We start from the raw sequence: 136926 nt of genomic DNA on the forward strand, positions 1-136926 counted from the left end.
CAGCTTGAGCCTTGAGGTGGCAGACCCGCTCGAGCTCGGCTCATCGACAGCCCTCCCCCTCAGGGCCTCATCTCTGTTGAGGAAACAAGCCCTTACACTCTCCCGTTCCTTTTGGGCGCTTCAGGTGAGAACAGCAACAGGGAGGAGAAACCGAGTCCGGGGCCGGTTCCGTCGCCTCCCCTCTTTCTCCGGTGACCTTTATGGCGCTGAGAGGAGGGGAGGAGGGGAATCGACCGCCGATGTGAATACTAGTCTAGATAGGTTTAAATCTAGGCGTAGTTTAGGGTTGCTCGTCATTGGTGACGGCGGCGGAGCTTTGGAACCGGGAGCGGCGGCGGCGACGGCGCGGCTCTTTCTCCTTCTGCTGTTTGTGGTTGCAGCGGAGTGGACCTCGTTTCTAGGCGACGTCGGTGGGGTGGCAACGGCGGCGGCGTCGCGGATTTTGTCCTCTGGGGCACTTTCCCGTCCCGTCGGCGCTCCGCTCCAGCACCGGTGGTGAGCCTTTCGAGGGGTGTTCAGGAGCTCGTGGCGGGCGGCTCGTCGGAAGGTGAGCCCGCTACCCTTTTGCTTGGTGGAGACAGAGCAAGCTGTGGGCTTTGTGGAAGATGGGTGGCCGGATCTGGCTCGGCTTCCCCTCGGCGGCGACGGTCGTCGATGGCGAGCGCGGTTCCGGGAGCTGCAGAGGCCGAGGCGTGTCCTCGGTCGATGGGCAACAGCCGACGGCGACTTCTACTGCGACTCCTTCAAAAGCCAGAGTGCGATAGGGCCTCGGTAGCTCACGGTGAAGCTCGGCTTCTTCCTCGACGGCGATAGCTGGCGACGACGAGGTCGGTTGCAAGGGATTCACGAAGGTTCCAGGGGTTTCTTTGCATTTTCTTCTTTGGTTAGGGTCTATTGTGATATTTGGCTGTATCAGATTCCTCTGTATCGTTTACGATCGTCTCTATATGCGTACGAGTACTTGCCACATTTTCCTTATCTAAGAATACAGATACGTACTATAAAAAAAAAAGGGCCTCATCTCTGTTTCTTCCCCCCTTTCTCTCTGACTCTCCTCGCTTGGTCTTCATTCCCTGGCGGCGACGACTGCGCGAGCGGCAGCGCCAGTCGCCACGTCTTCGCCCAGCCCTTTGCCGGCGACGAGCATCCACCAGGACCAGGTATGCCCGCCCCTTCTCTTCGCTTCTGCTGCGCGAGAAGGAGCACCCCAATCCCTAACAGAACTATCTGTATTCGGATCCGATCCAGCTACAATACATCGCCTACTAGCTTCAATTTCGTTTGCAAAAATTATCGGGGTCCTATGCTGGGTCCGCCCCCTTGTTGGGGGGCACGAGGGGGTGCCTCAATAACTGAAGAAACTCATGTGATTTCTTGTTTTTTTTCAACAGGATATGTGTAACCTTCATTGCTGAGGCAGATTGACTCTTGTGCCTCTGCCTTCTCCAAGTGCCGGGGGCGCAAGGCAAGATCACGGCCATGGAACCTCATAAGCTGCGCTTTGTTAGATGCCCCAGATGCAACCAGCTTCTTGTTGAGTACCCCTCAATTCCAGTTTACAAATGTGGTGGCTGCGGCACTGTTCTCAGAGGTACATATCATCCCCCCTGATTTATGTCCTGTTGCCTCATCCTGAAAATTATGTGGTTTCAAGAGCAATTTGATCATTATCGATTGCATCATGCAGCGAAACATCGAGCTGTGCCTGTAGCGCAAGAGGGCTCGGGATCTGATCAGTGCAACAGCTTTCCAAATAGCCTGCAAGGATCTCCTCAGAGTAGCAAATCAATTTGCTCTGACGAACAGAAAGCTGCCTCCACTGTTGATCACTCTCGTGAAGCCATGGTTGATGGAAGCATACCCTCGACTATTGACAAAATCGACCCCTGCAAGGGTGCAATTCCCAAACGAGCAAAGTCTGCAGCAGACACTTTAACCCGTGATGAGGATCTGAGTGAGGAAGCAGGCTCCCTAATTGATGGGAACATCCAAAACTCAGAAGAGGATATGGTCAAGGAGATACATGGCAAAGACAGTGGAGCTGACACTAGCTCAAATTTGACTGAAAAACTTGGAAACCTTGACACAAGTGAAAATCCAAATGGTGGCAAAGTAGATGGTTTTTCCACTAGTGATGTGAGTACACTGAATGGGAAAACTGAAGTTATTCACAAGGAGGAGAGGCTACAATCATATGAAGGCATGCAAGTTGAATCTCATGAAGCCCTGATTGAAGAGTTGGAGAGGTCACTTTCATTCAGTAGTGACGATGAATACTTTTCGGATGAAGCAGAAAACGTTGGGCTTAGTGACACTTTACGTAATCAGATGGGTAGCCGCAGATTTATGCTAGGGGTCAAAGCGAATGATGCCTCCCGGAATGACCCACATGGTCGGTTGATTGAGGAACTAGAGATGTCTTTCAGCGATGCAGAAGAGCCAATGGAGCAGCATGCTATTCTTGTAGAGAGAGTTCATGGAAATGTGCATGATATGCATCCACAGAACCTAGGTGCTGAAAGTGCACATCCATGTGAAGAAAGCTTCTCATCATTAGACAATGGACATCTCAAATACAAACAAACTTGTCATGAAGAAATCAGGCTTATAGGTAATGACCACAAAGTAAAGGAAGAGTGCAATACTGAAAAAAACAGTACTGTCAACCATGCAGCAGAGGACATTGCAAATAGTTCTAGTGAGAGTGCCAAGGATTGGCAATCCATTGACGTTGAAATTGCAGATCCATGTGAAGTGAGCGCCTCTTTATTTGTTGACGGCAATATCAAAGATAATAGTAATGATGCGATGGAAGAGTGCCATATGGAAGATGACAGTACGACCAACCGTGTTAATGGGAATGCACATATTATGCTTGCAGATGAGGACATTGTAGAGGTATCTCATGAAAATGGTAAGGATCAGCAATTCAAAGACGCTGAAAGTGTTCATCCCTTTGAAGGAAATGTCTCTTTGATTGATGATGGGAATGAAAAATTGAAGCAAAGTTTGCAACGAAATGACCTGATAGCAGTTGTCACTCAAGAAACAGAAGAGTGTTGCATGGAAGATGAAAACGCGAACAGCTATGTTCATGGTATTGAGAATCTGGTGATTTCAAATGACGACATTTCAGATAGACCATGTGGTAATGAAGGGCTAATGGCAAATTGTCGTTCTGGGAGCCATATGGAAAATGATAATATGGCTAACACTGTTGATGCGAATAAGAATGTGGCAGCTGCAGATGACCACATTGTAGAGAGAGTTGATAATAATGAAGCCTCTCTTCATTCAGGTGATATGGCTAACACTGATGGTAAGGATCAGCAGTCCCTGGAAGCTGAAGGTACAGATCTAGTTGAAGAAGTCTTCTCTTCACTTAACACAGGACATATCAAATCTGAACATTGTCTTCAACAAAATGAGCTAATATCTGATGGCACTAAAGAAAAGGAAGAGGCTGATATGGAAGACAGCAATGCAAGTGCAACTGTTGCCAGAATTTCAAGCTGGTCATACAAGAGGACGCAAAACAAAGTACCTAGCTTTAATAAGAACAAAGAAGATATATCCTATGGATATAAAGCTAGTCAACTTCGCCAGGGACTGTCTCATGATTCTGAAGACTTCAAGTCAATTCAAAACTTTAGCGAGTCGCAAATTGATGGTACCTCAAGTTCTCGTTCAAGTGGGTCTCCAAATCATGGGGTTTTGGTCCACAGGACGTCAACCAAATTCAATAATATTGTTAGACATGAGCGCCTCAAAAAGATGGATGAACTAAGAGATCAGCTAAGTAGGCTTTCTAGTGAGAAAATCTCAGAGAAAAGTTATCAGAAGAGAGACCCAAAATACCAGCAACAATCCAATAGCTGTGAGATTGAGCAGCATCTCCCAAGCGTTGATGGTGATTCCATTCGAAGCTCCCGTGCTCTAGAATCCTATTATGGTCATGGAAGGCCACCAAGGTACCAACCATCCAATTCTTTCTCACCAACCCATACGTACCCACACTATCATTTTGGACAAGCCCAAGCACGCATACCTCACAACTATGACCCGTGGGAGTTCAATTCATATTATCAATCATCATATGCGGAAAGCACAATTCTTGACTACGAGTCACTTAGATCAAGCTACAAGGAGCACAAACGAGTGGTGAGAAAGCATATTTTGCGGCCTCTGTCATGTGCTTCCCCATACACTATCTGCAACAGCTGTTTCAATTTGGTTCAAATGCCATCAGATATCTACGTATCAAAGGCCAAGATTGGCAAAATGCAGTGTGGTAAATGCTCCAAGGTCCTTGCGGTATCATTTCCTTCAGTACCTCAGGCACATGCAAAGATCAGCATGGATGTGGTCCAACAGTCATACAACCCTGATTGCACAATCCCAACAAATGAGGATATTACTTCTTATTATGCTGAGTGCCTAACAGGGGGTCCTGTTAGTACCAGTGAAGATTATGGAGCATCATACACAAGAAGCTTGCCTACTCAAGCTGGATCTAGTAGCCTTGCTGCCACACAAAGTAGCAAGAAGGTTTCTGACTCGGCACTTCATCGACTCATGGGGTATGATTCAGCAAGCCAGTTGTTACGTCACAGCAGAGTGTTTGATGATGGTTATGAGAGCTTTGAATCAATGGTGCCAGTTTCTGCCAGAGTATCCAGAAGAAAGAATAAGTGAGGTCTTGCTCTGAAGTGTGTAACCTTTGGTCCCCCTGCAATTAGGATAGGAGGGCCAAACAATTTTGGAGTATGTTTCAGCCGTACAAGTCTTTCTTATGATCATGAAGACAAGTAGACACCTTGCCTGCAAATAGTTTCAGAAGCTTTCCAGAGAACATAATGTTATTTGAAGTATTTTAGCCTTTCAAATTCTTTAGTTGTGGTGTACAGACATTACTTATTCTTTCTGTAAATTTTGCCCATATTTCACATCCTACCATTCGTAAAGAAATAACTCGTACATCTTGAAACAAGACTGGGAAATGGTAATTCTAGATATTAGCTAGATATATACTAAAATGGTTCTTCCTACTGATGCTTGCTTCTTTATTGCAAACTTTTCTCTTTGTATTAGAATTTATAAATAATACTGTTGCTTTCCAAAACCGACGGTGGCATGCCACTAGGCCAAAGCTGGCGCACACGAATATCGCAGGTACATGTGTGGAGATGAAGCGGACTGTCCAACCACCAAATTTTGCAGGTCCATGTGCCTTGTCTGGAAAGACATGCATGATGTGTCTGTCAAATGATCGCAGCAGACAAAGTTGATGTTGGATCTGATCGGAGTGGTCAGGGCGACTTTGCAGGCTAATACAGCCAATGCTGATGGTGTTGTGCCAATGTCACGGAAAGCTAGTTAATGTCATGATGCCACTGTGGCCAACAACTTTGATTATTCATGATGAAGTGGTTTCTTTCCAGTTTGTCCAGTGAGTTGATCTGTAAAAGTTTAAAAAATGAAGAGGCTAATTCAACTGGAAGCATGGGGCACCCGCACCTGCAAGCCTGGCGCCCTGCCGCCCTGGCCTGGGCCCTGGTGTGATGCCTAACGGCTACCGAGAATGATACTACTAGTGGTCAAGAAAATTTAGGTTCAAGAGACTCTTGTGATGGTTCAAAGTTTGGTCTTTCCTTCTTTTTTTTGGGGGTTTCTTGTACGAGTATCTGGCTATCTCGGGGCTCTGTATACTTAACTTCAGACTCATCCCAAGCTTCTTGAACGAGCATCGAGCACTCTGTTCGGTTGGCTGTGGCTAGTGCTGATTTGGTGTGTGAAAAAATACTACTGGCTGGTTAGTGCTAGTTTATTGTTAGAAAAAAATAACAGAGTGAGGCAGTTAGACAATTAGCTGGGCATTGCCACGTGAACACAGCCGCAGCGGGCCGTTCGCTCATGTTGTTGTTGTGATCCGCTAACCACAACACGGATTTTTTTATATAAATTTATTTCGTGTTTTGTAAAAATAAATGCTCGAACCAAAATTTGGCAAATCATCGTCGAAGTTGCACTCAGCGCATAGATCAATAGTTCATCTATCCAACAAGATAAAAAAAACGATCCAATTTCATCAAAAAATTGTTTAGCTTTTGAGTTTTATAGCTATATATGGACCGGATAAACATTGTGAAAGCTTTTGAACCTCCAGTTATACGGACCGAACTAATACTGTGTGAAACACAGATAGCAGTATATTTGCTTCTGCATCGGAAATGACTTGTTTACACGCAAGAATATCTCATAACTAAAGATCGGAAGTCAATGGATACTATTTGGATGGCCTAAAGAACTCTTCAGCATCCCCCAGCTCTCCAACAGCATGCTGAAGTGCTATGTCAGTTCCTTTGTATAAGATGAATTACCTGTAGCTAGAGGTTCTTGATTGTCAGTCTCAATGCTGTTGTCATCTCCCCTGGTCTGACCAATTAATCTTACGACAAGATTTCTAATCTTCCTCCGCACAGGCTTTAAGACCGAAGCGATATGCCATCCGTTCAAGCAGATCCTTCCTATCTGGAGGAGAAACCATGACATTCATAGTCCCCTTCCCTCTCCAGCAAACAATTGCAATTGTGGAGGGATCCTTACAAATAGAATCAACATGCTTATGCCCTGAAAGTTTACAGAAAGTTAGATACGAAGTGATGGTTGCTTTTACCTTTGGATAGGGCGTAATAGTACCTTCAAGTAACACTACAACACAGCAACCGGGCATCAAGGATGCAGCTTCCTCCCCAAATCTGGCATCAACAAAATGAGCAAAGTTGATACTTCTGTACTGTAAAAGTCGGTGGAAGTCCAGTGGAGATGCATATAGTATCCGCTTGCTGACATATGGAAGCAGTAGTGATAAGCCCTCGTAGGACAATCTATATGCACATGAACAGCAATCCTTCGATCTATGACTTTCCTGAAAGAGAGCAGGGACCAAGCACCTCACGGTTTGAGTAAAATATGCATTCCAGTGAAAAATAACTGAGTGTTACTAGGAATTCTTGAATCAGTAAAGAACATCATGCGTTTAGAGCACTTTATACTTACAAACATCTTTATACCAAGCGAAACGATCTTAAGCTGCTCACCAACTTCTGCATTCAGCTCCAAAATCTTTTTAACCGATTTTGATACGTAATATATTCTCCTTGCATTATCAGTGCTTCTAGTCACCAGATGACCTTGGAGTGGGAATGATTCCTTGATGCCAAAGAAGGATATTATGCTCTTTATCACCACTTCATCTTTGAAAAATAATACAGGATCGACCCCTTTCCACCTGCTTTGTTTTTGCAGCTTCATTCTGTCGCCTGATTCTGCTCGACTGCTTTCTACATTATTGAAAACCATTTCAACTTCAGTTGAGTTATCATTTGATGTATGGTTGTCCATGCTTATATTCTGTTGCCTACCCAGCACTTCAGCAGAATCAACAACTTTAGAAACATTGTTCTGTTGGTGTGTCAAAATAGTTTCATATAGTCTTGTTTCTGGCTCAGGTTCTTTCTGAGGTTGCACGGTTATGCCTTTTGCAGGTGGGTGCTGAATTTTAGTGCCCTGTATCTGACAGCCTGAAAGAATGTGGAGCGTTTTCAAGAATATTAGTGGTCATACTAAGTATGCATATAGGCATATCAGACTATATAAAAATTTCATGAAAACTATATGAAACTTTCATGAAAGGTATCAAATGGACTCATCCAAAAGAAATTAAAGCATGTGATTACCATTCAAGGGAGACAATTTATGAAGAACTGCGATGAAAAATGCCCCACTGTTTTGGTCATGAGGAACAATCCTCATGCACCGATGCAGTGGGAATTTTGAATTCAGTATGTTAGAAGTACAATCCAATTTTTTATTGGAATTGATAGAAAGTCCATCCGTATCATGATTAATTTTTCTTGTTTCTTCAATGTTGCAATTTTTTAAGCTGCTCCTATCATCTATATTCACTTCAACATCACCACGCACAGTATGGGTTTCCTCAGTGCCATTACTTGAAGGAAACATGCTCGGCAATACTACATTCTTCCTATCATGTGGAACATCATCATGAGTCTGAAACAAAGATCCTCGATCTTGTACCTGCAAGAGTTAAGAAAAAGAACCACTGAGATAACCAGAACAGAACGCGATCTGGTCACCTTGTACATTGTCAAAATGTCAAGTAGGGACTAACTGTTTGACTAAAACACTGAGATGCCCAAGATTGATTCTAAAGAGAATCATAATTTTAGCCAAAAATAAAGAGTAGCAATTATTGCTTCTTTTTTTCTTGATAAGAAACAACTATTGCTCCTTGGTGACCCAATTGTCAACTTCAACCAACTTGTAAACTAATTAAAACAATATGTGATGTGAATTGGATCAAAATACTCGTAGTAATATCATACACATAAATATGTGATGGTATAGGCAGAATATATAGGGGCATCAAGGAAAGCATCTCTGGAATCATGAATAAGGTATATGGTATGGTGAAAAGTGAAGAGTGTAAAGGAGAGAGTAATAAAAATGAGACACCTGTTCTGACACATGCTTAATATACTCCTTTACGTAAATTATAATTAGTAAACTAAAATTTTTACCAAAAGCAGTATGTTGCATTTGATAAGTGCCAGAATCATGAACCCAGACATACAGACTCACCCCAGGGGAAAAATAAAATATAATTAAGAATGAGCAACCTTATTGAATAAACACATAAAAATAAGGTAGCCAAGAGATCAACCATGATATAGATATAAGCACACAGACCTTCCAAGTGCTAAGCCCAGGACGCCGGACCAATTCAGGCAGCTCACTAGAAACATCAAGGAGTTCAACAGAGTTTCCACTTCTTCGAAGGAGCTATATGATTTTGAGATATATGAATAACTTGCAATGAGAAAATATGTTACAGAATAGGAATGTAGAAACTGAATAGCAAAAGGTCTTTGTAGGTAGCAGCCTACAGGCAAGGTAACTGTATATAGTTAAGTTTTGGAAAAAAAATACATAAAAGGAAATAAATATGCTCTATAAAACCATTAAGTTGCAAAGATCCAACTCCTTGAAGTGGATCAGAGTAAAAAGCTGTATGTACTCTACAGATCTTCTGAGTTATCATGAAGTATTTCAGATTGGGGCTTGTGCTTAAGCTGCCTCAAAAAAATCCACTTGCATGACCCCGTATCACAGTATGGCATACAAGTTGAATTTTCTGAGGCATCATTTTAGTTCTATAAGCTACTGTAATTGCCTTATTATACCATGAGCCAATAAGGCACCCAACAATATATGTCTAAACAACTCCAAAAGGTCTTTAACAGCACAGAGGTTTTGCTCTTTTTAGGCTACAAGTCACAAGAAAATAACAGCTTTATGTTCAATAGCTAAAAAGTAAGAAGCTACAGTGGATATTAGATACCTCTGCTACAACAGCTTCATTTTCAACAGGATTCATTGAACATGTAGAATAGACCATCCTTCCACCCACTTTAAGTAACGCAATACCTGAAGGATAAAATTTTTGATACCACAGATTATTAATCTGAAGATTTCAAATTGTATTTTGCTCCCAAATCATATGCAGTAATATTAGTAATTCAATGGTTCATATGATAAACATTACGGAGGAACTATGTAGAAAATTTCGAAGGAGTGTTTAACAACTCATGCTATACTGAGACTACTTGATTCATAGATTGATACCACCCCAACAAAAACAATATTAATAAATCCTTACCATGCATAGCAATATTCACTTGCAGAAGATGAAGTTGGTTCCCCATGCCTGAGTTCCTGAACCACAGAAGCAGGTTGTGGCCTGAGGATAAATATAGGGAAGCATAAAAGAAGCAGACAACAAAAGATTCAGTTCTTACCACTTTCTCCACATTTCATGACCCTTGCGAATAGTCCCATCACCACTGCAGGGAACATCACAAAGTATACGATCGAATTCTAAACCTTGTGGCTTGCAGGTATCCTTATAAGCTTCTGAATAATCATTTGCAAGAGAACAATCAGGGAAGTTTTGTGCTTCATGGTTTGTTACTATTAGGTTGGCAGTGCACATTCTCTTTGTATTATGGATAAGGAGATCGCATCTTTGCACATAGAGATCGTTGGCCATCACCTAATCAGTCTCACATGAGGAAGGGAGAATGTATAACTGAGGCATTCATTTCTAATAAATCTGTGAAAATTATAACATAAATAGTTCTACTAGCTGGATGTAACAACTAAATACTAGAAAATAATATGACTAAGGTTTATTTCCAAGAATCAGCCAGAGTTATAAGAATGATAGTTTTAGCGCCACATGTAGCTAAAGGATAAATGTACCAATGCCCCTGGAAGTAGTCCTGGTTCTTTTGATTGGTGAATCATCTCGAGTAACTGGAAAGTTTTAGAGCCTGGAGAAGCACACACTGGCCAAGGTAGGCAAATAAATGTAAGTCTATATTATTGGATTATTTCGGCATCAATCTTGAAACAGAAAGCCGGCTTCTATAAAAAGCACAAGATATTTGAGATAACAGAGAAGCATAACACATGGACATACTATCAAGAATATGGTGATCAGGTTGTACATTCAGAAACAATGGTGGAACCTGCAGAAATATATATTAATTATTGAAAGATGAATTAATCTAAGAGAGATGGGAAAAAGAAACTAAGATATAAGATAACTGAGGTGAAAATAATTCATGACCACATTGGTACAAGATGCCCACCATGCTAACAGCCTCTTGCCTAGTTATGTTACCAACCTCACTCTCATGCTTTAGAAACTCATGAAAACTGGAATGCACAAAAGAGTGAACCAATTGAGTAGATTAATCAAGAGCACATCAAGGAAGCAACAGCAATTAATTGTTCATGACTAGTTTTAAAGTGAAAAAACAATACTGCAAAAACAACAACAGTGAAACAGGCATTGCTAATTCAATGATCAACTGAGCCACTAACTTCCACAATTCTGTACGCAGCCTTGATTATCATAGAACAAAGGTGGCTAATTAGGCTTTATCTCAAAATATTAGATTCACTCTATCGAACTACTTTCAATTATCACTATCCAAACTCCTTAAGAAATATTAACATCAAAATCCAATACTAATATAATATGAAATCGGAAATTGAAAGGCTAAAATGAAAGATATGACAGGTTCTGATACCGATAAATGCTCTGTATATTGCTGAGTTTCCCAGAACAACTTAAGCTTTTTGGAAAACTGGTTGCAAAACCCAATACTATATAAGCCAATGTTCCTGAATTTTTAATAAAATAATTGTGCAACAAATATTTCCTAGACCAAACAAGATCTATTGGATACTTATTAGATACCTCAATACTTCTGACAAAATACAACTCAGTTTGAAGCCCATTTCAAGCCTGTCTCAGATATATCCACCCCAACCCCAAATCCCTACCGCATATCCACTGATGCAAATGCAAGAATGTGTCGTATTTGCATTAAGTAGACCAACGAAGATTCGTGTCATGGCAAGATTCAAACATCATGCTGCAATCATTACCTCTCAAGTGCCCGATTTTTCCTCAGTTCCTTCCGAGAGAAATTCAGGTGCCATGCAAGATTGCCTGGATACCAAGGCAGGGGCCTGATAGCATCTTCTCCATTCTCACTACTAACCTTTGCAATGCATTTTTAATAGTACATTAGAAAATGTCAAGGACTGAGTAAGGTGAAATTCAATATACAACAGAGAAAACGCAACCTCACTCTCCAAATATCGCCTAAAATCATTTTTCAACTTTGAGCAGATATCTTTATAAAACTGGCAACTGAAAAGAGAAGTAAAGTGTTAACCTCCAGCTTACATGGTAAGCAATAGTAAAAGATGAATTAATGTAATCATGTACCAAATATGCAAAATTAAATTCGGTCTTTGTAAGAATAGCAGGATAAATAAAGTTTTGCATAAGCCTAATGTAAGGTTTGTTAATGGCTCTCCTGAAGTTACCTTGAAACTGCATGAGTCTAATAGTAAGTAACAATTAAGTGGATGGTTTACAGGGTTTTTTATTGGATTAACATAAAACACAGATTGCAAATGAAATATTCAATGAAGCCCTCGGACATGACTACTTGATTGGCAGATTAACCAGATATACAAGTCATGGAGCAGCCAGCTTTTGATAACCAAAGGCTTCGGGCCCCGGAAGAGGAGAGATGGACATCAACTCCAAAAGCACGCAGATATCATCGTTGACACAGTGGTCCGTGCAGAATTACGAAAACCAAGGAATCAAGTAACTAAAGGAAAACCTAACTGGCAACCCTGATTTCATCTCAGACTAACCAACATTACCAGGCGTTGATCCTGAAAGTCGCAGGTAATGGTTTCCGTAGGACACTCATGAAGGCATCCCACTCCTCCTTGAGGACAATTTGCTGAACCTGCCCACACAGACATGCAAGTCAGAAAGTGCAATCACTCGCACACATCCAGAAGAACAGGATCCTGATTCCTGAAACCATGTTCTGTTTTCTACCCAACACTGTAACCATAAATACGAAGACTAAACTCACCTACAAGATTATCAGCAAACCAAAGAGCTAGGTTACAGAGCGTTTGTTGTTATGTGAACGCATTTGTCATTCCTATGGCAACAAATCGTTCCAATCCCAATAAGCAGTCACACCCCAGAAACTGAAACCAAATTCACTTCAAATGGCATCAATGCCTTAAAGCTATGTGAACTGAAATAGGTACCGCACCTTATAGTACTCCTCGAAGGCAGCGTTCTCGAGTACTGGTGATTGCCACGAGGATTTGGCATCACCGCCAGTAGCGGCGGCGGCTGGAAGAGGAGGGATCCGGGGGGCTGTGCCTCCAGAGGCTCTTGAGGGCCTGCGTGAAGTGGCGGCCCTGCGGTTTCCTTTCGCTTCGCCCGACACATCGCCTCCGCGGGCCGCCGGCGACGATGCGGTGGCGGAGCGAGACGGTGGTCCTCGAGGCTAACATGCCAGCATTTTTCGTGTTCGTGGAGTTTGGGTTGGGTTGGGTTGGGTTGGGCCTTTGAGGTTTTTTTTTACATATTTACCATTATAAGGAAGAGCACTCGCTCGTTTACCATTTTTTAAAAAACTCTTACATAGTACTACTGCAGCTGCAACTCTTATATTTTTATCACTTTGGCTGACGTGGCACACCATGGCGGCCTGACACGGCGATGCTGAGTCAGCAAGCTCATGCGAAATGTCCTTACTGCCCTGATCTCCTTCTCTCTTCTCCCTTTCTGACAGCTGGGTCCCGTAGCTTCTCTCACTGCCAGGTGGGCCCCACTCGGCAGAATCGTCTTCCACCTCCGACTGGTCCGTGCGACGTATTCAATATCTTCATCATCGGTTCATCCGGTGCACTCTGCTAACTGAGTCTTCTCTGAGCCCATTGCACCGATGAGTGTAATTTGCCTCACGTCGGTTTAACCGGTGAGTGCAAATTACCTCTGTCTTGGTCCTTTTGACCTAATTTCTTCGGGGTTTTGTATCTTTTCATCCCTTGGACCTATAAGCCTGATAATGATCATCTTAACACATATATTAGTCCAAGTGTTGTGTGTGTCATAAATCGCCAAAACATTATATTGAAATATGGCATGAGAGGCCATTTTCGCTACAGCGTCCCGGACGCGATGGCGGCCGCGGCCTCCGCAATGACGCGCTCCGCGTCTGCTCCCGGTCCCGCGCCTCCTCTTCCTCGGCCCCTCCGCCTCCGTCCTCGACACCGCCTCCCGCCACCGCGGCCTCCGCAGCCGCCCTCCGTTTCCTCGCCTCCTCGTCCCCAGGTCCGCGCCCTTCTCCTCGCGCTCTGCGCGGGCCCTCTGCTCGCGCCGCCACTACCGGGACGGCGATGGGCGCGCGGCGGCCGCCGGCGGGGGTGTGGGCGGCGGCAGGGAGGGAGATAGAGGGGGTGTGGCGGTCAAGGAGCGGATTGTGCCCGTAGAGCTGCACAAGGACGCCACAGAGGTCGTGGAGCCCCGTGCTGCTCGGCCGCGCGCTCCCCGACGTCCGCGATGGGCTCAAGCCCGTGCACCACGAGGGGCTCAAGGCCGGCGGCGGGGAGAGGGCAGGCCCCAAGGGGCGGCGTGTCTGGGTCGGTCGCGGCCGTGGCCGCCTCCGCGGCTGGCGGCGCCGGCGGGAGCAGAGCCGTAGTGTTCGTGGGCAAGGGCGCCGGAGGTGGAAGACGATTCTGACGAGTGGGGCCCACTTGGCAGTGAGGGAAGCTGCGGGGCCCAGCTGTCGGAGAGGGAGAAGAGAGGAGGAGATCAGGGGCAGCGAGGACATTTTGCATGAGCTTGCTAACTCAGCGTCGCCGTGTCAGGCCGCCGTGGCATGCCACGTCAGCCAAAGTGGTAAAAATATAAGAGTTGCAGCTACAGTAGTGCTAAATATGTAGGAGCTCTTTTAAGAGTGGTAAACGAGCGAGTGCCCTTCCTAATAATGGTAAATATGTAAAAAACCCAAGCCTTTGGGGATGAGGTGGGCAGTTTGGGGACTTTGGGTTTGGCCGTTTGGAGCTGGTTACTCACTCATCAACTAGGTATCTCCTCGACCAGCTGCATTATCTGGATGGATGAGTGAGTGACGAGGAGATACCTGGTTTTGGGATTTACCAAGCTGCTGCGGGAAGTGGAAGGGAAAATATAGTATGATAATGAAGGATCGCCTCTTTCAGAATACGGGATAGTGGTTTAAAAAAATACGGGATAGTGTAATACAAGTATACGACCAAAAACATAGGAAGATTCCAAATGATTAATATCCAGAAACATAGGATGATCCCGTGATAAATTCGTAAATCTTCGTTTCCAACGTACTCTGGTTCCTCTATTATATGGCGCACATATTTATATACACGACACGACTTTTTATTGTCGTGATAAATTAGAATTGCTGCTTTACGAATAGAACTGGTGAAGGTAACTTGCATTTTATTTATATCACAACAGAAATCAAAAGGTTGTCTTGTTTACCGGTACATGGCACAAAATTTGACACGGCAACTAAAAAAGAAAACTGGACTGGTCCTTGACACTGAACTTATCACAGTTAGAGACCCATTGATGGAATGGAACCGAGCTGGTTCCCGTTCAAAGGCCATGAGGCGATCCTCCTTTTCCTAAGGCGCTCAGCGATGATGAATGCCATCTCCAGCGACTGTGAGGCGTTGAGCCTTGGGTCACAGTGGGTGTGGTATCGTGAGCTCAGATCATCAAATGTCACTGTGCGTGACCCACCAATGCACTCTGTCACATTTTGTCCGGTCATCTCCAGGTGCACGCCTCCTGGGTGGCTCCCTTCTTGTTCGTGAACATCAAAGAAGGCACGCACCTCAGCCTGATTTGAAGTTTGAACAAAGTAGCAATCAGAGTGAGTCCATTTATTATTCTGCACTGTGATGTTGAAGACTTAGAATTTATTCGGTACTTCTACAAAGCACTGAGCATGACTATGAGCTCAACTATTTATCTTATCTTTGGCTGCTAATTGATAACGTTGGTAAAATAGACAGCCGAAGAATGAAACCACTTCATCCAAACAATTTGTAAGGATAGTGGGGCTGGAATATTCAAAGGTCCATGAAAGAGCAATAGGTTCAGACAAAGTTCCTTATCAGTCACTTTCAACTTTTTTCAAGCACTTATCGTTTCAATAGGATATATGGATAGAGTCATGGATTTATTGTACTATTTACTCTAGAGACCGGAACAACCAGTCGGTGAAGTTATATTGCATGTCCCTTGTAAACTCAAATCTGTACACTACATAGGCAATCTTTTCCTCTTAAGAACACCGCATAGGCAATCTGGCCCCGCAAAGAGATAATGGGCTACTCTCAATTTACTCAACGGAATACAGAGAGGTGGCAATAATGAGCAATATCACAATAAATAGAATTGCAAGAACCAATATTGAAATAGTATTGCAGGCAAAAAGAATTACCAAAATTCTGTCGAAGGAGCGAGTTTTGAGTCCACAAGGGGCCTTCATGGTGTTACCATGCATTGGGTCAGTGACCCATGTTACTATTTGACCAGCCCCACGGACAGCACGTATCAGGTGAGGAAGTTTCACCCTCATGTTTTCAGGTCCCATTCTTGTGATGATGGTTAGTCTCCCCGCCCTGTTTTCAGGATTCAAGATATCAATCAACCGCACAAGTTCTGCTGGGTCCATCTTGTCACTGACCTGTATTTCATCAGAAGTGAGGGTGAAATGTCTTTCGGAGAATGCTTGAATCTTTTGCTTTTCAAATGCAGTGTTCGAACAGGAGTTGCTGAGTGTTTAGGCATTATATTACCTTGATACCAAGAGGATTGGCAATGCCCCTAAGGAACTCCACATGGGCACCATCAAGTTGGCGAGTACGCTCTCCAACCCATAGGAAGTGGGCAGAGCAGTCATAGTAGAGGCCAGTGGTGGAGTCTTCACGAGTAAGCGCCTGCTCATAGGGAAGGAGAAGGCACTCATGTGATGTCCAGAATTCTGTTGTTGTCATTATAGGGTGATCTAAAGTGAGTCCAGCAGCTGCCATGAATCCCAAAGCCTCGTCAACGCGGTGAGCCAACTCCATGTACCTATTCAGCATTGTTCACAAGTAAACTAAGAATTGGGACAATTGAATAACATGAAGTGTTAAGCATGTTGCAGTCACTTCAAGCAAATGCAAATCAGGAGATCCCTAGTTTCAGAAAAGATTTCCATTTCTTATGTAAATAAATAGCTAATCACTCAGACCATCAAATGAACTTAAAAATGCAGATATCTTTGCATGAATTGTAGTTATAACTAAATTGCATGAATCAATGGGAATGGAGGTTAATCGCCGTCAATTCAAGGTAACCTACCTATCGCCCTGTTCACAATGCTGTGTGAAGTCAAGGTTCCACTGTGTTACCCTCTGCATTGCTGCGTAACCTCCGGTAGCGAATGCCCGCAGCAAATTCAGTGTCGCTGCAGACTGCGAGTATGCCCGTATCAGGCGGTGTGGGTCTGGCAATCTTGACTTCACGTCGAATGTATCCCCATTAATATTATCCCCTCTGTAGCTTGGCAACTTCACTCCATCCCGCTCCTCAAAACCATCTGATCTTGGCTTTGCAAACTGACCTGCCATTCTTCCCACCTAAACATCCGTGCATACAGTAAATAACACAATTATCTGAAGCATAATATAGGAATACATCCGACATGATTCCTTGTCTAACTATATTCCCCATATCAACAACAAAAAATTCATACCACACATTTGAAAAATGTTGTTCGATTCACATTTAACAGATATATATTGTGTGAAACTATTGTCCTTCCATCGATCATACCCCATTTTTTCTCACGGCATACAGTTACTAAAAAATAAGTCATACTTCTGACTATAAAAAAACAGAATTTAATTTAAACTTCGAACCTCGTATGTCTAAATATTTCGATCAAAAACGCCAGTGCTTTAGCTTCGGAGGGAAAAAAAAAACGCCAGTGCTTTGAGGCAATTTAATACCTTGACGATAGGCATCTGGCCTCCGAACATGAGCACGACGGACATTTGCAGAAGGACGCGGAAGGTATCCCTGATGTTGTTGGCGTTGAACTCCTTGAAGCTCTCGGCGCAGTCGCCGCCCTGGAGGAGGAACGACCGGCCCACGGCCGCCTCCGCGAGGCGCTCCTCGAGGGTGCGCGCCTCCCCGGCGAAGACGATGGGCGGGAACGCCTCCACCGTCCGCAGCACCTCATCCAGCTCCGCCTTGTCCGGGTACTCCGGCTGCTGCAGCGCCGGGCGATCCCTCCAGCTCCCCACCGACCACCGGCTCGGGGGCCGCGGCGCCGTGCGCACGGCGCGGGCGCGGAGGAGCGCCCGGCGGGAGCGCGGCCGCCCCGGCGAGGGGAGGGCCGGGTTGGGCATCAGCGCGGGGGTTGATGGCCTGAGTGGCATTTTGGGGAATACGGGCGGTAGGGTTTTTCGGCTGCGGATGGGGGTACGGCGGAATAGGTGCTGGAGGAAGGGTCTCGCGTAGGGTCAATGGGTACTCGAAATCCGAAACCCGATGGGTTTTTACTCCGTTAGGGTACGGGTTTGGATCAATTTTTCAACCCGTGGGTTTGTTAATGGGTGAGAGGCCAGACCCATCGGGTTTGCGGGCACGGGTCTGGGACTAGAATACCCGAACCCGTAAACCTGTGGGTTTTTTCAACCCGGTCCAATATATACAAAGGCAGCCCATATAAGCCCATCACACCCTAAATTAGCCTGGCCCATTTAGCGTTGCGTACAAAACCAGTGCACTCCAAACCCTAACCCTTTCTCACCCTCACCCATCCCCTCCCGATTCATCCACTAGCAGCGGCGGCGCATCGTCCCGCAGGCCGCAGCCCCGACCTCCGCCTACCCTCTCCCCGTCTCCCTCCCAGATCTCTGCCCGCCCGCTTGCCCGCAGCCAGTCAATGGCGCTGCTCTCCTGCTGCAACGAAAAGCTTCTGCACCACACGTGCCGCGGCTCCCGCCCGTCCAGCCAGCTCTCTCTCTCTCTGCTCACCGGCCAGCGGCCACCCCTGATCTCCTCGCAGCGGCTGCGTCCCCCGATCTCACTCATGTGTTCTTCCAAATTACCTTAGCTATTTGCTCAAAAAAATAAGAATCACCAAGAAAGAAAGAACCCTTCGGCACTCTCTCTCTGTCTGTTATGAGATTACCTGCATATTATTTTGCTTATGCGGGAGCTTGCTATTTTGTGAATGTGTACTGCCGCCTGTTATTGTCAAGTCAGTGGTGAGTCCACTGTTGTCGGGCACGGGTGACCCGCGGGTCGCCCGTGACCCGAGCGGGCACAGGTTTGGGCAAAAATCTGTGCCCGTGACGGATCACGGATTATTTAGCGGGCGTATTTCATCTTCGCGGGCACGGGTTTGGGTTAGCAAAACCCGACGGGTTCGTGCCCGTTGCCAACCCTAGTCTCGCGGGAGGTGGTGGGGTTGAAGTACGCGCGACGCGGGTGCGAGACTGCGAATCCTTCTCCCAGGTGCTAGTATTTTCCAGTCGGCATAGCCGGAAGCCCGGAACGCGCGTGTAGCGCGTTGGTGAGGCAGCCCGCTGGGTCGCCTGCCGCCCGCGTTCGAGCGCAGCTCAACGCAGGGTTCGCACTGGGAACAGTGTTCCCGCGGGTGCTGAGGTGTGCGCGTGTGTGGTGGTGTGAGGGTGTTTTTAAAAAAGAAAAAAAATACCCGGAAGCCCGGAATGGGAAATAAAAAGTTTTTGTTGCATCTGCATATTCACCTACTTCGATATGTTCATTTATATCTATCCTTATCCTGTTTCGGAGCCAATATAGTAAAAAATTTAAATTACTCCTCTCAACTATAATCAAAGTCTGAATAACCCCCTAAACTATAACTTGATCTATTTTACCCCTTGAACTATGACATTTAGTTCATTCTACCCCATAATACAATTTGTTCTTTTTGTTTCTTCATACAAAAGTTGAATTTTATCTTCAAATTTTGCAGAGTGGTAGTGGACATCAAGATGCATATTTTACAAAAAAGTTATAATTTTTCAACTTTATTTTTCATATAATTTTGAAATCCAATGTTTAATTTTTGTTAAATATTCTAACATATCACAATAATGATAAAAAATTATGATATATTTTTCTAACATGTGTATGATGTGTACTATCATCTTGTAAAAATTCAACTTAAGACTCCATGTAAGCATCTAGGCCCTCAAGGTATGTTTCGGTGATTAATGACAATCATTATTGTGACTAATGAGTTTGTGCAGCTTAATAGATCATTATCGCTCATTTGGTCATATGTCAAAAGAGGCCCCTCAATTTCGGTCATTCTAAAAGGCGATCTCGGTTTTCAACTTATATATGTCAAAGCTAAGGATCTTTCTAGTCCTAAGTGTCACAAGGTTAAGAAGGACACTGAGGTTAGTATAGGTTTTATAGTTTTGTAGTGATCGCACTATTAAAAGGGGTTAAGGCTTAGTAACTTGAGTATGGACATGGTCATTTGAAAATGGATGCACACTATGGTCACTCAGGTTTCTAGAAGTTCAAATAAGTGGTTCTCAAACTATATCTCAAGAATATTTGGATTTCATTCAAGACTCAAATCAGAAAAGACAAAATCAGAAAAAGTCTATACACCGGTTTAACCGACGCTCTCAATTTTCTATACGTCGGTTAAACGAAGTCAGCAGAATCTGGACAAATTCAATACACCGGTTAAACCGACGTGTTTGAATTTAACGTCGGTGCATTAGTCCAGAGTTGGTTTTTCCAGGGCAATTCAAGTTCTATTCACCGGATTAACCGACGCTGTTTGAATCAAGACGTCGGTGCAATTGACCAGTGACATGGTTTTTCAGTGGATTTCAAAAGTTGTACTCACCAGTTAAACCGACGATAGGTTTGAGTTAACGTCGGTGCAGTTGTCCAGAGACTTGGTTTTTCAGTTGATCAGTGGACAACTACACTCACCGGTTAAACCGATGATACGTCGGTCAATCTGCCCAAGTTGTAACGGCTAGTTTTCAGAAGAGGCAGTTTACATTCACCGGTTAAACCGACGATGACAAATGGAGGGACATCGGATTAACCGGCGCTACGCAGTTTTCTGGCAGCTTTTCTCCAACGGCTCTATTTGTGTGAGCTGCCTATATATACCCCTCCAATGGGTCATTTCGCCTACTCTTGACACCAGCCAACATCCATACACTCATACTATAGTCAAGAGCCACATTGAGCTTCATCATTCACATACTTGTGTTTTCAATCAATTAAGAAGCAAGATTAAGGACTTGAGTAGAGAGAAGCTAGTGTGCATCCGTTCTTGGTGATCGGTTCTTACTCAAGTGAAGGCCTTAGCTTGTTACTCTTGGTGATTGGCATCACCTAGGCGATCTTGGTGATCGGGGTGTTTCTCGCGGAGCTTGCCAAGGATTGTGGGAGCCCGGAGAAGAAGATTGTACGTGGCTTGAGCTCCACCACGCCGGGATGGTGAACGGAGACTCTTAGTGAGCGCCCAAGTCTCGGTGACATGGGAGGTGACAAGACTCTTAGTGAGTGTCACAACGTGGACTAGGGGTGTGTGCCAACACATCGACACCACGGGAAAAAATCCGGTCGTCTCTTGTCCACTCTCTTTATTCAAGCATTTTCTTTCATGCAATTTACTCATGTGCTTGACTTAGAGATCATAACTTAGCTCTACCTTGCTAGGCTTTACTTTGTTTTTATCTCTCTTAGCTTGTGTAGGTAGCTTAGTTATCCGGTTGGTAAATTGGTGCCCTACTAGTATTGCATAGGTTAAGGTTGCTTTACCTTGTTTTAGAAATTGAAAAAGGTCCAATTCACCCCCCCTCTTGGTCCATCGATCCTTACAATTGGTATCAGAGCCTCGTTGCTCATTTGGGTCATTAGGCTTCACCGCCTAGAGCTATGGCCAAGATGGGTGGTTCGCCGCCTCACTTCGAGGGCAAGAACTTTGCTTATTGGAAAGTTCACATGGCCGCATACCTTGATGCGATTGCCCCCGAAGTGTGGTTGGCCACTAAGACCGGGTTCACCGGAACTCCCACCACCGAACAATTAAAATGGAATGCCAAGGCTAGAAATGCAATTTTCGAGGCCATTAGTGAGGAAGTATTTGCTAGAGTTAATGGCATGGACTTAGCAAGTGATATTTGGAAGGAACTCATTGAAATTCATGAAGGCTCCACTAAAGTTCGTGAGCAAAAATATCACTTGTTTAGAGCTAAGTATGATTCCTTTAAAATGCTAGCTCATGAAAATTGCAATGATATGTACTCTCGCTTGAATGTCATTGTCAAGGACATTAATGCTCTTGAAGTTTCCAAAATTGACAGTGGCTCCATCAACCGCAAGATTCTCATGCTCCTTCCGAAGCCCAAGTACAACATTATCAATGCTATGCTTCAAAAGGAGAATCTTGATACAATGGAAGTGGGAGAGCTTGTGGGCGAAATTCGTGCTCATGAAATGAGTATCCTTGGTATGACCGAAGAGCCAACAACAAGCAAATCAATTGCTCTCAAAACCAAGGCCAACAAGCACCGCAAGCTCAAGATGGTCAAGCAAGAATCTAGCTCAAGCAATGAAGAAGAAGATCATCATGAAAGCTCATCCGATAATGAAGAAGATGGGGAACTTGCTCTCATGATGAGAAAGTTCACACGCTTAAGCGATAAGATAAACAAGAAGGGTTACAACTTTGACCCCAAAAGAAGGATGTTCCGGTATAAGGAAGATGTTAAGTACAAAACTTGCTATAATTGTGGAGAAAAAGGACACATCTCTCCCGATTGCCCCAAGCCGGACAAGAGAAAGAAGGACAACAAAGGCAAACATCGCCATGATTCAAGCGATGATGAAGAAGATGAGAAGAAGAACAAGAAGCTTGGAAAGAAGAAGAGTCATGACAAGAAGACCAAGCTCTTCCCAAAGAAGAAAGGGCACACCAAGAGAAGCTTCTTGGTGGAAAAACAAGAATGGGTGACCGATGTCTCATCAAGCGAAGATTCAAGTGATGAAGAAGACATCGTCACCATCGCCCTCACCAATGAAGAACCACCACTACCTCCGCCTCCTATGTGCCTAATGGCAAAAGGTAACACCAAGATATGTGAGGTGGATAGTGAAGATGATAGTGATGAAGAGCTTGATCCTTATGAATTCACTAACCTCATTAATGAGTATACATCCGTCATCAAGAGGGAAAAGGGCAAAGTCAAAATTCTTGAGAGCACTCATGCCAAGTTAGAGCTTGCCCACTCCGACTTGCTTGGCAAGTACAATGACTTGCTCAAAAAGCACAATGAGTCACTTGTACTTGCTAAGCAAGTTGAAGAGAGCCACAAAAAGCTTAAACAAGAGCATAGGGAGTTGGCTCACAAATATCAAGAACTTGAATTTGCCTATGAAGCAATTGACCCAAGTCTTGAGAACTTTGCTCATGAAACTATTGAAAAGGTCAATGCTTCTACCTCATGTGATGACCTACTCATTAATGCAAATGCCACTAATATTGTGTCCAAGCTTGCTCCTTCTAGGGAAAAGGAGTTGATGGATCAAGTAGCTAGCCTCAAGAGTAGTGTGGAGAAGCTCTCAAGAGGAGAATACATCCACAAAAAAATTCTCTTCAACAATGCACGTGACTATGGCAAGAGAGGACTTGGTTCATTTCCGGAACCAAATCAAGGCACTACTCCTTCTCCGGAGATCAAGATAAGCTTCATCAAGGAAGTTGGTTCATATTGCCAACATTGCCAAGTCACCGGGCACCACACTAGGGAGTGCACCTTACCATCACGTCCTCTTCCCACTTTACCTAAGAATTACTCATCAATGTTTCAAAATAACCATTTTCTCTTGAGTAAAGTGAAGGGCAAAGTGAAGGCCAAATTTATTGGCAAAATTGCTAAGGAGTCAAAGAAGAAGCTCCCCAAGCAACTTTGGGTCCCAAAAGCTCTTGTCACACATGTGCAAGGCCCAAAGCTTGTTTGGGTTCCTAAAACTCAAAAGTGAATTCTCATGTGTGTAGGTGAACTACAAAGCCGGTGGAAAACATTGGGTACTAGATAGCGGTTGCTCTCAACATATGACCGGCAATGATAGCATGTTCACCTCCCTTGAAGACCCCGGCGATCATGAACATGTCACCTATGGTGATAACTCAAGGGGAAAAGTTTTAGGTTTGGGTAGAATAGCTATCTCTAAAGATTTATCCATTTCTAATGTCTTGTTTGTAGAAGCACTTAGTTTTAATCTTATTTCTATTGCTCAATTGTGTGATCTTGGACTAACGTGTACCTTTGACAAGAATGGTGTTGTAGTAACTCTTGAAGAAGACAAGTCAATGGTATTCACGGGGTTTAGGCATGGCAACATCTATTTAGTGGACTTCTCTTCAAAGCAAACAAGTACCATGACATGCCTCTTCACCAAGTCTTCTCTTGGGTGGCTTTGGCATAGAAGAATTGCTCATATTGGCATGAGCAACCTTAAGAAAGCCCACAAGAGAGGGATGATCACCGGCTTGAAGGATGTCACGTTTGACAAGAACAAGCTATGTAAAGCATGTCAAGTCGGGAAGCAAGTTGCAACACATCATCCCATCAAGACGATGTTGTCTACCTCCAAGCCGCTCGAGCTACTTCACATGGATCTCTTTGGTCCAACTACATACAAGAGCATTGGTGGTAACCTCTATTGCCTAGTAATTGTTGATGATTTTTCACGTTACACTTGGGTTATGTTTCTAGGCGACAAGGGTGAAACTCCGGAAATCTTCAAGACCTTTGCAAGAAGAGCTCAAAGGGAGTACAACTCCCCAATTGTGAAGATCCGGAGTGACAACGGCACCGAGTTCAAGAACATGAAGATTGAATAATGGTGCGATGAAGAGGGCATCAAGCATGAGTTTTCCGCCACCTACACGCCTCAACAAAATGGAGTGGTGGAAAGAAAGAACAAGACTCTCATCACCCTAGCTAGAGCAATGTTGGATGATTATGGCACGTCCGAGAAGTTTTGGGCGGAAGCAATCAACACGGCGTGTCATGCATCCAACCGAGTATATCCTCACCGACTCCTCAAGAAAACTCCATATGAGCTCATCACCGGGAAGAAACCAAATATATCATACTTTCGAGTCTTTGGTTGCAAATGCTTCATCTACAAGAAGAAAAGGCTCGGTAAGTTTGAAAGTAGATGTGATGAAGGTTTCTTTCTTGGTTATGCATCAAACTCCAAAGCATATAGAGTATTCGATCAAACCTCCGGGTTAGTTGAAGAAACATGTGATGTGGAGTTTGATGAATCTAATGGCTCCCAAGAGGAGGTTGTTGGCTATGAAAATATAGGTGATGAGAAGATTGATGAAGCTTTGAAAAATATGTCCATTGGGGATATCAAGCCGGAAGAGGTGCATGAAGGCAATGATCAAGGGGGAGGACCTTCCTCATCTACACCAAGCACCTCCACGGCGCCACAAATGGATGAAGATCAAGAAAAAGATGATACACAACCTCAAGAAGATGTGCCAATGCCAACACCCCAAGTTCAAGAACAAGAAGAGCAAAGTATTCCACCACAAGCACAAGTCACCCATGATCCACCCCAACAAGCATCCACGCAAGTACCGCTAGTGAAGCATGGTCGCATCTCCAAGGATCATCCAATTGGTCAAATCATTGGTAGTCCATCAAAGGGAGTAAGAACTCGCTCTAAACATGCTTCATTTTGCGAATATCACTCGTTTGTTTCTTGTATTGAACCCACTAGCATAGAGGAAGCGCTTGAGGACTCGGATTGGGTGATGGCCATGCAAGATGAGTTGAACAACTTCACCCGCAATGAAGTTTGGGTCCTCGAAGCTCCTCCGAAAGACAAGAACATCATCGGCACCAAGTGGGTCTTTCGAAACAAGCAAGATGAACATGGGGTGGTGATACGCAACAAAGTAAGACTTGTGGTAAAAGGGTTCTCTCAAGTCGAAGGTTTGGATTTTGGTGAAACTTTTGCTCCGGTCGCAAGACTTGAAGCTATCCGTATCCTTCTTGCTTACTCTTCACATCATAACATTAAATTATATCAAATGGATGTGAAAAGTGCATTCTTAAATGGCGTTATTAACGAACTTGTTTATGTTGAGCAACCTCCCGGGTTTGAAGATCCGAGGAATCCTAACCATGTTTATAGGTTGCACAAGGCACTCTATGGGTTCAAACAAGCTCCAAGGGCTTGGTATGAGAGGCTTCGTGACTTCCTAATCATGCAAGGCTTCAAGATCGGGAGGGTGGACACCACTTTGTTCACAAAAGATGTCAACGGGGATCTTTTCATTTGTCAAATTTATGTTGACGATATTATCTTTGGCTCAACTAATGATTTACTAAGCCATGAGTTTGCTACCATGATGTCTAGAGAATTCGAGATGTCCATGATTGGCGAATTGACCTTCTTCCTTGGTTTTCAAGTCAAACAAATAAAGGAAGGGACATTCATCCATCAAGAAAAGTATACTAAAGATATCTTGAAGAAGTTCAAGATGGATGAGTGCAAGCCAATCAAGACACCCATGGCAACCAATGGGCATCTCGACTTGGATGTGGACGGTAAACCGATTGATCAATCCCTCTATCGTTCTATGATAGGGTCTTTGCTTTACCTTACCGCATCTAGGCCCGATATAATGTTTAGTGTGTGCTTGTGTGCCCGCTTTCAAGCTAACCCAAAGGAGTCACACCTTTCGGCTGTGAATAGGATCCTTCGGTATCTCAAGCACACCCCTAGCATAGGCTTGTGGTACCCCAAAGGCGCTAGTTTAGATCTCTTGGGATACTCGGATTCGGATTTTGCCGGAAGCCGTGTGGATCGCAAGAGTACCTCCGGGGGTTGCCACTTGCTTGGGCGTTCTCTAGTTTCTTGGTCAAGTAAGAAGCAAAATTCCGTGGCTTTGTCCACCGCGGAAGCGGAATATATAGCGGCCGGTGCATGTTGTGCCCAAATCCTATATATGAAGCAAACCCTTTTGGACTTTGGTGTGAAACTAGATAGGATCCCACTCCTTTGTGACAATGAAAGTGCCGTAAAAATTGCCAAGAATCCGGTTCAACACTCTCGCACAAAGCACATTGATATTCGCCATCACTTCTTGCGTGATCACGAAGCCAAAGGAGACATATCTCTTCAAGGTGTGAGATCCGAGGAGCAATTGGCGGATATTTTCACAAAACCATTAGACGAGAGTACCTTTGTTAGGCTAAGGAATGAGCTTAATGTGTTAGATGCGGCAAACGTCATGTAAGTTGCCATGTCATATAGAAAAATGCATACATATAGGACACTTGTCTAACCATGGTAAGATAGTGATGAGCAAGGGTTTAGCTAGAGGTGGTGGTCCACTTGTTTTCCTCTAGGCTTGTAGAAAGGCTCATCATGAAGAAGCTTCCCGTGGGTTCAAACTTGACAAGTAGATCTTAATTTCTTGTTACGCATTTCTTGTCATATAGATGTGCACTTCATGTTTACTTTACTTTCGCATGAGGTTGTAGCTTGCATTATCATTGCATGCGTAAGGGTCACAAAGGAGGTCACTTGATGAAAATGAGACTTGTTTCATATACAAGATCTTAATTCATGAAAAGTGAAAAGAGCAAAGTATTAGGTGCGTTATTGCCTAGTGAGCAATGTCATGATGAGTTTGAAGTTTTCTATCTTCAATATTCCTATGACATGGCTCATACATTTTATTTGGCGTTTTGTCTCTCTTGCGGCTTTTTCTTGTGTTTAAAAAGAAATTTATTTAAGCAAGTGTGCTATCCTATTTATTTTGAGGGGTAAAGTCGCCTATGTAAGTCCATTAACTTGAGTTTATTTGAATCTTTTAAGTTTATTGGACTTAGCATAGAAGAGTGAGCTGAGCGTGGGGTTTTTTGCCTTCACCGGTTAAACCGACGTTCAAAGGATCTATACCCATCGGTTTAACCGGCGTTACTAAGTTGTGGCTCAGCTCAGTCAAGTTTCAGGCGTTCAACCGACGTATTCAAAAGTCAGAGCATCGGATCAACCGGTGATCATAATTGCAGATCAGACCAAGCAATCAACCGACGTTTTGATCAATCAACCGACGAGTTCACTTTTGGCATCATCGGTTCAACCGGCGTTCAAAAACAGATCTCGCAGAGCCTCGGGTGAACTACACCGACGCAATCAACCGGCGCTCAAACTCTAGGCGTCGGATCAACCGGCGTTAAGGAAATTCGCGGGCCCACCTGTCATATATGTGTCTTATGCCCGCCGCCGGTTTCTTTCTTCCTCTGTTTCCCCCGATCCATCCCAACGCGAGCCGCCGCCGCCGCCGATTCACACCGCCGCTGCCACGCTCCACGCGCCGCCTGCCTGCACACCGCCACGCCGCAGCCGCCACGCTCTGCACTCCCGCGCGCAGTCGTGCGCCACTCGCCAGAGCCGTCTCGCCTGCGCCGCCTGTTCGTTCACGCCGCAGTCGCCGCCTCCGCTCGCCGCCCGTACACCTACGCCGCCTGTGCACCAGCGCCGCCCACGCCGATGCCCACGAAGCCGTGCATCCACGCCACACGCCGCAGCCGCGTCTCCACGCCACTCGCCATAGCCACAGTACACATTCACGCCTTGCGCACCAGGTGTTCGAGTTTTTGCCCGTTTGAGATGGGACGCGAAAAGAGGAAGGGGAAGGAGGTGGTTATGGAGAAGCCCGCTCGCAAGCGGACTCGTGCAGAGAAGGAGGCCGAGAGGGCCGAGATGGTGGCCAAGGCCGCCGAGGAGCAGGCATCAGGCCGTGCTCGTCCGTTCCAGATCAGGGAGGACCCCAGAGGCAGAGGCAGAGGCAGGGGTATGGGCAGAGTGAGAGGTGCCAGGGCCACCAGAGCCGCGACGGCAGCAGCAGCAGAGTCAGATCAGTCAGATACAGCTGCAGATTCAGAATCAGAGGCAAAGCAGTCTGAGCAGTCTCACGGGCAGAGCACACAGGAGTCACCGACTCTACGACGGTCTGGCCGCACTCGGCAGACATCCCCAGCAGCAGAGACTTCACCAGCGACCGAGCGTCGCACTGGACCGAGGACGCGAGGAGGTCACCAGCCACAGGAGCCTCGCAGGTCCGCAGCTGCAGCAGCAGCAGCTCGTAGAGCCGAGGCCCTAGAGGCCGAGCGCGCAGTGTTCCGTATGGACACTGTTGTGCGTCTGGAGCCAGGTGTGCTGCTCCAGAACTTGACCAAGGCCAATGCGGCGAAGGTCAAGAGGCTCAGGTGGAGTGTTCAGGAGGAGGACTGGTTCCCCGTGACCCGTGACAGCCGAGTCGACCGTAGGTTCTGGACGCTTCTTCAGGCCAGTTTCTACGAGACCTACCAGAGGCGGGGTCACAGGATCTTCCCGCACAGAGTGCTTGACTGGGTGTCTCTGAGGACAGCCGCAGGGGGAGCAGATGTCAGAGAGCACTTCGCTCACTTCAGGGGCCTGCCCAGGTTACTCCAGATTGAGCAGAACAGGTATATTGAGGACTGGGTCAGAGTCTTCTATGCCACGGCCTGGATTGCTCCCGAGCGTCGAGCAGTACACTTTGTTTATGGAGGCCAGGTCTTTGGTTTGTCGAGAGCGACGATAGCAGGGATTCTCGGAGTTGACTTAGTTGACGTCTCCCTGCACGAGATGGTTTACGGAGATGCAGATCCACCGCGCAGAGCGATGATTGGCGGGATTGCACCTTCTCATGAGGCGATCTCTCAGTGTTTCCGCCAGCCGTTCCCTGCCTCCTACGCCAGAGTTCCCAGCCTGCTGACCCCAGAGGCATACACAGTACACATGGCACTCCGGAGGACTTTGCTACCGAGGAGTGGCTACCCAGAGGGGTTTACTGGACTGCAGCAGCTCCTGCTTCTACACATCCTCACTCACGAGCCGTTTGACATAGTTGACTTTATTCTGGCTGAGATAGAGGATGTGATCACAGACGGGATGGGTGTGGTGCGACAGTTTCCCTTTGCACACTGGATCAGCTATATATGTTCTATGATTGTGTCAGCAGAGTCACCCATCAGCGCTCCCTACCGTCACGACAAGGCTCCCCGGTTCCCAGTTTACCGACCGACAGCTCCACAGGACCGGAGGAGGGGCAGACAGGCAGAGAGAGCTGCCATGGCGCAGTTGTCACCAGAGGCACAGGCCCGTGTGGCACAGGAGGACGAGGCACTGCTTGCCGCCGAGGCACAGCTTCCCGGAGGAGACGATGAGATACACTGGTCTGAGCTTGAGTCAGACTCCTCCGAGGACGTAGAGTACTTCCCTGCAGCAGTCCCAGCTAGTCACGACCACGAGGCAGGGGGGTCTAGAGAGCCAGCTCCAGAGTCACCAGCACCTGCTACAGTCTCTGAGTCCCAGGTGTCTCAGCCGTCCGAGCTCACCGCACTTCTACAGCAGCTCGTGACTCAGCAGAGAGAGGACAGGCTTGCACAGGAGGAGGCCAGGAGAGCCCATGAGGCTCAGCTTGCTGCTATACAGAGAGAGGCCGCCCGAGAGCGGGCTGCGACCGAGGAGCGTTGTGTCGGGCTTATCGACAGAGTTTCAAAGAGGACAGACGCTCAGTTTCAGCAGATGCAGCAGGGGATGATGGCGATGTTCGGGATGATCTCACAGCTTTACTCTCACACCGAACTCGCCCCGCAGCAGCCAGGACAGCCAGGCCTTCAGGGTGTTGGAGCACCTCAGCTTGCCGTTACACCAGCTCCAGCCCCTACTGCAGCTCCAGTTACCTCAGCGACACCGGAGACCACGTTCTCGATGTCCGCATTACTTGGGTCTGCCGGTCGTCCACTGTTCTCTCCACTGCCAGCGACTTCACTCTTCTAGGAGTCTCCTTCAGCAGTCCAGTCAGTCGCCCTCCCCATCGTACCACAGACACTACCTTCAGGGGGAGGAGGAGAGGGTTCCTTGCTTCAGCAGCCGTCACAGCCGGCAGCTTCAGCACTCACTACTTCAGATGTTGACACATCTTCTGCTGAGCCGGTTACTACTTCTACGGACCCTCTTCCAGGCAGTGCCAGCACGCGAGCCTCTACCACAGCTACACCCCTAGTCACTTCAGATCCAGCAGGCAGTTCTGACTAGCAGCTCCCGTCTGTCACCGAGGGTACACCGTCCGACGACGACGACGATGATGACCCGGACCGCTTCCTTGCAGTACCACGACAGCCGGACCAGTAGCTCGCCTTTTTGGTGCTTTGACGCCAAAGGGGGAGAGAGTCAGGGGGAGTCAGAGTTAGGGGGAGGGTAGAGCTAGAGAGAGCTCGTAGTTATCAGGACTTTGATTCTTTGTATCACATTTGGTGTTAATTCATGGAGAGTCAGGGGGAGTCAGAGTTAGGGGGAGGGTAGAGCTAGAGAGAGCTCGTAGTTATCAGGACTTTGATTCTTTGTATCACATTTGGTGTTAATTCATGGATATGTACATTTGTCGTTTGAGTATGCCGTTCTTTGAGACATATCTATGGATTTCGTTTGAACCGTTGAGCTCTTTGGTCCTGCTTTCGAGTTTGCTTGTGTTTATCCTGCTTTATCTTTCTCGCTCTCTCGTTATTTATGTTTGTGTTGTCATCAATCACCAAAAAGGGGGAGATTGTAAGCATCTAGGCCCTCAAGGTATGTTTCGGTGATTAATGACAACCATTATTGTGACTAATGAGTTTGTGCAGCTTAATAGATCATTATCGCTCATTTGGTCATATGTCAAAAGAGGCCCCTCAATTTCGGTCATTCTAAAAGGCGATCTCGGTTTTCAACTTATATATATGTCAAAGCTAAGGATCTTTCTAGTCCTAAGTGTCACAAGGTTGAGAAGGACACTTAGGTTAGTATAGGTTTTATAGTTTTGTAGTGATCGCACTATTAAAAGGGGTTAAGGCTTAGTAACTTGAGCATGGACATGGTCATTTGAAAATGGATGCACACTGTCAGTACCCTGTAACAGGGATACCCACTCTTACTGCAGCAAGGCAGGACCCGCGTAGTTATCCGTAGCTGCGCGGGAAAGACGGAGTAGCCAGGCCCCACAGGCCAGGCTTTTCCCTCACCAGGCCAACGGCCCCGGACCGTTCCCCGCCTGAGGACGGGTCCGGTGACGCCACGTGTCTCCACGGAAGGGAAGCTCCGAGCTGACCGCCGAGGCCTCGGACCCCCAGAGGGGTCCGGGACCTCCTGCGCCCGTCCGGACTCCCCTCACCGTGTAGGGGTCCGGAGCCGCCACGTGTCCCGGAGACGTGGGATCGTGCGCGAGTCTTCCGCAGGAAGACTCGCCCACCTACCGCATTTAATGCGATGGACAAGGCGTGCTCTGTCGCCGCGGTGCGTGAGACAGCCTTTGTCAGGCCTCGCTGAGCACCGCGTATTACCAAGAAGCACAGTGCAGCCGCCTGTGCCGCACCCGCGCAGAGCCCGCCTGCAGCATTAAATGGATACGACAGCACGGCACTTTTCCATCATGCCGCCTACGCCGCAAGCTACACCACCACTTAAGCAATGTGGCGGGCGGTGCCACTAGCTACGACAGGCCCGACCTGACAAGACGACGCTAGGACATGATGGACGAAGGGCTCCGGGAGCAGGCAAGGGAATCCAAGAGAGAGATCTCCTTTGCCTGCGACGCCTTAATGTATGAACAGTATGTTAGTTTATACTGCATCGTTGGACCCACCTGTCGGGGATCCAACGGCTGTGTACGCGCCCCCTTGAGATATAAAAGGGAGGCGCTCGACAGACAGACTCAAGCTCTCGCACCTTCTCACTCTCGTGGGAAGGCAATACAACACACAGTGGACGTAGGGTATTACGCTCCGGCGGCCCGAACCACTCTAAATCCTGCTGTGCTCCTCGTGTTCTTGAGTGAGATCGATCTAAGACTAGCTACCCCCTGAGTACACACCCTCTGGGCTAGGGCGGGTGCCTTCCGCCACCCGGCTGTGGTTTGCAGCACCACGACATTTGGCGCGCCAGGTAGGGGTAGTCAGCTGGTCGCATTTCTTCATCTTCTTCGTCCCCATGGTTCGCGTGGACGACGTGGAGATGACGGAGGGGGTGGCGTCCTCCACGCCACATGCCTCTCGCGTTCCTGCTCCAGGGGCAACTGTGCCTGTGGAGCAGCCACCGTTGGCGGCGGCGCGCGCCGCCCGCCGGCAAGAGTCAGGGCGCCCATCAAGGGCCCCCTCACAGGCTGCGAGCGGCGGAGCGCTGGCAGCGGCTAGGGAGTTGCTTCGCAACCCCCCGGCTGAGGCAGCCTCGCCAGACGCCCTGAGGCAGTGGCAGGACGACGTCGATCGTCTCCTCCATCTGGCTCAGGCCTCCCCCAGTTCTGCAAAGACTGGGCAACGACCTCCGCCTGGCAACGCGGTGGTACCTTACCATGGCCATTCGCTGTGTGGGGTGTGGATATCCGGGGGCCCTTCCCCCGGGCTGTCGGCGGATACCGGTTCCTCTATGTCGCCATCAACAAGTTCACCAAGTGGCCGGAAGTTACTCCTGTGGTGAATATTACTAAGAAATCAGCAGTCGCATTCATCAGGTCCATTGTGTGCAGATTTGGCGTCCCAAACCGCATCATCGCGGACAACGGGACCCAATTCAAAAGCAGACTCTTCCAAGAGTACTGTGAGGACATTGGCATCCAGCTATGCTTTGCGTCCGTGGCACATCCCCGCAGCAATGGACAGGTTGAGAGAGCGAATGCAGAGATCCTCAGGGGACTCAAGACCCGCACCTACAACTGCTTGAAAAAGCATGGTGCCAAATGGGTTGACGAGCTTCCGTGTGTACTATGGGGCAACTGGACCACACCCAGCCGAGCTACCGGGGAGACTCCGTTCTTCCTGGTCTACGGGGCTGAAGCATGCCTTCCCCCAGAAATTCACCTGGGCTCACCACGGGTCCAGGCCTTTGACGAATCCATGCAGGAGCAGCTGCGGTGCGACGACGTGGACTTCGTTGACGAGCGAAGGTGGCGAGCAGCAATCCGAAATGCACGCTACAACCAGGCGCTCCGGCGCTATCATCAACGGTTCGTGCACAGTAGGGAGCTCCGGGCTGGCGACCTCGTCCTCAGACGGATCCTGAACCGAGCGGGACTCCACAAACTCTCCCCCAGCTGGGAGGGGCCTTTCAAGGTTACAGAGGTATGCTGGCCCGGATGCGTTCGCCTCGCCACAGAAGACGGAGTGCCACTGCCCAACCCGTGGAACATAGAGCATCTGCGTAAGTTTTACACCTAGGCAAAGCAGGGAAATAACTTTTCCTTTGTAATAAGATAGAGTTAGCGTGCGGCCCGGAGCGGTTGAGGGCCACCCTCGTAAACCCGACCTCTGGCATCCATCGCACTAACGGCTAACGCGCGGCTCAGAGCGGTAGAGGTCCGACCTCATAAACCCGGCCTCTGGCATCCATCGCGCAAGCCATGTACATCGAGATTGCAAAGGAAAGATTTTCTCCTAGTTCTATCTTTGTGTCAAAGTTAAATTACGCATTTCGATTATCGGAATTTTCGCTTTTTTCTAACCCCCGCGGGACCTCTACTCTTGTTGCTGCAACTAAGATCTGCATTGAGCTGCTGGACTACCGTACAGGTCCGGACCCTCTTGCTGCTGGAGAGGGGTCCGGACCCCTAGAGACCTACTCTGGGGAGCGGGTACTTGTTTCCTGGGGTGGTTCGGAGCCCAGTGTAGCCGCTTAGCTGGTTCCGTACCCAAAAGCCTGCACTCTCCACCACCCTGTAACGAGTGCTCTAGTACCTGGAGCCGGGTAATTGGGGGCCCGGACCTCGTCCCAACTCAAGAGCTGGTTTCCTAAGTCCAACACGGTGTCTCCAAAACTATATCTCAAAGGATCGAGCACAGCAAAGTGACCTCACCCACTGCTGCGAAGGGTCTGGGACGATGAAGCCAGGTCCGGAAAGATCGTGCTGTTTCCTGGAGTGGTCCGGAGCCCTGCGTAGCGCCTTAGCCTAGTTCCGACCCTAAGCCTACGCACTCCCCCACTCTGTAACAAGCACAGAGCTACCTGGGCCTGCGCATCTAGAGTCCTGGACCTGGTACCAGCCTGGGATTGGTCAGGAATGAGCCCCGCGGGTCTGCTACTAAGCTATAACTTTGAAGTGGTACACAGGTTAAAACCTGGCAGGTGGTAGACAGTCTCAAACCATTGAGCCTACCTACCAGGGGGTCCGAGTATCTGCTTCAAAGCTTTCATGCAGGATAAGGGCCAGTCTCGATGGTAGAAAGACTCATAGCAACTGAGTCTCTCTCCCAGGGGGCCCAGGGCATCCGCTTTGTCCCAGACATCATGGATGAATTCTGCATGCGTCAAATAGCTAAGTTGCAGCATCGTTGCTACCATATAAGCAAATTTGATTCTTCTCTCTGTAGTTCTGTATGCTACGCAGGGAACAAGACGCTTGCTCGTCTTACAAACTGTGTGACACCTATGCCCAAGGAGGCCCGGAGTATCTTCTACGGCTCACGTGGCAGACAGGTCCAAACAACTGAACCTATCCGCCAGGGGGCCAGGGCGCCGGGGTGCCGCATACCGCAAATCAACAACCGACAAACAGCTAAGTTGAAGTTTCTTCTATTTCAAAAACTTTCAACTAATACAATGTTTGTTACATAATGCAAAAGGAAAAAAGATACAATCCCCAGCCTAAGGGTCCGCAGGCTCTCGCTTGAAGTAGGCAGCGACGAAGTCAACGACCTCCCGCACGCTGTCCCGAGCGGCGGCCTCCGTCTCTGCTACAGGGCCATCGACCACGGGCGCCAGCGAGATGGCCGGGTCGTGGCTCCGGAGGCAGGTCAGGATGTGCTCCGCCACCATCCGGATCAGCTCGCGGCCCTCGGTTTCGAGCTGTCCAGTAAGGACCGGCCCCAGGCGCTGGAGCCTATCCGAAGCAGAGCTCAACACTGGGAGGGCGTCAGCTATCGAAGCTGGCGGCTCCGCCACCTGGATTGGGCTCATTCCAAATGGCACCAGTGCGAGGCTCGCTTCGGCCGCCCAGTCAGTGATCCGCTGGGCTCCAGCGCGCTGGTCTTCCTGGTGCTTCTGGACCGCCTCCTGGACCGCCTCTTGCACCCGGGTGTCCAGGGCCGCCTTGGCCACCTCCACCTCGCGGGACCTCTCCTAGAGCTCACGGGACCTCTCCTCGAGCTCGCGGGACCTCTCCTCCAGCTTGGTCTCCCTCTGCTCAGCCCGTGCCTTCAGCTTCTTGAGCGAGTCTCGCTGGCGCCCGAGCTCCTTCTCTATGCCGGTGGCGTGGGCCTCCCGCTTGGCGAGGGACTTCCGGCCCTCCTCCAGATCCGCCTCGTTGACAGCCAGCTGGCTGGCTCTCTCCTGCAGTTGCTCGCGCCATCCCTGCAGAGTCGCAGAGAAGACGTCGAGCTCCTGCCTCCGGAACTCGAGGTCCTCGCTGCGAGTCTCCAGCTCGGACTGTTGAACTGCGAGGTGAGCCTCGAGGTCGGACCGCTGAGCAGCGAAGCCAACAACCTCCAGGGTGAAGTCCTGCTCCCGCTGCGCCAAGGATTTCTCCCGGTTCGACACTGCGAGCTCTCGGTCAAACACCTTCTTAAGGCTGGCTCGGTAGGCCTCTTGGTCCGACTTGAGCTTCGACCGAGCTTCCGCAGCGCGGGAGGCTTCTGCCTTTGTGTGCGCTTCTAGGCGGGTGTGCCAGTCGGAGAGACGCTGGCGCTCGCTCTCCAGTGCAGACCACTCCCGCCAGAAGGCCGCCTCGGCGGAGGAGGTTGCCTCCTCGATCGACCGCCGAACCTGCAACAACACCTGAGGAAGCGGAGCCGCATCCTCCCCCGGGGGTTGGAGCTGCAGGAGCCGCCTGCCAAAGACCACCTCCAACTCCTCCTGTGCAACAGGACCGGAGCGGGAGGTGGGGGCTTCCGCTGCGGCAGCTGCCGTGTCGGGCGCGGCCGGGCCTAGCTCCGGCGCCCCCGCTGCCGCCGTGGTGGACGCGGCCGTGCCCAGCTCCGGCGCCCCTGCAGCTGCCGTGTCGGGCGCGGCCTGGCCCAGCTCCGGCGCCCCCGCTGCCGCCGTGGTGGACGCGGCCGTGCCCAGCTCTGGCGCCCCTGCAGCTGCCGTGTCGGGCGCGGCCGGGCCCAGCTCCGGCGCCCCCGCTGCCGCCGTGGTGGACGCGGCCGTGCCCAGCTCCGGCGCCCCTGCAGCTGCCGTGTCGGGCGCGGCCGGGCCCAGCTCCGGCGCCCCCGCTGCCGCCGTGGTGGACGCGGTCGTGCCCAGCTCCGGCGCCCCTGCAGCTGCCGTGTCGGGCGCGGCTGTGCCCGGCTCCGGTGCCCCTGCTGCTGCCGTGTCAGGAGCGGCTGCGCCCTGAGCCGGCATTTCAGCCGCCGCGGCATTGGGCGCGGCAGCACCCAGCGCCGGCGTTTCCACCGCCGTTGTGTCGGGTGCGGCTGCGTTCAGTGTCGGCGTTTCCACCGGCGCCGCGTCGGGCGCGGCTGCACCCAGCACCGGCGCCACCGTCACCGCCGCCGCGTTGAGCGCGGCAGAGTCTAAAAATGACACGCCAGTTAGCATCACGTCATGCTCCACGGGCTAGCACAGGTCGCCATACCTGAGGGTCCCGTACCTGCTGACGCCGTCGCTGTCGACGCCAAGGCCGCCGCCGCCTGGGCACCTGCCGATGTGCCAGCGATGGTAGAAGAACCGCTGGGGCGGGGAGTCCTGGCAACAAAGCAGGGAAGCCTTTTTAAAGAAAAAACAAACAGAGCACCGGCGCAAGGGAAGAGAGCAGGATGACACTAACCCAGAAGTACCGGGTACCCAGCGTCCCCGGAGCACCGGCCTCTTCTCTTGCGGTTGCTGCTGTTGCTGCTGCTGCCCCTGCAGTTGCAATGCAGGCGCAACCTGGGCTTGCTCTTGCTGCTGCTGTCCCCGTGGCTGCGGCACGAGTGCAACCCGGGGTCGCACCTGTTGCTGCTGCTGCCGCCCTCGCGTCTGCTGCCGCTGCTCTTGCGGCTGCAGCTGCTGTTGCTGCTGCTGTTGCTGCCGGCGGGAGGAATTCCGCGGCGGCGATGGTGGTGGTGCAGTCGCCCCAGAGGATGCGTGGGGGCCGGCAGCCCGGGAGCTACCCTGGCCCGCGCCCTCAGAAGACCTCTGGCGCTTCGCGGCGGGCTCCGAGACCAGGGTCCCGTTGCCCCGGAGTAGCCTGCGCCGGCCTCCGTCGCCCGACGATGCACCGGAGCTGCCTTGGGCCCGGCTGGAGCCGGCTGTGGCCGCGCTGCTAGCCACGGCCTGCTTCCCCTTCGTGGTGGCGCCGGATTCCGCGGCGCTCAGCGTGGCCTGATCCCCGGATGCACCCGGGATCCGGAGCCCGCGGTTCGCGTCGCCTCCGGTCTGGCGTGGGGCCAGTCCTCCGTCGTCCAGAGTCGGCAGGGTTGCCAGCACCGCCACCCTCGCGGAGTCCTCGCAGAGGGGGACTATGCCCTGCGGGAGGATCAGGTTCTCCGGGATGAAGGCGTCCCCCGTCACGTTCCGCACCAGAACCTCCAAGGCCTCCTGTGACAGGTCGCTCCCTTCTCCGCGTTGGGTCCTGCTGCAGTCGTTGAGACCGGTGAAGTTCCACGCTGCTCGTGGCCGCTGCTTCAGGGGAGCGATCCGGCGCTTCACGAAGTCTCCGAGCACGTGCCACGAGGTGAGGCCGCTCTCTGCCAGCGACCTGATCTTGTCCAGCACGGAGTCGAACTCCGGCTGCAGCGACGGCTTGGCCCTCCAGGATGCCTTGTCGGAGGCGGGCCCCTCGGTCGGCATGGTGAGGCGCTCGTTGGCTTCGGTGGTGGCGATCACCCAATCCCTGCGCCACTCCTCCCACTTCCCGCCAGCCAGGCCGGGAATGTAAGGAGTCGCCAGGTCACTCCTCACCTGGAAGTAGTATCCTCCCACCTCGTCCTTGCTCCTTCCGGACCTCACCAGAATGAAGAAGTAGCGGAAGAGGATGACGCAGGGCCGAACTCCCACGAACATCTCGCATAGGTGCACGAAGATGGACGTCAGGAGGAGGGAGTGCGGCGTCAGATGCTGAAGTTGGAGGCCGAAGTCTTCCAGCAGCAGCAGCAGGAACGAAGAAATCGGCAGTCCCACGCCAGTGGAGATGTGCGAGATGAATAGCACAAACTCCCCGGCGCGGAGGTTGCCAAGGGGAACCGAGCCTGCTCGCACCCCCCAGCCGGTCTCCTAAGCGCTCCATCCCAGCAGACGGCGCACTGTGTTCAACTCTCCCTCGGTCTGGTATCGGCGGGGGTGAACAAGGGATGCCATTGCTCAGTGGAGATGAGAGGCAGCCGGCGCGAGGGAACAAAGGGCAAAGGAGGCTCGAAGGCAAAGGGGCGCAAAGGTTGGAAGGGAGAACACGAATGCGGGAAAGTAACCGCGGAATGCGGTACACCCCATTATAAAGCCTGACTCAACCGGCGCGCCCCGGAACCGTCGCTGGAACCCAAACGACGTCCGCACCTAGTGTTAACCGCCCATTCCATGGCAAGGGGGCCCAGGCCCACCTGTCAGGGAGAGCGGGTAACCAGCAGAGGTGAGAAAAGGCGGGATCCGAACCGCCGCCCGCGCGCGTGAAGCGAGGCGGATGCTGAGCTGACGTGCGCGCATTAATCGCAGGCGTGGCCGAGCTTTTCGGGAACTGCGCCGGTGGTAAATATTTCGTTTACTCCGGCCGCAACAATGCCGAGCGTCGCGCGCATGACTAGGTGAACCACTATTATGCGTGGGGATCGTGAGTCAGTAAGCCGTTGCGATGTGATGAGGCAGCAACCAACCCAATGGGTGGTCAAAGCCGGTCAAGACCCCTGCGGAAAGGAGCTTCAAGCTATATAGAACCAAATCGCAGAAGTGGCCCCACCTGTGGGTTCGTACCTCCCCCAAGGTGGGCCCGGGGGCCACTGTCGGTACCCTGTAACAGGGATACCCACTCTTACTGCAGCAAGGCAGGACCCGCGTAGTTATCCGTAGCTGCGCGGGAAAGACGGAGTAGCCAGGCCCCACAGGCCAGGCTTTTCCCTCACCAGGCCAACGGCCCCGGACCGTTCCCCACCTGAGGACGGGTCCGGTGACGCCACGTGTCTCCACGGAAGGGAAGCTCCGAGCTGACCGCCGAGGCCTCGGACCCCCAGAGGGGTCCGGGACCTCCTGCGCCCGTCCGGACTCCCCTCACCGTGTAGGGGTCCGGAGCCGCCACGTGTCCCGGAGACGTGGGATCGTGCGCGAGTCTTCCGCAGGAAGACTCGCCCACCTACCGCATTTAATGCGATGGACAAGGCGTGCTCTGTCGCCGCGGTGCGTGAGACAGCCTTTGTCAGGCCTCGCTGAGCACCGCGTATTACCAAGAAGCACAGTGCAGCCGCCTGTGCCGCACCCGCGCAGAGCCCGCCTGCAGCATTAAATGGATACGACAGCACGGCACTTTTCCATCATGCCGCCTACGCCGCAAGCTACACCACCACTTAAGCAATGTGGCGGGCGGTGCCACTAGCTACGACAGGCCCGACCTGACAAGACGACGCTAGGACATGATGGACGAAGGGCTTCGGGAGCAGGCAAGGGAATCCAAGAGAGAGATCTCCTTTGCCTGCGACGCCTTAATGTATGAACAGTACGTTAGTTTATACTGCATCGTTGGACCCACCTGTCGGGGATCCAACGGCTGTGTACGCGCCCCCTTGAGATATAAAAGGGAGGCGCTCGACAGACAGATCCAGACAGACTCAAGCTCTCGCACCTTCTCACTCTCGTGGGAAGGCAATACAACACACAGTGGACGTAGGGTATTACGCTCCGGCGGCCCGAACCACTCTAAATCCTGCTGTGCTCCTCGTGTTCTTGAGTGAGATCGATCTAAGACTAGCTACCCCCTGAGTACACACCCTCTGGGCTAGGGCGGGTGCCTTCCGCCACCCGGCTGTGGTTTGCAGCACCACGACATTTGGCGCGCCAGGTAGGGGTAGTCAGCTGGTCGCATTTCTTCATCTTCTTCGTCCCCATGGTTCGCGTGGACGACGTGGAGATGACGGAGGGGGTGGCGTCCTCCACGCCACATGCCTCTCGCGTTCCTGCTCCAGGGGCAACTGTGCCTGTGGAGCAGCCACCGTTGGCGGCGGCGCGCGCCGCCCGCCGGCAAGAGTCAGGGCGCCCATCAAGGGCCCCCTCACAGGCTGCGAGCGGCGGAGCGCTGGCAGCGGTTTCATGCAATTTACTCATGTGCTTGACTTAGAGATCATAACTTAGCTCTACCTTGCTATGCTTTACTTTGTTTTTATCTCTCTTAGCTTGTGTAGGTAGCTTAGTTATCTGGTTGGTAAATTGGTGCCCTACTAGTATTGCATAGGTTAAGGTTGCTTTACCTTGTTTTAGAAATTGAAAAAGGCCCAATTCACCCCCCCTCTTGGTCCATCGATCCTTACACCCCACCTATACATGGAGAAATGAAAAAGATAAATTATGTTAGGGGGTAATTGGAACCAAAAAGCATAATTTGAGGGGGTAAAATAATCCTAACCATAGTTTAGGGGTTATCCAGACTTTGGCTATAGTTGAGGGTAGTAATTTAGACCATTTATAGTCAGATAATTTTGATCAAAGTGAGATTCTGATCACATAATAATATGATTGTTGGTCATTTTGTTAGTGGAAAAAGTTTATTTTGCTGCTCTCATCAATCCTTTTTATCACCCAATAGCGGAGGAAAGGGTAGGGCAACTAGAGGATGTCCCTAGTCGTCTTTGTCTTTTTACACGGTAGCATAAAGATCTAGTTTAGGGCTTCTCCAGTGGCCGAACCATGGGCCACGTGGAATACACAAACCGAATCCTCGCCGCTGGAGAAGTCGAATCATGGAGGAGAGAAAGAAAAGTCGAATCCCAATTGAGAGTCGACTCCCCATGAATAAAAAAATGATTGGCCCTCTCATCTCCGAGCTCGTCGCGCGCTAGCCCGAGCGTTCGCCGCCGCGCTCGCCGTCATCCTCGTCGTCGAGCTCGCCAGAGCCGCCGCCTCCGCGCTCCCTGGCCTCCTCGTCGCCGAGCTCGCCGGAGCCTCCGCCGCCACGCTGTTCGGCCTTCTCGTCTCTTGCTCGTCGCCGGGCTACCAGGCTAAGCCTCCGTCATGGCGTCGCCGGAGGATCCTCATTGCCACGCTCACCTGAGCCTCCACCGCGGCGCCCTGGCTGTAACACCCCGTGTGTTATTTACCTTAATTAGGATTAATTGGGAGCTTAACTTGATCATTAGTGCTAATCGGGTACAGTTTATGGGTCCAGATATTTCTTTCCGAATTCTCCCGAACCGGCCAGCATGTTCCGTGTTCAAGTCGTCCACGACGTTGTCTCCTCCTCGCGCAGACGAGAGCCGAGCAGAGCTGCTGCTGTGCCGGCCATCCCCGGTCGCGCCCCCCCTCCAGTTCTTTCCGCGGGTGCCTCCCCAACCTCATCCTCCACCTCCACCGCGCAGCAGCAGGCCCGGCCGTGCTCTCCCCCGACCGGAATCGGCCATCTGCGGGCCGCTAGAGCTGCTGCTCCGCCCCCAACATCAAGCTCCTTCCTCCGGCCATTCCCCGCCGGATTCGAGGCCTTGGTAAGCACCCCCATACCCTCCTATACCAGCCCCAACTCGCGCCCTTCCTTTTCCCCGCCGGAACAGAGCTCCTCACGAGCTCCCGAGGTGGCAGCAATGGCTGTTTGGGGCTGACCCTATTCCACCCCTTCTCCCGTGCTTGGAGTCACCAAAAAGGAACCCCCTGACTCTCCTCTCTCTCCCCATGCCTTTAGCGCTCAATTGATTTCTGTAAACTATAACCCTAGTTATGTGCAGCATGGATCCCGATAAGTCAAAAATGCTGAATATTGCATTAATGTTATCCACCTACTATTTTTATCACAAAAGCTTCACGTAAAATGTTTATAATTGTGAATGATGGTGCTGTTGTCATAAAAATAAGAGGTGCATATTGGTTGTAACCCGATGTTCAACTTCAATCAACTGCAATATCTGTTTTCAAATATAGGGTATTTTGGCTTGTCCTAGGTCAACATTGTTTAAATTTGACCAAATTTATAGAGAAGAATGTTAGTATCTAACATCTCAAATAAGCAAATTATGACATATATTTTATAATGGATCTAATTATTTTTATGCCCTTTTCTATGAATTTGATCAAAGGTAAAATTGTTTGACTTAGAACAAACTAAAATATTTCAGAATAGAAGGAGTATATGTCAACACTCTTGGTTTCTAAAAGGTTTACAAGTATCCAAATTAGTGCTTAATCTCACTTCTATTTTGTGCCATGAGAAATGTAATCCAATAACTTATCTTTCCTATCAACTAACTCAGCTACACTGACTTTAAGCTGAAACTTGCTTGCATATCCTTATCGATGTTCAACTATGAACCATTGTTAAAAGTGATGTTTGCTTCCTCTCAATCACCAAGGTCGATGTAGTTTGCTACTACATGCATCCCATTCAACAAAGAGAACAAAAGAACAACTTCTAGCAATCATTTTAATTCAAATGGTACGCGACGTTTTCGTCGACGGTGAGGTTTTTATGGTGTCTTCGTTAATTTTGAGGATTTACCGGTCCAATCTTCGAAGATGCTTGTAGAAGTAGAATCCGTGTACATGTGTTTGTAGGGGTGAGTGTGCGTGCGTGCGTTGTGAGCTTCTGAAGTGTACTGTGCAATTTCAAAAAAAAATACTACCACCATTGGTATTATAATCCTATTTGTTTAAAACTATTTTTACAAGGATGAAAAATGCTACTCATATAATGCAAACATGTTTGTAAACATAGGTTTTGTGCATGTGTACCTTAACCAAAATCTTCAGATGTAACATATGCTATGATTATCAAGCCACAAAAGGTGAATGAAATGCAATTGAATCATAAGCTACTAGTAAAGGTAGTAGAACTACGATCTCACCATGCAAAAATGTTTCAAAATATAATCTGCACCACCTGCTGGGCATAGAGTATGGACAATCTGCTTCCTCTTTAAATAAACACACTAGTTTGGTTGCCCGCATCAATATATTCTATATTATAGTTATGACAAAACTGAGAACATCTGAATATACCCTCGTACTCCAAATCACAAATCACAAGTGCTGAACTTACTTTTTACCTTCACCCCCTCGATCAAATGAAACCAGGGTCTTGTTTGGTTAGGGGTGAAATTTTGCCCCTTTAACTACTAATTAAAGGTATTAAATGAAGTCTAATTACAAAACAATTTTCACAATCATGGGCCGCATAATTAAATGATGATTAGGGGCGGTTACTGTAGCATCACTGTAACCAATCATGATGAAACTTGACTCATTAGATTTGTCTCGAAATATTATACTCATCCGTAAAAAAGTTTCGCAAATAAATTTCATTTAATACATCATGCATACATTCGTTTTTTTTGTGAAAAAAAATTCTACGTGCTAACCAAACATGCATCAGTGGCAGTGATAGCTGCAAGCTGCTGCCCATTCGTTGCAAGTTGCCACAAGCCAACAACATCACCCAACCACGCGGCCCGGGCTCCGCACACGGCGCCTCAACCCTCGTCGCGGTGAGCCGTTGACCCCGTAACGCAGCCCAGCCAACGTGCCAAGCCAAACCTACGCTCCCGGGCCGGCCGCCCCCGCCCGCCGCTTTGCCCCCAGCCGGCCAGCTCCCCAGCCTTTCCGCAACAAGTTGCGTGCGGCGGGCGCCTTGCCCCTGGGATCACCAGCGAGCCACCCCTTCCTTACTCCGGGCTCTCGGCCCTGACGACCGGGCCCTTCCCCGACCGGGCTCCACCGGTCATCGAGACGTGACCACAACACGACAAAGCGGCAGGCCGCGGCGCTGGCGCTGCCGCGCTGGCGAGGCCCGAGCCCGAGGCACAGCGGCGCCAGGCCAGGGACCACGCGCGGCCGCGGCCACGGCCGCGTCTAGGGCTCGCGCGCGGCAGCCACCGCGCGCCGCGCCACCACCCATCGCCCCCGCTCGCGTCCACGTGAGCCGCACCGCCGCCGCCACCACCACCACCTCCTCACCCCTCCGCCGCGGCCGATGGCCCAACCCCCACCCAGAAAACCCGAACCGCCCACCACCCATACCCCGCCCCTCCTCGCCTTATCCTCCTCCACCGCCGCCGCCGCCGCCATCTATTGCGCCTAACTACTCCCCAGCCGCCGCCCGCCCCAGATCTAGATCTGGGATCCCCGTGACCGCGGATGATGGCCGCGGGGGCGCACGACGACGCCGACGAGCCGCCGCGGCGGTTCGCGCTGAAGAAGAGCGCGCCGGCGCAGCCGTGGTCGGAGCTCGAGACCTTCCACCTCATCGACGCGTACGACGAGCGCTGGACGGCGCTGGGGCGCGGCCAGCTCAAGGCGCAGCAGTGGGAGGAGTTGGCGGCGGACGTCGCCGCTCGCTGCGCCGCCACGCCGGGGGTCGCCGTCCACCGCAAGACCGGGACCCAGTGCCGCCACAAGCTGGAGAAGCTCCGCAAGCGCTACCGCACCGAGGCCGCCCGCCCCGTCACCTCGCTCTGGACCTTCTTCCGCCGCATGGATCAGCTCGAGCGCGGGCCCCTCGCCGCCTCCGCCGCCTATCCACCCGCGGCTGGCTCCCCGACGGGAGCCGCCTCTGACGAGGAAGAGGAGGAAGAGGAGGAGGAAGAAGAGGAAGAAGAAAACGAGGAGCAGGAGGAGGAAGAGGAAGAGCTCGTCCCCCGGAACAACAACACCAGGAGCATCAACGGCATCATCCGGGAATTCGGCAGCGGCCTCGCCCCGCGCCACCCGCAGCTGCAGTTGCAGCAGCCGCCTTCTTCAATCACGCCGTCCACCGCGCCTCCGCGGAAGAGAGTGGCCTACGAGGCGTTCCAGGCCAAGGCCGCGGCGGCCGCCGCGGCCGCTGTTGCGGCGGACAAGGCCAAGGAAGAGGAGGTGGAGCTGGTTCGCCGCCCCTCTGGCCGAGGGGGAACCAACACCCAGCTCTCGGCGGTGCTGAGGGATTTCAGCGAGGGGTTCATGCGGCTGGAGCGCCGGCGCATGGAGATGCAGTGGGACATCGAACGAGGGTGGCAGGAGACGGAGGCCCGGCACGCCAAGATGCTCCAGGATGCGCAGCGCCAGCTTCGGGACACCGTCGCCGCCTCCTTCGCCCTGCCGCCGAAGAAGGCCAGGAGGGACTATGGCAGCAGCGGCGACTCCTAGCAACTGACGGTTGGTGATCTGATGGTAGGGATCCCAGTTGTTCCTCCTATGTTCAGGAATTTAGTCGTAGTTCGTACTATATGGTAGTACTGATTTGCACTAGCATTTTTAACTATCTCTATTATGCCTAGTATCTGTGTTTAGCATTCTTAATTTAGGTCGTATATGGTGAATGGCGATGCTTTTGGACGATGAAGGCTAGTGTAGTACATGCATCTGTGTTTGTGTTGCAATTTTTCTGTGCTTTGCACTTCGCTTCTATTCTGTGAGAGACGACATACTGCACAAGTGTTCACTGCGGACCGAAAGTACGGCTCTTCCATTTGGTGCAATTTGAGCTGAGGGTTGGGCTAACTAAATTGATCATGAGCTGGAAAAATCACAGGTGGAGTTCTGTTAGGACAGGCACCTACTCCATAGTGTCAGTATAATGTTGGACCTGTTTATCATCACAGTTGTGCTTGTGAAAGTAAGCTTCGACTTCGATGCTCACAGAGATCCTCAGCACTCAGCAAGTCAGCAGAACTGGTGGTACGTGAATAAGTGACCAACTACTGCGCTCCAGATGCTTTGTGGTGATATAAGAACACAGTAACATCATGTCATCATCTCATTCCTATGTGTAAAGAGAATGCTTGCTTTGATGCTACACCAGCCATTAAGAAATTTCAGAAGTTGTTTCCATCGTTTACGTTGAACCCTTTTCTAGCTAGCTGCTTAATTGTTTCTGTAAAACCTCAGGTGAATTGCTGAGCTAGCCATCTACTTTGTGGAGCATTATTGTTCTTATATGTTTTTCATTCGCGTCCTAATCTAGCTTTATTGGGATTTCGCAGAATACTAGAGGGCCTAGAAATTTAGCTTAGAAATTTTAATATTCGGGTTAAAAAAGAGCTGGGGTCATCTTCTACATGTTTTTGAGCTTAGAATGATTAAATGCCGAGTTGAATTGTTAAGGGGTATTAGTGCTTGATCCATTACCACCCCAAAGAACACATGTCGTATGACCATATCACTCATTTTAATACAAATCCCTAATTACAGGATGTTGTTCGAAGCGATCTATGCCTTCTAACTGAGATTCTGTACATGGCATGCCGATTCTAACTGCAATCGTATGTTGCGTTCGCATAAAAAAGTTACGCCGAACATACCCGCAAAAAAAAAAAAGAAGTTACGCCGAACGTAGAGCGCAGGCCGCCGATCATTCTGGGCTTCTGGCCCTCATTGGGCCTAGAGAAAAGCCCAATCGAGTCATTCTGGCCGTCATTGGGCCCATATAAAAGCCCAACAGAGCCGGCCCAGTCCGGCTTCTCCTCTCCTAGACATTTCTAACTTTCCAACCGCGCACCGCTCGCCTCGTCCTCACGACAGCATCACCCTATGCTGCTACCGCCGCATCCATGTCCCCTCGGGCCGCTCCGCGCCAGCTCCTCCTCCTCCTCCCTCGGCGCGCGCCTCCGCCTCCGCCCCTGCCTCCAGTTCCCGTCCTCTCCTTCCCATGCTCCGCTCCTCTCCCGAAGCCCTCCTCCCCGATGGCCTCCGCCGCTTCGCGCCCACGCGTCCGGTAGCGGTAACGCACGCGGCCTCACACCCGCACAACTCCTCGGCTCCGACATTCACACACCCCCCACGCCTCGATTTCGAGCTAATTCCGTGCGCCATTTCGCAGGCGAGCCAGTCCGCCGCCGCGGCGCCTTCGGCCTCGACGCGCTCCTCTCGGCCGCGGAGCTGCTCTGCTTCGCGCCGCCGGCAATCTGCTCGCTGGTCTGCGCCGCGCGCCTCGTCTTCTCGCCAAGCAGCGCCAGCGCGGGGCCGCTGCCGCTCGCGGACGGGAGGCTGCTTGTCCTGCAGTACGTGCTCTTGGTGGGCGCGGTGGCGATTGGGAGCCTGATACGGCGGAGGCAGTCGGGGCGGCTTCGCCCGCCGAGCGGCGCTGCGGATCGGGCGGGGATGGGATTGGTGGAGAGGATGGACAAGGTGGAGGACAGTGTGAGGGGCATGGTGGCGGCCGTTGGTGTGCTGTCGAGGACCGTTGAGAAGCTTAGCGTCAGGTTTAGGGTGCTACGGAGGACATTGAGGGACCCTATCAGTGAGGTAAGACCGTAAGAGTAGAGAGTACTGCTTAATTTCTCAGAATAACTACTTGCCTCCTCGTTAGAATTTGGTCCAGCATTATATTTTGGGATAGCACAAAATGTATATTTAGTGGTTGAAACTGGATGCAAATAAGTAGGATAACGAAAATAAAGTGTTCCTGCTTGTTGATTTTTTTTTTGCGATAAAAAAATATAATGAAAATTGTTCCTGCTTGTTGAATTGATACTGATAGCAACTCCATATAAACTGTTTAATGGAAATTGTTGTCCTTGAGTTCTGTCCCCAAAGTGGTACGTCTGTGCACTTCATGAGTTCATCCGTTAAACAGCGTATAAACATTGAACATTCTGTGTTATAACTAATGACTACTAATTCTGTAAGCTGCGCCAGGCTATCGTGTAGCAGAATATTGGCCACAACCTTGCTAATCAGTTATTCCTTGTCATTTGTCAAATCATAGTGCTAAGGTTTCTTTTGATTCCCAATGTTAGGTGTACGTAAGCCTGTATGAAACTAAGAACCTGAGATACTTCATAGAGATAGTTGCTAAACAGCATGAAGATCACTGCCCCTGGGTTGCTTCTCGTTCTGGTTCCATGTAATTATCGGTTTCGAGGAGCTGTGCAGCAAAATGCATCAGGATTAACTGTACTGGTTGTAACATGAAAGCATTTGGCCATGTCTTCTATGTGCTTGTATTTGTGTAAACAATACTAAGTATCTTCTGTTTGGATAAGTCTGGAGTACATAGCCATGATGCCAGTGTTTGCTTCCTCGATATTATTGTAGATCTCATATCATTAGCTGTTATCAATTTGCACACACTGCTTTGTCAGAAAGAAAAAATTACAGCATGGCAGCTATGCCTATGTCTGCTTCCTCAATATAATTAGCTGTTATCTATTTGCACACTTTGCTTTGTCAGGGAAAAATAATTATATCTCTCTGAGATAATACCAATCATTTGTTTCAGTCATACTTCTTTGAGACATGCCAATCTTCTTGTGATGATTTGTGGTTGATCCTGAATATATCATAGCATGCTTTGCACTGTTATAATTGCCTCAGTTTAGCTTCATCTACTGTCCTTTTTTCTGTAGACAGCAAATTTAGCACAGAAGAATTCTGAAGCCACTCGTATACTAGCTGCTCAAGAAGGCCTTCTTGAAAAAGAAATTGGCGCAATTCAAAAGTTGCTATATGCAATGCAGGTGATGTTTCGTTGCAGCTTCTCTGACATTTCTTAAAAGGTCAATTTCTTGAGTAATCTCTATTACAAAAATTTGCTGAGATGTAGATTATGGTTGTGCTGTATATAGCACCTTAGCCGGTTATGGCTGGCTGGCAGTATGTTCCATGTTTTGACAAATAATTGCTGATCCTTCTGCTGGAGTACTCTCAGTCTTTCACATATGTTATGTATCTCACATTCATAGTTTCATACTGTTGACATATGTCTAATAGCACACATACTTGTGATAGAAATTGGGATAGGATTGGATAAAACTTTCCCCCCTCCCATTGCAACTCATGCACACGTGTTTAGTGCCAGTTCATCGTAATACTATTGCGATGTTGCCAGCATTTCAAAAATCAAATCCATCTTGTTTGTTACCTGTTCCCAAACTTAAAGGAAATGATTTCGATCCCAAAATGGCATGCCTGGATTTTTTGTTACACGGTATTAGCAGATAGTAGTCAATGTGTCAGTCTAAGTTGTTCTGCCTATCTTGTTACTCTCAGGAAGTGTCATGAATCGACATGTTTATTCACAGTCTATAAGTTTTCTTAGTATTAGTTGAGTTAAAATGTGCTCATTTAGTGTGTTTTCAACAAGTTTCGGTCAAGAAATTGTGATCCTTTTCATCCTTGTAGCTATAAAATTTTCTTGACTGGGCTTCATTCAGAACAAAAATAATGGGTATTTCTATTATTTTCATTTGTAGACATAAGAGTTTCTATGCTTACCTAGTTGCGTCCTTAGAATGTTTTCCCCTTCCAAGGAATAACATATCTTGTCTTCAGCCCTGAAATTATTCACCCTGGACATTCTCATGCCCAATCAGTGGTTTTTGTTGTCTGCTGAAGACCAGTAGATAATTTGGATTCTTTTCCCTTGCTGATACTGCTACGGTAATGATTGCTGTCCAATAAGTAATTCCTAACATATCAAGTCAGATCGCTCTTTACCTTTAGCTAAAGGCTCGTTATCTATCCTGCAGGAACAACAGCAGAAGCAACTTGACCTAATCCTTGCAATTGGGGAAGCAAGCACGATACTAGGTGGTGAACAAGACATGTTAGACGGGGGCAGTGCTAGATCTTCCAGCGCAGATCCAGCTCCAGAAATAGAGAACAAACAGGCAAAAGTAAGCGCTGGAGCTGTTACAGGCGACACAAACCCTGATTTTATCATCTGAAATGGAAACAAGAAGCATGAATGGAGTACAGGTTACTTTTGGACGGATGGAGTACAGGTTAGGCCTTAGGTTGTGTTTTACCCAACATTGAGAAACATGGATGGTTAGCTCCACGGCATAAATGATAAAGCTGGTTTCCGCATTTGGATAGCACTCAGCGAGTACTGGCCAGAAAGTTACAGCTTATCATGGGATTTGTACAGGGCAAGCTGGTGTGTTCACAAAATTCCGTAGGTGACCTAATGTTTCATTGTGTCATTTATTTCAACTAAATGTTTGCATCACACTTTGTACTAACTACATCCAAATGTTGGTTGATACAGACATCGTCAATCAAGGACTGATTCCGTTCATAGTTAACTTGTGTAAATGTAAAATGTGTAATGATGTGGAATAATTCGTTGTTGTCAGTTTGCTTTTCAAGCATTGACGCCTGCACCAATGTACACACCTCAACGTTTACTGCGCAATGGTCTTGTCTGATAGCAGTACTGAAGCTCCATTTTTCATTTCGGTTCGTGAAAGCTGTTTGGTCTCGTCCTGCACTGGAGCGACGAGCGAGATGGCATCTGTTGCCCACTTGACCAACACTGCAACAAAGATGATCGTACCACCATCAAAGTACGTAGACCCTCCCCTCGCAAGACATCTAGCGAGCTCGTGCTGGTACAAGTACGAACACAGCCCGAGCAGTGTCTGCGCACAGGAAAGCCAGAGAAAGTGATCACCGAAACTCCGGCGATGACATTGTCATTGCCAATTTGGCACACTTTAAAGGTGACCACAGGCTTTGGGTTTCTTTCATCATGTGACGCTCAGGGTTCAACTTTTCGGCGGAAAACCGCCGGAAAACCGGAAAATTTTCCGTTTCCGCTAGTGGCCGGGAAATGGAATTCCGGTATTTTTCGCCATTTTTCGTTTTCAAATTTAAAAATTCAAAAATATTTGTAAAAAATTGGGAAAAAATATGATAAAAAACTAGGTGTTCTTCTGAGCAAATAGGACTAGAACACACTCAAATCTAAGATCATTTGCTAGGCTAAAATTGCATTTTAGTTGAAAAACAAGGTTATTTGTAGTCTAATGAGGTATGATTTATAGCTTTTTAATATCCGTACTATCAATGGGTTAAAAGAATATACCTTTTGAATGGAATGAGAGGTCTCCTTTATTTATCCTTACACTTTCATCATATCTTCATTAATTATTAAGTACTACGTGATATACATAAACATTGTTTATTGGATTGAACTTGGGTTTTTATATAGACTATGCAATTTATGTATTATAAACTTATATTATGGTCTATGCAATTTAAGTTATTGTGATAAATTTAGTTTTCATGCATTTTATTTGTGATTTCATGTGACAATATACTTTTGTTATGAATAATTTGTGTGTAATATATTTAATATGCATTGTACATTGCAATATACAATAGATACAAAAAAATATTCTATTAAATTATTTAATTCTTCATATGTTTGGAGCATTTGTAGTCAAAAAATGACATTTTCCACCAGAAAGTCCGGAATTCCGCCGGAAAGTAGCGGAATTCCGCCGGAAAGTAGCGGAATTTCGCCCGGAATTTCCGGAATTCCGTTTTTTAAATTTGAATTCACATTCCGTTCGGAAAATGCGGTTTTCGGCGGAATTTCGTCCGGAATTCCGTTTCCGGTGATCGGCGGGATTCGTAAAAAAAACGAAAAGGTGAACCCTGGTGACGCCTCCATCGTCCATCCATCCTCCATGCCACTAATGACTTTGGACATGTGAGCCTTTCAGGTCTAGCCATCACCAATTCGCCACTCTCTTGTAGACTTGTAGTCTTGGACCTGGATGGACACGGAAATTACAGCCGTTTCACGAGCGTTTACTTCAGCAGAGCAACGACAGCCTTGGATGCCCTACATCAGTACGGCCAACGCCTGCGAGGTTTCTTTATGTGCAATTGAATTCCGAGTACTGAACGCAGCTGTCGGAGCCTCCATCTGCGCCCATGCTGCTCCCCTGCCTTTGACACAGGAAATTCATGGCCGGGCGGACAGTACGCGGCCGCAAGCCCCGATCGCAATGATGCGTGATCACTGTTGCATTAAAACTGGCATTCAACACATGCTGAGATCTGCCTCTGCGTATGCATGCTTAGATCGATCACCAGTACGATGCTCTCCATCATGACTATGATGTCAAGACTCAAAAGGAGGTACATGCACAGGGTACACCTCCGTCAATGATGCCGAGGAATCCCATGCCGTAGCATTTTTTATGCTTTGCAACTACCCTTGCGCTTTGGAGTAACAATCTGCTGACTCTGTATCTACGATCAAGATCATCGGTACGTTCTCTCATCATGACTCTCTTGTCAAGAGGTACCACACTACTCCGTACATCTTTTGCCAGTGATGATAAAGGAAAGCAACACGATGCAGCATACCGTGCCAATGTGTTGCTGCTGATGCTTGCAGCTGCTACCCTAACGATGGGGTACCAATTCATCAACTCACCTCTGATCCACTCCACCGTGATCACGCAGCTGGCTTGAAAGTTGAAAGACGACAACCAGAGTGTCAGGGCTGCCAAAACCGGAGTCGGTCCATGCCCTAGGCATAGTACAACAGTGACCAGCCGGGCGGATTAGGCAAAGCAAGAAACCCAGGCCGCCATCGGGAACGCCACGGACGCTCGTCTCCATCTCTGGAATCCTGGGCCATGGCGTCCCGTCCCTCGCTCGCTCCCAGCCGCAGCCGAGGCAGCAGGGGGCGTCCGTGATCATGATCGGAGGGTGGGGCGCGGGCGAGCAGGCAGCGGGTCGTGGAATACAACTGGCTCTGCGCCATGGATGGACGGCAGGATGGGTGCCCGCTTGCTTGATCGGGCGGCCATTGGTCCTCAGTTTTCCGGCCACCGGCGGCGGCGGCAGCAGCAGCAGCAGGGCGAGAAACCGAGCCGCGGTTCACATGCGCACCTGCATCTGCCACGAGCGAGAAACTGATCTGCTGGGGCCATGTGGGCCCGGGTGATGAGTGACGTCGGCAGGTTTCCCGTGTGGCGGGCGCGCCGGGTTTTTCGAGGCGGCCCTCGGGGTCCGAGCCGCGTGCCCCGGGGGAGCCGGGCCGGACCGTGCGTGGTGGTACTACGGCCGCTGTACCGCACCACTGCTCGCCTAGCAAGGATGACCCATCGCTCCGCGCCCGGTCGGCGTACCCACACGCGCCAAACTCCCGTTTCCCGTGCCAGTGGCGTGGGTTGAGCACGCCGGCCACGAGGCCACGTACCAACTGGAACTGGCGACCGGGGTCATGCCTCTTTCCATACACGGGGAAATGCATGCGACCTGGTAGTGCGCGTGGGGGTGGCCGGGTGCCGTGCGCCGCACACTCTAGAATGGTAGAAACGGAACTTGTTCTCCCAATTCACAGTCTCCCTTGTTCGAGTCAGTGCAACGCTCGTTACAGAAAGCGGGCGTTGGTTTACTTCCACTACGACTCTATCCCCACTCTCAATTTCTTTTCCCTTCTTTTTTTACTGCCCCCTTTTCAAACCGCAAACCAACACGCCTCGCCGCGAAAGCCTTGCGCGGCAAGATTTTACACCGGGGGACCGGGGGTGGTGGGGGCGGAGTGCCGAGCCTCGCTGCGCGCCTGCTCGCCCAGCCCCGCTCGCTGTCGCTGCGGTCTGCCTGCTGCTGTGCCTGTGTGTGTGCACGCAGCGAAATGATGGAGCCCGGGCTCCGGCTCAGAGCGGGCCAAGTCCGTGCAGCGACGGGACGCCTTCCGTACGCCTCCAGCCTCTCGGGGTCAGCGCGCAGCAGCGGGACGCGGGGGCCACCGGCGTGTACCCTGCTGCTGCGTGCCGGGCGACCCCTCCCTGCGCTCCCCGCGCCCACACCACACGCGCCGCACAGCGAAAGATGCGCGGCGCAGTGCGAGCAGGGACGCCTCCCCCTGCTGCGATGCGTATCCTGGAGCCCTGTCCTCGCCTTTCCCGTGCTCCGCACGCCGAGCAAATCATCAATGGAGCGCCAGCGACCCAACTGTTCACGGCGAGGCTCTCCTCTCTGGTTCGCTGCCCGCCCGCTCTCGATTGGGCTCCCGCCGTCTGCTGCGCCATTTGTACCGTCTGATGCGTCCAAACATCGCGCAATCAAGCAAAGGCCGCCACGAACAATGCCACGGATGAACACATCTTATCACGTACCATTCACCACTAAGTTGGAAGCTATTCACAAGAACGAGAACAATGACAGGACGAGATCACGAGAAACCACAAAGGCCGCCACCGAGTCTACCAGCTGAGCTCCACACCCTTCGACTTCGATCGCCATCATTTACACCAAGCCAACACCCGTTCCGTCCGATCTCTACCTCCGATCCTAGTGTGCGTAGCGTCCGCTACACGAGGGTGGAGCACTGCGAGGTCTTGGGGTCCCACATGGCCGGGAGGAGGAACCGGCGCCCCGCGACGCCGACGGCGTTGTAGCTGGCGCCCGTGGCGGCGTCCACCGGCAGCTGGCCGGGGTACCCCGGGTAGGCGCCCGCGCCGAACACGCCCGTGCACGCCGTCACGGCCTCCAGCGGCGCCTCGGAGGGGCCCTGGAAGAACCCGCCGCCGTACGGGTTGGTCACGGCGCCGGCCAGCAGCGTCGCGAGGTTGATCACCACGCCGTCCATCCCGACGTCCGCGTTCGGTGCCACCAGCGGCGGCGCCTGCGGGCCGTACGACGGCTGGTGGAACGGCCACGCGCACTCCCCGGGGCACTGGTCCGCCGAGTTCCCCACCCACGCGTACGCGAACCGGCCGCGCCCGCGTGCGGCGGGCGGAGCGCCGGCGCCGTGGGCTGCCGCTGGCGCGGCGGCGGACGAGGTGGCCGACGCGTGGAGGCCGCAGCGGGAGAGGCAGAATCCGTCAACGAGGACGTCGGGCGCCGTGACCACGACGGCGACGGAGCCGCGGTGCGGGGAGAGGCGCGCGGCGAGGGCGGCCAGCGAGGCCTCCGAGAGCCGGCGCCCGAGGGAGAGCGAGGGGTCGAGCACCTGGCGGCCGAGCGTGAGGCGCGCCGCGCCCGGGTGGTACCGCGCCGTGGTGGCCCACCACGCCGCCACGGAGGGCGCGGCCGCGGAGGCCGTGGCCACGGAGGGCGCCGAGAGGGAGAGGAGGAAGTCGGCCACGACGGCGCGCTGCGCCGGGGTGAAGCGGCCATACCAGAGCAGGTTCACGGAGTAGTTGCCGGTGAGCAGCTGGCCGTGGTGGTTGGTCAGCGTCACGGGCGGCTGGCTGACGAGGAACAGCTGCCTCGGCGTGGCTGCGCCGGCGCCGGCGGCCGCGGCGAGGAGGGTGGGGAGGAGCGCGAGGCAGTGGTGGGCCATGGCTGTCAGAGTGGGCGTGGCGGACAGGCGCGGGAGGAGCTGAGTGGCGAAGGGGGCAGGGGGCTGGGGGCGAGGTTTTATATAGGGGTTTAGGGATCTGTACATTTTGTGGAAGATAGTTAAACAAGTTATTTATAAACTCCACTAAGACTTATTTATTAAAAAATATTAAACTAATATTTCGAAAATATTGATTCAACTATTGAAAAATATTAAACTAGTATTTCGAAAATATTTGAATCAATATTTAAAAAATATTGAACCCAACATCATCTTCATCTTCTCCGTCTCCGGCGGCCGGAGGCGGCAGCGCGGCGGTGGTGAGCTGCTGCGCGCTCGGGAGGCGGCAGCACAGCAGCAACGCACGATAGTAGCGGCGCGCAGTAATTGTAGCAGCAGCAAGCAGCGGCGCACAGCAATTGCAGCGGCAAGCACGCAGCAGCACCCAGCGACGGCCCCGCAGCAGCGAGCAGCAGCGCGTAGCGCGCGCGCACGCAGCAGCGGCGGCGAGCAGCAGCACGCTGCGCCGGCCACGCGGCAGCGACCAGCAGCAAGCAGCGCGACGCACGCGGCAGCGACGGCGAGAAGCAGCACGCGGCGAGCGACGGCGAGCGGGGCGTGGCCGCAGGCGGATGTGCGGGCCGGCGGGCGACGGCTTGTGAATGGCTTGACGAGGAATGGGGCATGAGGAGAACTAAAATTAGAGTTGAGAAAAATTAATGGATGAGATAGTTTACACGAATCTCAAACATTAGAAGGTGACGAAGAAAAAATCTTACGAAAAATATATAGCATTCCTGGGTTTAGCGGTCCGATGTGGCGGAGGGAAGGAGGAGGAAGGGTGGGCATGGACCCTGTTTGGATGAGAGTAGCACAGATAGCACAAAAATTTTGATCAATAATTAGGGGTACTAAATAAAGGTAATTTACAAAACTAACTCCACAGCCCCGTACGACTTCGCGAGACGAAGCTAATGAAGCTTTTGACCGCACGATTAGAGAATGGTTACTGTAGTATCACTGTAGCCAATTATCGATTGATTACTATCATTAGATTCGTCGTGAAAAGTTACACCCATCCGTGAAAAGATTTTATAAATAAACTTCGTTTAGTGCTCCATGCATATAAGATTCTTTTCTCGGCATATAAGATTCTTTTCTCGGGAATTGTGTGTTATGCTATGCTAGGGAAAAACAAACAGAGCCATGGTCCACTGGGCCGGGCGCGACTTTTCAGGAGCTTTGTTTTTCATTTTCGCTTTTTCATTTCCGCAGTTTTGGAAAGTGAGTGGGCTTGGGGTCCGGGAAAGTGGGCCCCGGTTTACTGCTAGTGGGGCCTATCCGCCTGTGTCGTCAGGGTAAGGCTGCGGAACTGTGGTGAAGGGTTCCTTCCGTGACAAGGGACGGACGATTTTGAATGTCACGGTACGCTGCATCATCGCGTCGACGCACCTCCCATTTTTGCCGTAGCACCCAAAGGACGTGCAACGAACGACCATACGCCACAGCGTTTTTTGTCTGTACCAAAATCTGTGGCTTCAAAACAGCAGACAAAAATCGATTTGTTTTTCAGACTCCTGTTCAAGTACATGAAAGGCTGAAAGCGTAGCAAAAGCCAGCAGAAAACAAAAAATACAGCACCAAGCCAGAAGGTTCGTTCGGACTTCGGACCCGTGCTTGTCAGCAAAGGTCAGCTTCTGCATCTTTGCTCCTGAGGCTGTGTTTAGATGAGATGAAAAGAGGGAGAAAAAGTCACATCAGTCACTGTAATACACTGTAGTACTTTTCGTTTGTTTGTGGTAAATATTGTCCTACCATGACCTAACTAGACTCAAAAGATTCGTCTTGCAACGTACATCAAAACTATACAATTAGTTTTTTTATTTAACTACATTTAGTACTCCATGCATGAGTTATTTGCTATATTTAATGTTTCGATGTGATAGGAAATGTGATGGATGTGATGGAAAATTTGGAAATTTTGTGGGAACTAAACACACCCTGAAACGGGGGTGAGCGGGGGAACAGTCCTCGCAAGAACACGGGCATGAATGCGGGACCCGTGTCTCGCGAAAAGGATGGACATGTACGTCACCGGAATTCATGACCCCGAGAGGCCGAGACGTCACAAGTCTCCGGCTTCTCTTCAAATCGGTAGGGTCCGGAAGCTGGCCTGGCCTTTCGCATTTTCCTCTCAGCTCGGCATGTCCTTCCGTCCCAAAGACACTGTGCATAGAAATTGGCGAGGTGACAAAAACCACAACTATGATTGCACGGTACCCCCGCTGTTGATGTCCGAAATGATGCTAACCCAGCCCGTTGCGAAGTGTGCTAATCGTGTTCGTCAGCCGGGTCATGCGGTTCAGGATGTGTCTGTGGAGGAGCCCATCTCCCTGCCCTGTACGACCGGTGTGAGTGGATGATGATGTCAGGCACATTCAGTTAACCTACTCGATCCATGGCTTGTGCGTTTTTTTTTTGAAAGAAGCCATGGCTTGTGAGTTGAACCGACCAAATGCCTTGACATTAACAAAGAAGATTAAATCCATCCAAAACAAATCTTCAGCACGGGTAGAAACCGAGCACACCAAGGCCGGTGACAGCCTTGCAAATTGCCGACATGGAAAGGCTGCATGTGTGTTGGTGCGCGCTTTGGCAAAGATTACCGAGAGCTTCCCCAAGGAAATCTCTGCGCCCGTCGAGGGCCCCGTTTCCCCAGCTTCTCGTGACGTGGGCCGTGCTCTCTCGTGCCCGCGGATCGCCGCAGACCAGCCCAAAATGGCAAAATGCAAAATTCCCTCACGGAGCAACGTGTCGCGTATTCGCTTTACCCGGACAAAAGTGACATTCTGCAACCGTGTTTAGAAAAATCAGCAACTAGTACTCCCACCGCACGAATTCGACCAAAGATCCGAGTTTTTGAAAGACTGCCAAGTGTTTCAAAAGCTGGGAAGATGCTTGCCGCACACGCTGCTGCAGTCGGCCTGATGAAAGATGGCATCAAAGCCTCAAAAGCTGTGGCGTGTTCCTCCTGCGCTGTCAAACTTTTTTGGTTTTTTTTTATACACCGGTGAGAGTGCAGTTCGAAGGCGAATTGTACCGTGCGTGGCATACAATCGACGGTCCATATTCTTCCGACTGGCAAAATGCCCAAATGTGCCGTCTCAAATCAAGCAAAGCAAATGTACGGATACTCTGCTCGGACAGGAACTAGCGCTCCAAATTCCAAAACAAGGACGGACGGCAACACGAAACCGAATGATCACACGGGGCCAGCAGCGGAGTCAGAGATGGGCTCGTGTGTGCCGGTGGACCAGTGGTCCAGTGCCTGCCCATCCCGGCGACGGGCCGGCGGGGAGTGGACGCAGTTGCCGCCATTTGACGCCGATCGAGCCAAATCGCGTGCCTGCCGGACGCCGGAGGGAGAGTCCGTTGAGAACCAAGGCGCCAGCGTGAAGCACGCGGCCGGTGTGCGACGAGGAATGGAGGATAGCTAGCTGTAGAGCAGCAAAGGCCGCGGAACCCGCGGCGGAGGGCGCGCGCAGCCAGGGGACCCCCGGCCGAAATCATTCGGTTTCTCGGCAAGCTCCGCGACTGCGAGAGGAGCACGCAGACGATTGTGGAGCGAGACACGACGATGCTGCTGCCGCGGCCTGCTTCGAGCTCCGGGAAGCACACGATTGCATCGCCAGACAAATCCTCCCTGGACGGTCCCGATCGAAAGGAATTTTGCTCGCGCCGGCTCGTGTCAGGGGAAATCTTCAGAAAAAGAAAAATCGTTATCGAAAAGAGGAAATCCCCGAGAGAGAAAAAAAATCATTGGCGATTTAGAGCGTAACGGCTCGATCTCTGATCAGGGTAAGAAATTCAAACGGCGGCTACAGTAGTTGTTTGCTGAGCCGCGGCATAGCTATAAGTAGCACAGTCGAGCAAGCTCAATCTCTACTAATTCAGGTCTGTCGACTACTCAACTGCACTGGTACTCCATCCGTTCTAAAATGTAAGTTGTTTTAACTTTTCTATATTTATATATTTTATTATGTACTTAGACATATGTTATATCTAGATGCATAGCAAATACTATAAATCTAAAAAAACCAAAACGGTACATTTTAAAACGGAGGGAGTACATATTAAAAGTCCCTACGAAATGGAACATGCTAAATGCCCAATTAGTCCACTGGTCACGCATGAGCAATCCCAACGGCAATCAACCTAGAAGCAACCACGCAAACGCCGTGTCTTGCTGGTGTCTCGATTAAACATCCTTGCTACTTTCCCTAAAAAGAAAACATCCTCGCTACTAATGGTATGCGGTGCTACTGCGCAGTGCACACAGGCAAGAAAGCCAACTTTCCCAAAACAAAAAACAAAAACAAAAACAAAGCCAACTTCACAGCGCTATAACATGGTCAGATGTGCCTCACTATTGGGCCGGGATAAGGCCTGGCAGATTTCGGCCAGCCCAGGCACGGCATGGCCCGTCTAACTGTCGGCCTGACGCTGGCTCGGTGGGCCACCATATACAAGGCCGCCGTGGCTGCCACCCCAAAACTCACACTTATACCTTCTCCCGATGTCAGCTACGGATGTAGCCCTCTTGGCTATTCATCTCTTGCCTCTTAATCCCTCAGTCTATCCGCCCTCGTCGTACTCTAAATCCATCACCTAAAAGAAATATTTCCTTCTGGTCAGCGAAATTTTTTCCCTCATATTCAGTTTCTCCGCACTCATTCATCCTCTATCCCAACTACCAACACACAGAGTCCACATCTCATACACTATTATTTTTTTTATTCCACCCACCTCACTCTCCTGCGACCCTCCCCCTGTCTCTCTCCTCCCTTCTCTCTCTCGTGGAGGCGGAGCGGCGGCCGAGCAAGCAATGACGGGGCGCGGCGGAGGCACGAGCTCCGGCGGCCGCCGACCAGATCTGGCCCGCCGCCGCCGCCTCCCTCCATCCCTCCTTCCTCCTCGAGGGCGGCGGCCTCCCATAGATCCGGCGGAGGGCCTCGGCGGCGGGGGCCCTCGAGCGGGGGTGGCAGCAGGCCTCGAGCAGCCACTGCAGCCCTCTCTCCGATGGCCGGATCCGCGCGCCACGGCGGGCCGGAGAGGCTGCGGCTAGGCGGCCACGACGGGCCGGAGCAGCAGCGGCGCGGCGGCCTCGACGGGGCGGAGCGCCGCGGCCTCGACAAGGCGGAGGAGGGCCATGGCGGGCCGGCGGCGGCAGAGGGCCTCGCGGCGGAGCTGTGGCAGCCATAGGGGTGGTGGGGGCTAGAGCTCGCGCGCGCCGGCCGCAGCGGCGGAGCAGGAGCTCGCGCGCGCGCCCGGCTGCGGCGGCGGAGCTCCGGCTGCCTCCCTCTCGGCCGGCCCCTCCCTCTCCGGCCCCCTCGGCGGCCTCAACGGATCCGGCTGCCGCCACCACCGCCTTCTGCTTCCTCCGTTCGTGCGCGGGGTGGCGGCGTGCCTGCGGGACTGCGGCGCTCGCGGGGCGGTGGCGCCTCCTCGGCTCCGGGGCGGATGGACGGAGGGTGAGGCGGGGCAGATGGACGAGCGGGCCCTAGATCTTGTGGCCGCCGCGCTCACCGCCGCCCCCTAGCTCAGCGGCCCTGGAGCTCGGCGCGCGGGAGGTGCCAGGCGGCGCCCCTGGAGCTCCGTGGCGGGGCGGCATGCGGCCCCTGCTCCAGCATACGGGCGGGGGCCCCGCGCGGCTCCAGCTCCCGGCCTCCCTTCCTTGCGGGGCGGCGGCGTGTGCACGGGACGGCGGCCGCGGCGAGCGCGCGGGACTGCGGTGGGCATGCAGGGCGGCGGCGCGCGCACGGCACGACGGCGGGCACGCAGGCCGCGGAGCAGGCCATGCGGCAGAGGAGGAGGGTCTGTCTCTCCCTGGGCTCTGGTGGCGGAGGCGAAGACCCGCGGCGGCGGCCATGGCGGCGGCAGAGGAGGAGCTTGGTCACGGCGGGCGGCGCGAGGTAGTTGAGGATGGCGCTGGTGCGCGGGGGCCGCGCCACGTGTGCCTGTAGCGGAGCTCCTGTATTGCGCTTGGAATGGCGGACGGGCGGCTCGTCCGCAAGGCTTGCGGATGGGATATCGTACCCCGCTGCAGCTGTTTTTACGCCAAAGGCGTACTGCAGTGCGGGGTACCGGAGGTCCGGAGCCCGCTGCGGACAGCCTCATGCCTAGCTCCCTCCTTTTTCGGCTCTCTGGCTGTGCTAGCCAGGCACAAAAAATGCATTTGCTTCATTCAAACGGAAACAACTTTTTTCGAAATGAGGCTCATCCCTAATTCCATTTCAACGAAATCGAATTACATTGCTAATCTGGTAACACGGACACACGAACAATGCTTGCAGTCCGGCAGATAGAAGTTTTCTATTTCCGTAAGCCATGACGAGTGAGGACCATTGAGCAAGAGAGGTTTAGACGCCCCCACTCGCATTTACTTCTTCGGCGTACTACGGTCTGTTTAGTATGTACTTGTCCGTAGCGCGTTAGCAGGATTTTGAGTTCGAAGCGTTACAATTTTTTTTGAAAACAAATCTATTATCTTATTATTTGGCTAACAAATCGAGTCTCCGCGTTCGCTCTCAAGGCCTAGAAATTCCCACATTAATCGGAGAAAAATAGAAAAATAAAAATTACCCACCACTGTCATTACGATAAAAATTAGCCTAAAATACCCCTATGCCTAATTAAAAATCACCCACCAATGTCATCATGAAAAATTAAATATAAAATACCATTTAGCAATGTATCAATTACAAATATATACTATTAATAAAAACTAATGCTAACAACAATCAATCAAAATAAAATGACAATAAGAATAATTATCTTCATAATATTATTAAAGCTGAACAAATCAAATTATTATTATAGGTAGATCATAGTTGAATTGTTTTAATTAACAATAAGGTATAATTTACGATAATGATCAGGATGATGTATGGTAAAAAAATAGTATAACCTTTAAGTAAGAATACAACGACATGCAAATTTTTGAATTTTCAATACTAGCCGCGCAAATACACGGGCTATACACCTAGTTGTAATGAATGCATACTACAGATCGAGCAAGAGAGGTTTAGACGCCATACTAGTAGTTACTTCTGAGGTGTATGTAGTAGTATTCTGCAGTGTACATGCTACGGTACTACTCACTCCGTTCCAAATTATGAGTCATTCCAGCTTTATTGAGAGTCAAAGCATTTCAAATTGATCAAATTTATACAATAAAATACTAACATTTATAATACCAAATGAGTATCGTTAGATTCTTCATTAAATATACTTTCATATTATATCTATTCAGTGCTATAAATTTTTGTATTTTTTCTATAATTTTGATCAAACATAAAAATAGTTTGACTGTCCAAGAAAATTGGAATGACTTACAATTTGAAACAAAGTGAGTAGTACGTAGTATGTTTATGTAGTTGTCCGTATGCCTTTTAATAATAGCTGGATTTTACGATTCCGCCGAATAAACAACTTGCACTGAATATAATATTAATGGAAGTGTCATGAAGAGTTTCATAATATGAAATTCTATGCTACACCATCACTTATGCTAATATGGCGAGGGAGAAATGAGAGAGTTGAATATAATGCTCCAAAGTCTTAGCGCTGCGGTCCAGACAAGAAGCCTACCACTAGCTCGTGAGACGGGGCCGGCCGGACTCGAAGGACCAGCGCAACTGATGGTCTGCAGCGCATGCTCGAGTGGATCGACCATAATCCGCAACGTATACGGCTCTTTATCGAGGACAGGAGAAGCCCGCCGTGCATGCGCATCGTCATTCGTGTGGCGGGTCGTCTCTACCTACGTACGACGCGACGGCGACGACGACTCAGCGACGCGGGCCGTGCGTACGGTGCCCCTCCGTCTCCGTACCCGGCGGCGACCATGGATCGAAGCGCATGCGAGACGGCAACGCGCGTAGACGGCAGAGGATCGGAGCGGAGCGTCATTTCAGCTTCCTGCTGCGTGTATCATGCGTACGCGCGCGCGCGCCCTCGCCGTCCTCGTGCTCGGCCGTAGCGGCTGGTTTGTTTGACCCGCGCGGCCGGCCTCGATCTTGCTGACGGGGAGAGTCCAACTCCGATGAGCCTCCATGCTGCCATTCATGTGCGGCTGCGCCCCTGGGTCTCTGCATGCCCCAGTGCATATATATATACCCTCACCCTGTGCTCGTCCCAAACCACCTAGCTCAACGGCCACAAAATCTTCAGCATGGATGTTCTAGCTCGCCGCCACCTCCGCCATGCCGTCGGGGAGCTCCTCGCCGCCGCGTTCCTGCTCTCCGGCGCCGCCAGGGCGCAGGAAGAAACAGGCCAGTATACTTGAGCTCCATCGATCGAACGCCGCATGCCGTCGTATATGTCTTCTCCAATCAGTCGTGGTCCCCCCCACCACCATGCGTGCTCGTCTCGTCCATGTCCATTATGCACGCATAGTGTATATCTGAATAATAATCTGGTTGGTCGATGGGTTAATTGCAGAGGACGAGCTCGAGTTCAGCTACGTCCCGGGCGCGGCGAACGGCCCGGATCGCTGGGGCGAGATCATGTTAGATATAATGGGCTTGGCCATTAATATTTAATAAATCAATAAAACTCTATGGTCATTAAATAGCCGGTTATTTTGAGCCGTCACAATATTGCACATTAAATAGCCGGTTAATTTGAGAAATTGAGCCGTGGCGTGGCTGGTGGGCGGTGGACGGACGTGGCTTTATTTTTGCCATTTGCTCACCTTGAGTTGGGAGTTACCAAAATTAGTGGCAATCAAAGATTTGATTATGGGAGTTTCTTGTCTTCTCCCTTACTCTACCGGCACTCCATTGCGCGACCAGAGGCCCATGGCCTTCCGCCTCCAGCAGCGCGACTCCTCGCTTTCCTCCCTTCTTTGATATAAATCGAAGAGGGCTCCTTCAGTTAAACTCTCTCTGGCAATCACCACAATCCAGCAGCGCTTTGAGTTCTTCCCGTTCCGTCTCTTGCGCGCACACGAGATGGAAGAGTAGGCCTTCGGAACGTCTCCGTCCGCTGGCTTCACCTGCTCGGGTGAGGACGGTAATCACGTTTTTGGGGAGTGTCGACGGCGGCACGACTACTCGCTTCTGTTCCTGTTCCCGGCGTTGGCGGCTTTCGTTCCTGTTCCTGGCGGCACGACATCTAGTGGGCGATCAACACTGTAACATATTTGCATAGCATCGAGCGGGACGACTACATCAACAAAGCACCATGCCGCTTTCGGGTGCTTCCGACACTGCCACTGGGTATGCTGATCTTATTCTCAAAGTTGCAATCTTTGTGATTAGCGTAAACTCTGTGATCGACATGCTTTATTTGAGAGATTCTACATGTCATGCCTTAATGGTTAGCACTAGTTTCATATTCATGATGTCTTTGATGATGAATTTCTTTGATAAGCATATATATAATATTATATTCATGTATTTCTTGCTTGCGTCGTATTTATGAAATAAATTAAACATAAAATTGTCTAGATTTCTAACAGATCAAGCCGGCGTGGGCCAACTGCAGCCGCGGCCGAATGCAGTCCCCCATCGACCTCTCCAAACGCAGGCCGGAGCGATCCCTCGGCTTCCTCAACTACGCCTACCACCCCGCCCAGGCCACCATCGTCAACCGCGGCCACGACATCCAGTGCGCCGCCGTCGTCGCCACTACTCCAGCGTGCCGGAAGCGCATGCACGCACGATCGATCAGCAACGAACAAAAATGGCCTAGCTAGCTCCAAGCCAGGCAATATAACACTCTGTTCTGCCGCCGCAGGTGAAGTTCAGTGGCGACGCCGGGAGGCTGGTGATCAACGGCACGGTGTACCACCTGCGGCAGCTGCACTGGCACACGCCCAGCGAGCACACCGTCGGCGGCCGGCGCTACGACATGGAGCTGCACCTGGTGCACGAGTCCGCGGCGAACAAGGCCGCCGTGATCGCCGTCCTCTACAAGTTCGGCGACCCCGACCCGTTCCTGAAGATGCTGGAGCCCGCCATCAAGAGCATCAAGGACACCCGGGACAAGGAGGAGCCCGTCGGGGTGGTCGACCCCAGCGGCGCGCGGGCCCCCGGCAGCGTGTACTACCGCTACACGGGCTCCCTGACGCCGCCGCCCTGCTCCGAGGGGGTAGTCTGGACTGTCTTCCCGAAGGTACATGGCTCTTGTGCTGCCGGCAATGGTGGGTTGGGTTGGCGTCTGATCAGGCTTTTTCTGATGATAAGCGCTGGATCTATTTGTGGTGCAGCCTCGCCACGTGGCCAGGTACCAGGTGGAGCTTCTCAGGGATGCGGTGGATGACGTAAGAGCCGATCTCGTTAGCCTCGTCGTTCCTTCCTCTAATTTTCACACGCATTTACTTGTGCCTTGCGATGATGCGCGTGTGCGGATCTCCCAAGGGTTCGTCAATTTTTTTATTTTTAGGTTCAAAACCATTTAGTACCGGACATTTTGACCGGTACTAAATGATGTCCCATTTAGTACCGGACAACCGGTACCGGTCGAGATCCCGGTACTAAACAGGAGTTCTCGACCAGTACTAATAGACATTTTTCTAGCAGTGAATTTATGTCATAATACGCGCTCCAAGTCCGATGCACGCAGCATCCATATCCATTCTACTCCCTTGATGGGATCACTGCCCCCCCACAGTTGATGCATGCTTGCACTTGTGTTCAAGCATGATTGTTGGTTTGTTGCTTTGCCTATCATGTCCCTAAAAGCAACCAATCAGAATTAGACAGATGTGGTTACTTTAAGTATTATATCAAATGAAAATAGCTCAATCTATGGCATTCGTGACTTTTCTTAAGCATGGCGTGGGATTATTTTTTTTCTCACCTCCTAGACTTGCTCTCTCATCTCAAAGATGTTGCAACGTGCCACATTGCCGTATTTAGCACAAACACAACTACTAATTTTATGTTTCTTTATTTTTAAATCCGAATTTAGCTCCTTATTAATCATATTCAACATGCATATTTTGGATAATCAAGTGCTATCAATTTCCTTTTTATTTAGTTTAAGTTCTAAATTTAATTATTCATTAATCATATTTAACATTGCCTCTTCGATTTAGTCTAGACCGTAATAAGATAGTATTGGGATGTCCCAATACCACCTTCGAATATTATTGGGAGATACACTTTTACAGTTTCCCAATAATTATATCCCAATATAACTAATATTTTGGGATTGCCAAAATTCTCACTTTATTTATGGGAAGTTGGGGTGAAATATTGGGACAACCTAAAAATTATTGGTAAAGAGAAATATTTTTAGGGAAATACTGGAGTATATCTTCTTCCCAATATTATTAGTTTATTTTGAAAAAATAGACCGCTGGAGATTTTCTAAAGCCTCATGTACGCATACTCCTGTAATATTTTATTCATGCACTTTTTACAATACGTAAGGTGAACTGATCTACACATTTTGCAGCTAGTAAGGTATAGCCTTCTCCTTCTCCTTTGTACTTGTCCCCTATCTCCTTATGACTATTTTAACTTTCATCCACCGGTTCGTAACACGAACTGACGATGATGGTCTCTTTTATCTCTTGTTTCATTTGTCATTACGGCTGTATGGTGCGGAACCGGCAGTAAAATCTATCACTGCCGGTTTGAACTAAGATGTGATATAGATTGTTTGCGATGGAATATTTGTAGTAGTGAACTTCTCGAGTCAAATGCCGATTCCCCTGTAGTATAGCCAAATGTAGAGGATGATAAATACAAAATTCAACGATAGCTAGCAAGCCACGTGTCCTCAAAGCTCAATCCCTGCCGACACCTGTCATTGCTATACGCTGAGGCACCAGCACAACTGCCCATCTTGCTGAGGATTCCTTCCCGCTTCCGATTGTGATGGATGATGGCGCCTACAGCGGACCGACCATCTCAACGCCAGCCGGCTGGCCGGTCGATGACCTTACCTTGTGTGCGACCGACCTCTGACAGGCGGGGCCCAGCTCTCCACATACGCTTTGCTTGCTCAACTGCTAGCTACCACTATCTTCTCCTGATCCCTTTGCATGCGATGCAACTACCAACTTATGTAGCCTGAAAGCTAAATATTTGATACTGACGCCAATAATGTTAAAATTTCCCGTGCGCCATACATGGACTTTTTTTATTTTCTTCCAAATTAGTCATGTTTGATATGGATTCTTTGATCAACTGCTAATTTTCTAATTTCTAATTTAGCTATCTACTATTGTATTCGATATGGATTCTTTGGTCATATTCTATTTTTTTAATTTTAAATTCCAAAATTATCTATTTATTAATGTTATTTAATATGGATTCTTGAATTAAATTAAATGTTAGATCTTCATAAAATCCAACGGTCCAAATTCTTCTCTTTTTTAATCTTTTAGATTAACGTGGGAATTTCTAGATCCTCTCGGCGAACGTGGTAGCTTCTTTTAATTTACACTGTTAGATCTTTATAAAATACAACGGCGCAAATCTTTCCCTTTTTTAGATTAACTAATATGAAAATTTCTAGATCATCTCGGTGAACGTGATGACTTCTTTTAACACTATTGCATTTCTTGAATTAATTTAAACCATTAGATCATCATGAAATCCAACAGTGCAAATTCTTCTCTTCTTTTGATTAATATAGGAATTTCTAGACCTCTCAATGAAAGTTTCTTGAATTAATTTAGACCGTTAAATCTCGTAAAATCCAACGATGCAAATTCTTTTTATTTTAACAACTTTTTTAGAATGTTTGGAGAAAAACCAACGGCTCACGTCGCACAATCCGACGGCTAGGAAGGCATAGGCATCAAAAGGCACCAAAAAGAGAGGCACCCGGTATGCACCCGGTGCATACTAAATGGTGGGCCCGTATGCACCGGGTGCATACCGAATTGGTGGGACCCGCACTAGGGGAGATGAGGTGGGATAATTGTCTTCTCAAATTTTTTTATTTGATCAAGGGTACAACAATAAATCCATAATTGTGTGAATAACGTTTCGAGTAGTATAGTTTAGAATTGAATGGTGGATCTAATATAGTTTGAGCCGTTTATGAGTTAGACCCTACAAGAGGCGGCGATTTGGATGAACCCTAGGCGGCGGCGATCCGTGATCCAGTTGAACCCTCGCAGCCACCATAAACCTTCGCGGCCTCCGACGACAGCTCCGGTGGCCGATGCGCCGCGTCGAGGGCGCGTCCATCCATCCAAGAGGATGGTGCAGGGATCTGGTGCCAACTCTGGTGTATCAGATAATCCCTCATCCGATTCCTACAATATTAGTTCATCTTGCCAATGTTGTGATCTGTATCCTTTGTTTCCCTACTGATCAGTGTCATTTTTGTTTGGTAGGGGGGAATCCAACATTTGTGAGTTCATTTCTTGGGTGGATGACCAGTGGCCACCAGAGTTCCAGCAAGTTGCATGTGGCATTTGGCATCTGGCATCTGTATCGTCTGGAGGCAATCCAGCTGAGGAATGATGCCGTTGAAGAGAAGGAAGCTATGCTTTCAAAATAGGATCAGCCATGAGATGTATGATAATTAGTCAAATCTATGAGTTCATCATGTGTGTCGTGGTGTGCAAACCCACAGCCGGGTGGCGTAGTGCACCCGCCTAAATCCAGAGGGTGAGTACTCGGGGGGTAGCTAGGATTAGTCCAATCTAGATGCAAGAACACGATGAACACAGCAGGTTTAGAGTGGTTCGGGCCGCCGGAGCGTAATACCCTACGTCCACTGTGTGTTGTATTGCTTGTGCTCTCAAGAGGTTGAGAACGGGATTGTTCGGAGTGAATCCGAGCTTGTGTTGTGTATGGCTTCGCTTTCTTGGCTTGGCTTTACGTACTCTCCCCTTTTATATCTCAAGGGAGGAGTGTACATAGCCGTTGGGTCCCCGACAGATGGGCCCAACGATGTAGTATAAAATAACATACTATACAGACATTATGGCGCTGCAGGCGATAGAGACCTCATTCCTGGATTTCCTTGCTTTGCCCGTGGGAATCTTACGTCCGGCATAGCCATGCCCTGTCTTGTCGAAACGGCGCCAGGACGTAGCTTGCGGCGTAGCTTGCCGTAGCCTGCCGCGTAGCTAAACGGGCCATGTAGCTTGCGGCGTAGGCGGTATGATGAAAGGGAGTCGTGCCGTCATATCCATTTAATGCGGCAGATGGGCTCTGCGCGGATGCGGCTGCACTGTGTACCTCGGTAATATGCGGTCTACAGTGAGGTCTGACAAAAGGTGCCTCGCGTGCCGCGGTGGCAGAGCACGCCTCAACCACCCGCATTGAATGCGGTGGGTGGGCGAGTCTTCCAGCGGAAGACTCGCGCCCGCGCCTGCGAGACACGTGGCGCCCCCTGACCCCGCCCCGGCGGTATAATGGTTCTACGCGCGTGGGAGGTCCGGACGGACGCGGGGAGGTCCCGGATCCATATGGGGGGTCCAAGCCCACGGCAGAAGACCCTGAGCATTTCCATCTCTAGGACACGTGGCGTCACCGGACCTGTCCCTACGTGGTGGAGTAGGTCCGAGGCCATTGGCCCGGTGAGACGGAGTCGGGCCGCTGGGGTCCGGCTGCTCAGGCCCTCATGGCGTAGTTACGGTTAACTACGCGTGTTTCAGCCTTAACGCAGTAGGAGTGGGTACCCCGGTCTGGGTACACCGACAGAGGCCCCCGGGCCCTCCTGCGGGTAAGGTACGAACCCGCAGGTGGGGCCAGAACCATGTCGGAGTCATCGGGAAACGCTGTTCTTCCCGCCCTGGATTCTGCTATTGAACGCCTGCGTCGCCTGAAGTCTGCCCTCGGCGCATGCCTTGTCGCCGAGGGTTAGGAGCCTGTTCGGATGGTGGCCGAGCAACCCTGCACATGACTTAGGTTCAGCGTTTAGTAACATACCCACGTGGTCCCAAATCCTGTTGGCAGAGGTCCTTTGAGATACGCAGCCGAACCTGTGGAACAGAGCTTAGGAGGCCAGCCCTCAAGCTAGAATGAGGTATGGACATCTAGGTATGCAGTTCCGGGTATTAGGGCACCTATTACAGAGTGGTGGAGTGCACAGGCTTAGGGTACGGAACCAGACTAAGCGGCTGCACAGGGCTCCGGACCACCCCCGGGAACAAGTACCTCTTCCCCGAAGCAGGTTCCTAAGGACCCGGACACCCCCTCTAGCAGTGAGGGGGTCCCAAACTGAACCACATGCCGGCCGACTCAATTCAGACACAGGAGTGGGAAGCACGCGGGGGTTAGCGCAAACAGAATGCGTAGATTGAAATTAGAATGTAACATCCTTAGAGGCGAACCGAGAATAAACTTTTCCTTGATAACTAGTTGTATATGAGATGTGCGATGTAAGCTAGAACACGGGTTTATGAGGCCGGAGCTATCCGAACCTCCGGGCCCCCAGTCTTAGGTACTACGGTACTCGCCCTAGGGAGGTAGAGCATGCAAGCTTAGGGTACGGAACCAGGCTAAGCTGGTACACGACTCTGGACCTCCCCGGAGGGTGAGTACGCTTCCCTGAACCTGGTTCGTAGAGGTCTGGACCCCTCAATTGGGGAGGCTCACCGAACTGGACCACACGGAAGTACTACCTAGTTACAAAGGAAAATGTTTTATTCCCTGCTGGGCCTCTAAGGGTAGGACTTACAGAGATGTAGAGTCGGAGGTGCGTCCGGAGTCGGCTTAACATTGGAGAGAGCCACCAGAGTCGGCTTAGTGTGACCGGAGTGGGCTTTCCGCCGGAGCGGGCTTGGTGCGACTGGAGTCGGCTTTCCGCCGGAGCGGGCTTCCTCACATGAGTGAGGTATGCTGCGAGCTGTGATTTGTTGAAGCTGTGCTTCCCCCAGACCTACTTGATGACGAGCTGGGCCGTGTAGCTTGTGGCGTAGGCGGTATGATGAAAGGGTGCCGTGCCATCATATCCATTTAATGCGGTAGACGAGCTCTGCGCGGATGCGGCGCATGAGGCTGCATTGTGTACCTCGGTAATATGCGGTCTACAGTGAGGCCTGACAAAAGCTGCCCCGCGTGCCGCGGCGGCAGAGCACGCCTCAACCACCCGCATTGAATACGGTGGGTGGGCGAGTCTTCCAGCAGAAGACTCGCGCCCGCGCCTTCGAGACACGTGGTGCCCCCGGACCCCGCCCCGGCGGTATATTGGTTCTACGCGCGTGGGAGGTCTGGACGGACGCGGGGAGGTCCTGGACCCATATGGGGGGTCCGAGCCCTCGGCAGAAGACCCTGAGCATTTCCATCTCTGGGACACGTGGCGTCACCGGACCTGTCCCTACGTGGTGGAGTAGGTCCAAGGCCGTTGGCCCGGTGAGACGGAGTCGGACCGCTGGGGTCCGGCTGCTCAGGCCCTCAGGGCGTAGTTACGGTTAACTACGTGTGTATCAGCCTTGACACAGTAGGAGTGGGTACCCCGGTCTGGGTACAACGACAATGTGCATGTTTGGGGGAATGATGGTTGCCATACTATTTGGCACATTCCTGAAGAAGTAGGTTGGTGTAGCACTGTTCATGCTCATTTTGCATGAACAATGACTTGTTCAGAGGGAGGTTGTAGTGGATGCATGGGTGTGTGAACTGAAGTAGATGCAGGTCTGGACTATGCATGGTCTAGTGGTAATGGAGCCATCTTTGTGTGAACTGAAGTAGCTGTGTCTCCTTTAGTTGTGTCTCTTTTGATGTTCAATGATTGCTGTAATTGAATATGGCTATGGTAAAATGTGTGATATTTTGTTGCTTGATAATCAACTTGCTAAATTTGTGATTGAGCATGAGGACATGTTACATGTTAAACAGAGGACTACAATCATTGTTCATACAAGGTCTGCAATGACAATACAACATTGCATTAATGCATCTAACTTCACAAAGCAGGCATTGTTGTTCATCAACGGAGCTCAGATCATTGGCATTCACCAACATAGCTGGACACCACAATCACCGGACAACTTTGGAAGGAGCACCGGTCGGACTGTTACTGCCATGTACACGCACAGCCCAACTGGCAGTCCACGAAGATGCTGCGAAGGATGCAGCGAGACTGAGATTGTGTAGCTCACGGTACCTCAGTAGAGTAGGGGAATAGTCATACATGGTGCTCTTCCTTATCGGCGGAAATGCACGCTTCGCACCCATTGTCCACCTTACCAGAACACAACAGTCTGGAAGCATGCTCTCGTCCCGAATGCCCAATACAATGAAGATGTGTGAGCAAGGGGTTCCATGGAATTGCAACTTACGACAAGAACAAGAAATCTCCTTCAGATTGGCCTCTTCAGTTAATTCACATTTCACATAGTACATCATGTCTCTATCGCTCCTTCCTACAATATACTCAGTTGTATCATCGCCATCTAGAATCTCAACCAGAGAACACTTCTTGGCTGCTTCCACACTGAACTGAACCTTCGTCTTAAAAACGTTTGGTGTGAACCTTTTCTTCGTGTTTACTTCGAGAATTGAAGCATCTGGATCTATGAATGGCTCAGATTGCAGTGTATTAGCGTCGTCATCCGCCTCAATTCTGCGCACCTTTGTAAGGCAGCTCTCATAGTGCTGTACTATTTCCAACAAGGTTATTTTACCATCAAGTTTGATATGTAGCCTAGAGTTCATACTCTCACTCCGTTGGTTGCTCCTCAATCCTAAATAGTGATTACCAGCATGATACGCAGCACACCAGGTTGCTCTCACCTCATACATCTGATATATCCACGAGTCCTCTGTGACATCATACGTTTCAAAAAATGCCTGCCATTTCCTCTCAATCTCTTCTATGGAGCAAAGGTCATACATAAAAATCCTGAACTGAGCCTTCACTGTATCATCGTGACCATTGCGCACAAGGTTATGCTCAATATGCCATCCGCAAAGACTATGCGATGAATTCAGCCACACCACATTGATTGCTCTCTGCATAGCAAGGTCTCCATCAATGATCACAGAAATAGGATGTTTCTGAACATTAGCTTCAGTAAATATTTTCAGCAGCCACACATATGACTCGATATTCTCGTGAGAAATAATTCCACATCCGAAAATAACTGTGCGGTAATGGTGATTCACTCCAACAAAAGGAACAAGGGGCAGGTTGTACCGATTTGTTTTGTAGGTGCTATCAAATACCATAACATCATCAAATGCTTCATAATCAAGCAGACATTGAGTATCACACTAGAACATGCCCTGCAGGTGTCCTTCCCCATCAGTCATGTACTTGAAAAAGAAATCAGAGCAGGGCGGCGGCGACGCCGGCGGCGACTGGGGCGGAGCAAGGCAGCGGCGAACTCGCGGCGATCCAGCGAGGGGCGACCGGGCGAAGGCAGGCGGTAGCACTGTGCGGGCGGATAGTCCAGGGGCGTGGGGTTTGGGGGGGAGGAGGGGGAGGGCGAAATTACCACAGTACTCTTCCACACATCAAATTAATTAAATTAATTATTTAGGGGAGGCACCTCCAACTATTGTAAAAGACCTCTTATTTTAATTATAGTGGCTAGAAAAATCTGTGCATCACAATTCAGTTGACGAATCTCCGCCGATCTAGTCAAGAATTGTCTGTCTAAGACAAAGTTGATTGTACCGATTGTATTGGTGCTCTATTTATATATTATAAGCGTGAGCATATGTGTTACAGTAGGTCATAAGCGAACATGAGTCCTAGTAACAGTGGGCTTTTAACGTCGCAAAAACAATGCAGTCTGAGTGATGTTTCCTTATTATATTTTTATCCTAGCCACAAACGAACATGAGTCCTCATAACACTGGGCTCTTAACGTTACAAAAATAAGTCCGTGTGATGTTTTCTTTTTTTCCAAAAAAAAGTTTGTTTATTTTTTTATCTTGGCCACAAAGGGGAGCATGTTACCTTTTCTTAATGGAGTTCCAGTATCGGTGGACTTTTGATGCCGTGAAGAAAATGCAGTCCGAGTCAAATAAAAAATAGAAAATCATTATTCAATATGGATTCTAATGTGTTATAGATTATTTAGAATAATATAGACCGTTAGATGTTCATAAAATTCAACGGTGCAAATTCTTCTCTTTTTTAGATTAATGTGAGAATTTCTAAATCCTCTCGGCGAATGTGGTAGTTTCTTTTAACACTATTGTATTAAGATAATAGATAATATAGACCGTTAGATCTTCATAAAATACAACAGTGCAAATTCTTCTCTTTTTTAGATTAATGTGAGAATTTCTAGATCATCTCAGCGAATGTGGTAGCTTCTTTTAACAATATTGTATTAAAATAATAGATTGCATCCCCGAATTGAGTTATTTGATGAGTGCCGAACTACTAAAAATATGATCGCCCAACTCGCACCTAAAATAAACAAATGCAAATGTTTTTTTAGAGACACAGTACAAATGTACGCAAACTCACTCCTATGAATACACGCATGTGATCCTACTCCTATGAGCCCCTCTCAGACTCGTCAGCAAATCTCCAAGATTGACGAAGTTCGCCTCGCTCTCGAGGGAGATGTCGCTTACCACTAAAAGAATAGCAACAGTTAAATCCTAAAATAAATCCAAAAAAATGCAAGAAAATATAAGCACCGTTACCGAGTCGAGGACTCATACTCTAGTTGGCAGGTTCCACCACGAGCTAAGAAATCTTACCAGAGCTACGCTAAGTTCACGCAAATGATTTCAAATAATCATAGTTAATTACTGAGAACTTAATTGGACCATCCATTCAATAACTGGGCTTGCCGATCGGCTCCCTGAAATTCAAGAAAACAGATTGTAAATAAATAAAATATATTCCAAAATGTTAGTTTCGGATTCGCTCTGGGCAATGCTGGACGTTCGAGCTGTCTTGCCACGTCTATGAAGACTATTGTAAATAAAATGAAATAAATTGTTCCCTTTCATGTGACAAATTCAATAAATCTTTTAAATATGTACTCTCTCCGTACTTGTAAAATAAATTGTTTAGGGCAAGATTTAAATCAAATCTTAGAAACATAGTAGTAAATCATAGACGTGACAATGGAGAAACAAGTACGCTGGAATTTTTTTAAATAATATTATTTTAATAGTTAATCGCAGAATTAAATATCGAAATAGAAAAATTACAAAAATAGGTGCTTGTCTGCTATTGAGTAGTCGATTAGCCACTTATCGGCTACTGAGTAGCCGGCTTCCAACGTGGCTCGCCACCATGAAACCCCGCGGCCATTTTGACCGCGTACGCTGGGGGCTGTCGGCACCGAGTAGATCTGTCGGTTTCTGAAGAGCCGACTAGCCTTTTTTGGCTGACAGACCAGTCAATACGACTCCCCAGTCAGCCCAATAGACCTATCGGCTATTGGGGAGCCGACAGGTCCCCTTATTCCTAGAAACGAAATTTTAACTTCCCAATAAACAAATTTATTTTTATAATGCGATTTTTTTGGACAGTTGATCAAAAATATATTTCTTAAATTTCATTATTGCTGAAACGGCGCTAAGTTGATCAAAAATATATTTCTTAAATTTCATTATTGCTGAAACGGCGCTATGTGTTACCGCCGTGCTCCAACCGGCTATTCAGAAAATGATGCACGGTTTTATTACGAACGAGAACAACTTCCAGAAGTACAAGTACACATACAAAGGACGCAGAAAAAAATATTACATATGAAGCCAGAAGAGGCTTCCGAAACAAACACGCAACATATTGGTCATGAAGTAACATAACTTATTGAAGACAACAGGACTGATCAGAATGAAACGGACCACTACGACATCCATCATTCACGGCACTACCATTGCCATGTTTTGCTTTGTCAATGCCGGACTTGCGTACATCATCATCCACCTTCTTTAACCACGCCACATATTTCTGATCACGACGACTGATAGATGTGTCAATCCACTCATGGAAATGACAAAATGAGTATTTGTCTCCTGAGATGTGTGCATTCATAAACAAGAAACGAAACAGAATTGTTAGAAAAATTTAAAAAAATAGACAAACATATTAAAAAAACATCTATACCTGTGATATTGCACATGTCTCTTGGACTTCCTCAATATGCTTACAAGACCAATACTTCTGGCCAAAAGTCTCGTACTCACGAGATATGTTGGGAACACAACGCATCTGGCAGTAGCAATAGGGTGGCTCTATTTCTTTCGGCCAGACCTTGCAATCCGTAACACATCTAGTTGGATCGTTAGGAGGGCCTCCTAAATGCGCCTCCATTTCTCGACGCAAAGCTGCCCTAGATGAGGAGCTCATAACGGTTCCAATATGTTGGAAGGTAAATTGTCTGTACTCTCGACAACGCCTTCCTCTCTTTTATAGACGCAACACTCCCTGCATCGTCCTTTGAAATAGCGACGGAGTCACGAGATGACTACACGAAAGAAGGCCTCAGGATGTAATCATATCGAAACAATACTATAAATAGTGACTTCCCATGTAGTGATGTCCTTTCAAAGAGCGACGGAGTCACGAGTTGAAGCACGCCGGAGTCTATCATGTAGGAATACCAGTGACATTTCACATCAACAGTATCTTCTCGGATACTTAGCATTGGATGCTTCAGCATGGTACTCGTTGTGCAGGCAAAGACATGACCACTCATTGCTCGGCATTGTTGCGCTAGCATGCTAGGCACGGACAACAGCAGTCACTAATTCGCACCGACGCTCTCGTTGCCCAGGCTCGGACGTGAGAAGTCACTGATCCGCGCTGCTGCGCTCGCACGCCATGCAAGAACAAGAGCAGTCATTGATTCGCACAGCCGCGCTCGCTGGCCAGGCAGGAAAGTGACAAGTCACTAGTCCGCAGTGCTACACTCGCACGCCTTGCACGGACAAGAGCACTAATTGATTCGCACTGCCCCGCTCGCTGCCCAACCACTTTCGTGGACGTGCTGCCGCGCACTACTGCTCGCACGCCTTGCATGGACGAGATCACTAATTGATTCGCACAGCCGCGCTCACTGCCAATCCACTTTCATGGACGTGACTAGTCACTGCCGCGCAGTACTGCGCTCGCACGCCAGGCAATGCTATGACCACTCCCAAACTCTATACAAATATCAGCACGATAAAGTCTCCACCACATCTCCCCGGAAGCACGCCACCACACAGCACAACCACCACATCTCTGCACGATGTCTTCCTCAGGATCGACCGAGATCCCTTAGAACAAGTTGAGGGAACCAGTGCCTGAAGGAATGCAGGTGCCTATGTGCTTCTGCGGTTCGTTATGCAAGCTCATGAAGTCAAAGGTTTTGGGCGACTTCTTCGGAATGAGGTTTTTTATGTGCGAGAACTACGCGCACGACCCGCCGAAGCATCGCGGCCATGATAGACTTAAGGTACGACATGAATGTAATGTTTGTAGTTACAGATTTGACAACAACCTCTAACTTGCGTTGGACATAGAGTCCACCCTCTCTTTGAGATTTCATGCAGTGGGTGGACACGGAGCAGACCCAACAAGATAAGGAGTGGGTTCAACTTCAAGCAAGGTGGGCTACGGAATGGCGGCAGCGAATGTTGCACGAGGAAGAAAAAGAGGAGAAGCGCAAGGAAGAGCGGGAAGAGATTGGCAAAAGGATTCAGAAAGTGGAGCGTCAGGAGGCGGAGGAACGGGAAGCAGATAGGGAGAGGAAGTGAGAGAGGGCACGCCGTGCAAAAGAAGCAGGGCTCGATGCAATTAGGAAGGGAAAATATTTCGAGTTGCTCAACTCACATAATTCTCACCGCCAACCGTGCTCACGATGCCTTGGAACAACACCACTAACTTCTATCGTCCAGTGGTTTGGGTCCACTTGCAGAAAATTATGCACCCAACTTAACAGATCCGCATGTCGCATGTGCAACGGATTAGTCACAGTTGTATCTACGTACTGAAACTGACTCAAATCTACCCCGGAGTCACAATACTGGATGAATCCGTTGCCATAGTGAACTCTCATATTTACTATTTCAGAACTCATCCTGGTAATGCATTAGATGATCGTACGTTAGACGGAACATCCTTAATCAATTTTTATATAACCCAACCGCGAACAAAGAACGACGTTATAAAAGTAATTCAAATAAAATCAGTATTCCTATGCAATAATTATATATAATCACAATACAAATAACAACACATAATAATGGACTCCAATTTCTAATAATAGCTATGGAAATGTCATTTCATCAGTTCAAAACAATAATCAAAACAATGAACAAACGGGTGCATACAATCATGTGCTTGCAATGTAGTTATAAAACTTCTTTCAAAATCTCTCAGAAACATCAATTAAACAAAGTTCATTATCAACGCATTCAATCATGTGCATACAATCTATTGGTTTCAATTTCCTAGAAGTACATCATGTCATTCCTACACTATACGACGGTGTTCACGACAAACCTTAAACTAATCTAAGTGTGGCTAAATTGTAATTAAATAAGACTTAGTTAAATATTTCACCTTCGATCGTTGTCGGACTTGCGGGAGCCGAGGACGGAGTCGCGCCTTGCAAACGAGTGGGGCGGGGTAGCCCTGCAGCCGCCCATGGCCGTGGCGGAGTGGCGCCCCCCTACAAGCCCCCCCCCACGAGTGGGGTGGCGAGGGCGGGGCGGGGCAGCCCCCCGCGGCTGCACATGGGCCGAGCCGCGAGGGAGGAGCGGCAGCCCCCTGCAGCCCGCGCTCGCCCCCTGCAGGCGCGGCCCTGGCCGACGGCGGGGCGGCGGCGGCGCTGGCGGCCCGGGGGGTGCCGACGGCGGCGCTGGCGGGGGTCAGGGCCGCCGGCGCCGTGGAGGTTCGGGGAGGCCCGGTGGTGGGGCAGGCGGCGGCGCTCGCGGCCGGGTGGGGGGCGCCGGCGCCGTGGCAGGCCGGGGACGCCCGGTGGAGGGGCGGCGGCGGTGCTAGCGGGACACCGGCTGCGGCGGCTGTTTTTTCGATCTGGGAGCGCGGTCAAACTGAAGGGCGCGGGGGGAGGGGTTGTGTTAAAGGGCCGACAGGCCTATCGGCTGCCCAAGGGCCGGCAGGAACCCTAATCGGCCAAAAAGGCCAGTCGGCCCCTCAACAGCCGACAAGTCCCCTTGTTGGGCCAACTGGCCTTGTCCGCTGACAGGCCACGGTGGCGGGGGCCCGATCCACGGTGGCGCAATCAGTCGGCTGTGGAGTAGCCGACTTGTGTCTGTCTGCTACCCAAAAGCCGATAAGACGCTAGTCGGCTCTTCAATAGCCGACTGGCACCTATTTTTGTAATTTTTTTCGCTACTTATTTTTGCGATTAACTATTAAAATAATATTATTTAAAAAATTCAAGTATGCTGTCCAAAGGAGTACTCTGCAACAATAAAAAATATTAAGGCCGTGTTTGGATTGGTCCACGAGAATTCTAGGAATAGTGCGCGCACGTTTCCCGATAGGAGAATCTCGTATGCATAGAGTACTAAATGAAGTCTATTTGCAAAACCTCTTTAGGGATGAGTGTAACTTTTCGCGACGAATCTAATGACTGTAATTAATCGATGATTGGCTACAGTAATGCTACAGTAGCCATCATCTAATCATGCGATCAAAGACCTCATTAGATTTTTCAAGGTTCCTAGCGCAAGGTTCTGGAGTTGGTTTTATAAACTGACTTTGTTTGACACCGTAATTAGCTGTCAAAGTTGATAAAATTTCTAACCTAGAATTTCGTAGTCCAAACCAAACGGGGCCTAAATACCCCCATAACGACTGCGACTGTGTTTAGATCCCTGGAAAAGGGGTAGAAAAGGTCACATCGGACACTGTAGTGCACTGTAGCACTTTTCGTTTGTTTGTGGTAAATATTGTCCTACCATGACCTAACTAGGCTCAAAAGATTCGTCTCGTAACGTACATCAAAACTATGCAATTAGTTTTTTTTATTTAACTACATTTAATACTCCATACAAAAATCATTTGCTATATTTAATGTTTCGATGTGATGGAAGTTTTGGAAAATTTGGAGAAGTTTTGGGATCTAAACACACCCGTGCAAAGTGCAAACCAATCAGCGCTGTTGCGGCCTGCGGGGTGTCGGAGCCTCGGAGGGAAAGTCAAGGCGGAAACGAAATCCACTTTGAATTTCTTTTTGACTAGAAATCCACTTTGAATTACTCGTAGCAGCAAGGCAAGATTAGCATTTTCTGTTGGAAACGATAGCCTGCCTCCTTTCCGGCTCGCCACGAAACCCCAGAGGGGCGGCGCGCGGCGAGCGCCGTGACGTCCTCCATGACGCCGGGCGGCGTGGACGGACTCCCCGTCCCCCGCGGTCTCAGCTTCCATCGCCGCGTGGCGCTTCGTCTCGTCTCACGGGGAGCTCTGCAGCGTCCTACCGCCGGGCCCAACCGGGGCCTACTTAAACCTTCCCCAACCTCCTGCCGCCGCCGCCGCCGCACCCAATCATCAGGCAGCTTGGAACACGCGGCACCGGGATCGACGGCTGCGAGCTGTTGAAGTGCGCTCCGCGCTACTAGAATGGCGTCCGGCTGGAGGGGCATCCTGGGCTTTGACTACGGCATCGTGCAGGCGCCGCTCGGCCCGGACATCTCGGGCCCCGAGCTCGCCGCCGCCGTCGCCAACGCCGGGGCCATCGGCCTCCTCCGCCTCCCCGACTGGGTACCCGCCGGATCCTCTCCGTGCTCCTCAACTAGTTTAATTTTGTTATGTGTGTTGTCTCGGCTGACCAACTCTTACATTCGTGACTGCAGCCGGCGCCGGATCGCGTCAGAGAGCTGATTCGGAAGACGAGGAGCCTGACGTCGAGGCCGTTCGGGGCGGCCATTGTGCTGGCATTCCCGCACGAGGAGAACCTGAGGGTCGTCCTGGAGGAGAAGCTCGCCGTGCTGCAGGTGTACTGGGGGGAGTTCCCGAGAGAGCGGGTCGAAGAGGCACACCGCGCCGGCGTCAAGGTCTTGCATCAGGTGCGCGCCATTGCTAGTAGCAGTAAGGTTACAAACGCCAGTTTCCTAATTTAACTGCTGTTTTGCACGTGCTTGTTAGAATTCCATCCATGGGATACATCCACACTTAATATCCTGACATTGTAATTCCAATTTCCTTAACTTGATATACATGTGGCGCTATTGTAGCCAATTTACTGTTTATAAATTCTTTGGGGGTGACAGAGGCAATGCTAGATGGATACATGGATTGGTTGTGTAATAAATAGGGTTTTGCTTATCTGTGGTTAGTCTGCCCCACAGCAGAGCCTTGATTCATGGAATGGGGTTTGGAGTTAGCATTGGATTGTCTATGAAAATGTTCATAGCACACTGTAGTCAGCAACAAAAGTTTGATGCACACAATGCAAATGATGACATATAGTAGACAAATTGACCTTAACATATTAGTTTGTCTTGCCTTCATGCTTGGTAAATGAGTTATCATGCCATCATCGCCAATTTGTAGTGAAAGTTCCAATTTCTCAAATCATCAAGAACTACCTGATTATATTTAAATTGCATACAATATTTAAAATCTCCAAGTCTTCTAAGAGATGGGCATCAGTTAACCTCACAATTTTTTTTTTTGAAAAATCAGATATTTTGTGTTATTGAAGTTAGCTGATCAGACAGAAGCGAATGATGTTTGGTGATGGTGACATGAGAACTCCAGCTAGTGTAGTTTTTTGACATTGTTTTGATTGATTGTTTTGTGAGCTTAGACTTTCGATCAATATGTGAACAGGTTGGCAGCCTTGAGGAGGCAGCAAAAGCTAAAGAAGCCTGTGTAGATGAAATCATTGTTCAGGGCCGTGAAGCAGGAGGTCATGTAATTGGTCAGGTAAACAAGTATTCCCTGGTGGTTCTAGTTTCAGCTTTGTCGCAATGCTGGTGGGAAATCTTTCAAGAAACGCACATCCTTTCAACCTACGCAGCCATTTATGCATATAGAATCTTTACCATGCTACAGATTTCTTTCTTGAGCAATGCAGAGCAGCATTTTTCTGCCACCATGCATATTTCAGTTAATGTGCTATGTGCAAGGCTAGAACCAGCTTTGGGTCCTGTATGGTTTCATCTCTAGAAGCATAACATGCATTTATAGCTTGTGTCCATGTATTTTTCATGAATGATCTCTCAATCGGATTTTATTTGGAAAATAAATACAGGAAGGACTGTTTCCACTGTTGCCAAGAGTAGTGGATCTTGTTTCGGACTCTGGCATTCCAGTTATCGCTGCTGGGGGAATCGTAAATGGGCGTGGCTATGTTGCCGCATTAGCACTTGGCGCTCAAGGCATTTGTTTAGGAACAAGGTATTCTCTCGGCCTCTTGTACTTTTTATCTGCTGATATATGAAAACAGAGCCTTTTATTTGTAGTTTCCATAGTATTATGCTCACATTACAACTGTCCTTGAACATTCAGGTTCGTGGCTACCGTGGAAAGCTTTGCACATCCTATTTATAAGCAAAAGCTAATTGAGATGAGTCACACAGACTACACAAATGTGTTCGGACGTGCTAGATGGCCTGATGCTCCACAGCGTGTCCTGGAAACACCCTTCTATGCTGGGTGGAAGAATAATCTGTCAGATCAGGAAACAGAGGAAAGCCAGCCCATCATAGGCCACTGCATCATCCATGGCATGGTATGTATTAGGATACTTGATTTGCCTTGAATTTGCTCACCCATTCTGAATTTAAAAGTATCCATTTTTCATATATTTTCTTCTGCATTTGTTATGCTCGGTTATGCTATTTATTCCAACTATTTGCACACTTACTCCTTCCGATTCAAAATATGTGTCGTTTGAAGAATCCTGCTGGCCGCATTTATTTTAACTTTGACCATCAATATATAAAGAATTACATAGACTGACCCATCATGAAAAGCGTTTTTAAAATATTTAGGTATCTTTACTTGAATGTCATGTTTTTATAGAAATTGGTGGTCAAAACCCTGTAAATCATGTTGATGTCCCAAATGTCAAGTATTTTGAATGAGATAGCAGTAAAAAAACTAACACTAAACCGTAGAATCTGAGTACTCTATTGCAAACGAGAAAAACGAGTTATGTAGTTGGAACCATGAAGTTTTTTGACAGGTGCCTCTAGCTTGTGTTCCCCGTAGGATCATACAGAAAAACATATGAAATTTGGTGCTCCAAAGGAAAGGAAAAAAAAACACAGTGGAACACTTGGGGTGTAAAAGAGGTTTGGTCAAATTCAAAGTGCAGAAAACCAAAATAGTAGTGTAGAATTTCTCTTTTGCATCCAATATAAAGAACCGGAACACAATTATAGTTGAAATGGCTATCTATTTTATGGAATCCAACTTAGTTTTTTTCCTGAGGAACGAATCCTAATTTAATTTCAATTGATTAGTGCTAAATTCACCTCAGGACATGATGAGATGGCTATTACTCCTTCCGTTCCAAAATGTAGGTCGTTTTGACTTTTATAGATTCATATATTTTGCTATGTACCTAGACATATGTTATATCTAGATGCATAGCAAATACTATGAATCTTAAAAAGCCAAAACGACCTACATTTTGGAACGGAGGGAGTACTTGTTTTGCTTTCAATCAAAATGGTTATTATAGTGCTGTTTTCTGTCGACATGGTTCATGGAAGTAGCTGCAGACCTTTTCCATCCGGAATTCCAGATTCATATTATCTCAGTTTGGATTATTTGCATTCTTTCAACATTGGCTCATAGTATTTAATCTATATACCTTTCTTTGAACCACGAGTTTTCTAGTGGAAGACAAACACAGATATGTTGTGAAATTTGTACATGATGAATCTCTGTAGAGTAGTTCGACCTACCACTTATTGCAGCTTCAATTGCACATTTTGTACCTTTTGCATCTGAAACTAGGAATGGACAACTGACCAACAATTCCTGACTCCAGCACAAGGATATTCGTCGGTTTGCTGGTACTGTTCCAAACGCCACAGCTACAGGTGATGTCGAGAGCATGGCCATGTATGCGGGTCAGGGTGTTGGGCTAATCACAGAGATCCTACCAGCTGGCGAAGTTGTCAAAAGGCTGGTCGCTGAAGCAAAGGATGTCATCAGAGAAAAGCTTTCTAATTTGAAGTGAAATCTTCAAGAACTGCAAACTCTATCTACAATGCATCAAGCATTTGTAAGTAGTCACGCATCAGAACAATTGGTATCGCCATATTTGCTTCTGTATGCTATTTGTAAATAATAACTGTTGAACATAAATGAGATTACCAAAGGTATTCTGTCTGCCAAAATCTTTGTAAGGTACTTCCTGGATCACCATGTGTGCTTTCTCATAGACATGTTTGCATTGTCGCTATGCTTTTAGAGTTCTTTTTTTTTTGAAAGATTTGCTTTTAGAGTTCCAGTGTTGTTGCTGTGACTTAAACAAAAACCTAAAGAGTACTGTAGTACTGTACATCGCTTGCGTGTATGATTTTGCTCATTCGACAAACCTAAGAAGCGTATATGATCGTACAATTGCCGCGTTGGGCTTATGCACAAGAGTCATGTCATCCTCATCGCTGCAGTGCAATTGTACTCTGCCAAGCAGTGACCCATCATGCCGAGCGGCTTGGACGGGCTCGGGCAGTTGGGCGGCCGCAGCTTCCATCGCCGTTGGTCTCGTCATCATCGCCCGGGGAGCTACAGCGACCCGTCTCCGCCGTGCGGGACCCCCCGGGGAGAGGCCTTCGAACCCGTACGCAGCAGCCCTGGTTCTACCGGCCGTCAGAGTCCGGCAGCTGTGAGCTGGGAACTCGCAACTAGATGGCGTCCGGGTGGAGAGGCATCCTGGGCTTCGACTACGGCATCGTGCAGGCGCCGCTCGGCCCCGACATCTCGGGCCCCGAGCTTGCCGCCGCCGTCGCCAATGCCGGCGCCATCGGCCTTATCCGCCTCCCCGACTTTGTACGCACCTCTTCCTCTCATTTTTTTTTTTGAGGACTGCTCTCCTCATCTTTAATTTGTTACGTTTCCTGTATTGTCCCGGCTGATCCCTGTCTACGTTGCTGACTGCAGCCGGCGCCAGATTACGTGAGGGAGATGATACGGAAGACGAGGAGCCTGACGTCGAAGCCGTTCGGGGCGGCCATTGTGCTGCCGTTCCCGTACGGCGAGAACCTGAGGGTCGTGCTGGAGGAGAAGCTTGCCGTGCTGCAGGTGTACTGGGGCGAGTTCCCGAGGGAGCGGGTCGAAGAGGCGCACCGCGCAGGCGTCAAAGTCTTGCATCAGGTGAGCGCCAACATACGCCCGATCCCATATTCACTTGCTGCTATGCAAGTGTTTGTTCCAATGGAGGCACGCGGAGCACGGGATTAGCATGGGATCGTCCACTTAAAATGTTCAATGCTCACAGTAGCGAAAGTTAATACCTCAAACTGCAAATAATGATACAGTAGGCCTAATATCATATGAAATCTTTGCAATTGAAGCTGGCTTGTCTTCATCTTTTCGAAAGGAGTCATCACTGCTCTGCAAGGGTTGGTTGTTGAAATTTTGCAAGCTTCTCCTGCTCTTTACTCCCTCCTTCCCTTTTGAACTGTCCAACATCACATATGAAAAGGAAGGAGGTAGTACTTTGTAATACTTTTCTTACAAAAATTGTCCAATGTTGAGCTACCAATTTGATAATCAGACTAGGCTATGCCAAGTTTTGGCAACATTTTGTAAGGTAAATGTCATTGGTGACATGAGAAGGCCAGTTCGTGTAAATTCTTGTCATTGTTTTGATGGATTGGTTCTTGAACTTAGACTTTCCCATGTCTGAACAGGTCGGCAGCCTTGAGGAGGCAGCGAAAGCTAAAGAAGCCGGTGTAGATGGAATCATTATTCAGGGCCGTGAGGCAGGGGGTCATGTAATTGGTCAGGTAAATGTAAATCAGTATTCCCATCAGGTTTCTAGTTTCTACTTTGTTGAAATACTGTTGGTCAATCTTTCAGTAAGCACATGACCCTATCAACAAATGCAGCCACTTGTGCATTAGAACATCTACCAAGCTATGAATTGCTTTCCTTCGGAATGCAGAGCAGCATTTTGCTACCTATGCATATTTCAGTAGAAGTATATACAGGCTTGATTCAGCGGGAGCAGCATTTTGCTACCTATGCATATTTCAGTAGAAGTAGTATATACAGGCTTGATTCAGCTTAAGGCCGCTGTATTCTCCCATCTCTAGTAGTGTAACATGCACTGATAGTTGTGTCCTTTAAATGTCTTTTTACATGAATTTCTCTCAATCAGCTTCTTTTTGGAAAAACAGGAAGGACTATTCCCACTGTTGCCAAGAGTAGTAGATCTTGTTTCGGACTCTGGCATTCCAGTTATCGCTGCTGGGGGAATCGTAGACGGCCGTGGCTATGTTGCCGCGTTGGCACTTGGTGCTCAAGGTGTTTGCTTAGGAACAAGGTATTCTCTTGGTCTCTCATGCTTTCATACGGGGATATATCAAAACGGGGCCTTTACTTTGTAATTTGCATAGTTTATGATCACATTACATCGCTCCTCGAACATCCAGGTTCCTGGCTACTGAGGAAAGCTTTGCACATCCTATTTATAAGGAAAAGCTGACTGAGATGAGTTGCACAGACTACACAAATTTGTTTGGGCGTGCTAGATGGTCTTATGCTCCACACCGTATCCTGGAAACACCTTTCTATACTGGGTGGAAGAATCTCCCAGATCAGGAAACAGAGGAAAGTCAACCCATCATTGGGCAGTCTATCATCCATGGCGTGGTATGTATTTGAATATTTGATTTGTCTTGAATTATTTTCATTCAATTTGTATAGGACAAGATGCATTTCGTGGCTTTTCTTTTTCACTTGTTCTGACCAGACACCAAAATTGTTTCAACTTGTGCAGGTTTAAACAGTAATAGAGTTAGAGCACACTGAAACTTAGGACGTTAGAACCTTATTAGTCTTGTTGCAATCAAAATACATGAGCCATGTAGTTTGGCCCATGAAGTTGTTTGACAGTAGCTCTAGCTTGTCCTCTTGATATAATCGTGGAAAAAGGTGTGGAGTTCAGCCATAAATGACCACAGTAGTTTGCAGAGTCGTCCTTACTTAATATGATACATTGGTACACCACAAAAAGTGCTCCTTTTAGTTCTTTGTCATTTGTCAAAAAAGAGTTCTCATATAGGTTACATTTTTGTGGGATGAGCATCATTCTGCGTAATGTACCTTGGGACATGGTGAAACTTTAATCTATTTTCCTTTCCTTTGAACCAAATTGGTTTAATGGAAGCCGGAAGTTCATATGTTATGAAATTTACACATGATGTATCTCAGTATACTAGTTCCTCTGTTGAAAACTTCCGCATGTTTGGTACTATATGTATCTTAAATAAAGAATGGCAACTAAACAGAAATTTCTGGTTGCAGCACAATGATATTCATCGGTTTGCTGGTGCTGCTCCAAACGCGACAGCAACAGGTGATGTCAGTAGAATGGTCATGTATGCGGGTCAGGGTGTTGGGCTAATCACGGAGATCATACCAGCTGGCGAAGTTGTCCAAAGGATGGTTGCTGAAGCAAAGGCTATCATCAGAGAAAGACTTTCTGATTTCCAGTAAGAGGCTTTGAACTGCAAGTTTTATCCATAACACATGAAGTGTTTGTAAGTAATCACCACTAAGAACAAATGAGATCACCAAGGTATCGTCCTCTTCATTTTATAATGGCTAGCGTAAATAAGTGAGAATGCCAAGGTATTCTGTTAATCTGTTCACTGAAATCTTTGTAGTACCCTCCCTCTGTGCTCCATCTTTTATGGTCCCTTTTTTTTCGAAAATATTTTAGGGTTCCTTTGGAGCGTAGGATCTCGAGATGTAGGAATAGGAAAAAAAACAAATGATTAGAATTACATGTTATTTGCAATCTATGGGAATTGAGAACGCAGGAAATTTTCATTAGAGGGTTTGGATATTGCCCAGGGAAACACTGACTTTGAAGAGAGAGAGAGATGGATACAGTTTCCAAGAGGTTGGGCCTCATGTCCTCAAGTTAAATTTCCTCCAAAAGTGTTAGTGATTGAGCCACCGTATATAAATTTTATTGGATTTAAGGATGGCCAGTCCTTTGTTCCGAAGGGCCACATAGGGAAATTCTCTAGGATTTAAATTTTACGAAGTTCCTCTATGAATCATATGTTCCAAAGGGGAAGTTAAGGTATTCAAGACATTATTGTTGCTATTAGTTTTTATATCTTTTGTATCGGCATAACTTTATTAAATTGGCATACTATGAGAGCATTTCTTATGATGAATCCAGTGATAATGTACTCAGTAGTTTCAAACATGATGATTGACAGTTCTGCAAAGTTTCAAAGCATATTTTGTGTTGTTTGCTTTCAGCCCCGATCCAACCATCCTGGCCAAGCTGGCCAATCTAGCTGCAAGAGTCTAGCCTATGTTGCCCGGATACGGGGATACAGATACCGGTACACGATACGGGGATACAACGATACGCCATTTTTTCAAAAATAAGGATACGGGGATACGCCAATATATATAAAAAATAAAAATAAATAAAAGTTTCAGAAACTAGAATGTGAGAAAATAGAAGTTCCAGGGACTATAATGTGTCATAAACTCATATATTCATATGTTCTATAATTATTAGAAAAGGGAAGGGGCAAAGAAAAAAAGAACCAACCTTATCTTACCTGTTCGTCTGTTCCACGAATGGGGTCATCTTCTTCCCAAACCTCCGGCACTCTCTCTCTTTCTCTATGTAGCGGCCAACTCCGGCGGCCGTAGCTCCTCTCCCTCTCCGGAGGCTGCGGCTCATCATCTCCCTCTCTAGCGGCCGTGCAGGCCGTCCAGAGGCGTGCTCCGGTGGCCGTGGCGGCCCGCCAGCGGCGAGCTCCAGCAGCGAAGCACCATCCTAAATAGTGCTTTAACAGATGTGCGGGCCTCTGTCTGGACAGGTCGCGCAGCCGCTGGAGCAGTAGGAGGTACGGATAGGTGGGCGGGCGGAGGTGACGGCAAGGGAGCAACGAGCGATGGGGAAGGACCAGGAGGAGGCACGGGCGGGTGGCCGGGCGGCGGTGACGGCAAGGGAGCGATGAGCAGCAGGGAAGGAGCAGGGAAGGAGCAGGAGGAGGCGTGGGCGGGTGGCCGAGCGGCGGTGACAGCAAGGGAGCCGTGCGAGGCTGCTGCGGGCCTGCGGCTGCGCGAGTGGGGATGAGAGGGTGGCACAGCTGAACGGAGGACCTTTATACGAAGCGATTGAGTGGTGTTGTTAGAGTTTGAAGGTATCAGACAGGTATCCACAGGTATCCCATGAGTATCCGATTTATTTTTATTATTTGAAAATACCTAAATAGTCCGATACTTACTGGATACATATCCGGGAGTATCCGTGGAGTACGGGTATCCGATACCGGTACGTGAGTTTTGCGAAGTATCCACGTATCATAGAGTCTAGCTCTAGATGGTGAACTACTAGTCTAGTATATTCGTACAGGCTTTGGACTATCTCTGCCCAAACGCCATTGATGCATTGGTCCGCTCTTCCACCAGCCTTAATAACTGAAGGCTTGCTTCAGTCTGGACCAGTCTCGCTTGCCTAGCCATACCCGGATACCCCTTGAGCTTCTGGCCAGATCATGCAGGGGAGGTGAGCAGGGGAAAAATACAAAGGGCACCAGCACAGTGCTATTTCCGGGGCCACCTCTCTGATGGCTGATTTGGACACTGACAAGGATTTGTCCAGGTAATTCGACCATATTGGATATCGTCTTATTGATGAACACTGAGAGGGCAAATGCTCAGTCAATCTATGGGCTGAAAGAATCTCGAACAGAATCATACGCAGTACTTGCTTCGCGTCCTGTATCATTTAGGGCGCTTGAGGGGTATGCAATCATGGCATGGTGTCCATGCTTCTTTCTCAGTATGAAGAAATGCGGCCTTTTATCCTTTATGGTGAGAAGATCCAGTTCATGACTGCTCAATCACAAATGATGTTGTCTAGCTCCAGCAAGAGTGTTCCGCCGTACTCAGACCTACCTACATACTGATGCTTAGCCTTAACTTATAGTGCCTTCATGTGACCGTGGTATCATTGTTCAACAAAGAAAGGGGTAGTCAGGACTCGAGACTCCGGAATGCTGGAGAAATCCCCCCAGATTCGTCAGTAGGAGACTATTTCTGGACAAGCCGAGGCTTGTGGTCAATGGACGCAGACTCTACACGTACAGGTAGTCAGGTACAGTAGATTCGGCATAGCTACTGCAGGAAACTGCAATACTCTTCCTACTGCCAGCACCTGCCCTGTTGCCATTGCTGTATACGAGCCTGATGTTTACTGGTGTTCATGTTCAGCAGCAGCCATCTTTTCATCCCAAACCAAGGAGGCCAGAGCCCAGAGGCGCCTACATGCCTCTTGGTCTCTCACCTGTCTCCCAGCATTACATCACCTCTCTGCATTACACGCCGGAGAAACAGAAACTTCCGTGGACCAAAAGGAGAGCAGATCCTGGAACTAATCATCTTGCAAGACATGGAGAGTTGGAGACCAGTGCTCTCTTTTGATCAAGTGCTTTGGTGGGTGTTTTACCTTTTAGGCCCTGTTTAGTTTCCTTTACATGTAAATGCAAAAAAAAATTTGCGACGGAATCTTACCAATTTGAAGTACTAAATGAAATCTATTTACAAATTTTTTTGCACAGATGGGTTGTAAATCGCGAGACGAATCTAATGATGCTAATTAATTCATGATTAATTAATATTTAGCGGATGGTACTGTAGCACCACTGTTGCAGATCATGGATTAAGTAGGCTCATTAGATTCGTCTCGCGATTTACAGCTCATCCATGCAAAAAGTTTTGTAAATAGACTTCATTTAGTACTTTAAATTAGCAAGATTCCTTCGCAAAATTTTGTGTTTTTGCGTTTACAGAGTGGGAACTAAACCGGGCGTAGCAACCAAGCAAGAACATGCGGATCTCTAGTCCAATCGAATGCAAATTGCAAACTGCATGCATTCTAGAAGAACAACAGAGATGCTTCAGACTAGTCCCAACGCTCCACGTAAGGGCTGTGTTTAGATACATAGAAAAGTGGGAGAAAAAGTCACATCCGACACTATAGCACACTATAGCATTTTTCGTTTGTTTATGGTAAATATTGTTCTACTATGACCTAACTAGACTCAAAAGATTCGTCTCGTAACGTACATCAAAACTATGCAATTATTTTTTTTATTTACCTACATTTAGTACTCCATGCATGAGTCATTTGCTATATTTAATGTTTCGATGGAATGGAGATATGATGGAAAGTTTGGATCGTGGGTTTTTTGGGGCATCTAAACACACCCAAGGTAGTGTCTATGGAATTAATTGAACTGTCACGTAGGTCAAAATCTTATGTGGCAAGCAAATAAACGAAGAGAGGAGGAAAACGTAGAAACGGTGTCTCCTGCACGACTCGGTGTCGGCGCAGAGTCCAAGGAAGAAACGAGTGAACGCGCGTTGGGAGCAAGATCTGGTTTCGTCACCACACGTTTGTGGGGTCCACACCTGTGCCCAGCCCGCCAGCCGTCCTCGCCATGGAAAGAGGAGTGCGTTGGACGATACAGTTTCTCGATGTGGCAGCGTGGACACTGCCTATGAAAACTGAGGGTTGGGACTGGCCTCATGGCTTCTCACCAAAGACACCAGCGGTGGCTAGATGTTCCTGAACCCTCGACAGCTGATGAGTCAAGACCCGCATTGGGCTGCACTGACTGGCGTCTTTAGGATGATGACGTGAGCACGATCAATTGCATGATGTGTCAGGAGTGAGTGGAACTGGATCTGGGTTCCCGTTGGCTTTGGCTGGCTCCGGTCTCCGGCGAATGGCGAGCCGGTCAAAAGGCGTCGAGGCCCCGGGCGCCGTGCCCCCCAAGTGGCAGCCACGGCGCCACGGCGGCGACTGGTGAACGCCAGTAAAATTGGAGCGCTAGGAGTACTCTACACCACAGCTAAAGCTCCCTTGCTCTACTGTTACTGCGGCGACCGCCAGGCCCGCGGCTCCACCCGTCCCGCCGGCCGGCTGCTTCGGCTGCGGCAGCACTGGGGGCACTGGCGCACTACCGCGCCACACTGGCCGTGTTTGGTTTTTTTTTATGAAATTACTGTAGCACGCTTTGACCGCTAATTTATAGTATCAAATGAAGTCTAATTTCAAAACCATCTCCACAACCCCCGTATAAATCGCGAGACGAATCTAATGAGGCCTTTGACCGCGTGATTCGAGGATGGTTACTGTAGCATCAGTGTGTAAACTCCATGCGGTACATTCATCTTTTTGTATAAACTTGATTTGATGGTTTACCAAACACGCCCACAATGACTCCCTCCGTCCAGTAAAGAATGTAAATCTCATTTTCGGAGGAGTCAAATAATTTTAAATTTAACCAAATTTATACAAAATAATATAAATATTTGTATTACAATATAAATATTTTTAAATTAATTATGTAATATATTTCTATACTACATTTATTCGGAGACACAAATGTTAGTCACTTTTTAAATAAATTTGGTCAAAATTAAAATAATTTGACTCCTTAGAAAACAAAATTCACATTCTTTTTTGGGACGAAGGAGTAGTCCCAGCCACGGGCCAGTGACCAGTGCCCGGTGGGGTGGCCTCCTGGGTTGGCTGGCACGGTGTCAGAGATCTCATCTCACCTTCACCACCTCATGTCAAAGGTGGATCTCTCAGGCTTGCTCCAACTGGGCACGCTAAACCGCCCCCCACCCCACGTAGGAGGCTTGGGGGGGGGAGCGAGCGCTCCAACGGCTCCCCCCACAGCTCCTCCTATATACGGGGGAGTTGAAACTCCCCCCATATATAGAGTGAGTTTCAACTCCCCTTATATCTCTAATCACACTATTTTTTCGCGATATTAATTCTGTTTGAGCCCCGTAATATGATGATAATGCGTATTATGACAGTATAAATATTATATGATTTTTTTAAATTCAAAAACGTTAAATAAATAGTTAGTTAATGAGTGATAGTATATATGAGGAATAGATATGGGGGGAAATGGTTGGAGAGGAGTTATAGATGGAGGAATCTTTTAGAGGGAGGTAGTAAAATATAGTAGAAAGTACATATAGGAGGAGTTGGATAGGGAAAATGGTCGAAGAGTTGGATGGGGGAAATGGCCGAAGAAAGCCTGACCGGGAGATCTCGAAATCCAGGGCAGCCAAAGGCGACGGGAGACGTCCTGGAGAGAATTGTGCCTACGTGGCTATACGTTGGCATGTTTGGGTAGACTGGAGTGCCATCCGTCTTGCTCTTGCTTGTGTTTCCTTTGACCCTTACCTCGGTCAAAATAAAGGTAATTTGCTCTTGATTGGTTTATAGTAGCATAAAAATTTTGACCAATAATTAGAGGTACTAAATAAAGGTAATTTGCAAAACTAACTCCACAACCCTGTACTACTTCGCGAGACAAACCTAATGAGGCCTTTGACCGCACAATTAGAGGATGGTACTGTAGCATCACTGTAGCTAATTATCGATTAATTACTGTCATTAGATTCATCGTGAAAAATTACACCCATCCGTGAAAAGGTTTTCCAAATAAACTTCGTTTAGTACTCCATGTACTGAAGATTCTTTTTTCGAGAATTGTGCGTGCTACCGTGCTATTGAAACCAAACAGGGCCCTCATCAGCCATCACCCTCTCTGCCCGCGGGCAATGGCAGCTCAGTAGCTCACTGTGACACTGTTCAGCGTCCGCCTTCTGGAGCCACCGAGCCAGCCCGCAGCATCGAAAGCTCAAGTGGCTCATGCTATAAGTAGGCGTCGCCATCCTCCTTTCATTCCACACGCCGGAATCGCAGCCGCCCGTTCGCCCTACGGCCGGCACGAGTGCGCGAGTGAATGAGCGAGCGAGCACGAGCGCACGCCCACGAGCTCGCCGCTGCTCTAGCCAGCAAGCTTCGGCCATGAGGCCGGCATCATCATCAGCCGCGCGCGCCTTCCTCTCGGGCGCCGTGTTCTTGCTCGCCCTCCTCGGCTTGGTCCTCGAAGCCGCCTGCCTCCGAAGCCTGCAGCCTCCTCCTACTCCTCTGCTGCAGGTACGTGCTGTGTGCTCGTGCCGTGGCGCGCGCACCGATCGATCCGATCGCTTCTGCTTGCCACGGTTTCTGGTGCCTCGTTGTAACGTGGCGTTTGTTGGTTGTGCAGGGCGGCGGCGGCGGCGGGACGGCGGCGGGGGAGGAGAAGGTGCGGCTGGGGTCGAGCCCGCCGAGCTGCCGGGGCAAGTGCTACGAGTGCAGCCCGTGCACGGCCGTGCAGGTGCCCACGCTGTCGACGGGGCCGTCCGGGCCGTCGTCCGCCGCCGCGCGGCCGCAGACCCGGGCGCGCGCCGCGGCCGACGAGGTCGCCACGCTCTCCAACTACAAGCCCGTCGGCTGGAAGTGCCAGTGCCGCGACCGCCTGTACGAGCCCTGACCGACGACGGCGACCCGCGCGCGGCTGGAACGGCGGCGGGCGGTGCTGGCTGGCGGCGCCGTGGCCGCGCGTCAGGCCAGGATTCAAACAGAGATCGAGCCCGTGATCGTGACACGGTAAAAAAAAAATCATTGTATCCGGCGAGGAATTTTGCACGTCCTCCGTCGATCGCCCGTGCGTCGGCCGGCGGCGCTCCCACCCGGCGAGATTTTCCTAGGGTCCATCGATCTCCTTCCTCTTTCGCTTGTTCTCTCTTCGTTGTCTTCAGAATCTAGCGGTCGGGGGTTTCATCATGTACATGTCGGGTTGTATGTGTTGCCGGGGTGCGTGGTCCAGGGATCATCAATGCCGGCAGCTTGGCCCCGAGGAAGTGAATAGTAATGGCATTCATTGTGCTCGCAGCACTGTTCACACAAGTTAGCAACCTTGTTTTCCTAAGCAAGCTGGGAGCACAGTACTTGATCTTCTAACGCTGGAGTACTCCAGTATCACGTCTTTTTTTTTTTTGGTACGAGATGATGAGTGCATCCGCTCCCAAAAAAAAGAAAAAAGAGACGATGAGCACAATAGAGTATTTCGTCAACAAGCTTATTGTGAATGTCGGATGGTGCTTGGGAACAATCATAGCACGGGTCAAAATTGCACAAGGCACATGCGAACAGCGTACCGGCCGGGCCGGGTCCCCAATGATGATGGATCATGCATGTTCGCGTGTCCGTTGGCGCCTTCGGGCCGGCCAGAAACATTCCAAGTATTCATTGTTCAAGTAGCCATGGCAGCCAAGCTTGCATCCGGTCACTGGGTATTTGTCTCTTTGACACGAGTGCATACGCGACTGCGACTGCTGTGTTCGTATACGGGATGCTGCGTTATTTGAGCATTTCACTTTTTCAGCAGTCACGGATTCGTGCCAGGCAGGGTGGATGGGCGATACGGCCGCGTCAACAGACAGTTGCTCAAATGATGCACGGCTGCAACTAATCTGGGATTAGGGCCCTGATTGGCAGGGCTCAATGAGCGGCTCCAAAACCAGCTCCGACCGGAGTCCTGCCAAACGGGTGCTTCACCCTCGGCTTTTAGCTCTAGAGCCTCTCTGGAGCACTTTGGGGGAGGTGGAGGCAACAAAACATGGCTCTGTCCGGCTCTTGGAGTCGCTTGCCCCCTTTGCCCCTGCGCGCGCAACACCTTGCGCCATCTCCTGGCAGCGGGTGCAGGGCCGGCGGGAGCTCGTGGGGGGCGGCGGCCGACGGGAGGTGGCGTAGGTGGCAGGAGGAGGAGGCGAAGGCAGCCGGTGGGAGCTCGTGGTGGTGGCTGGTGCGAGGAGGCGCGGGCGACAGGAGAAGGCATGGGTGGCGGCAGGGGAGGAGGCACGGGCGGCAAGAGGAGGAGCCGTGGGCAGCGGCCGGCACCTGGAGCTCGCGGCGGCGGTGTGTGGGAGGAGGCGCGGGCGGAGCCGACGGAGCCGTGGGTGCAGGGGGGGTGGGGTGAATGGACAAGGAGGAGAGGAGGAAAAAAAGAAAAGGGAGAGAAAAATAAAAGAAGTGAAAAAAGGAAAAAGTAAAAAGAAAAAGAAAAATATAAGAAAGGGCAATTTAGATATTTTACAGTCTCAATCCAACGTGTGAAACTGTTTTGACAAATATTTTTCAAAACGGCTTCAACTTCACTAGAGAAGTTGCTCCACCAGAGGAGCTAGAACCGGAGCCCTTTTTGGAGGAGCCGGAGCTCTACCAAACATGCCCTAGATATACTCCTTCCGTTTCAAAAATATAGATCATTTTAATTTTTTAGATTTATAATATTTACTATGAAGTATCAAGTTATGCTAAATCTAAGAATCTAGAAATCTAGAAAAATTAAAGTAACCTACGTTTAGAAACGGAGCACCTCTAATCACCTCGCTAATTCGCCACATGGCATGATGCTCGAACAGATAGTTCTACCAAGTTATTTTTAGATTACACAGTACAACGCAGACACACACTCACATCTCTATGAACACACATACACAAACCCTACCCCTATAAGCATCTTCGATGACTAAGCTGGCAAATCTTCGAATTGACGAAGTCACCATAGACGCATCGCTGTCCACAAAAATATCACCTATCTCTGAATGAATATTCGCTCTTATGTAGAGTCGAACTCAGGAGCTCAGGTGGTACGGGCCTTTCGCACAACTAAAGCCTATGAAGCTCCCGTCTCCTGGGCCCGGCCTATGACTATGAGACTCCATGCCCCACACCACAACCCATAAGACAAAAACGCACTTAATTTTTAGCCCAACAAGAGCCCACAAGACGCCATTTTCAAGCGCCACATGGCCCCCCTCATCTAACGGCGCTGACGAGTCTTCTCCCACTCCCGGATTCAACAGACGCCGCCTGCTCTCATCCGAGAAAGTCTTCAGTGTGGACAAAACAACCAACCTGAGGCGCCGCTTCAGTTTCCTCGGCGAGGGGCACGCTCGGATCGGTCCCCCACCGCCGCCGCCGCCGTCCGCCGCCGGCGCCCCGCTCGAATCCGCGCGCCCGCCGCCCGGCGTAGCAGCCAATGGCGACGGAGCTGCTCCCCGTGGTGGACCTACGGACGCTCTCGCTGTCCGACCTCGACGCGCTCGCCGCCGCCTCCGCGCACGCCCTCGCTCCGGGAAGCTGCCCCGACGCCGACCCGCTCCCGCCCCTCAAGATCGACCGCGCCGCCTTCAACGAGAGCGCGGGCTCCAGGAAGCAGACCTTCTCCCGCCTCCGCCTCGGCACCGCCTCGTCCTCGTCGTCCACGTCCGCCCGCCCCGCCTCCACCCAGTCGCTCACCGCGCGCAGCGATCCCGATAGGTACCTCGTCGCCTGCCACCTCCGCCGCCTCTTCATCCCCGACGACCCCTCGCTTCCGATCCCTACCGACCCCCAAACCCTAGCCCTAACGGAGCCCCCCGACCCCGACCGGGAGACGACGAACGCGAGGGGGATCTCCGTTGACCTGGTGAGGCTTGCGGGGATGGCGGACCCGTACGACGCGGAGCTGCGGAGGCGGACGGCAGGGATGGCTTCGGAGGCCGAGCTGCAGGGGTTCATCGCTAGCGTGGCGGGGAAGTGGGTGAGCCCGAGGCAGCGCAGGAAGTATGTGGATGCATCGTTTTTCGGGGATCACCTCCCTCGCGAGTGGAGTCTGCAGCTCGGCCTCAAGCGGAAGGGGGGCGCCGTCTGGGTGCACTGCTTCAGCTACGTGAGGTTTGCCACTTTGCCCAGCGATTCATTTTCTACAATCTGGAATGGAACTATGCTAGAATTAAGTAAAAACCTTAACACTTGCTTTGATGTTTACTTTACTTATTCAGAGATGATGTAGTAGTGTATGGTGAGTTATGTATAGACTTAATGCTATCAGTTTTTCCTGCTTAACATTGGAAACTAATGGGTACAGAAACTTCTGTTTGAGCGATTAGTTCACCTAACAGAGCCTGATTTTTGTCATCCTGTCAGCTTCTTCATAAATGGGGACATGTTTTAGATGTTAATAATGTTATTAGAACACTGAACTGAGAAACATGCTAGTTATAGTCCTGGGTTTTCTTCGGTGCAATGGCGGCATATAGCAGCGTCCAACGGTGGTTGTCTAAGTAACAAACAGTGTTTATGCCTTTTCGATGTTCTGCTTCTGTGCTTTGCATACTTTTTTTTACGTACTCTTTAATGCTTGTGTAGTCTCTAGTATGTGCAACTACGGCAACCTACCTGACCATGGGTCAATGGCCTAATTGATGCTTATCAGGATCATTGCATTTTTTTAATTGATAATTGTCTATGAAATTTTGAGGTTTTGAACATAATGGCTTTCAATGGATTAATGTGATGCAATTAGTTTCTTTCACTGGCATGCAGTTCAGACAGCACCTGTTTAGTGAGAGGGCCTTTGCAAAAAGGGGGCGTGTGAGCATTCGAATCATCATAATGTTCCTAATGTGTCCCATCATATGCACTCAGATTTACCACTCTATATTTTTGTTTACCATTTTTTATAACAATGCTAGAGAGTATTTCTCCTCATTTGGATGTAAACCTGTACATTTTCTACTTTCAAACCATTATCTTTGTTGCTATGATGTTTCACACAATAGTCAATAACATTATTCGTGTTTCCTGCTTGGAAATTCGGGTTGGGAACTTGAGATGTTAAATATCTGGTTTGCAATATGTATTGTTTATGTGCTGCTTGATTGATGCATTTAAAAATGGCAAACCATTTCAATTTTGGTGTTTTGTATCTACTTTGTTATATGATTTTTCACCTAGCTAAATGTGCATGCCATGCTCTCCAGCCCCAAAGGAAATCAATTTTCTACTTGCAAGGAAGTTTCCGCATACCTTATGTCACTTCTTGGGTATCCAGAGGTCAAATCAGTAACTAATCAGTATGAAAGCACAGGACAGCTTTATTTATGTGCCAACAATGATGCTGATAATGTAAGTTGGAAGCTTAAAACATAATTTTATGTACTTTAGTTCACCTTTAATTTATGTAGTATGTGACAGGTTTTAGGTTCTCAAGATCAAATTGGTTCAGGTGTACTTTCAGTTGCTTCTCTTAATTGCCAGAAATGCAATTTGACCTTCTGTGATCGAACTGCATATGAACAGCACCATTTTTCATGTCATGAAACGAGTGCTAAGAGACGCAGGACTGGTAAATTTGGTGAGCCAGTAGTAGGCAAAGATGGAAAACTCGAATGTCCTATTTGTCAAAAGACCTTTGAAGAGGAATCACAGTACTTCGGCCACGTTGGATCTCATGCAAGGTATCAAGGGCTGACTCCAGAAGCATTCTTTCATAAGGCTACTTCTGGAAGGGTAATCAATGGTTCCTTAGCAGAAGTTTCATTTACCCTTCAGGAGTTGACCGAATCACCTGGACAGAATTACAAGGTTTCTGACAGTGAAGCTGGCTTTCAGTACCACAGTCATTCAAATGAACATGGTGACAATACCTCTACTGTTACTGAGCTATTTAGAACAAACTGTTCAGACTATTTCATTGGGCCAAATAAAGCTCAGAGTAGACCTGAAGAGATTCATCCCATTATAGTTGTTCCAAGTATATCTAGGTATCCAAGTGATACAGGTCATGCTGATGTAACAATTCCAAAAAGAACTTCAAACGCTAGTCATCAATCTGTGAGCAACACTAATAGCTTTGCTGGAGTAACTTTTTTTAATGGTCAGCTGGGAAGTTACCATGTTGCCAGACCTACTGCCTTTGGAACAGCTAATGATTATCAGGACCGGATTGTTGATCATGGCATGGCTGCTCCAAAGTATGCTGACAATAACACTGTGAGAGCAAGAGATGTCAACCTTAATTCATCTCTGGATACGATATCTTTCCCCATTGCTAGTGCAAATAATGAAACATCAGCTCCTCTTAACGAAGATAATCGGTCATCTATTACTGCAAAATGTTTTGGTGGCAGTTTTAATAACAATGATGGTGCATCTAGCACATCTTCCTGTTCTGGATCGACCAATAAAATATCTAGTTATATTGGCACAGTGAACAAAACCTCTGTTGTTGCCTCCAGAAGCTTTGATCCAAGTTACGGACCTTATGGCCACGATCACGGTGCTGTTAAAGCTAACCATTTTGCCAATAAGAACAATACCACGGTGTATCAGGCGAATTTGGGCACAGAACCTGTCTACCCTGTGGCAACTAAGGCCGATTGTTTGGCTTTGCGTCCAGTGCAAACAAAAAACAGTGGTAAAGAACTTACATCCAATACCAAGGAACAGATGGATAATGTGAAGAACAGAACAAGTAAAGAAGCTCATAATAGATGTACCTTAACCAGTGGTATCACTGACGGGGGTTCTGCCCAATTCAATAACAGCTTTACTCACGTAAACCCCGATTCTTCTAACCGTTCTTCACTACCAGAATCAAACACTCTGGCAGCAGGTAACTTTATCAAAGGAAGTGGAAGTGACGTCAACTGCATGAAGGGCTCTTTGACGTCCAATAACGAGATGCAAAACCGTTATAATGATTGTGTTTCTGGTTGTGACCCTCATGCTGCATCTAGAACTAGCCGGAATGTCAATGGTCTTATGTCTACGCAGGCCAATTTTACTGGCATGTCCTCTGCGGTTCAATCTGCTGGCGATGTTCCATTGACCAGCACAACCCAAGATCAGGTAAACTTGACTGGATATCTTTGTTTTCTTAACTCTTGCGCTCTTTAACGATGCTTTGAATACACACTTAAATTATACCCACTTAAATTAGTGTTTCCGTTCTTATTTTTTTAATTTATTTTCTTATATATGGCTTTATGATGATGTTACTGTTTGCTATATGGATTGCCTTTTAACTAGATCATACAATTCTTGTAGCCTAGAAGCATTTTGATTATAAAAAAAAAGAAATATTGATAGATGCTGCGAATCTGATGATGTGCTTTGCAACTTGTCAACGTAGCATGTCAATTATCTGGATAACTTACTTTGTTCAACAGGCTTCTTGTTTATTACTGAAAATGCATCTACTCCCTTTATCGTATTTCTGCTTTTTCCTAGCGTCCTTCACTTTAGTTTAAATTCATTTGTTCTAAATTAGTTGGCAGTATAGGTAATTACTAGTTGTTTATTTGCAAAATCTGAAATAGGTGCGTTAGTCTGGTGCATATAGTCCCTCTATTCCTATAATACATGGCCAGACTTATTGATACTAACAACAAGAAGCCTTTGTAGTCTCAAGTGTCACAAAGTACATTCGCCTGTTATGGACCACTTGTTGCTACTGTTTAAAAAAATTTGGACAGACCTGTGCCACACTTCTTATGAAGCAGATTGGCTGTAAGAACCAAAAGTAAGGCGTAATTTGCTTCTTACTTAAGGATGCACACTACATGTAATTTATAGAATTGAGCCCACTTGAACTGGTTATTTTTGAGCTGAACCAGCTCCGCAAACTCAGCTTTGACTAATTGCTAAGTTATTAGTCATGCTAGAATAATCATACCCACAACTTTTGCATGGAGGTCTTGTTGTGCCAAGGAGACCTTGATGGGTAGGTGTAGCGTTTTGTGGGAATCGCATCACCCAGACTTCTTGCTGCATGTGTTGCAAGAAGATTGTAACCTGTTGATTGAGTAATAGAGAAGAAGCTCTTGATTGCCAAAATATAAAAAGAACTTTTGCATTGAGAGCAAAACTTCAATGGCACAAAAGAATCTACCCCTTTGATTTTTGCTGTGTTCTAAAACTATATAATACGTTAAATGCCACACTCATCCTGAACATTAATAGTATCAAAAGCACATATTTGCCCATTACTTTATTCTGAATATATATTAGTATTTATTAAAATTTATTAATATATGATCCTATTGTTTTGGTCAGTCATTATGTTTTTGTGCCCCTAACCAATGAAAAGTTTTGTTGATGGCTGGTCTTGTTATTATAACTTGTTTATTAGGATTACCTTTCTAGCGTTGACTTATACTTGTTCTGGTTCAATATTTTTACTGATCTTTTGTTCTTGACATCATTAGAGTGCATTGAGTGATTTATGTCTCATAAATATTAATGAGCTTCTTTAATACTTGAGTAACCATGTGATAGTTTTCTAATTGCTTAAACAGTGTGATTTGCAACTTGGATTTGGTGCCAAGAAGCAGCGGATATTTTCTAGCCATGGAGAGTTTAGATCGGCTGCAACTGGATCACATCAGCTTGGAAGCAATGCTAGGAATAATTCTCTACCCACTGGATCTCCACAGTTTGGGAGCATGGACGGACCTAATCCCCACAGTTCTGGAACCCCTCAGTTTGGGGGCTTTGCCAGACCAAATTCTGTGCCTGCTGCACCTTCTCAGTTAGGCGAAATTGCTAGACCTAATTATTTACACTCTGCTGCATCCTCTCAATTTGCAAGCATGGTTCAACCTAATTCTATAACTCCTGCATCTTCTCAGTTTGGGAGGGAGGGTCGACCTGAATCTGTACCTAATGCTCAGTCCTCTCAGTTCAGGAGCATGGCTGGACCTAATTCTGTGCCTCCTGCTCAGTCCTCTCAGTTTGGGAGCATGGCCAGACCTAATTCTGTACCTTCTGAATCTTCTCATTTTTTTGGGAGTGTGGCTCGGCCTAATTCTGCAGCTCCTGTTGAATCCTCTCAGTTTGGGAACATGTCCAGACCAAATTCTGCACATCCTGCTGTATCGTCACAGTTTGCAAACATGCCCATTCAAAATTTGGTGAGCACATCGGAGCCAACTCTAGTGCTGGGGTATGCACCACAGATGGGAAGTGTCCCTCCACCTTCAGTCCAGTTAGGATGGGATTCATCTTTGCCGAGGATGGTTACTGGAGGCATGGTCACATGTGTATGCATATGGTGCAACAGCCAGTTCCATCATTTTGGCCCAGTTGACGGACAGCAGGCTGGTTCTTTTGGCTTCATTTGCCCTGCATGCAAAGATAGGATGTCTGGTCGTCACAATATGCCCAACAATGGTTCATGGCAACCTTGAGGTGCAGCGGCTGTTTGTTGATCTGTGTTGCTGAATCAGATAATGTCTGTTGAGGATTGAGCATTATCTCCACAAGTTGAAGTGGCCTGTCAAGGATGGACTATCGAGGAATGATGCCTGTATCTACTGCATCCTAGATAATACTGGGAGCTGTAATTCAGAGAGCAATGACTCTTGAGTATGCAACTTGTCTGATGGGTTCCAAGGACCAATGAGGTTGTCGGCTTGTCACACAACTAAAGCTTCGATGTAAATAGGCCAAGCTGCCATGTTTGTTCATTGACCTATCTCAGGTTTTGCCCTGATTGAGCCCCTGAAATCTAGCTGTGATGGGAATGCTCTGTGTTGTCGTACCAATCTTCAAATTGACTCCAGTCTTTTTTTTTAGTTAAAAATTGACTCCAGTCAGTAGTGTGTTGGTGGGTTTGCGAAGTATGTCCGAGCTCAGGTGGATTAGGCGTCTAGCATTTGTTGTTATAGTATCCCCTGAATCCGGGAACCTTTTGTCTATCCTGTATCCTTGCTTGCTGAAGTTCTGTTTAGTAATCAAGGTGAACTAGGTTTAAATTGTAGTGCTTCGAAGGTTAAAAGCTCCTTCACATGCTTCAACCTTAATAGGGCAGCTTATGTTGTGATGAGGCGCTCCACTTGTATTGCATTGGGGCCCGCATTGAAAAATCCCTAATCACTCTGTTCTGTTTTTCTCTCACACCAAATCAGCACCAGCCACTAGCCAATCAGCAGTAATTTTCTCTCACAACAAACCAGCCGCAGCCAGTAGAACAGTAAACATTAGAGGTGGTTATTTACACAGCTTGCAACTAGACATGGATCCATTTCTAGATGTGAGTCTCCTAACCGCTCGGTTCTGTAAATCCTTCGACCCCCGTCCTTAATGCTTTCATAGGTGTTTTTATTACGTGTGCGGATGTGCCTGTTCAATTTGTTCTCAAAGTTAATAGTAGGATTAGTTTAGTTGATTAGAGGATTAGTTCGTTCAAAAGGGCTAGCTCCTTGTTATCGGCAATTGTTATTATTAAAACAACTACGAAACACAATTCTCCACGCTATACTCAAAGGTTACATTACTAGTGTCTTTTGTTAATCTTACTAATTTGTCATGAAATCTTCCAGATGTCCGACAGATCGAGGGGGAATACGAGCATTCTTCAGGCATCCAATCCTCGCCTAGGCTTGCCGTGCGTACGTATTGCAGGTTTTTATATATTGGCTCGTCTTTGGGAAAGTGCGAGCAGATTATATAGCTAGCTGCTATACATAGGTCTCAAACGAAGCACGTGACGTGCTCGAGCTCCAACAGGGTTCAATTTTCCGACCGGACCGGCCTAACCGCCGGGCTCCGGTACCGGTTTACCGGTCCGGTTAGGCCGGTTACCGGTGGGAACCGGACAAATGCGAATTCGAATTTAAATTTCCTCGTGGAAGCGGTTGTAACCGGTATACCGGCCGGTTAGACCGGTATACCGGTTACTTGTTCTTAGCGGCATACTGGCCGGTTATTCCGGTTTACCGGTCGGTTTTGCCGGTATACCGGTTGTTTCATGTAGTTTTCCGACGCTTAAAAAATGGATCCCCGGTGTGAAATAAAAGAAAATTTCGGCATTTTAATGTAAATGATCCTACCAAAGCAATAATTTAAAATTATGCATACAAATATAATAGTAATAAGCGTGCATACAAATACGGAGTCATACAACTATACACATGAAATGAAAGTTCAACGTAGGAATGGGAAGACCCCCATTTGGGACGCGGTTTGATATTCGGCGATGGACATCAAAGCGATACCTCGCACTCTAAGCAGCTCAGCCTTGTAGTGTTGCCAAGTTTGGCCCGTCCACGCCGATGTTGTCTGCCATTCCTGAACTAACATAGTATAAAAATGGGGGTCTTCCCATTCGTACACCCATCTCGTCGGTGGCTGCATGCTGATGTCAGGAATGGGGTAGTGAAAAGAGTGTCTGGAATCGCTGTAGGAGGAAGAAGAGTGCTGTGGACTGTCATAGTCCGTCGGTCCACCTGTTCTCCTCTGCGAGTGCGGTATTCCATGATCGGTGTCCTGAGTAGCATGTGTGAACCGAGTCTCCCCTGCAATCAACCAAATTTCATAATCTCATAGTCAGAAATTTGTGTCTATTTATATGTGCAATGTATACCTGTGAAACGAACACCACGAGCATCACTACCAGCTTCAGCAGCATGAGCACCACTACCACCACCAGCAGCATCAGGATCAGCACCGTCACCATCATCACCATCATCGGCCGAGCTGCTATCCTCGGACTCCTGATACGGAGGACTACGCTCACCTTCGGCATCATCAGTCTCGGTGTCGCTGCTCATTGGTTTTGCTGTTCCTTTGCCTTTTCGACGCTTCGGGTCACCCTTCTTAGGCCCCTTCTGCAACTTTCTCTTCCCTAGGTGAGTGTCACCTATATTTTGATGTGCCCAATCGCTGATGGAATCATTCCCCGTAGCCTCACGTAGATCTGACACGTTTATTTGATCTCTGACAATATGGGACGGGAGAGGGATGTCGCTGTCATCATCATCCTCGTCTAGAACTGGAGCCTGGTTAGATCTACCATATTCCATCCATTCCCGCACCGGATTTTTCTCATCATAGAAAGAAAGATGGGCTAGCTGGTCAATGAAATCACCTTCTTCACGCATCAGTGGGCCGGATACCTTCTTCACGCTGCACCTAAGCCTCCTCATCTTCTTCATCACCGGGATAGTTTCCCTCCGCTGCAGCCTTCTCCCGTCTCCACCTCTCTCGGGCCCGGTCAGCAGTTGCCTTCTTTGCCATATCCAACTCACGCTGAAAGAAGTCCCGCACAACAGGTGGCACATTCCTGCAATGGATCACCTCTGCCCCCGCCCAGCCAAATGTTGTTTCAATCTAGTTGCACCACCTCCTCCTTTCTGCGTACGACAACAGTTACATCGTCATCCGGGATAAAGATTTTCACCGTGTTCCCATACAACATCTTTGCTTGCCATTGTCTATCTGCATACATGCACAACAAAAATATATCATCTAACATTCTAACTCCTACCTAAGTCATAGTGTCAAAAATCATCTAATACACCTAAATTAAATCTACCTAAAACCTACTACATAGTGCAAAAAATCATGTACTACAAATAAATCTTCCCTAAATTCTAAATATACCTAAGTCATACACCTAAATCCTAAAACAAAACATCGAAATACACCTAAATCCTAGGGAAAAAAAAACCTTACCTGACCGCGGATTACCGCCGCTAGTTGGCGGTTTACCGCCTCTGCGGGCCGGTAAACCGGCCTACCCGAGCGGCTAACCGGCCGGGACCGGTAGATCTGCTACCGGTTCGGCTTACCAGTGGAGGATACCGGTTAGCCGCGCTCCACGAGCGGATAGCCGGTCTCGGGCGGCGGGCGGCGACTTCTGGCGGCGGACAGGAGTCGGCGAGGGTGAAGCGGATGAGGGAGGCACTGGTGAGGCTTCGGCTGAGGGACACACGACGTTAAATGAGCTCTGCCGCGCGATGGGCCTTAATGGGCCGCAATTTTTTTCTTTTTCTTTTTTTATTTAACTTATAAATTCCACAAACCATACTAAATGAACGAATTTTTGAGAAAAATTGACACCATTAGATTCATCGAACCTTGAAATATTTTTAGGAATTTTTTGGGAATTTTTCATGTTTTTGAATTCAAATTCAAATTTTGAATTTGGACCGGTTTCATACCGGACCAAACCGGAACCGGACCGGTCCGGTTTGACCGGTAACCGGTCAAACCGGACCGGTTATCGACGGTTTGGTTAACCCTGGCTCCAACACCCACCCTACGGCCTACGGGCAACCCCTGCAGAAGAAACACGCATGCACATCGTCAGGTCATATCATACTACGTTACACGTGAAAACGAGCACGAGTCATCAGAAGAGGATTCGAAGCCGTGGGTATAGGACGCACTCGGAGTTCAAGTCGACCTTGACCTCGCAGGCGTCGAGGTTGGCGATCTTGGCGAAGGCCTGCTTGAAGAGGTCGATGGTGCTCTGGCACCCGTCGCTGCTGGCGCACTCGTCCATGATCTTGACGACGACGCTGCTGCCGCCTTTGCAGGGATTGCCAGACCTGCCGTACGCCGCGCCGGTGCACTGTAACACCTAGGTGTTAATCCTTGGTAATTAAGTTAATTAAAGTCATTAGTTTTAAACACACAAGGCAAAGCACAAAACCAAAACGTCTCCTGTCAGCCTGGGCCGGACCGGTCTGACCGGTCTGACCTATGTCAACCGTTTTGGGCCCCACAGCATTTAAATCACTCTCTCTCTTCTCCCCACCCTCTCCCTCACCCTCCTCGTGCTCAGCTCGAGCTTAGGCTCTCCCCCCCTCTCATTTCTCACCCCAAACCCTAGGACCCAAATCCATCCATCCTCCATTGATCCAAGGCCCAAGGGAGCTTCAATTGGGTGGGGAATCATCTTCTCCGCGTGCTCCCTCCTTGGTTGGCTTGGATTCAAGCTCTTGGTGCAAGGACCCAAGGTAAATAATATAGGGGTTGGGATTGATCTCTTGTTCTAGGGTGATTTGGGTGGTTTCCTTTGGTCATGAACCTCCACATGCATTCTAAGCTAGAGCCTAGATAGAACTTATGCTGTGGAATCAAGTCCTTGTGGGGGACAAGGACTCATTCAAGGTAATTTAGGGGTTTGGATCGATCTCTTGTTCTAGATGGTTTTAGGTGATTTCCTCCGGTCAAAAGCATCCACATGAACTCCTGAACTAGATCCTAGAAGGTGTTTGGAGTTGGTGGGCGATTTTCGCCGCGTCAAGGTTTCTAGGTTTCTAGGTTCGCCGCGTAAATGTGATTTCTGGCTCAAGGAAGTCCAGTTCTTGGGCCACATCATCTCAGACAAGGGGATTTCTGTTGATCCTAGCAAGATTCAGGATGTCCTGAATTGGAAGACTCCAGAGTCTGTTTCAGAGATCCGGAGTTTCCTTGGGCTAGCAGGCTATTATCGCCAGGTTTGTACCGGAGTTCTCAAAAATTGCTAGGCCCATGACTGAGTTACTCAAGAAAGGGGTGAGATTTAGTTGGGATGACAAATGCGCGCAGGCCTTCCAGACTTTGAGAAAGCTTATGACGTCTGCCCCTGTCCTCGCTCAGCCAGATATTACCCTGCCTTTTGATGTGTACTGTGATGCATCAGGTACGGGTCCCGACTATGTTCTCATCCTTGTTTGTTTTCGCCGGATATTATTCGGCCATTAATACTTGTTGTAATGCATCAGGTACTCATGAGGAGAATTATGCAGGACCAGCGAGTGATTGCTTACGCCTCCAGAGCCCTCAGACGACATGAGGAGAATTATGCCACTCATGATCTGGAGCTGGCAGCAGTAGTACATGCATTAAAGATCTGGCGCCATTATATCCTGGGCAATCCTGTTCACATATACTCGGACCACAAGAGTCTTAAGTATATTTTTACCTAGAGTGAGCTCAATTTGCGCCAGAGGCGGTGGTTAGAGTTGATAAAGGATTATGATTTGGAGATTCATTATCACCCGGGTAAGGCGAATGTCGTTGCGGATGCACTGAGTCGCAAGGCAAGTTGCAGTTGCACCTCAGCCTCAGTGGTGCATGAATTCTTGTGCCAAGAAATGGAAAAATTAAATCTGGCTATTGTATCTGAAGGCACACTTAGTAATCTTACCCTCACACCTACACTCAGAGATCAAATTGTGGAGGCTCAGAAAAATGATGCGGGCATGGATAAGATCAGGCAACGGCTCAGTGAGAATGATTCTCAGGTGCAGTGCTTCCATCGAGATAGTGAGGGGGTTCTTTGGTTTCAAGATCGGTTAGTAGTGCCTAAAAATTTTGAGCTTCGGAAACAAATCCTTGATGAGGCTCATCTTTCTCGATATTCTATTCACCCGGGTAGCAACAAAATGTATCAAGATCTAAAACAACGATTTTGGTGGACGAGGATGAAGCGGGAAATTGCCAGATATGTATCTGAGTGTGATATTTGCAGAAGGGTGAAGGCGAGTCATTTGAGACCAGCTGGTCCCTTGCAGCCCCTGAGTATACCATCATGGAAGTGGGAAGATATTAGTATGGATTTCATTGTTGGGCTTCCCAAGACCTCAAAGGGGTATGACTCTATTTGAGTGATTGTGGACCGTCTCACGAAGTCAGCCCATTTCTTACCTGTGAAGACCATTTATAGGGCACAACACTATGCGGAGTTGTATATCAGTCGGATTCTTAGCTTGCATGGGGTACCCCGGACTATTATTTCTGACCGTGGTGCCCAGTTTGTTGCACGCTTCTGGGAGCAGTTACACTCAGCCCTCGGTACTCAGCTCATTCGTAATTCAGCTTATCATCCTCAGACGGACGGCCAGACAGAGAGGATCAATCAAATTCTGGAAGATATGCTGCGAGCCTGTGTACTCTCTTACAGTAAAAAGTGGGATGAATGTCTGCCACTTGCAGAATTTTCTTACAACAACAGCTACCAGGAGAGTATCAAAATGGCTCCTTTTGAGGCATTATATGGACGGAGGTGTAGGACACCATTAAATTGGTCGGAAGCCTGGGGAGAGAAATTTCTTTGGGCCTGATATAGTTCAGGAAGCTGAGGAGCAAGTTCAGCTCATACAGAAAAATTTGAAAGCGGCTCAAACCCGCCAAAAGAGTTATGCGGACAAAAAGCAGCAAGCTATCTCCTTCCAAGTAGGGGATCAGGTTTATTTGCGGGTATCTCCAATGAAGGGGGTCCAGTGATTCGGGGTAAAAGGAAAGCTCGCACCTTGTTATGTTGGGCCTTTCCTTATTGTTGAGCAATGTGGGCCGGTGGCATACCGTCTGGAACTCCCTGCTCACTTATCCGCGGTCCATAATATATTCCATGTCTCTCAGCTCAGAAAATCCTCCGTGTTCCCACCAAGATTGTGGATCTAGAGGAGCTACAGTTGGAGCCCGATCTTGTGTATCCGGAGCACCCGGTGAAAATTGTTGATTTCAAAACTCGAGTCACTCGAAATCACACTAGCAACTTCTATAAAGTGCAATGGAGTAATCACTCCAAACGAGAAGCAACTTGGGAGACAGAGGAATTTGTTCGGACTACATGTCCGGAACTGCTACAAACCTATCAAGGTACTCATCAAGTTCTAACTTTCCATTTAGCACTTTTATCAAATCTCGGGACGAGATTTTTTTAGGGGGTAGGATTGTAACACCCAGGTGTTAATCCTTGGTAATTAAGTTAATTAAAGTCATTAGTTTTAAACTCACACGGCAAAGCACAAAACCAAAACGTCTCCTGTCAGCCTGGGCCGGATCGGTCTGACCGGTATCGGCGACCGGTCTGACCGATGTCAACCGTTTTGGGCCCCACAGCATTTAAATCACTCTCTCTCTTCTCCCCACCCTCTCCCTCACCCTCCTCATGCTCAGCTCGAGCTTAGGCTCTCCCCCCTCTCATTTCTCACCCCAAACCCTAGGACCCAAATCCATCCATCCTCCATTGATCCAAGGCCCAAGGGAGCTTCAATTGGGTGGGGAATCATCTTCTCCGCGTGCTCCCTCCTTGGTTGGCTTGGATTCAAGCTCTTGGTGCAAGGACCCAAGGTAAATAATATAGGGGTTGGGATTGATCGCTTGTTCTAGGGGGATTTGGGTGGTTTCCTTTGGTCATGAACCTCCACATGCATTCTAAGCTAGAGCCTAGATAGAACTTATGCTGTGGAATCAAGTCCTTGTGGGGGACAAGGACTCATTCAAGGTAATTTAGGGGTTTGGATCGATCTCTTGTTCTAGATGGTTTTAGGTGATTTCCTCCGGTCAAAAGCATCCACATGAACTCCTGAACTAGATCCTAGAAGGTGTTTGGAGTTGGTGGGCGATTTTCGCCGCGTCAAGGTTTCTAGGTTCTGGTCTGGCTAGGACCGATCTGACCGGTCGGAGTTACCGGTCTGACCGGTGTCACGGTAGGTTGAGTAGGACCGGTCTGACCGGTGCTAGCAGAGCTGATAGGGTTCAATTAGGGTTAGTTGGTGCAAATAGTTAGAATTTAATTTGGCTATTGGTTACTTGTAATTTTTATGAAATCATGCATACATTTCTCATGTCATATGCATATGCATACGTATAGCAGCCGTGGCAGAGGAGGTCGTATACGAGGTGGTTGCGGAGCCACAGGAGTCCCAGGGGCAAGCCCCTGCAGGAGGATCGTGGGGAGTCGGCCCAAGGCCCCCACTCACCCCAGTGTTGAGCAGCAGGCGCAAGGCAAGCCCCTGTGCACATCTTTTTATTTTTTCAAATTATGACACCTATAATTATGTTTCTATTACTTGTGCATTAGGTTTAGGAATTATTTGGAAACCTAGTTGCATGATCCCTAGGTTTCCTCGAGTTATACTAGTATGTGGAGGACGATAGAAATGCTATGCTTAATAGAACTCGGTATAAGACGAGTGATTTCGGGTCACTCGCGAGCTATAGGGTTTTTAGTTATTTGTAATATATGGAATATTGAATTAAGGAAGAAAGGAAAAGAATTTGGAGACCGGGGGGGGGGGGAGTTAGCCCCGTCTGTGTCGGTTAAGGACCGTTCGTTGTCTGGCCCTGTGATCGAGTTTGAATTGTACTAACCGCATGCCGGGAGTAGGAGGTAGTCGAAACCGGTAAGCCTAGTACTGCTTTGTTTCGAAAGTACAGGACTTCAACTCACCTCCTGGGGCAGTCGAGTAGTCGCGGAGAAATGGGGATGTATGTTTACTTTTGGTGGTCTCACGTTGAGCTCAGCTGACCATATGATGGTGGGGCGATCCTGTAGTTCGAGGTGGGGAGGGGAAGGGTTGGCATGTATTGTCCGACGGGGTAAATACGTGCCGTGTTGGTTAGGTCCACCTTGCAAGGTTAAATAGGATTGATTCGCCGTCCGTCGCTCTCGGATATGAGCACCTTGATCGCAGCACCGCATCGTAGTAATGTCTTATGGAACTTAAGTGATGATTGGGAATGACTACCAGGAATTTCTACTCCATGTCTGTTTATGATTTCTTAGCAGGTGCAAATACTAGTCGAGAATGATAGAATATAGAATTGAAGCTAAAAGTAGAAAAATAAGGACTCTTTTAGAAGCTTTTTATGCAAAATAACCACCAGCCAGAAAGCCTTGCATGTCTAGTTATGTGGGCTAAGTTATACCCACTGGTCGGGTAAGCCTTACTGAGTATTAGTATACTCAGGGTTTGTTGCCACAATTATTATTTCAGGACACCCGGATGTCGATTTCTGCCCCTGCTGCGTTAAATTCATCCATAGAGATGCAGAGGGGTGGGAAGTGGTGGAGAGAGACACTTAGGCTAGGGCTTTGTCGGGTTGAACACTTGAGGGCAGAGTGTTCAGCCTTTCTGTTTTGCGCATACCGGTCTGACCGGTCCGTGTGATCGGTCTGACCGGTGGAGGCTTCAGAGGAGTGGAGACCGGTCCGACCGGTTGGATAAACCGGTCTGACCGGTCTTGAAAATTCAGAACTGGTGAAGGCTAATGTAGTATTAGATTTCTTTTCTTTCTGGACTTCGGTTGCCTATATTGTAAGTTTTGTAAATTATACTCTCTTGTGTAAATTTGAACTCAGTTTGTAAAACTATTGTTTATCGGTTCCTTCGTCCTTGTATATTTTTAAGTATTTTTATCGTGCTTGTACCATCTGCGCCCACCATCGCGTGGGACTACCGGTGTTGTTTCGATCGGGCCGTGGGTTGAGAAAGGATCACCAAATTAAATCGTTAAGCTAATGCGCCCGATGTGTTCAAATAATGGCCATTACGCTTAATTAGAATTTTAATTTGACGGTTCTGTCACATGCACCTCACCCGGTAGCACCGCCCGCACACGGCGCCGTTGTTCCGGAACGAGTCGCTCGCCGCCGCGACCATGTTGCCCATGTCCCTGTTCCCGTAGCACGCCGACGCTGCATGCATAGTCACAGAGGAGATAAACCTATCTAGCTACGGTCTCTGAAGAGATAAAACCTTAGCTTCAATAACACTACACAATCAGTAGAATAGCGCATTTTAAACATATGGTTTCTCTGAATTTTTGTGTGTCATGAATAATGAGAGCTCCTGATAGCGGGTTTTACGAGTGTATTGCTCGTAGAACGTGGCGACGCCAGATGCGGCTGTGGCAGTTGAAGCCGTCCACAGTACAACTACAGCCATCACCATGAGCATGGAGCTCATGTTGTTCACTGCCGCCATGGTTACTGGTCTGTGGGAAGAACGAAGCTTCAACTAAGCAGATTGAAGCGCGTGCTCCAATGTTGCGCGATTTGGCGTGCAATTTATAGGCCAAGTCGCGTGGAAAATTGTGGCTTACGGCTTACCCAACGAGCGAGGCAAGCAAATGACGAATCCTCGTCCTTGGTTCCACAAGTTGGAAAACGGAAATGAGAAGAACTCTAGTACTAATAATGTACTATCTCTGTCAATAATAACACTTCCTTCTCGCATGTTGCCAATCAAAAGGGCAAAGCAAGGGAGTAGAAAGGAGTAGACTGTCTCTGCAGAGTGAAGTCAATGCCTCAACTAATGGAATTAAGAAACTAAGCAAAAAACTATGGTTCAAAGACAGGAGAGGAAGAACGAACGGTGTTTCTAAGACTAAAAGAAACTCAGCTTTAGAAATAACATGGTTTGTAAAAACTACAAAACTACATGATTTGTTGCATCCAAGTACTGCAAAACTGTATGCTTTTTTCTTATATATATATAACTCCGAGTATTTATACTGAGACTAAACTCCAAATGTTTAGAATATCAAGTAATTGTCAATAATAAGTACATGTCAGCGTTGGTCTGACCTGGTAATGGAGCAAAATAAAGAAGCCACAAACCAAAACAACTACTAGTCAACTAATAAAGAGAGTAGGCTCTATCACTTTTGATGTGTACGGGGAACATTTTATCTTTTTCAATACAACGATATATTTTGACAATTGTATTTCATTCTCTGACAACAAAAATTTCAACAATTGCAGCTCTCTATTTGACGGCTTGCTGATTACATTAATCATCCTATACACGCAACCAACAAACGTGGCAGGATTTGAAGAATCTTATTACATATCTGAGTAACTATGCATGGGCTCCTACATCCAACACCAACTGTTCAACAAGATGCCTGCTTGGATTCACCTGCTGTTCCACCAGGGAATGACATCTGAAAAGGTGAAAAGTAATATAAGTGCAGGGTTTCACTTCTAGTAAAAAGATGCTGAGGATCTCGAAGACAAGAGACTGAAACAAAACAAACAATATTACGACTTAAAGCTTTACCTAAACTTCTGCATTGCATTGAGTATAAAAAAAGCATTGAAAGCATACGACTTGCATAACAGTCTTTCTAAAAGGGAAAAGTCCACTTTACGCCCCTCAACTATCTCAAAAGTCCGATTTTCAATCTTCAACTATAAAATTGGGTACGGAGGCCAACTGGATAAATTTTACTCTTTGGGTGGTTTCAAAGGTGGTTTTTCATATTGTAAAAATTTAAAATATTCAAATTTAAACTAAAAAATTCATAAGTCATTTATTTTAAATAAAAAACAAATGGCTGCCATCATTTTTATAAAAATGTAACATATCTATTGGCACTCTACTTGTCAATTATCCGGATCTAATTTTTACATGTTCCAAGCATTTGTTTGCTGTAATTATGCCTAATAAGATTCAAATAGAGCAACAACAAATAAGTTACATTTTTAGAAAAAAAATCAGTACTAGTCTCATATTTTTCTGATTTAAAATGAACTAGTTTTATTTTTTTAGATCTAACCAAAGTTTTTATTTTTTTAATACAAAACCACCTTTGAAACAATCCAAAGGGCCCTCGTTACCCGTTTTTGTAGAAGATTTTGTGATAGTTGGTGTAAACTTGATAGAATGTATAGCTGTGTGCGTATACTCGAGGCCCATATTGGACGTGTACATCTTCTTGTATTGCAAGCCATATTGGCTATATAATGAGAGGTCAAACACCCCCCCCCCCTCGCGCATTGGGTGTGCGGTGTTTCCCTATTCCCTCTACCCTTCTTCATGGTATCCAGAGAAGGCAACGATCGGCCTTCCACTTCCGCTCCCTCCTTCCTTTCCCTGCGCTAGGGTTCCTCCCTTGCGCCCCACCTCTCTGCCCTAGGGCGCCACTTCCTGGCACCGCCGCCCCTCCCCCTCCCGTTGCAATCCTTGACCTAGGGCGCAGCCTCCTCCCCTACCCGCGCGCGATTCCCTCGTGCCGCGTCCACCTACAGGCTGACGGCTCCTGGATCAATCTATTCCAGCGCCGCCGCCATGAGCGCCACCAGCGCCACCCTGACGGACACCTCCTCGCCTGTGCTTTCTGCCGCACCAACACAGGCCATCTTCGTCCACGCCTACACCATCGTCAACGTCAAGGCTCACATTCCTGTGATCCTATACATGAAGAGCGCCAACTACTCCAAGTGGGCTTCGTTCTTCACGGCGTTGTGCGGCAAGTTCAGTCTTCGCCGCCACATCGACGGCACTGCAGCGCAGCCCAACAACCCTGATTGGGACGTGGCCGAGTGCTACGTGCGCAGCTGGATCTTCGGCACCGTCGACGACTCCGTCCTCGACCTCGCCATCACCGACGAGAACCAGACCGCGCGCCAACTCTGGGTCGCGATCGAGGCCCTGTTCCGCACCAACACGGCCTCCTGCGTCGTTTTTTTGCTCGAGGAATTCCATACCCTCAAGCAGGGCGACTCCACCATCGACAAGTACTGCCAGCGCCTCAAGTCGAAGGCTGCCGCCCTTCAACAGGTCGGCAGCTCCATCTCTGACTCCCAGCTCGTCCTCAGCCTTCTGCGCGGCCTCGACTCTTGCTTCGACTCCACCGCCGACGACATCGCCAACGCCACGGTTCTTCCATCATTCACGCGTGCCCACGAGCTGTTCTCAAAGAGTTGCGCCTCGCCAACGACGCGAAGAACACGGCGTCCACTGCTCTCGTCGCCTCCACCGCCTCCTGCTGCACCAGCCCCTGCTGTCTCTCCTCCTTCGCGGGCATGGCCACTAGCGGTGACAGCAAGGGCGGGGGCAGCAGAGGCAGCAGCGCGCCCAAACAAAAGGGCGGCAAGGGTCGCCGTTCCGACGGCCAGGGCGGCGGTGGCCCGCAGACCGGCGCCGGCGTCCAGCAGGGCGCCCCGCAGGGGACCCCATTCCGCCCCATGGGACCCTAGTTCTGCTTCAACCCGTACGCCCCCAAGGTCCCGCGGGTCAGCAGCCGACGGCTTCTGGCATGGCGGGCAGGGCAAGCACACTCCTGGGCTCCTTGGCCCCAACCGCCAGACTCACACAGCGTTCGTCCCGGTGCAAGTCTCCACCCCTCAGATGTGGGATCAGGTTGGTCTCATCGCCGCCCTGAACCAGATGGCACTCAAGAACTCCAACTCCTGGGTCATGGACTCTGGTGCGACCTCCCACATGCACTCGTCGGATGGTATACTTCTTTCCCGCCACCCCCCTCCCATCCTTTCATCACAGTAGGCAATGGTCAAACCATCTCGGTTTCCAGTCATGGCAGCTCATACTTACCCACCCAGGCGTCCAACTTTTCTCTTCATAATGTTCTTGTTGTCCCTTCCCTAGTGCGCAACTTACTTTCAGTTCGCCAGTTCACAAAACACAACTGCATTATTGAATTTGACGCCTTTGGTTTTTCTGTTAAGGATATCCCGACCAGTCGCGTGATTCTTTGCTGCAATAGCTCTGACGGCCTGTACACCGTCCCCACCATCCCAGCAACTCCTCACGCCAGCATCGCCATCTTCACCAGTCTCTGGCATCAGCGTCTTGGTCATCCCGGGGCCGCCACCATAAACTTGCTTAGAAACAATGCCTCCATCCAGTGTAATAAAACTAGTCATACTCTGTCATTCATATCAGCTTGGCAAGCATGTGCGTCTGCCATTTACTACATCTAGTTTTGTCAGCACCATGCCCTTTGAACTAGTTCGCTGTGATGTTTGGACCTCTCCAGTAGCAAGTATTTCGGGTGCTTAGTATTACCTCGTCGTTCTTGATGATTTCACACATTTTTGCTGGACGTTTCCCCTCGTTCACAAATCCGAGGTTGCTGGTCATCTAATCAATTTCTGCAGCTTTGTCCAGACATAGTTCGGCCTCCCCATTAAAGTTGTTCTGGCTGATAACGACACTGAGTTTGTTAACAATGCCCTCTCCTCCTCGTTTGCATCCCGCGGCATTCACCTACGTCTCTCGTGCCCTTACACCTCCTAGCAAAATGGCAAAGCCGAGCGCGTTCTTCGGACCGTCAACAATAGCATTCGCACCCTGCTCATTCATGCTGGCATGCCGCCCAAATACTGGGCCGAGGCCCTCACCATGGCGACTTACCTCCGCAACCGGCGCCCCTCCTCCGCTGTTCGCAACAGTGTTCCCTATGAGCTGCTCTATCGCCAGCCGCCCGACTACGCTCACCTTCGCGTCTTCGGCTGTCTGTGCTATCCCAACATGACTGCCACTGCCAAACACAAGCTTGCCCCTCGCTCTACAGCTTGTGTCTTCCTCGGTTACCACTCTTCCCACAAGGGGTACCGTTGTCTCGACCTCACATCTCGGCGGATCATCATCTCTCGCCATGTTGTGTTTGACGAGACGTGCTTTCCGTTCAGTGCTGACACTTCCAGTGCGCTTCCGAGCTCTCTGGATTTTCTTCTTTCAGGTCGTGCCGCACCGGTGCCTTGCACTGCAGCAGCGGCTCCTTCAGCAGTCGCTCTGTCGCCTGTCGACGTAGAGCAGCCGCGGCCTGGTGCTCACCTGGAGGAGCTTCTCGAGGATCCCGCCGTCCTCCAGATCGGGCTGGTAATCGGCCTCGCGCCGGCTGCAGCACCGGCCGGCCCTCCTCCAGCCCCGGCCAGCCCTCCTCCACTCCGAGTGTATACTCGGCGTCGGGCTGCGGGGACTGCTGCGCCTCCTGCTCCAGCAGTTCCGCCGGCTCCTGCACCTGCGGCGGTCGCGCCACCACCGCCGCCGCCCCCTCCGTCGGCTCGTCCCAACCGGCCTGTGACGAGGTTCCAGACAAGCTCTCTGAAGTCTGTTCAGCGCTACGACTTCCCACCACCACCACCGCCGCCTCCGGCTCCCTCGGCTCAGGTGGCTTTCACCGCCACCGCTACATCTCCGATCCCAGGGAACTACAGGACGGCGCTCGCAGATCTGCAGTGGCAGGCGGCTATGGCTGAGGAGTACCAGGCGCTCGTCGACAACGACATTTGGCGGCTCGTCCCCCTAGCCACTATGGCTGAGTACCAGGCACTCGTCGACAACGACACTTGGCGGCTCGTCCCCAAGCCACCTGGCGCCGATATTGTGCCGGGCAAGTGGATTTATAAACATAAATTCCACTCCGATGGCACCCTTGCCCGTCACAAGGCCCGTTGGGTTGTTCGCGGCTTCACCTAGCGCCACGGCGTCGACTACGGCGAGACGTTCAGCCCCGTCGTCAAGCCTGCCACGATCCGGGTCGTCCTCAGCATTGCTGCTTCATACCACTGGCTGATACACCAGTTTGACGTGAAGAATGCATTCCTTCATGGACGCCTGGAGGAGATCGTCTACAGTCAGCAGCCCCCTGGCTTCGTCGACCCTGCTTGCCCTGACCATGTCTGTCTGTTGCAGTGCTCTTTGTATGGTCTGAAGCAGGCTCCACGGGCGTGGTACCAGCATTTCGCCACCTATCTCTGTCAGCTGGGTTTCGTCGCCTCGGCCACAGACACCTCCCTCTTTGTTCTTCAAGAGGGGGCGCCACCGCCTACCTGCTGGTATACGTCGACGACATCATCCTCACAGCTTCCTCGTCAGACTTGCTCCGACGCATCACCGCTCGTCTTCACTCCGAGTTCGCCATGACAGACCTTGGTGAGCTGCACCACTTCCTCGGGATCTCCGTCACGCGCTCCTCCGATGGGCTCTTTCTCAGCCAGCGCCAGTATGCGCTTGATCTTCTTCAGAGGGCGGGCATGGCCGAGTGTCACTCGACATCGACACCTGTTGACACTCGTGCCAAGCTCTCGGCCATGGAAGGTCCACCTGTCGCCGACCCCTCTGAGTACCGCAGCCTCGCCGGTGCTCTTCAGTACCTGACCCTGATGCGTTCAAATCTTGCATATGCAGTGCAGCAAGTATGCATGTTCATGCACGATCTCCGGGAGCCTCACCTTGCGCTGATCAAGCGCATCCTTCGCTATGTGAAGGGCTCCTTTCCGCCGGCCTCCACATCGGCACCGGGCCGGTCGACAAGCTGGTCGCCTACTCCGACGCCGACTGGGCTGCCCCGACTCCCGCCACTCCACATCAGGCTTCTGCGTCTTCCTCGGAGACAGCTTGGTGTCCTGGTCGTCCAAACGGCAAACCACGGTGTCCCGGTCCAGTGCGGAGGCCGAGTACCGGGTTGTTGCTCATGTGGTCGCCGAATGTTGTTGGCTGCGCCAACTCCTTCAGGAACTCCATGTCTCGCTGAAGGTAGCTACCGTGGTCTACTGCGACAATGTCAGCGCTGTCTACATGACTGCCAACCCGTCCACCACCGCCGTACCAAGCACATTGAGATCGACATCCACTTCGTCCGCGAGAAGGTGGCTCTCGGCGAAGTTCGTGTTCTTCATGTGCTGTCACAATATCAGTTTGTTGATATCATGACGAAGGGGCTTCCTGTGCAGTTGTTTCAGGATTTTCGGTCCAGCCTTTGCATCCGGAATCCTAATGCTTCGACTGAGGGCGGGTGATAGAATGTATAGTTGTGTGCGTATACTCGAGGCCCATATTGGGCGTATACATCTTCTTGTATTGCAAGCCACATTGGCTATATAATGAGAGGTCAACCCCCCCCCCCCCCCCCCGCGCATTGGGTGTGCGGTGTTTCCATATTCCCTCTACCTTTTTTCAAAACTGAACTTTTCCCTTTTTAAAATTAATAAAACATTTTCAGAACTTAACTTCTATTGACCTTTTCCACCTCATGGAGGTGTATTTCGGGTAAAAAAATGGTAAAGAGTATTCCAGAATATATGACATACAAGAAGAGAGAATTTTGCATATGTCTGCGTATAAATTAACCCACACTAAAATATTACAAATATATTGTTGACAGATGCAATACCAGATAGGAATCTCTAATAGTGAAAATGAATCATAGATATAGCAACAAACTTACCATGGCTTACTGTGCATAAAATAATTGTCGATGTATTTCTTGAGGAAAACAAAACATTTTACTATCCAGTAACAAGAGTTTTCTGGAGTAACAGCTTGAGGTCCTCAAGCCTGCGAATGATACAACAGCTATCGTTTGTCTTACATGGAAAGAATCTCAATGGACAAATAACAAATTGACCAGAACCTACCTCACGTTACTCAGGTCAGGATAGGTAGCAATTGCATCTGTGAAATCCTATGGAAAAGTTAGCAAATCAGGACGCCATTCTGTAGCAAACAAGAACTATCACTACAGATCAATCTTACTTGGCTAGCAGTTGAAGGTGTATATGTTATTATACATGACATCCCTGCTCCTTTTGCCGCCTATTAAAAGATAAATATCTCTCATAATCAAAAGGGTTAGTTTGATTAATAGAATATGTACTTGGAAGACTTACTAGTAATCCAATAACACTGTCCTCCACCACAAGGCAGTTCTTGCTTTCTACACCTAATTTCTGGGTACAACAAAGGAGGTCCTTAACGTGACCAACTCTGGAAAAATTATAAGGAGAAATAGATGAGATCTGTTACTATAGTATTCACTACCTCTGCTGCTGTAATATATATTGTTGGATCAGGCTTCTTTAGTTTAACATCATCGCCTGCAGTATGAAGCAATTGGGAATTGTGAAATTTTTATGGCATTCTTGTTTTATATCACTCACAAACAGAACCTTAGCAACCGACAGATCCAAATAACTGCAACTGCGTCTGACAAAGGAGCAATCTAATATTTTGCATTTGGGAAATATGATCCAAAATATCCTGAACAGTCTATTGTTATACTTGGTAAACTGAAGACAACTCACTGTAGTTTTGTATAAGCACTACAAAAGAAATCCCTATATATTCCTTTTTTTTAACTTTTGTAAATATTGGTTGCTTGGTACAAAAGATAAAATAATGAAAGAAAAACAATCAGAACTATACCAGCGAGGAAGCAATCCAGGCCGTTAAATCGCTCCTATAGAAACAGGAGCAAAAGAGATATATATGAACTCAGCTAATACAATGGAAGTATCAAGGTTAGACATATGGAAGCAACATAAGTCATTTAACTTACAAGCCCAATAAGGTTTTCAAGGCACATTATCACTGAACTTTTAGTTGCTGCAGAGCAAACAGCAAGCTTGATACCCTACACCATTGTATAAAAGTCAACTCAGAGCATGAAAGCTAGTTTGCATACTTGAAGTATCGAATAGATACATTCATTGAGAACTCATTGAGGTAATGCGACAAAACATTAAATTTGTGAAGAAAACACTGGTATGGCAAGAAAATAAGACGGTACTCTCGAAAGAAAAGAACGATATTCCAAAACGGTATATTACCGCACCCTTTACTTCATCCATCAGCTGCAAAACACCAGGTCTAGGCTCCACCTAACAGCAGAGCGCCTCAAATCAGCATCAGATAATAAGCAGACGACTTATTGTGCGTATTAGTTTTAATCGCAAGTGTAAGTTCAGGAAATAATGAAGGTGTTGAACTTACAGTTCCAGACTTTATTATCTCTTTGTATCTCTCTGTTTTCCAGTCCTGCAAATTAAGTGGTTACAGCTGTAAAATTCTTGAGATCAGAAGGTAAAGTAGTATAAGCTGTAATAGCCTTTTTTCATGAACGCACAAAAGACTTGCATGTCTTTTCCATTAGAGGACATGCAAGGAAAGTTCACAAAGGAGGTACATGAGGTACCAGTTTTTGAATATATGATGTGCAGTAATAATATTAATCCGTGTCATTTATGTTAAGGTGGTTGTAGTAGTCAAAGAGTCCATGTAAATGGTTCTTGCTTAATTTCACAAGCAGTGCTACAACTACAAGGAGTCAGTATGAACCCTAAGAGTCTATGTGACAGTGGAGTCTTTTGATCATATATGTATATATTTGAGTCCATGTAACCTGTTAATCTGCTATATGTGTGCTCCAATGTGTTTTTACTTGGTATGCATAGATATTTAGCTTATATAGCATGCACAACTAGGAGAAACAATAATTGAATGATAGATTGATAAATGAATTATTTCTGGAGAACACACGACTTTTCAAGCTAACATTAAACTAATGAATGGCTCAAAGCATTTGCGATCCTTTCCTGCTATCTGAAAATACGTACTAATGAACGACCCATTATGTTGTAAAACCAAGACATAAAAGGCATACCTGAATTATGTCGATCAACTTCTCCTTATCAGAGTCAGCCGAGGGTGGTGTCTCAAAAATCTTTGAAGAAGGCCACCCATTTTCCCCGAAGTACCTGTCATGAATCAATTATTCCAAGTCTTAACCAATTCAAACCTGACGTTCACAAAGTTTTCCCTTTCACGAGCTGACATGCAACAATCAACTTGTCCCAACATATATCAATTTGCACATCGGCATGCCTGCACAATCTGATGAACTACTGCATTTTTTCGACCAAAGGCAAAGGCGCCCAACTTTATATTGAAAGCGTATCGCGTCTTTACAATGATCGACATTATCAGGGAGGCCGGTTTTACAAGAAACGGGAAGGCACTCGGACGCCCCCCTGGCACAGAGAAACAGAGTAGAGAACTACTGCATTTTACCCCGCATAACCTGCATTGCAGGAACGCCCATGTGCACCCATGCGGACAAGCCAAAGTATGTCAGGTAACAAAAATAATAACACGATAATGACCAAGCTTGTACAAACGGAAAGCGTGATTTGGCATTTATCTAACACATAAGCAGGACATTTCCAGAGTTCAATGCATTCGTTACGCAATGCATCAAGCCAGCAAATGGAGCAAGATCGTCACAAGCAATTGAGACTAGTGCCTCCAGCAAATCTGTAATGAGAAAATCAAACTTGCGCACGTACCACCGCATCTTGGGCTTCCCGCCGCCGATGCGATTCTGTAGCTCGTCGTAGAAGGCCTCGTCCCAGTACAGCGTGTCGGCGGAGGCCGGCGGGCAGCGCACCCCGAAGTGCGCGAACGCGTCGTTGTAGGCCTGCCGGTGGAGGTTCTCCGACTCCAGTATGACGCCGTCGCAGTCGAAGATGAGCGCGTCGAGCGACGACGACGCGGGCGAGGCCGGTGAGGCCGCAGCGGAGACGACGGCCAGCCGGGGTGCGCGGTGGAGGCGTGCGGTGGGCACCTGATAGGGGGTGCGGAGGCTGGAGAAGGGGCGGCGGCGAGCGGTGGACGCGCCGGCGGCGGTGGGGAGGAAGAGGGAGGTGGAAGCCATCGCAGTCGGAGGCATCGGATGGATGGACTGGAGTAGGCGCGATTGGTTTGAGAACGGCCGCTTACTTATCTGGCGCTTCTCGCCGCCGTTTCTTTCTTTCTTAGGGTCCGTATGGGTTTGGATGTCGATATTGAAGACCTCGGCATTGAATTCAATCAAAATACCAAATCAGACAAGCTTTGGTAATTGGTCACAATGTCAAAGTAATTGTTTGGACATAGATGAATTACTAGATACTCCCTCCATTCAATTTTGATAGATATATTTCCATATGACACAATGACCAAGGGCACCACAAGTGTGCTTATCAATCTAATAAATGTCACAGACTTTTTTGTTGGTCCTCCAATGTTTTAACTATGAACTCCTTGTAACTAGTGCTATTTATTGCCAATACCCATGCTAATAGTAAATATAGCTATCATTTTTGAACATTTAAATTTTTGAAATATAGCTATCAAAAGTGAATAGAGGGAGTAGAAATCAAAGAGACAACAAATACCAAATCACGGCGGCGGATGGCGGTGTGGCTGCGCGCCGAGCTCGAGCTGCTGGGCGTGCTCTGCGTCGCGGCCGATCGGCGCCGGTGTGGGGACGCGCCAGCGCACACGGCCGTGCGGGCCGCTGTGGACGCAGCAGTGGCGGGGGTGGAGGGAGACGGAGGAAGGCCGCGGCGGAGGGGCGTGGGGTGAGGGAGCATAGCGGCGGCGTGGTGGCTTCGGGGCACAAAGAGCAGGACTCAGGAGGGGAGCGGTGCGGCGGAGTTGAGCTCCGCCAGAGGAAGCGTCGCAGGGGAACAGAGCCGCGGCGGTGGGAGGGGCCTGGCGAAGGGAGCAGCGCAGGGGCCGCGCGGCACGCCCGCCGAGGGAGGCAGGGGAGGAGCCGCGCGGCTCGCCGGCGGAGGGGTGCGGGGCTCGCCGCGGATGGAGGTAGGGGAGGGGCCACCGGGGAGGAAGACGGAGGAAGCTCGTGGGGGGCTCGCGTCCGTGAAGAGAAGGACAAAGGGGAGCGGCGGCGCTGGTCATGGAAGGAGCTCGACGATGGGGAAGAAGGGGGCGCCGAGCTGCCGGACATGGGGAAGAGGGCGCTCACGCCACGCCGTCGCCTGCCTCATCTCCAATTCCGCCCAATACGGAGGGTCACGGCTCTGTATTGAGCGCGAGGGGATGCAGTGTTGCGAATACCGCTTCGGCATTGATGGTGAATTCCAATTCCAAAGTTTAAGCCATCCAAACAGCAGTATTTGATGCTATCCAATGTCAATTCCAATTCCGGAGCCTCAATGCCAACACCCAAACGCAGCTTTATTGAATTTGAGGGGAGGGAAATGGTGCGCATATGAAATTCTAGATTCGGTCTCCTTTTCCACCTATAATGTACTGTTTTTTTCGAAATACATTGCAATCATAGATGTTTAGAAATCACATAGTAAGAGTTCCTAACACATGTGAATTCGCAATGGAGATTCTGTCCGGAGGAGTTAAAGTTGATTGTTAAATTTTATCATAGTAGTGAGGGTGTGTTTAGTTCCCCTCTTTTAGAATTTTGAAAAGGAATTTTTTCACATTTAAAGTATTAAATATAGACTAATTAAAAAACTAATTACACAACTCGTCTGTAAATTACGAGATGAATCTAATGAGCCTAATTAATTCGTCATTAGCATATGTTTATTGTAGATTTACTGTAGCAATTTAGTGTCTAATCACGACCTAATTAGGTTTATTAGATTCGTCTCGCGATTTACAGTCTATTTGTGTAATGCGATTTTTTAACTACATTTGGTACACCATGCAAATGTTTTACAAATCTTTTGGAATTTTGAAGTTTGGATCTAAACAAGGCCTGATATATGGAAAAGTTGGTTGTGTATGACTCAAAGATAACTACTTTTGGAAAATATCATTAAAAGAGTTTGTACCCGTAAAATACCACCGAAAAGTGCAATTGGATACTACCATTCCGTTAGATAAGTTCACAGGAAACTTATTTTCTCTTCTTTCATTCAGATAATGTGGGCATAAAATGACACCTCTACCCTTAAGGTGAAGAACAAGAATCACAACAGTCCGGCCCCGCCTCCCCCGACGATGATGTCTTTGAGTTTTTAAAATCAGGTCCCTAGCCACGCCGCTGCCTCGGCGCACCCGATGCTGAATCTGCGGGTGACCGTGAGTTGCAAAACTCACGGTCAACGTGCAACTCACGGTCAACTCCACTCACTAACTCACCCTCTCTCCTCCTCCTTTCCTGTGTTCCGTCCTTCTTCTCTTTTCCTGTTTCTCCCCTCTCCTCCCGGATCCAGCGGACCTGATTCGGCGTGGTGGGGCGGAGCCCGCTCGTCGGCGGCGGGGTGGAGCGGCGGCGGCGGCGGAAGGGTGGCACGGCGCGGAGGTCCGGAGGTGGCGGGGGCCGGGGAGGCCCGGAGGCGGCGAGGAAGGCTCATCGGCGGGGAGGCGCGGCGGGCCCGCGGCAGGGAGGCCCTCCCCCTTCCTCCCAGATTGTAACACCCGTAAAATTACCAAGTTAAATCACTTGTTAAAAATCAATTTCGAAACTTTGTAAAAATCCTTTGAGCTCAATCTCCGTTGTTATCTAAAACCCATCTTTTATCTAATAACCATCAAATTATTAACTTCTTTTCAAATTCATCATTTCAGCTTAACCCTTCCTCTAATTTTTTCTTCTAATCCTTTTACTCTCACCATACCTCCTCACGTTCTATGCTTGCGGTCAGACAAGCTGCACTAGCAAGCTAGCTCATGCAGCACACACACGACATGCAAGCTCGCACGTCAAGCACCTTGCCGTGCTCACCTTTCTTTTCCGCAAACACACACAAGCAGACCAGGCCCCGCGTGCAAGCACGCCGAGCCAGGCCCCACCGCCCTCAGCTCGCAGCAACTGCACAGCCATAGCACGTGCGACGCAAGCCGAGCAAAAGCCGGGATTCGCTCGCGAGCTTCGCGGGCAATGGAGCACGCCGCAACGCGCCACCAGCGTAGCGCCAAGCCGTGCCGACCGCCGCCGTGCGCCACAGCGCCTCAGCCTCGCCTCCCACCTCGCCTCCCATGCGCAAGGCCGCACAAGCACGCCAGAGCACCTGCCCGACCCGTCCCTTCACCGCCTGCCGTCCTTGCCGCCTCGTCGTAAACGCCGTCGCAACGCCATTGAAGGCGAGCAGGAGAGTGTTGGCACAGCACCCGCCCCTGCCGCCTCGTCGCGAAGGCTGTCGCAACGCCATTGAAGGCGGTCAGGAGAGCGTTGGCACAGCACCCGCCCCTGCCGCCTATAAAAGCCGCCCAAGCTGCTCGCCACCATCACGCCGAGTTCGCCGTGCCACCAGCCCCTTCGCCCTTCTTCTTCCTCACTCCAATTTCCCCTCCTCTGTTCTTCGAGCCATCTTAGTTCGATTTCTTTCACAGTGAGCACCCCGGTAACCCCCTCCACCAGACCCAGCTCGCACCCCTCCCTCTCCCTGCCTGAGCCAAGCTCCCCACGAGCTCCCATGGCCGCAGCCATGGCTGCTCGGGGCGGACCCCCTTCCGCTCGCTTTCCCCTTCCCGGAGTCATAGGAATGAAACCCCCTCACCTTCCTCTCTCTCCCCATGCCCTCGGATTTGAAAACGGTGGGCCGTAGCTCGATTCCGGCGACGCTCCGGCGAGCTGCCACCGTGAGTGCCGGCGGCGCCGCCGCTGGACGTCGTACTCCTCCCCTGTCCTCTTTTCCGTGAGCTGATGAGAGCTTATGGGTCTTGCGGGCCCGTACAGCACTTCTGGCCAGCATGAATCCAAATTCTTTTATTTTCGAAATTAATTAAGCCATCGATATTGTAATTTTATTATCTCGACCATCCGAGCTCCGATTGAGCTGATTCTTCTTTCTAAATTCCTATAAAATGATATACTATCTATTCATTCTATTTTCATCTCTTTTTGAACCCCGATTTAACCCTGAAACGCCTCTTTTACCTATCATTTCATGTGCCAAAAATCCCCCGATTACTCCGAAACTTTACTACACCATTTCTAGCATAATTTTGGCCATGCCATTAGAAAACCGCCCAAAAATATTACTCCTATCCCCATAACTTAATTGTTTCCGATTCGAGCTCAACGATAAAACATTTATTTCTTTTTCTTAATTGTGTGCCTGTTTGTGTGCGTCGTAGATCACGGAGTGAACGACGGAGAGCCCGTCGACGAGCAGTACTGCGAGCAAACGAACGAGGACCAGTTCCGCGACCCCGAACCCGAAGGACAGTACCTCGATTAGTACCTCCCGGAAGGCTTTGAAGACGGCAAGTTCAATCCCATCCTTTAATGCATATTTTGTCCTAGTTTTTACAAACACAACCTATTGGCCTGATTTACAAAACTGCATATGTTTTGATTACTGAAAACATGGTTGGATAGCCACCCTTTGATTTGTTATGACCATTCCTTGACACCTAGATTAATGTCTAAATATGATTTATTCTATTTGGATGTTAATTGCTGCTAGAACACTTGGGACCTTAAACACGGTACAACTTGTTTTATAAAGAAAATACGTGTGTGTGCGGGAAGGGAAAATGTGGAATTTTTGAAAGATGAGTTTAAGAAGGGATGTATGTCACTTCTGTGTGAATTGTCAAATGGTGTGCTCGTACCTGTGTGGTTGAGCAAGGAAGGGAGATATCCATCTTGTCACAATTAAGGGCCGAGTTGGTATGTCATCTCACCTAACTCCACTATCGTGCAAACCAATCGACCGTTGTATGGGCAACGACTTAGCATGAACCCCACTAGTTAGTCTGATAGCCATCAGGAGAGCTGAGAGCAACGGGTGATCAAGGAGAATGGATTAGCTCTGTGTGACTTATGCCCCGGTTAAAACCTCTGTGATAGGTCAATGACCCCTTGGTGGATCCCGTGATGGCTAGTCAGGTCTAACTAAGGTGGGTAATGGCTTTGTTGGGATCTGCACCGACACTAAGGTGATTGAGTTGTGGTACCCCGCTTGTGAGTAAAGTTGCACACCTCTGCAGAGTTAAAACTTATTCGAATAGCCGTGCCCACGGTACTGAGCGAGTTACGGTGTGGTCACATAACTAGTGTTTCTTCTGGGATTGGATGGGTTGGCGTGAGTTGTTTTGGAAAAGTGTCCGGCAGCTGTGCCGTGTGCTACGGCGGATAAGGAGTCCGGTAGCAACTTAAAACTGGGATCCTGTGTGGATCAACCCGACGTGTTACTCAGAGCAAGACAATTGCTTTTGAAAACCCCTTTCTTTCAAATAAACCCCTGCATAAAAATTACATTTCCGCAAACTAAACCCTAGCCTTATCCTTGACTTACCCTGTGCATTATATTCTGTTTATACCCCCTCCGTGGGTGTGGTTGGACTTGCTGAGTACGTTTGTACTCACCCCATTCTTAATTTTTACAGAGGATGATCCGGACTTTATTCCCGAAGACGTCGAGTAGAGGTTCCGTCCTGTACCCAACCTTGCATGTTGAAGCGTACCCTCATAAGAGAGAACTTAAATGTGATACAAACATCAGTCCCAGGAGGCTGATGCCACATTTATTACATCAGATGATTCATTACCATACAAATCTCCGAGGAGGACACTCGATACAGATGATAATAAAAAGTAACCAAGCTACGACATAGCACCAGACCGCAATCCACATGGGGTCTAACTCGGGCTCAGAGTACTGCGTCAGCAAAAACATCTCGGACAGGGCCGGTTCCACAGGCAAGGTTGGGTGTAGAACGATAACCCTACTCGGTGTCGTCTGGTACGAAGTCAGGGTCTTCCTCTGTAAAAAGTAAGAATGGGGTGAGTACAAACGTACTCAGCAAGTCCAACCACACCCACGGAGGGGGCTATATCAGAATAATATGCATAGGTATATCATGGATAAGGTTACGGTTTAATTTGCAAAAAGCTAAATTTTATGCAGGGGTTTATTTAGCAGAAAACATTTCAGAAACCCGTTTTTGTTTTGAGTAATACGGAGTTTAAGTTTTAAACTGCTACCGGACCCCCCGTCCGTCGTAGCACACGGCACAACTGCCGGATACAATTCCAAAACAACTCACACCAGCCCATCCCAAGAAACACTAGTTATGTGACCACACCGTAACTCGCCCAATACCGTGGGCACGGCTATTCGAATAGCTTTTAACTCTGCAGAGGTGTGCAACTTTACCCACAAGTAGGATACCACATCTCGAACACCGTCGTGTCGGTGTAGATCCCAACATAGCCATTACCCACCTTAGCTAAGCCTGACTAGCCATCACGGGATTCACCAAGGGGTCATCAACCTAACTCTGAGGTATAACCGGGGTATAAGTCACACTGAGCATATCCCTTCTCCTTGGTCACCCGTTGCTCTCAGCCCTCCTGATGGCTATCACACCAACTAGTGGGATTCATGCTACGCCGTTGCCCATTCAACGGTCGAGTGGTTTGCACGATAGAGGAGTTAGGTGAGATGACACACCAACTCGGTCCTTAGACACGACAAGATGGATATCTCCCTTCTTTGCACTGCCACATTGGCATGAGCACACCAAATGGCAAATCCGTAGAAATGCCATCCATCCCGTCTAAACTTTCTTTACAAAAACACCACATTTATCCCATCCCACACGCACACATTTTCTTTATAAAATAAATCGTATTATGAGTAAAGTCCTAAGCGTTCTAATATCGATTAACGTCCAAGCAAAATCAGACATTAATCTAGGTGGTCAAGGAATGATCATCACAAATCAAGGGGTGGCTATCCAACCGTGTTTTTATGCAAGAAAAACATATGCAATTTTATAAAGCAGGCCATTGGGTTGTGTTTATAAAAACTAGGACAGAAACATGCATCAAAGGATGTGATTGAACTTGCCTTCGCTCAACAAACAGGTATTTCAACTCGCGGTACGTGTTTTGATTTCCAGCTCGCGGTACTAGTCCTCGTGCTCGCGGTACGTACTCCGGGCTTCTGCTCGCGGTACAAACTTCCTATCCCGCGGCACCGGACTCCAGGCTTCTTCTCGTCGTTGTCCGCGAACTCTCGGCGACTATTACGCATCACAAATCAAACAAACAAAGCATACATAAATATAAACTGAACTCTATAAATTATAAAACTAACAAAGACAGTTAGAGTTAGATTTTAGATAAATTTAGGAAGATGAATTAGGCCAGATAGCGTGCAGTGCTTACCAAGAGCACGATGAACAGCTTGTCAGAATAAGAGAGTGACGAGCAAATCCTTGCTCTGATGGAACCGAGGGAATGAGGTAGCCTGTGCTGGCTGGAAAGGAGAGCTCAGCGTCGCCTTTTATAGGCCGGAGGTGGAGGAGCGGTCGGGCATGTGAGGCTGAGCGCAGCACTGTGACTGACGGCGTTTGCGACGAGGCCGGGCAAAAGCCAGCGAGGGCGCTGGTCTTTGACGGTGCTGTAGCTACGCGTGCGTGGAGCTGTTGGCGTGGAGCGGCGTGCTGGTGGCCGGCAGCGTGATGCGCGGCGGTCTGCGGCGATGCGACGGATGCGGCAGGGCGCCAAGGGGGTACTGTGGCGCAATTGAGTGCGGTTCGCGCGTGTCATATACTCAGCGAAAGGGAATGGCACCGCGAGGGGCACCCTGAGCAGGAGGTTGGCGCGTGGCAATCGAGTCGGTAACGTTTCGTCCGGCGAACGGCTCGGCGAACGTTCTAGCGTGCCACGTGCACGGTTGGATAGATTGTATCTTTAGATTATTTGGTTGTGCAGGCTTGCGCTCGCGGTGTCCAGCGACGACTGGTTCGCGGCGACTTGGCTCGTGCCGGGGGTATGCGAGGACGGTGGCTAGCGCGACGGCCTCCGGCGGCATGCATGCGCATGGTGCCCAGCATGGTCGGTTCGTGACGTGCCCGCCCGCGGCGAAGGCGCGGGGCAGAGCGGCCGTGGTACCATAGGTAGGCTTGGCAAGGCCAATCGTATGTTCGCGTTCGCGGTGACTAGCTACAGCTAGCTCGCGTCGCGACATCGGCGATGATGGAACGGGTGTGCCTGTTTGGCCCGGGTCAGGACGTGTTCCGTGCTCGGTCGTGGCGGACCTGCGTCTGTGGTTGCGATGCGTTAGTGTGCTGCAAGGACAGGCTCGTCTTCCTCGTGCTCGTGGTCGTGGTTGCTCCCGGCAGCGGCTTCAGCAGAGCAGGACGGCAAGGCGGTGCTGTGCGGCGGCGGCGAGCGGGTCGAGCACGGTGCTCCTCAGCTCGTCAGCGTGCGGCCGCAGCGTGGCTTCGGTGGGGCTGAGCGAATGCGACTTGGGCGGCCTGCAGCTTGGTGGCAGCGTCCCGGCCTTGATGCCGAGGCGAACTAGCATGGGCGCGGCAGCAGCGTTGTACGGGGGTGTGCGGCGTGAGTTCGTCGGTGATGCGGTGTGAGTGGTGGCGTTGCTGCGGCATGGGGAAGTGGCAGGGCATGGTTCTCTGTTGCCTGGTCTTACGACGGCGTTCCGGCGTGACGGTGGCTCCGGCCATGACGCATTCGCAAGAGCAGAGCAGCGAGCAGAGGAGGGTGGAAGAAAGGTCGTTGGCTCGGCACAGCACGGCGGAGGCAGGACCTCAGGCGTTCCTATGCAGACCTCGGCGCTGGCTGTTCCGAGCTCGAGCTCTGCTTCCCTTGTGCTCGCCGCGAGCTCACCGGCTCCTTTTATAGTCGGGCTAAGGCGGTGCTCTAGCGAGATATTTCTCCGGCCGCGGCGATATTTGCCGGCATCCATGGCAGGCTACAGCTCTATGTCATCGGAGATCGTCAACGAGTACAGTACCGCGGTGACCTTGGTGCCCTAAGACAGCAGAGCAAGCTTGGTCGGCGTGAGCTGGCATCAACGGGCGCAGCAGGGCGGTGGGTTTCACGGCGGCATGCTGCTCGCCTGCTGGCTTGCGATGGAAAACCAACGGAGAGAAGGGAGAACAGGGTGCTTGCTTCACTGGGATGGAAGGACAGAGGAGAGAGCAGCAGTGGGCGGCGGCTTCCAGCTGCTAGCTGGTGGTTGTGCTGCTCCGAGGGAGTGCCGTCCCCAAGCAGCGCAACATCGTGGCAGCTTGAAGATGGAGGGGACGTCGTGGTCGCCGGGCTTGGGGTCATCGTCGTTGTGCTGCTCCACTTGAGCAAGGATGGAGCGGAGGGGAGCTGCTGGTGGCATCGTTTGGAGAGAAAAAGAGGGGGCTTGCTTGGTTTGCTGCTTGCGATGGGTGAGAGAGGAACAACAGCTGTTGATTTGCTCGGTGGAGAGAAGAAGAGCAGTGAGCAAAAGAGCTCCGTGGCTTGCGGTGAAAAAAAAAATCAGAGTAGTGGTGTGCTGTGCTGCTGCTGTTGCCTTGTGGACTTTTGTCCACGACAGAGAGGGAGTGAGTCAGAGAGAGCTGCCGACAGAGAGAGAATGAGAGAGAGAGTGAGAGAGAACGAAAGAGAGTGATTGCTGCTGCATGCTAGCTTGTTTGGATTTGGAGTAGAAAAATCAAGAAGGTGACGTGGGGGAAAAAGAAATGGAGGTGGCATTAAAGAGGAGTTCAGGCTTGCTGTGTACTATGCGTGAGTGTGCACCGACGGAGAGAGTTAATTGCATGCATGTGTGCTGGGTTGGAGTGAACGAGAGCGTGCATGCATCAGGGCATGCATTAGTGCATGCTGCATGCTTCTACTCGCCGTGAATGGCTTCTGTGATGTGTATGCATGTGTGCAGGGAGTGAAAAGATCGTGTGAGAGATGTGTGCGTGAGTGTGCATGCATGTGTACAGGAAGTGAGAGAGAGGTGAGAATTAATTGTGTGCATGCATGTGTGCATGCAGGAAGTGAGAGAGCTGCTGCTTGCCGTGGAAAGCGGAGAGAGGAGCAAGGCGTGCTGGCTGCTTGCCTGCTTGCTCAGTGGAGAAAAAAAATCAGAGGGGGCGCTGCACCACCGGCGGAGAGAGAGAGTATGAAGGAGACGTGTGAGAGAGAGGTGTGTGCAGGGAGCGAGATGAGAATTAATGTGCTGCTCCGATATTTTTGTTCACCCATAAAGAAAAAGGTAAGAGAGGGAGAGTGAGAAATTTATTGCTGCTGGCGCCTCAGTAGAGGATTAGGTCGTGCGGAAGGGAGCGAGGCACCGGGATGAGCGAGGTTTCTGGAGGGGGACAGTGAGGAGGATGACAGGCGGAGCCTGGTGGTTAGGGAGAGAGGAAAAAATGATTTGATGATGGTTGTTAGAAAGAAATTAGATAATTTAAGTTTGGGAGAAAATTTTCTTTATGCAAAAGAAGATGAGCTCAACAATCTTGAAATTAGATTTTGAAAATAAATTTTGAATTCAGACAAATTTTATTTGTGTGAGATTTTGGACTGTTACACATGTGGATAGGGTCACCCGCAGGAAGTTCCGTACGGCGCAAGACTCTGATGACCCCCTCTTCGTAGTTAATATCGTTGTGTGGGTGTTAGTTGTTATCCTCGCGATAGTGGTGCTTCACTGCCCACTTCCGCGTAGAGTTGTACGGTGATATACCATCTGATGTAATAAAAGTGTTATCAGCCTCCTGGGACTGATATTGTATCACTTTAAAGTCTTCTCTTATGAGGGGACGCTTCACGGATCTAGCGGCGGGCTGATTGGGGTGGGGTGGCGGCGGAACTAGCGGCGGGTTGATCGGGGTGGGGTGGCGGCGGAACTGGTGCGGCGGCGGCGGGTGGGTGGTGCAGAGCGGCGAGGTGATGCCGCGGCTGCGGGGTGGCGCGGCGGCGGCGGCTAGGTGGCGCGGAGTGGTGGGGAGGCGCGGCTCCGGCGGGAAGGCGCTGCTCCGGCGGGGACGTGCCGCGCCGCGCCGGTGGCTGGGGAGGCACCGCGGCGGCGCGGCGAGTCGCGGGGCGGTAAATTTTTTCTTTTTATATTTGTTTGATTCAAAAAATTTAACAATTTTTTTACCCAAGCTTTTTTTATTTTGGAGGCAAAAAATTTCTCTTCAAATTTTTTTCAATTTTATTTCGTAAAATTTTGTCTTCCCTTTTTTTCTATCTCCCCAAAATTTTCCTTGAAAATTTTTCTTCTCTCCTAATCTCCAATTTTTTTCTTGAATTTTTTTTATCTCTCCAATTTTTCCCTTGAAACTTTTTTCTATGTCTCCAATTTTTTCATTAAAAAAAATTCTTATTATTTTTCTGGAAAACGACAAGAGAGTTATGCCAAAGATAAATAATGAAAATAGATTTTTAGAGTATACATAAGATATAGAAAAGCTGTTAAAGAGTACAGACATACAAAAAATGAATTTTATGCATAAAGATTTTCAAATGATAATTTAGAGCATGAAATTTAGAAAGGCTCGTGGATATGGTCTAAGGTCGACCTAAATTAGCTTCACCCCTCGGCGCAGCCTGCGCCTCACGGGCGCCGCCGCCAGCCCGGCGACCCACACCGCGCGGGATGGCAGTTCCCACTCCAGGCCTGGCCTGGGTCTGGCGGGAGCGGGAAGAGGACGGGGAGGGCCCGCGCCCGTGCCTCTGCGTCCGCCCTGTCGGAGCCTCGCGATGTCCGGGAACTTCGGGAGCACAGCAGCGGGCGGCTTCGGCTCCGGCGGCGTGGCGTCGTTCCTGAGCCTGCGGTTGGGGTCTCCGATTGCGAAGCGGCGGGTGGAGGTTGGCGGGGAGACGGAGCCTGGGCCGTTGGGCGGAGTATCTCGCTCACCGGCGGCTCGACCTTCGACGACAGCCCGAGAAAGAAGGCAGTCGCGATTTTATAGCTCTGGTGAAGGATTCAAGTCGGGAATGGCTCAAATGGATCGTTGAGGTTGCTGTGATGCCGGTGGTGCGAGGAATTGGATTGGTTTGGCTTGCTGATGGCGAATTTGACGGCGGAGTGAACTCTGTTTGTGGAGCCCCTACTACAGGAACGTGCTCTTGTTTGGGAAAAGCAGTTCTGCATTGGGCAGGCTGAGCAGCAGGATCTTGCGAGGCTGTGACCTGCTGCAGGTTCACCACCTGCTGCCGCCAGATGCACATGTGCATCGATCGATTGGAGGTAGAAGATGTACAGTTTGGGGTATTTTTGTCTCAGTTAACAGAGGTGATGGTTAAATTAGAGTAAAATGCACCGTATGCACCTGAACTTGCAGCACTATGTTAAATAGGTCCATAAATTTAGAAACCAGATATCTAGTCCCTCGAACTTGCGAACCCGTTCACCCCAAGTACAACCCAGTTTTGGATACCTTGCATGGCACTGTGCAGCCGGGATTTGCTACCGTGACCCCAGATTGCTACAGTAACTGCGGTTTTATTTTTCCTTTTCTGATTTATTTCGACTAAACCTTCGAAAAATCATGATGCTTCGATACGACATCGGATGAAGATGATTTTTATATGAAAATTGTAGCCCTCGACGAGATCTACAACTTTCTAGTTTTGAATTTTTTCATTTGACAATGTTAATGTTAAGGTGCTCAAAAAAATTATATAAAATTACAGCACAATAATAATCACGTACTTTTATTTATCATATTAAAAAATTAATTAATTATATAAAATTATAGTATCATAATAATCACTACTTTTGCTTGTCGCAAAACTCCCCCACGTGGGGTGGGGGCAGGGTTAACCTAACCGGTGGGAACCGGTCCGGTTTGACCGGTTACCGGTCAAACCGGTCCGGTCCGGTTCCGGTTCCGG

The 136926-nt window shown here is 49.0% G+C and overlaps 13 protein-coding genes across 32 annotated transcripts in view; 8 read left to right on the top strand and 5 right to left on the bottom strand.

Moving 5' to 3' along the window:
- The window catches only part of LOC120712692, a 14070-nt gene extending 9024 nt beyond the window's left edge, over positions 1-5046 (top strand). For 12 of the 14 annotated variants that reach the window (XM_039998539.1, XM_039998533.1, XM_039998542.1 and 9 more), the window contains 2 exons: positions 1392-1591; positions 1688-5046. In XM_039998539.1, the coding sequence (XP_039854473.1) occupies positions 1480-1591; positions 1688-4695 (3120 nt within the window). In that variant the 5' untranslated portion in view covers positions 1392-1479 and the 3' untranslated portion in view covers positions 4696-5046. Of the gene's footprint in view, positions 1161-1391; positions 1592-1687 lie in introns of all 14 variants that reach the window. The other 2 variants (XM_039998546.1, XM_039998545.1) reach the window with 2 other exon arrangements.
- Positions 5047-6066: 1020 nt separating this feature from the next.
- Positions 6067-13029, bottom strand: LOC120712694 (RNA cytosine-C(5)-methyltransferase NSUN2-like). Its single transcript, XM_039998548.1, is given in 17 exon segments — positions 6067-6630; positions 6700-6928; positions 7060-7343; positions 7425-7583; positions 7740-8100; positions 8773-8865; positions 9425-9510; positions 9743-9798; positions 9882-10135; positions 10345-10430; positions 10565-10613; positions 10737-10803; positions 11542-11657; positions 11743-11809; positions 12337-12425; positions 12747-12842; positions 12844-13029. Coding segments are annotated over 17 exon segments (2409 nt in total). The 5' UTR covers positions 12994-13029; the 3' UTR covers positions 6067-6463.
- Positions 13030-14942: 1913 nt separating this feature from the next.
- On the bottom strand, positions 14943-18023 carry LOC120712695 (phospho-2-dehydro-3-deoxyheptonate aldolase 1, chloroplastic-like). Its single transcript, XM_039998549.1, has 5 exons — positions 17530-18023; positions 16880-17157; positions 16333-16609; positions 15975-16220; positions 14943-15368 (listed from the first exon to the last, which is right to left on the bottom strand). The coding sequence occupies exons 1-5, from the start codon at positions 17959-17961 to the stop codon at positions 15081-15083; spliced, it is 1521 nt and encodes a 506-aa protein (XP_039854483.1). The 5' UTR covers positions 17962-18023; the 3' UTR covers positions 14943-15080.
- Positions 18024-44502: 26479 nt separating this feature from the next.
- LOC120712696 (trihelix transcription factor ASIL1-like) lies at positions 44503-46102 on the top strand. Of its 2 annotated transcripts, XM_039998551.1 has the most exons (2): positions 44503-45517; positions 45557-46102. In XM_039998551.1, the coding sequence occupies exons 1-2, from the start codon at positions 44855-44857 to the stop codon at positions 45839-45841; spliced, it is 948 nt and encodes a 315-aa protein (XP_039854485.1). In that variant the 5' UTR covers positions 44503-44854; the 3' UTR covers positions 45842-46102. The 2 variants fall into 2 exon arrangements, with proteins under 2 accessions (XP_039854485.1, XP_039854484.1); XM_039998550.1 differs by having other exon boundaries at positions 44505-46102.
- Positions 46103-47186: 1084 nt separating this feature from the next.
- Positions 47187-50799, top strand: LOC120712697. 4 transcript variants are annotated; one of them, XR_005690981.1, is made up of 5 exons: positions 47187-47414; positions 47514-47938; positions 49042-49191; positions 49967-50074; positions 50164-50317. XR_005690981.1 is itself a non-coding variant. In XM_039998553.1 (4 exons), exons 1-3 carry the CDS (start codon positions 47225-47227, stop codon positions 49186-49188), a joined length of 762 nt encoding a protein of 253 aa, XP_039854487.1. In that variant the 5' UTR covers positions 47187-47224; the 3' UTR covers positions 49189-49191; positions 50164-50302. The 4 variants fall into 4 exon arrangements, 2 of the variants coding, with proteins under 2 accessions (XP_039854487.1, XP_039854486.1); XR_005690982.1 differs by having other exon boundaries at positions 49042-49152; XM_039998553.1 differs by lacking the exon at positions 49967-50074 and having other exon boundaries at positions 50164-50302.
- Positions 50800-54531: 3732 nt separating this feature from the next.
- On the bottom strand, positions 54532-55773 carry LOC120712698 (protein EXORDIUM-like 2). Its single transcript, XM_039998554.1, has one exon. It carries the CDS (start codon positions 55728-55730, stop codon positions 54756-54758), a length of 975 nt encoding a protein of 324 aa, XP_039854488.1. The 5' UTR covers positions 55731-55773; the 3' UTR covers positions 54532-54755.
- Positions 55774-63963: 8190 nt separating this feature from the next.
- Positions 63964-66342, top strand: LOC120713496 (alpha carbonic anhydrase 7-like). Its single transcript, XM_039999447.1, has 6 exons — positions 63964-64063; positions 64233-64299; positions 65054-65111; positions 65254-65402; positions 65510-65909; positions 66004-66342. The coding sequence occupies exons 1-6, from the start codon at positions 63964-63966 to the stop codon at positions 66193-66195; spliced, it is 966 nt and encodes a 321-aa protein (XP_039855381.1). The 3' UTR covers positions 66196-66342.
- A 14527-nt stretch (positions 66343-80869) lies between these two features.
- LOC120712700 (NADH:quinone reductase-like) lies at positions 80870-85360 on the top strand. Of its 2 annotated transcripts, XM_039998556.1 has the most exons (7): positions 80870-81347; positions 81440-81652; positions 82419-82514; positions 82843-82988; positions 83100-83322; positions 84592-84828; positions 85220-85360. In XM_039998556.1, the coding sequence occupies exons 1-6, from the start codon at positions 81207-81209 to the stop codon at positions 84781-84783; spliced, it is 1011 nt and encodes a 336-aa protein (XP_039854490.1). In that variant the 5' UTR covers positions 80870-81206; the 3' UTR covers positions 84784-84828; positions 85220-85360. The 2 variants fall into 2 exon arrangements, with proteins under 2 accessions (XP_039854490.1, XP_039854489.1); XM_039998555.1 differs by lacking the exon at positions 85220-85360 and having other exon boundaries at positions 84592-85013.
- Positions 85361-85420: 60 nt separating this feature from the next.
- LOC120712701 (NADH:quinone reductase-like) lies at positions 85421-88443 on the top strand. The gene is made up of 6 exons (XM_039998557.1): positions 85421-85598; positions 85710-85922; positions 86462-86557; positions 86951-87096; positions 87206-87425; positions 88080-88443. Exons 1-6 carry the CDS (start codon positions 85458-85460, stop codon positions 88269-88271), a joined length of 1008 nt encoding a protein of 335 aa, XP_039854491.1. The 5' UTR covers positions 85421-85457; the 3' UTR covers positions 88272-88443.
- A 5908-nt stretch (positions 88444-94351) lies between these two features.
- LOC120712702 (EPIDERMAL PATTERNING FACTOR-like protein 1) lies at positions 94352-95599 on the top strand. Its single transcript, XM_039998559.1, has 2 exons — positions 94352-94785; positions 94895-95599. Exons 1-2 carry the CDS (start codon positions 94654-94656, stop codon positions 95159-95161), a joined length of 399 nt encoding a protein of 132 aa, XP_039854493.1. The 5' UTR covers positions 94352-94653; the 3' UTR covers positions 95162-95599.
- Positions 95600-97528: 1929 nt separating this feature from the next.
- On the top strand, positions 97529-104303 carry LOC120712703. Its single transcript, XM_039998560.1, has 4 exons — positions 97529-98391; positions 99480-99624; positions 99694-101349; positions 102798-104303. The coding sequence occupies exons 1-4, from the start codon at positions 97715-97717 to the stop codon at positions 103686-103688; spliced, it is 3369 nt and encodes a 1122-aa protein (XP_039854494.1). The 5' UTR covers positions 97529-97714; the 3' UTR covers positions 103689-104303.
- Positions 104304-107549: 3246 nt separating this feature from the next.
- LOC120713498 (EG45-like domain containing protein) lies at positions 107550-114131 on the bottom strand. The gene is made up of 4 exons (XM_039999448.1): positions 113870-114131; positions 113596-113698; positions 107673-107834; positions 107550-107562 (listed from the first exon to the last, which is right to left on the bottom strand). Exons 1-4 carry the CDS (start codon positions 113985-113987, stop codon positions 107550-107552), a joined length of 396 nt encoding a protein of 131 aa, XP_039855382.1. The 5' UTR covers positions 113988-114131.
- Positions 114132-114510: 379 nt separating this feature from the next.
- On the bottom strand, positions 114511-125827 carry LOC120712704 (haloacid dehalogenase-like hydrolase domain-containing protein At4g39970). 2 transcript variants are annotated; one of them, XM_039998561.1, is made up of 12 exons: positions 123878-124411; positions 123196-123289; positions 122526-122570; positions 122363-122413; positions 122092-122166; positions 121959-121992; positions 121575-121630; positions 121424-121483; positions 121290-121349; positions 121172-121218; positions 120982-121091; positions 114511-114948 (listed from the first exon to the last, which is right to left on the bottom strand). In XM_039998561.1, exons 1-11 carry the CDS (start codon positions 124258-124260, stop codon positions 121043-121045), a joined length of 954 nt encoding a protein of 317 aa, XP_039854495.1. In that variant the 5' UTR covers positions 124261-124411; the 3' UTR covers positions 114511-114948; positions 120982-121042. The 2 variants fall into 2 exon arrangements, with proteins under 2 accessions (XP_039854495.1, XP_039854496.1); XM_039998562.1 differs by lacking the exons at positions 114511-114948; positions 120982-121091; positions 121172-121218; positions 121290-121349; positions 121575-121630 and adding an exon at positions 124748-125827 and having other exon boundaries at positions 121424-121520; positions 122368-122413; positions 123878-124344.
- Between the last annotated feature and the right edge of the window lie 11099 nt (positions 125828-136926).

This window comes from Panicum virgatum, chromosome 6K, assembly GCF_016808335.1.
Source record: "Panicum virgatum strain AP13 chromosome 6K, P.virgatum_v5, whole genome shotgun sequence".
NCBI classification, from domain to species: Eukaryota; Viridiplantae; Streptophyta; class Magnoliopsida; order Poales; family Poaceae; genus Panicum; species Panicum virgatum.

What these genes read in the sequence shown, in the direction of transcription:
- LOC120713498 (XM_039999448.1), bottom strand. Translation starts at nt 113,987, where the DNA reads ATGGCGGCAGTGAACAACATGAGCTCCATGCTCATGGTGATGGCTGTA. An exon ending in GTTCTACGAGCAATACACTC is followed by an intron (nt 113,699 to 113,869) that starts GTAAAACCCGCT and finishes CTATGCATGCAG; the next exon opens with CGTCGGCGTGCTACGGGAAC. An exon ending in GGGCGGTGCTACCGGGTGAG is followed by an intron (nt 107,835 to 113,595) that starts GTGCATGTGACA and finishes GGCGTACGGCAG; the next exon opens with GTCTGGCAATCCCTGCAAAG.
- LOC120712704 (XM_039998561.1), bottom strand. Translation starts at nt 124,260, where the DNA reads ATGCCTCCGACTGCGATGGCTTCCACCTCCCTCTTCCTCCCCACCGCC. An exon ending in GGGAAGCCCAAGATGCGGTG is followed by an intron (nt 123,290 to 123,877) that starts GTACGTGCGCAA and finishes GATTCATGACAG; the next exon opens with GTACTTCGGGGAAAATGGGT. An exon ending in CCTGACCTGAGTAACGTGAG is followed by an intron (nt 121,092 to 121,171) that starts GTAGGTTCTGGT and finishes TATCATTCGCAG; the next exon opens with GCTTGAGGACCTCAAGCTGT.
- LOC120713496 (XM_039999447.1), top strand. Translation starts at nt 63,964, where the DNA reads ATGGATGTTCTAGCTCGCCGCCACCTCCGCCATGCCGTCGGGGAGCTC. An exon ending in CTACATGTCATGCCTTAATG is followed by an intron (nt 65,112 to 65,253) that starts GTTAGCACTAGT and finishes GATTTCTAACAG; the next exon opens with ATCAAGCCGGCGTGGGCCAA. An exon ending in AACCGCGGCCACGACATCCA is followed by an intron (nt 65,403 to 65,509) that starts GTGCGCCGCCGT and finishes CCAGGCAATATA; the next exon opens with ACACTCTGTTCTGCCGCCGC.
- LOC120712696 (XM_039998550.1), top strand. Translation starts at nt 44,855, where the DNA reads ATGATGGCCGCGGGGGCGCACGACGACGCCGACGAGCCGCCGCGGCGG.
- LOC120712697 (XM_039998552.1), top strand. Translation starts at nt 47,225, where the DNA reads ATGCTGCTACCGCCGCATCCATGTCCCCTCGGGCCGCTCCGCGCCAGC. An exon ending in CGCCCACGCGTCCGGTAGCG is followed by an intron (nt 47,415 to 47,513) that starts GTAACGCACGCG and finishes GCCATTTCGCAG; the next exon opens with GCGAGCCAGTCCGCCGCCGC. An exon ending in TGAGGGACCCTATCAGTGAG is followed by an intron (nt 47,939 to 49,041) that starts GTAAGACCGTAA and finishes TTTTTTCTGTAG; the next exon opens with ACAGCAAATTTAGCACAGAA.
- LOC120712702 (XM_039998559.1), top strand. Translation starts at nt 94,654, where the DNA reads ATGAGGCCGGCATCATCATCAGCCGCGCGCGCCTTCCTCTCGGGCGCC. An exon ending in CTCCTACTCCTCTGCTGCAG is followed by an intron (nt 94,786 to 94,894) that starts GTACGTGCTGTG and finishes TTGGTTGTGCAG; the next exon opens with GGCGGCGGCGGCGGCGGGAC.
- LOC120712695 (XM_039998549.1), bottom strand. Translation starts at nt 17,961, where the DNA reads ATGCCACTCAGGCCATCAACCCCCGCGCTGATGCCCAACCCGGCCCTC. An exon ending in CCAATCCTCTTGGTATCAAG is followed by an intron (nt 16,221 to 16,332) that starts GTAATATAATGC and finishes GATGAAATACAG; the next exon opens with GTCAGTGACAAGATGGACCC. An exon ending in GCTCCTTCGACAGAATTTTG is followed by an intron (nt 15,369 to 15,974) that starts GTAATTCTTTTT and finishes ACTTCAAATCAG; the next exon opens with GCTGAGGTGCGTGCCTTCTT.
- LOC120712700 (XM_039998556.1), top strand. Translation starts at nt 81,207, where the DNA reads ATGGCGTCCGGCTGGAGGGGCATCCTGGGCTTTGACTACGGCATCGTG. An exon ending in TCCTCCGCCTCCCCGACTGG is followed by an intron (nt 81,348 to 81,439) that starts GTACCCGCCGGA and finishes TCGTGACTGCAG; the next exon opens with CCGGCGCCGGATCGCGTCAG. An exon ending in GAGGTCATGTAATTGGTCAG is followed by an intron (nt 82,515 to 82,842) that starts GTAAACAAGTAT and finishes AAATAAATACAG; the next exon opens with GAAGGACTGTTTCCACTGTT.
- LOC120712698 (XM_039998554.1), bottom strand. Translation starts at nt 55,730, where the DNA reads ATGGCCCACCACTGCCTCGCGCTCCTCCCCACCCTCCTCGCCGCGGCC.
- LOC120712703 (XM_039998560.1), top strand. Translation starts at nt 97,715, where the DNA reads ATGGCGACGGAGCTGCTCCCCGTGGTGGACCTACGGACGCTCTCGCTG. An exon ending in CACTGCTTCAGCTACGTGAG is followed by an intron (nt 98,392 to 99,479) that starts GTTTGCCACTTT and finishes CATGCTCTCCAG; the next exon opens with CCCCAAAGGAAATCAATTTT. An exon ending in CCAACAATGATGCTGATAAT is followed by an intron (nt 99,625 to 99,693) that starts GTAAGTTGGAAG and finishes AGTATGTGACAG; the next exon opens with GTTTTAGGTTCTCAAGATCA.
- LOC120712701 (XM_039998557.1), top strand. Translation starts at nt 85,458, where the DNA reads ATGGCGTCCGGGTGGAGAGGCATCCTGGGCTTCGACTACGGCATCGTG. An exon ending in GGGGTCATGTAATTGGTCAG is followed by an intron (nt 86,558 to 86,950) that starts GTAAATGTAAAT and finishes TTGGAAAAACAG; the next exon opens with GAAGGACTATTCCCACTGTT. An exon ending in GGTGTTTGCTTAGGAACAAG is followed by an intron (nt 87,097 to 87,205) that starts GTATTCTCTTGG and finishes TCGAACATCCAG; the next exon opens with GTTCCTGGCTACTGAGGAAA.